Source organism: Budorcas taxicolor, chromosome 10 (assembly GCF_023091745.1).
Source record: "Budorcas taxicolor isolate Tak-1 chromosome 10, Takin1.1, whole genome shotgun sequence".
NCBI classification, from domain to species: Eukaryota; Metazoa; Chordata; class Mammalia; order Artiodactyla; family Bovidae; genus Budorcas; species Budorcas taxicolor.
Window position 1 is genome coordinate 11,263,269 of NC_068919.1, and position 144,179 is coordinate 11,407,447.

A 144,179-nucleotide genomic window follows, 5' to 3' on the forward strand; every position below is an offset into this window, starting at 1 on the left:
TAGGGGACAAAACATTCCTTACATCTTCCAGCTTCTGGTGACTATTAACATTCCTTTGCTTATAGCTGGATCACCACTGCGATCTCTGCCTAGCTGTCACGTCTCTTAAGTATGTTTCTCCTCTGTGTGTCCCTTATAAGGACACTTGTTACCCACCTGGATAGTCCAGGATGATCTCTTCATCTCAAGATCTGTACCTTCATTATTTCAGAGGTCACATTCACAGGTTCTGGGGGATTAGGGTATGGACATATTTCTTCAATCTACTGCTCAAAGTAACTAAGAACATGAGCTTTAGAATAAAATTGACCTGGGTTCAAATACCAGCTTCACCACCACTAGTTGGTTGAGTCATCTTGACTAATTTACTTAACATCTTTGAGCCTCAGCTTTTGCCACTTCCTCGGGGTTGTTTGTAAGAAGTAAATAAGCTAATATGTTACCTCCTTCTGTAAACAGTACTCCTCTCATTAATGGTAGGTTTACCTTACCATTACTAGGCTGCAAGCTCCCAACAGCAGGCAGCATCTTGCTTTTCTTCCTTCTCAGGTCCTTCTAATACAAGCTTGCATGCATTTCATCCTCAGCAAAGACAGGGTGAGAAATCGGCTTAACAAGCTACGCAGGCAAGGAACACCACCAATGAGATGAGATTTCACAGATGATAGGAAGTTGGGTTCAAATTCCACGCATCTGAAGGAGGCTGTTAGAGGAGTCCAACAGTGACCCCAACCTGAGCACTGCAGGGCTCAGATGGGTGGGCTTTGGGCAGAGAATAGAATAATTAGACAGGCATGCAATTGGCCTCACTCAGCCGTATTGTTACGATTAAAAAAAAAATCCCTCCCAGTGACCTCATTCCTTGGAGTGGGGCAGGGAAAGATACTCTGGAGAAGCCCCAGAATTTCATAAACAGATCAGAACTCGAAATCCTAGTGAGGGGCCCTTTACCAGACCACAAGCGGGAATTCACCTCCTCATGTTCCCTATTCAGAAGGGCGGGTTGCACTGGCATATTACAAACATTTCAACACATCTGAATAACCCAAGCAGCTCACTTTAATGCAGATTTCTGCTTCCCCTCCCACTCCCAGACTGGCTGAATGAAACTTTAGTGGGTGGGATTAGAAACTAATGATTTCAAACAACCCACTGAGGTAACTCTGATTCACTTGGAGAAAAACCAGCCATGATAATCAAATTATAATTCAACCAACCCATCCCTAAACAAGAGCTTAATCTCCAAACACTCTATAGAAGAACTAATATGTCAAACTGGAGACAGAGTTTGGGAGTCAAGGAGGATACAGATCCTAGCTTAGGTCCTTCACATAACAGCTGTGGAACTATGGGGAAATTCTGTCTCTGGCGGTCAGTTTCCAGTTCTGTTGAGCAGACCAATATACCTCTCAGGGCTGTGGTTTTAATTAAATGAGAATTATATAAGGTGCCAGCACACAGAAGGCAATGGCAACCCACTCCAGTACTCTTGCCTGGAAAATCCCAGGGGTGGAGGAGCCTGATAGGCTGCAGTCCATGGGGTCGTTAAGAGTCACACACGACTGAGCGACTTCACTTTTACTCTTCACTTTCATGCATTGGAGAAGGACATAGCAACCCACTCCAGTGTTCTTGCCTGGAGAATCCCAGGGACGGAGGAGCCTGGTGGGCTGCCGTCTATGGGGTCGCACAGAGTCAGACACGACTGAAGCGACTTAGCAGCAGCAGCAGCAGCCAGCACACAGTAGGTTGAAGCAGAGAGTACTACTATTCACCAATCCATTTCTTCTTCTTCATTAATACACAGCTAGACTCTATTTCCAAGCATCCTGACAGTTTGGCAGTCACGTGACTAGTTGACACCAAGGGAATGATTGTAAGTAATGTGTGATTCTGCTAGACAAAGGCTTGAAGAGGAGATGCATGTCCTTCCTGTTCTTTCATCTTGCACCAATTGGATGCAGGCGATGGCCCTAGGAAAGTGGGGAGCTACAACACGGATGGAACCTGGGGGTCTCTGAATCACTGGGTAGAGGAAGGCCACCCACCAATCAGAATATCTGCCTTGGAATTTTTTTTTTTTTTTTTGCAAATGAGACTGAAGTCCCTATACCTTCAGGAATTTTTTTTTTAACAATGAATGTATAGATGGTCAGAAAAATGTTCATCTTTTTTCTCCACCTTTACATAATAATTACACATTACCTAGAATTGGTTCAAGAGTCTATCTCTGCTCAGAATTTCTTTGTAATATAAAACACGTAGTAAGCAAATCTTAAGATGGCCTCTCTGAGAGTCCTGTCCTCTGGTTATTCATTCAATTAAACACTAATCTGCAGATTTCTGTGAAGGAATTCTTCAGATAAAACTAAAGCTCCAAGCCAATTGGCCTTAACATGAGGAGATTATCTGGGTGGACCAGATCCAGTCATGTGAGTCTTTTAAAGCTCAGAAGGGGGAATCAGAGAAGCTGGAGCGTGAGAAGGCTCCATATGCTCTTGCTGCTCCGGAGATGGAGGGCCATTTGAGAAGGGACCGAGGGTGGCCCCTGGCTAGCAGCCAGGGAGGAAACCAGAACCTCAGACCTACAGCCGCACAGAACTGACTTCTGCCAATAACTCGAAAGACTTTGGAAGCAGATTCTTCCCAGGGGTTGCAGAGACGAGCTCCAGCTAGCCAATGCTTACTTTCTGGCCCTGTGATATCCTGAGGAAAAAAACCTCACCAAGCCCACCCAGACTTACAACCTCCAGAACTGTGAACAAATTCAATTGTGTTGCTTAAACCACTAAGTTTGTGATAATTCGTTACAGCTGCCACAGAAAACCAATACATTTTCTAAATCTGTTTCCTCAGCTAGATTTTTTTTTTTTTTTAAGAATTCTACGAGGAGGTGGTAGAAAGCAGGTTAGGTGATACCCAAGCATTCTTTTCGTGGAGACATCATTCCGTGTCTCCACTGTATATGAGGGAGCCCTGTGCCATTTGGAATCTGAGGGGAACATGGAACAGTCTGGGTATTAGTTGCAGTTATATGAGCAGACGATCCACTTCCCATTTCACCAGCCCTCAAATCCAAGCCTTAGATGTGGCAACGTTATCAAAGAAAACAAAGTCTGGCAAAGTGATTCCAAAGCCACTGTGCTGACTTAATCTTGCGGCAGATTTCCAAGCTTGATGAAAGTGGAGGATCTGGCAATTCCCACTGTTCTCCAGGAAGGTGGCTTCTTCTGATCACATCTCCTGGAACCCTTCAGCCAGATGCATATACTTATATCTGTGTCCCTTATGCTAAAACACTTTCCCAAAGCAGAACATGTTTCCACATACATTATGCCCTCGACCAAGATGAAGTGAAGAAGTTTCTTTTACTACTTTTTTAAAGTAAAGGAGGCAGATACATACAAGTATCATCATGAGACACTGAAATAAATGGACAATGGCCAGATTATATATATGGAAACAGAACGCTGGGGAATTTCCTGGCAGTCCAGTTAGGACTTGGCACTCTCACTGTCGGGGTCCTGGATTCAATCCCTCCCGGGTCAGGCAACTAAAATCCTACAGGCTGCGCAGTACAGTTAAAAAAAAAAAAAAAACAACCGACAACCAAAAACACACAAAATAAAAGAACTATGACCCACAACATGAAGCAACCAGCCCAGGAATCCAAACAACAACCTTTGTAGTGATTGACTCAAAATGGCCAGAATTTGATTAATAACTGATAGCTTTCCTAATTTTTGCCCCCACTTCCAATTTAGGACTAAGTAGAGAAAACGAAATCTCCAACCATACCAACCACAAGGGATGCCTGCATCTAGTTAGCCTGTTAGCTTGAAAACAAGTTTCTTCATGGCAGCAGCTTCCAATCAGAACATAACCCTCCACTATCAAGCTCTTCTACTCCTCTGCCTGCCTTTGAGTCTGCCAAGCACCTGTGATGGTGGCTGATGCCCCTGCAAGATCGGATTAGGCTACAGGAGTGTTTCTTGGAAACTCAGAGTCAAGACAGTATCTGGGCCACGTGAAGTTCCTAAGACCAGAGTCTGGAAGAGTTACCAGAGCTCTCTCATGATCTTGCCTCTTATCTCAGAGAGTTTTCTCTACCTTATCTTGTTCCCAACAGAAATCTCTGGTTTTCTGGTCCGCAGGGCAGAAACTATGGCCATTAACAGGGCCTATGTCAAATGGTGCTTGTCTAGACAAGGGGGAGTTATTTTCAGAGATAATTCCCCTTTCCCCTTCTTTTTTCTTCTCCTGATCTCTGTCTAGTCTCCAGGGGAAAGGACACAGGGTCTATCTTAGAATAATTCACCAACTAATTCACCAACTATTACAATTCTATATTCTAGGATAAAATAATTCATCCTAGAATAGTCGCCAACCCCGAACCCAGTTGGTGATGGCTGTGGGCAGCCTTGGTTATGACCACAGCGACCAGGAGTCCATCCCTATAACCCTTTGAAGGGGGGGGAGGGCTGGGACAGTCTGCAAAGTAAATGGACAGAGGCAGACAACCTGAAAGGGGTTCCCTTCATTCCTGGCACAGGGAGATGGTAGTTGTGAGGTGCTAGACTCTGTGCCTCCCAGTATCACTAACCAGCATGGTCTAGTTACTGATTTGCCTTGGGAAGACATCCATCCATCCATCCACCCATTTAACAAACAGCAATTGCACATCCTAGCATTATCCTAGGTGCTAGGTATACCGTGGTGAAAAAACTCATCATCTCTGCCCTCACGGAGAAGAGGATGCCACCACAAAACCGGAAAACTACAATACTGTGAAAAGTATTATGCTCATTTGATAACCCAAAGCTGAACAGGAGTGGGGCTGAGGGGGGAGCTGTTTTAAGAAGTGTGTCCTTAAAGAACAGGTATCTGAAAGGAAGCTTGAAATTTAGGGAGGCTGGTAGAAATGAAGGATGGAGGAATGCTCCCGGCAGGATCAAATTCACGATCCAGGAGGGACGTTTAGGGACACCAAAGGACTGAAAAGTATTGCAAAGTTGACACGAGTATTAGGGTGAGAGCCCTGGGAGGTAGATGAGACAGGGGGCAGAGGCCAGGTTTCTGGGACTTGAAAGCCATAAATATATGATGAAGCCTAGGGCTCCTTACACAGGAGTGGCCTAGATTACTAGATTTACATTCTTGAAAGGTCACCGACGCTAGTAAAGAACTGGGCATATCTGAAAATTGAGACAGTCAGTTGGGCAAGTTCATTTTACTAATCTTGGGGGTTCTAAGGTGAACTAAAAAGACCTGGAGATAGAGAAGAGCAAATTGATTCAAGAGATGTTACCAAATGGATCAAAAAAGGCCATGCTGTGGGTTGAGTGGTGGGAGGAAGATATGGAGATATCAAGTTATTACTTGAAAGAATGGAAGAAAGACTGAAATAAATTGATTCTGTCACCGTTTACTGGCGGGATCACAGGCTGAATCATGAGCCTTCTTGCAAGCCTCATCTAAAGCTTGCTCAGTTCAGAGATTATATCTGAGCAAGGAGAAGCTTATGAGTCAGTCGCCTATCAAAGTGATCTTGCGAGCTTTCTTGTCTCCAAGAGACAAAGAAGAGAAGAACATTTTAGGATTATCATTATGAAAATTCATTTAAATATACTGAAAAACCAAAGTGGTGGGGTAGGGGGGAGAACTGAAAATCTGATTTTGTCTCAACCACTATGTACAATTGGGACAGAAACAACCAATTAGGCAGAAATCCAATTTGGATTACAAAAAACTAGTTCATCAGTAAGACCAGTACCGACTGTAAAATCAGATGCAAAGGAGAGCCAATTAAGCAGGAAAGTTTCACTGTGATAACATGTAATGAAAGCCAAACTGTACTAAGTATTTAAGTTTCCTGCCAAGGAGAAATATCATCTTCCCTGGTGGCAAAAGTCAGAATTTCATGACATCAGCCAGATAACCATAAAAGAATGTATCTTGTAATACAAAATGCCTCTAAGTCATCATGAGACTATGCTTTCCCTAGCCAACTAACCAACATTCATCATGTACTGAGGTATTTATTTAACAAACACATTCCATTTCATAACCACACTCTAAGCTGACAGATTGGATAGAGAGATACCTAAAACACAAGCTATACAACTTATTTTTTCCTTCTATGTTGTGAGATATTAAAAGTTTTGGACATATCACCCTTCCTTATTAGACATAACAGATTAGTTATGTGGATAACTGCCTTTTTTGTTCAAATAAAATTTATAAATTTTAATCTGGTTACGGGCTTCCCTTGTAGCTCAGTCGGTAAAGAATCTGCCTGCAGTGCAGGAGACCCGGGTTCGATCCCTGGGTTGGGAAGATCCCCTGGAGAAGGAAATGGCAACCCGCTCCAGTATCCTTGCCTGGCAAATCTCATGGACAGAGGAACCTGGTGGATTGCAGTCCATGGGGTCGCAAAGAGTCGGGCACGACTGAGCGACTAACACACAATCTGGTTATGAAATAAATTTTTGCCTTAAATTTTTTTTTGTTTACATTCAAAAGTAATTTTTAATAAAAATTTCTCAATTGAAATTTTAATCTCAAAAGAAACACATTCACTATAGAAGTTTTCAAAGGAGAAAATTAAAAATCACCCTAATTCCAATACCCAGGAATGATCACATCTGTAAGTTAAGACACATTGACCTCATGTATAACAAGGGAAAAAAGTACATTGTAAGAATTTTTTTAAATCTTATTCCCCATTATAGTAGGTTGTATTATTGTTCAAAATATCAGCTTCCCCACTCTGGGGGAGGGTAACAATTGCCTGCCTCATTGCACCAGCCTTGACTATGTGACATGAGACACTTCTCCTTGTGGCAAGATTATATTTCCCCCCACTTGTTGACCTCAAGGGTGGCCATAGGATGTGCTCTGATCAATGCAGTGATAACAAATGCGATGTACACCACCTCAAGGAAGAAGCTTTGGGAGTCACTTTGTGATTCTGCCAGTGGTCTTTCTTGAGCCCAATGTATATGAGGAAAAAAAACCCAAAAACTCTCCCTCCATTCTTCTAAGCTGAGACCTCTGTAATATAACACATTAACAAAAGAAAAATTGACACATTTACTAACATGCATACCTCACACATACATGAAAGATACTCAAGGGAAAACTGGCTCCCCAAAGTGGCTTACAATTCACGTGCCTACCATCTTAATAGAGAAAGGAGAAAGGGGACATAGGCATCTTAGGGAAGAGTAAATGATTTTTAAGAAAGATAAATAAATGGACCCTTAGAAGAACAGATGGGGGTTTATGTTGAAATCTGGGTGTGGGGGGCAACTTCTACTCTCCTTTGGTTGATGACAGTCTCCGGGGAAGGGACTGTCAACTACAAACGGGCACTTGCCAAGGGCACTTGCCATCTGCCTCTTTGGAGATTGAACTCTGTGCTGCTGCTGACCTTCAACACTCCCCGAGGGAGTTCAGGGTGAAGAGTGAGGCGCTTTGTGCTCCAGGAAAACTGGTGGAAGAGGACTTTGGATAGTTAGATATTTTCAGGAACTGATTTCAAGATCCCAATCCTCAAATCTAGAAAAGCACTAAATCCCTTCATAGTGACATCAGCTCCTTGTGACTAGCAGAAAATCTCTAAGATAAGTTCATGATTGTGTGGCTTCCTCGTTCACCAAAATCACATATATTGACCTGAAAGTTTTTCACAGATATGCTTCTTAACTATATACGGGCTGGGCTTCCCTTGTGGCTCAGCTGGTAATGCGGGAGACCTGAGTTCAGTCCCTGCACTGGGAAGATCCCCTGGAGAAGGGGAAGGCTACCCACTTCAGTATTCTGCCCTGGAGAAGTCCATGGACTGCAGAGTCCATGGGGTCGCAAAGAGTTGGACAAGAGTGAGCGACTTTGACTTTACTTCACTTGCCCCACTACTTCTCTGGAGCAGTTTCTCAGCGCTATCTGAGGTATTGTTTCCTGGGCAGAAATCCTCATTTGGCCCCCCATAACACTTAACTCAAAACACTCACATCATGCATCTTTTTAGTCAACAGGGTCTATGACTATTGAGTCCCTTTTGGAGGATCTGTCTATAAGCAGGCAAGGGGCATTCAGAGAAAGCCTCTCCCTGCTTTGCTCCTTACTTGCTATAGCTCAAAATAATTGATACATCCAAGTGGCATATTTTGGGGTGGAATGTTTTGCTACCCTTTATTTTATACATCATGTATACATGGGAAGTATACAGGAAAAATTAGTAACTCTCAAAAGTAGCTTAGAACTCAGATTTAAATACCATCTTTAGCTAAAGGCAAAGAAAAGGTATAGGGCAAGCCAAGGATGAAGAGGTGACCAGGAAAAGCCAAGGATGAAAAGGTGACCAGGAAAAGCGTGGCAAATTAGAGAAAGGTTTATTATGCAGATTTAAGTCAATGTCTTCTCCATGGATAAGGGTCCGAAGTCGTCTCCAGGGATTAATGCTTGTCCGTCCCGGTAGAGGGGGGAGGAGGGATGCTTTTCTAAACTTATGTTCTGCTTTAAGACAAATAGGGAAGGGCAAAGAACTTTTCTTATATATTCTCAATTGCCTTTTTCCAAAATAGCATATTTTGGAGCGGCAAATTCAGCCACCTTCATCAGCAATGTCCCAAATAGGGGCTGCTATATCAGAACTTGGAGCAGAGCTGCAGACATCCGATAACTGAAATGCATTGTGAGTAAGAACTGAACTTTAGTCATTGTAAACACTGAGATTTTTAGACTTGCTTGTTACCACAGCATATCTTAGCCTATAGTGACTGACACACCCAAAGAATCTAAACTTTCCTTATGTTTGGAGACAAATTTTATGTATTGAAATGTTTCAACTTCCATTTCATATATTAAATTATATATATTTAAAAATAAATTTAAAACCTTTTAAACTCATGTCACTTTATTTGCAAATTGATTAATTTTATATTTGCTTTTGATTAACATCTCTTTGGCCTATCAATGTGATAAATACATTTGGTTTATAAATATGATAAATACTTTGACTTAAAAATGTGATAAAACATTCATATTTTTTTTAAAAAATCTTAGAAATTTCAAAGTACAATTTAATTTTAATATATTTGATTTTCTCAAACCTTTCAAAAATCCAACAAAGATGACTCACATTAGCATAGACAAAACTTTCTAAACATTTAAAACACAGGAAACCTAAAAAGTTTAACCTTATAATTATAAACTTAGTAATTTAAGCATTTAAACATTGACTTTAATTACCTGTATCTTTTGAATTTTTATTAATATTATAATTCTAACTCAAGAGTCTTTTCACTCACTTTCTCCCCTTAAAAGGCAGAAAAATACACATAAACATACAATGATTACAAGACTTATTTCTAGGTAATAGTTATTATTGGACATAATTTAGCTTGTCATCAGAGGGTCTTCAAAATTCTTCCTGTTTTCTGGCAATAACAAGATATTTCAGAACTTTATGCTTCCTGTGCTAAAATATGCAATGTACTTTTCTCTTCTGCTTGGAGTGTAAATAAGATAAATCTGCAAAGTAACCCCTGGAGTTCACAAAAGAGCCAGAAATTCACAGTAACCTTTGGCCTGACATCCTTGGGATGCTGAACTAAAATCCCATGTGTTTAAGACACTGAGGTTCACTCTGTTATAACTCAGAGGCAATTCCTTACTGATATACCTATGCAAACACAGAAACCAAGAGGAAGTTCTGTGTATTAAAAGCAAAAACTGACCTAAAAGGGAAAACCTTGAGGGATGGAAAATGATAAAGAAAAGGAGATGGGAAAGATGGGTGGGAAGAGCTAAGATTTGGCCACCTCTGTAAAAGAAAAAAAAAGAAAAAACTGCAGGAAGGATTTTAAGAAGAGTTTGCCTTTTCCCCCCAAATTTAAAATGAAAGTTAGAACAGTAATTTCCATAGGGTCATTATGAGAATTTTACAAGGCATACATCAAGTGCTCAATGAACAATTGCTCTCGTTGCTATTTCAAACAGAGGCGCCAGAACGGGATTCGAGTGGGGAACATTAAGAACATCCTGAAAACCCAGAAGCCCATTCTCTCTGCCCCACCCTTCCCCTCTTTCATACTTGCCCCTCTGCACATCCATTTTAATCCCAGATCTTCACAAATTGCCTTTCTCCCTGTGTCCGTAACACCTAAACCAGACACTAACAACATCGTTTAAGCTTCCCAACTCCTCACTTCAAGTCCAAACTTCCAGAGAGGCTGATCACCCAACTTAAATGAAAAGTCGAATCCTGAATCAACTAACTGTAGCTATGACAATTATATGGAAAGAAAATAGCTGCTCCTGCTACCACCATGCAAACAGTTCCCCAAATATGAAGGAAACGGAGGGTGGGGACAAAACAACAGGCATACCCTTTGAGTGCATTTTCTCCGAGCACGCGAGCACAACGTGCATGTTCTGACCAAGTCCGTCTCCTTGACCAAACCAGGCCCCTCTGAGCTCTCTTCTTGACCAGACCTCAACCTTAGCCTTCCACATCCATTCTGTCCTTGCCAGGGCAGCACAACCTTGGCTCAGCAAGACTCCCCACCCTTGATATCTGAAGTTCTTCATTCCCCCCATCTTTGGTGTAAAGTCCTTTATTACCCAGGAACTGGGTTTGCCTCTTGGTGGGTTTCACAGCCAAAAGATACAAATAAGCCCAAGACTGAGAGAAGGAAGGATTTATTACCACTTGCAGCAAGTAAGGAAAACACTGGGGATCTTTCCCAAAGCAGTGTCTCCCTGAACAAAAAAACTTGGTAAGTTTTAAGCTAAGGGGACATGCGTATTCACGAAGGGGTGTGAGCAGAGGAGAATATGGCATAGAATTGGGGCAACAATTGACAAGAGTCCAGGCTGTAGTTGATCAGAGTCATGAGGATCAGAAAAAATCATCATCCCTTGTGTGTATCCTGTTTACAGACGTGTCCAACTCTTTGAGACCCCATGGACTGCAGCCCACTAGGCTCCGTTGTCCACGGACTTTTCCAGGCAAAGAATATTGGAGTGGGTGGCCATTTCCTACTCCAGGGGATCTTCTCATCCCAGGGAGCAAACGTGCTTCTTCTGTGTCTCCTGATTGGCAGGCAGATTCTTTACCACTGTGCCACCTGGGAAACCCATCGTATCTTAGGTCCCAGTTAATCTGATGGCTGAGGACTCCTGTGGAGTTGAATTCTGCAAAATAGCTCAAGAGCGTGCTTTGGATTATTCCTGACTTTTGAAACAGAACTGGGAGTCTTTATAACTGACATGTTGTCTCTGATGAAGTTAGGTTATCTGCTTGTCTTGGTAGTTACTAGTTCTTACCTTCTTTTGTTCCTTTAATATCATTTACTACTGAGACCTAGCCCTCTGCAAGGGCAGGCACTGTGGCCAGGCTTAGATCACAAAATAGCTCAGGCCTAAAATGGCTTCTGTTGCTAAAGTTATGCCTGGTTCTTTCTCGGGGGGCCCCCTACCCTGTCTGCTTACACTTGGCCTGTCTACCTTGAGAAAGAATGTCTCTACCCGAGGTCTCCTCTTGTAATTTTCCATCTACTGGATCCCCTCCCTCTGCTCTTTTTGTTTTCAGTCCCTCAGTCATGTCCAACTCTTTGAAACCCCATGGACTGCAGCATGCCAGGCTTCCCTGTCCTTCACTGTCTCCCAGAGCTTGCTCAAACTCATGTCTAATGAGTTGGTGATACCATCCAACAATCCAACCACCTCATCCCTCTGCTTGTTGGCTGTCAACCCCACTTGTCCTTGTATTGAGTTGATTTCTCGGCCCGCACTGCCCAAGTCCCCCCACCTCCCCACCTGCTCCCGCACAGTGAACATGCTGAGTCCTAACCACTAGACCACCAGGAAATTCCTAAGTCTTACTGTTTTAACAAGTGCCAGAATTTTTTTTTTTAAGAGTTCATACATGCAGGATTTGGATCACATTGAACAAATTTATTTCATTTAACACCACACTGAAACCCACTCAATGAAAGATCTTTCCAACCACACTGTTTTATTAACTACTTATCATTTCTAAGATGCCACAAGTAAAAATGTAGCTTCAAGGTCAAGATAAAGCCTCTTATTAAGATCTCAAAGATTTAAGGAAGTGCCAAATCCTCTGGCCAAACCAAAGATTTCTAAGACTCTTAAGTGTCTCCTAATCTCAGTTAGTTAGATAAGAGGGCTTCTGCCAAAATATGAGTATTGTCACACAGCATGCTCCAGTGCAGGAGGCCCAGCTTTGTTCCTTGGTCCAGCAACTAAGGGCTGCATGCTATGACTAAAGATTCTGAGCACCACAGCAAAGACCCTTCACAGCAAAGTAAATTAAAAATAATAATAATAAGAAGAAGAAAGCAGGCTGTTAGAGGCTTTCAGCAAGGAAGAAGGCAAAAAACTTGGGTTTTACTTTGTATCTTCTAGAAGCAGAACAGACTCTATGAAATTTGAGAGAGATTAAATTAACATTTGAAGACATCTTTGGAAAATGGTACCTGGCAGACTTTATTTATAAATATATTCAATAGCAAGAAGAAGAAAAAAAACACATAGTTTTCCATTTTTAATTTTATTAAAGTACAGAGTTAACAAGTTTTGAGTTTTCTACCTAGGAAAAGACTGGTCAACTTCGGCTGCTTCAGAGAAAAATTAGCACTCAAAAAAACCCCAGTTATAAATCCATAGGTGCCTTTGTGACTTAAAACAAAAAAATTACTAGTTTTAAAAGTTACCAAAACTCAAACATATCTGAGACCATTATAAATTTCAAACAGTAGATTACCACACATACTACATTTTCAAATTCTAACAGCAAAACATAACCACATAATTTGGCTACATCTAATTATTTCAGACAAGTTTTTTAAAAAAAGTAACAAAGTTATGACTATAAAACTTCTGTAGTTTTTTTTTTCAAAGTAAAATAACCTTAAATCTTTAATAAAGGAAAACAAAACAATCCTTAAATTTCTTATAAATAGCTCTCAAGACATATATTACCCATCTGCTGCAAGCTTGCTTTACCTGAGAGAATTTCCCAGGATCCTTCACCACAAAGGATTACCTTAAAGAGTTCTTTCCAACATTTTACTCACATAAACATGATTAACCTACAGAAGTGGATGTGGACAAATGCATTCTTAACCCACCATTCCCCAAGTTAAGTTTTTGCTGAAAGGATTTTGCTTTTTAAAAAAGAACACCTCTTTGGTAAAAGCCAAATACTTCATCCTCTCAAAATGAACACTTCTGTAAATGATTTACTGAGGAAGGGAAAAAAGAGAGAGAAATCTTTAGAATGGTTAGCATTAATTCAAAAGACCTGTATCCTGCTAAGCAAGTATATTAGCACATCTCTGCCTAAAATACAAAACTGGATTAAAATGTCTGAGGCTTTACAAATATATTAAGGAAGGCAGGAAACACAGTTAAGAATGAAGCCAGAGGGATTTAGTAAATCAAGGAGAATACCCTACAGAGAACATCATGAACCCAGGGGTATTGGCGGCCCTCCTCAATGAAGGAGAGCCCAGGGTGCTCTCTGGACATGTGGGATCCCGGCCCAAGATCACATCCTTCTTAGTTATATCTAAAACCCCCTTTCATTTTCAAGACGAGTAGGACATGAATGTACACCAAAATGAGATGCTCTTTAGAAAGGCAATCAAAGGAGAAAATGACCTAGGCAGCGTAAATGCATACAGGCTCTGGAATTCCCTTTGCAGGGTAACAGGAAGCACCAACGGTAGTAAATTTCTGGCCAAAATTATTATAAATAAGCAAATAATCTTAAAAAGGCAGAAAGAGACAATGTGGGGGGAATTAGCACTGCACAGAGGTCAACCATGGTGAAGCCATCTCTGAGCAACTGGAAATAAACAAAGGGGTATGGGAGTGCCCTCGCTGGCCACCAGAATCCCAAAGCCCCAGGGACCCCAACCTTCATTGGCCCACATGCACACACCCCATCTAGTCTACAAAAGAGCTCCAAGGACTTCTGGCAAACAATTCTTTCAAGCCATTTCCCAAGAAATTGTGAGGACAAAAACGAAACCAACTAACCAGCATTAAAAAAAAAAAAATCAACCCAGTAAGGACCAAGTAGGGTTTCTAAAAGCCTCTGATGAGCAAGTTTCTGGTCTTCAGTCAGGTTACACACCTAGACACAAACAGCAACACTCCCAGAAGAATCCCTTCCTCTACTTATGTGTATCTACTCATGAAAATGAGAAGTGAAAAAATTTCCACATTGGACGAACAGCACCGAGGAAGCTGGCACATAGTTTTAAAAAATCTTCAGCTCTCATCGCTAAAGGAATCTGACCAGCAGCTTCTGAGAATGCACTTTTTAAACCATGTATAAAAAGTTGTAGGAAGCAAAGTCTATTATTTTGAAAAGATTATCAGTGAATTTATCAAATGAACATCATCCTTAACAGCAACTCAAAGCAATTGGCACTGTGTTTCCAGTTTCTTAAAACATAATAGCACAAAAACGTAGACTCTTTAAACCCATGAATGTTGACTTATCACCTGAGTACTGTTTACTACAATTAATAATCATTAAAGTCAACATCTTATTTATATACCCTTAGTCCTCAGAGAACGTCCACATCTCTCTTGATCATTCAAATAAAACTGCTTAAATGTTCAGTTGAGAATAAAAATCAGAGTGACTGTAACTCTTCTTGTGTCAGACTGACCTTCAGAAAGGAACATTATCAGGCACCAACCAAGTCTTAAGCAGCTGGAAAATGTGGGTTGGCTGCGGGGGAGAGGGGCTCAGGAAGGAAGCCTGGCCACTGGCGATGTCCTTTCCTCTGTGTCTCCTTGAGCTAGTTTCTGCATGGGAAGGGCCAGCTCGAAAGTCACAGAGTTGGATGCTAGACCCTAGCAGGAAGAAAACACAACAAAACCACCCCAGCTCTTGACCTGCCTGTCCTCTTGATCTCTGTAAAGCCAGTCTTGCTTACCCAGAGCCTGTCACTCACCAGCCACTGCAGTGCCCCCTGCCAGGGTGCTGTGACACACACCACCCACTGCCGCCACCTGTCTGACCACAGAGCTCCCACCCCCACGGGCTTCCCTGCGGGCCACACACGGCAACCTCTCATTTTATGCCTACAGAAGACCTCCGGACCAAGTTTGAAGAGCTCCTGATCTGGGCGGGGGCGAGGGGGGAAGAACTTGATCAAGTGTACAAAACAAGGCTCTCCACACACACAATGAGTGCCTTTAAAAAGTGAATCTCCAGCACTGTAACTAAGGCAAGTTTCTGGAGGAATTCAGCCACTGGATGCCCCCTGCATCCACCCAACTCCCCCATTTGCTTGAGAGGAGGGCAAAGGAGTGAGTGGAAATGAAGGGTGGGACTAATTTCCCAGGTCAGCATTTGGCACCCTGGAGCCCAGCTTACGGGGGACCCAACGTGCCGAGAGGATTCTTTCCATCCTGCATGAAATACTAAAAGGCGGGTCCCCACTGTGTTTCCACTGGGGTCTCCGGTGGACATTACACTGTGTAAACTCCTCCCTGGATGAGAGCATCAACACTGAAAATGGAGATCTTCTTGCACAGCTGCCTAGAGTCAAATCTCTCTTAAGTGTCACCTTAGGAGTATGTACTTTGGAAATTTCTGTGGCTTTTGCTCATGGCTTAATTAAATAACTCCCCATCCCACCCACCTCTTTTTCTAAGTATATCTGGTCACTTCTACAACTTGTATAATTGGAGGCCTTACCTGGTCAGCCCTGTTTGAGGTGCTGCCTGTGATTCTCACCTTAGCAAATCTACCCCTAAAATCATAAGGGACATTAACGGTGTGGTCACATTACAGAGCTGGAAAACAAAAGCCCTTTTGCTTTTACAATTTCAAAGGCCTCGCGTGGAAGAGAAACCGGTTGACTTCAGTAATGGAAAGAGGGGTGCAGCAGGCTTCCGTCAAGAAGCAACTTCCCAAGTAAGGTCCTAAAGTATCATGACTATCAACCCACAAACAAGAACTATAGCAAAGAAAACAACACGAACATTGTTCTATCATCACGTGAACAACACCACGAATAAGGGTCAAATTACTCCATCACCGCCTGACCTGAGTTACAAAGCAAGTCACTAAGGCAGGAACTCAGATCAGGCGGTGACAATCTGGTGGGGGGGAATCACATGGGTGGTGATGGCAAATTGTGCTTTTTCACATTGTAAGGTAGATGCTGAACCCGAAGGGATGAGGGCACCTCTGGGAAGGGCAAGGGCAGAGTGAAGCCTGTGATTCCCAGCATCACAACTTCAAAGGGAAACGTGTCGGGGCAGGGTGGAGATAGCACAGGGGTGGAATGAAAAGCAGATGCTTCCTCTTGGAGCCAATAAACACCAGGACGGTGAGCAGGAGCTCTGCAGGCTGAGGTGTGGAGCCTTCTGAGGGGTCTGCCTTCTACTGGGGGCAAAGGGCTCCAGATTTTGTCATGTCTCTTTCAGGGATAGGTAATAGGCCACACAAAGTAAGCTTTTATCCCAGTGAAACGATGTCATTCCCCAAACTGTGCTTTGGTAAAAACACGCTGAAGGGAAATACTAGCCTGACCACTATCCCAATATTTAGGGGTAAAACACATACAAAATCTATAAACACTCCGCATCAACTTAGGTGAAATTTTCAATTCTTTAGGGGCAAATTGGTAGCTTCTTTTTGAATTTCAGAAATACAAAAAGCGAATCAAGTGATTTTTTTTTTCCCCTGAAGGTTTTTCAGACCCAGTGAAGCCAGCCAGGGGAATGCCAGCTTGTCACAAAGTACCAGTCACTGCTTGACTCCTGGGATATTTGTTCAAGGGCATCACTTTCTGCTGCAGAACCAAGGAGATTGCTCAGATCCTCACACGGAGTACTGCGGAGAAGGTCGACAGAGGGGGGCAATGAGCGTACCCAGGTACAGGAGAACACATATCCAGCAGGAAGCCATCTTGACCCAAAAGATGGACCAGCTCCCGCTGAAGAAGGTCTCAATGTTGGCACTTTCATAGCTGTGGAAACAAGAGACCCAGCTGTGGTCAGAGCAGGAAGAGAACAGGTGGTGAAAAGGGCTCTTCCCACCCAGTGTGTCCCTCTCTGATTCCATCACCACCCCACCCCAGCCTTTCTTCTTTCCCTAGCAACTCAATTAATATAATTCACACCCACTTAAAGCACACGATTTTTATTACATTCATAGACTTGTGTAACCACCACCAGAGTCAATTCTAGGGCATTCTCATCACTCTAGAAAGAAACCCTGCACCCTTTTAGCTGTCCTCCCATTTCCTCCTCCACTTGGCCCCTGGCATGACTTAACCACTTTCTGTCTGTATGGCTTTGCCAGTTCTGGACATGTCACCGGGCATGGAATCAAGTGGCCTCTTATGACTGGCTTTTCTCAGTATATTTCTTTTGGGGTGTCTCCATGCTGTAGTATGTAACAATACTTTATTCCTTTCTGTTGTGGAGGAATATTCCATTGGGTGGATATAGCACCTTTTGTTTATCCATTTGTCAGCTGATGGACATTTGGTTGCTTCCACTTAGCTATTATGAACGATGCTGCCATGAACATTTGTGTATAAGCTTTTGCGTGGACGTGTTTTTTTCTCCTCTTGAGTATATAATTAGGAGTACGATTGCGGGATCATATAACAACTCTGTGTTCAACATTTTGAGGGGACCATTTTCCAAAGTGCCTATACCCACCTACCAGGAGCGAGAGAGGGCTCCAGTTTTAACACATCCTTGATATCTGTTATTTTCTGCCTCCAACCTTTTTTAAGCTTCCCAAGCCAAAATGTTCCAGGAATTCCCTGGCACACTGCAAGGAGATCCAACCAGTCCATTCTAAAGGAGATCAGCCCTGATATTTCTTTGGAGGGAATGATGCTGAAGCTGAAACTCCAGTACTTTGGCCACCTCATGCGAAGAGTTGACTTGTTGGAAAAGACTCTGATGCTGGGAGGGATTGAGGACAGGAGGAGAAGGGGACGACAGAGGATGAGATGGCTGGATGGCATCACTGACTCGATGGACATGAGTCTGAGTGAACTCCGGGAGTTGGTGATGGACAGGGAGGCCTGCAATTCATGGGGTCGCAAAGAGTCGGATACGACTGAGCGACTGAACTGAACTGAACTGCCTGCCTCCCCATTAGAGTATAGGCCCTGCCACCCACAGCAGTGTGGCCCAGAGGAGCCACTCATATGTTTGTTGCACAATGAGTCTAAATAAATTCTCCAGGCCAGAGTACTGGAGTGGGTAGCCTTTCCCTTCTCCAGGGGATCTTCCCAACCCAGGGATCAAACCCAGGTCTCCCATACTGCAGGCAGATTCTTTACCAGCTAAGCCACAAGGGGAGCCCAATAATACTAGAGTGGGTAGCCTATCCCCTCTCCAGCGGATCTTCCTAACCTAGGAATCGAACTGGGGCCTCCTGCATTGCAGGCAGATTCTTTACCAACTGAGCTATCAGGGAAGCCCAAATATCTAAGTTATTCTAATGTCTACCTTAGGTATATCCTAACGTACACCAAATTATGATCCAACAGAAACTCTGGATCAAAGAAAGATACAAAAGGAATTGAAAAGAATCTTCATGTAGTAACAGGGAAAGTCAGACTCATCATGTAAGTTAAAAAAACAAAAAACAAACAAACAAAACCCAACCCTCAAGGGAGAAAATATGTGTAATCACATTAATGTTTAAAAAAATTATATAGGCTTATAAATGCACAGAAAAGAGAAAGGAAATACATCATATGATTAGCAGTGATTATGGAGTTGGGGTGGAGGGCCCATGCTACTTTTCATACTTATATATTAGTTGGTTTTGTTTTTTGAGAGGTTTCAAACTTTTGTAATGAAAGTGTTGAAAAAAAAAAAAAGACAAAGTAGAAAAAAAGAGCATCATCTCTTTTCTAAAAGCCAGATGATTGCTTAAGAATTCTAAGTTCTTTTTCCATTTCTGTTACTGTGTGCTATAGACTGTCCATATGCTATTAACCTCCTATTTTCTTAAGGCTGCAGTAAGCATCACCAATTTCCAGGGTTAAAAGTATGCCAAAAGACTGTCAGGAACTTGGACTGTTTCTGCGAAGATGAGTGCAGCAGGTCTTGGAGAAGAGGCTAATTAACTTCAAGAGGTCTGATTTTCAGGCTGTCAAGAATAGGATGTTTTAAAAAATTAACTTCTGAAACATCTAAGACGAGGGGCCACTCACTTGAACCAGTTGGTGACGGTCATCATCACATAGAGGGAAGCCAAGAAGAACATGAAGTGGAAATAGGCATAGCTGTAGACGGTGCTTTTCTTCTCATCATAAATGACCCGTGGGCCCTCTTTCATATTCCGCTTCTCTTCAGCGTCTGTGAACCACAAAGTGAGCACAAGCTCCGTGAGTGAACACAAGGATGCTTACCACTGTCGCAAAGCCAAACTTGCTAATTTCCAACCCAGAGGCTGTTGAGTAGGAAAGCTGTCAAACACCATTTGTACCCTCAGGCGATCTCATCTATGCCGTAAGCCCCAAGCTCCCAGCTCACCCCTGAACCTTCTGTAATAGGATGAGTTATCTACTGGCACATTTATTTTAATAGAAGAGAGCTCTTAAACACAGAAAACTTCTTATAAACTCAGAAGAAAGTGAAAGCAGAGCAAGAGTTCTCAAGCCCCTGGAATGTTCCAATTCAAGAAGAGGAAGCTGAATGAAAGAAATTTTCCAAATTTGCATTCCTTTAAAAAAATGTACTTCTTGCTCCTCAAAAATGTACTGTGAAATTTAACTTATAAATATGAGCCAAAAATATCAACTTTTCCTCATCTGCCAGAATACCAACACAAATTCCAAAGACCCTTTGGGAAGAATGTGTAAAGTATATAAACAATAAACCAGCTCTGGAATAAAGGAATTCCTCTTACCACTCAAGTTATTTGTGCCTAAATCCCAAATGCCTACAGATGAGTGGTACAGGTCTGCAGGGCATCACAGAGGCCCAGACGGAATGTTGTCCACTTACCCTCTCCTCCAGAGCCGAAGCAAAAGCAACACCGGGCTACCTGTGAGGGCAAAACCAACCAAGTCAGGAGGCTTGCTTTCTGCTTTTCCATCTCCACATCGGTTAGGAACTAAAGGCCATCTGCGTGCCAAATTTTCCCCATCTGAACTACACTCCAAATCCAGAACTGCACATTTCATCCCTTCAAAAGGTTCTACTAAGTGTGTGTTCTTCCCTGATGGTCTGGGGGCTGATGAGATGGGAAACACGAGGACATGGAGGTGAGCCACCCAGAGTCCCTTCCAGGGTGCCCCTTTAGTGCCTGCTCAACCCCTGCAAGCCTCTGGGTGGCAGCTCCAGGTTCTGCCCTAGCTGGGAGTCGCCCCACCCTCAAGCAAGCCCTTCCTGGGCAACCCACACAGGATAAGAGCTCCTAGCAGAGGTGTAAAGGTGCACCCACAACCCGTGGGGGACAGCTTTGATGGGTCATATCTGCTCCGGGCACCCGTGGGGTGAGCAGTGGCTCTGTCCAGCCTGCAGTACCCTTCAACTTCCCTTCCCTCCTCCACATGTGTCGAAAAGTCAAAGTGTTAGTTGCTCAGTCATGTCTGACCCCCATGGACTGTACCCGCCAGGTTCCTCTGTCCAGGGGATTCTCTAGGCAAGAATACTAGAGTGGGTTGCCATTCCCTTCTCCAGAGGATCTTCCTGACCCATGGGTTGAATCCGGTCTCCTGCATTGTAGGCAGATTCTTTACAGTCTTCTGAGCCACCCGGGGAAGCCTCCCTAATAAATATCCTGCACGTCAGGCTCTGCCCTGGTGGCCACTTCTGGAAAACTCAGCCTGGAACATGAAGTGAATGAAAGTAGGTCCCCTCCCTCTGGGAGCTCCCTCCTGGTGCTCTGCTCTACTTGCTGCTCCGCTTGATCTTCTTTGGCGCCAGGGGCTGAGATCATTATCCTGCATTTAGGTGAGGAAACTGGGGTCAGCCAGATTGAAGACCTGGCCTTAAGTCACGAAACAAGCTTAGTGACAGAGCTGGGACAGGAACTTGGGCATATGGGAACTCCCAGGTCTGTGCTTCACAAGGGGCAACAGGCAGCATGTGATATCTTGATGGTGGAGCCGACAGACTCAGAAAGGGGAAAACTAAGGGATCTGGAGCCAGCAGGCCCACCCACATTGCTACTAGAATCAGACTCTGAACTGGCGGCCTAAGGGAAGCAGGGGTACCAGGGACGGCAACGCAGGGGGTGGCTCCTTCCAAACGTTGTACCACGTTTCTGACCTACTCAAGATAACAAACTTAATCTTTTTTAAAAATTGCGTTTATGAAAAATTACTACATTGATTCCAGAAAGACTCTGGTAAACAGAATAAGAAACACAACACATACCAGAACAGTCTAGGAAGTGCTGGGTCCTCAATACCTCTTGGCTTGATAGTTTTATGATAAAGAACAGAGAGCTGGGGGCAAGGACGTGGGAATTCATGCCTTTGTCCCATTTATACACCTCAAAGCCAAGCCCTTTTTCCTTCCTGTGTCAAGGAAACTTGTCATAGAGGGACTGGTCTTGACAGAATCTTGGATCAAGGGATATAGTCTAAGATTCATTAATTCATTCAGGGGGCCCAAGACATGTATGCTGGGGTCCCAGTTCTTTTGAAGCTTAAGTTACCACAAGCAATGACTGACTCTCTCTTTCAAAGGTCTATCCTGTGAAACGTGATGCAAGGAGTTGGCGAACCAACTTCCATCCTGTGTGCACTCCGGTTCAGAGGGAAACACTGGGGCTCTTTCCTCGGAATGAGAAGAAAAACATGCTCTTAAATCTAATGCGGAGACTTGCTGTTCTTTGCACTTTTAACTCTGTACACAATAGGGATATTGAAGCCAGAGCGGTCCAGCCTCAGCAGGGGTCACCCAGTCAGTGGTGAGCATGACTGCCTGCCTTCTAGAGCCATTCTCTTCTGAAGAATAGGCAGCAACCCATTCAGACTCAGTACAGTTTGCTCCTTCAAGTGACAGAAAGAACTGGTGAATGCTCCTGGCAGACTGACAACCCCTCATAACGGTCCACTCTTTCCAGGTCAGGTGAAGGGAGGTCCATCCCCAGAGCAAAGCGCCCGTGTCTGGACAGACCCCAGGGCTCTCCTCCATGCAGGGAAAGGCAGCCGGGGGTCGGACGCCAGGCAGGGTCAGCAGCAGAGCTGGCAAACAGCAGCTGGATCTTGGGCAACGGTGGCTGGGAACACAGCACCGACCTGAGCATGACTACATGGTTTACATGCTGGCAAATCCCAAGTTTAAAGGACTTTACTTTTCTGTTTGTCCCCAACCCTGATGGAAAATGGAGATAAAGCCTCCTTGGGTTTCTTTGAAGATGAAATCACAGATGCAGTACTTAGAACACAGCAAGTCCTATTCGTCCCTGGAAATGCCTCTTCTTTCCATTCCTGGAGTCAGGGCGGAGTCTCTTTCTGGCTGCTTCCATCTGATTAGACTTTTTGTGACCTCAGTAGATGTTCCACCAAGGGCCTCAGAAAAGGACTTTTGCATCAGAAAGAAAAAGATATTCTGCTGACCGACAGGCCTCTGTTCACTGTTTGCTATTCTTCACCCCATGAAACGCCCACCTGCTGGGGCTGCTGCAGGGAATAAGCTCACATATAGACAGCGCCCAGCAGTGCGCACAGACAGGGTGTCCCTCCCCTTCTCTTTCCAATAGCCGCCGTCTGACCTCACAGTCGTGGCATGTATGGAGAACACAGACAGGTACACACTAGGGGAAGGGATCAGAAGTTAAAACAACCCACATACATTCTGTTATGACAAAGGAAAAAAGCAGAGAGCAGACTGACAAGCTACCCAGGCCTCTGGTGGGAGGGGGGTGGCCGGATGCCACACCAGAGGCTGAATTTGTTGGAGAAAAATCAACAGCTTTTATTTTAACCCTATAATATATTGAGGACATTTCTTTTTCCGTATAGGAATCGTGTTCCTTCCTGAGTAAAGAAAATGGGATCATGGGATGCAGACCACTAAAGATGCAAGTAAAGACATAAAAAGCCTTCCTGGAAAATGGGTCTTCCGAGATAAAGCAGGGCCAAGGAAAGGAAATGAACTTACTTCCAGCTCGGGAGCTGTGTACCGGCCCTGCAGAGCATCAGAACTTGATCTTGTCGTCGATGTCAAGCTAAGACAAAACAGAAAGGTCAGCTGAGTATATTAACCGATGTCAAGCTAAGACAAAACAGGAAGGTCAGCTGAGTATATTAACATGTCACATACGTCGAAGGAGGGCAGAGCTGCCTGGCCAGGACTCCCAGGAGGCTCGCTCTAACCTACAGCTCTGCGTAAATAAAAGCTGTCTATTTTAATATCCCACTTTATTCCAAAACTGGCTGACCAACTCAACAACCGATAACTTCTTCCATGGATTGCATTAGACCATTTTATGCAAACAGAAGCTTAAAAAAAAAAAAAGTTGTCTTTTGGTCCTGTTATTTTGGTTTTCACTTTGGTTTTTTGCCTCTCCTCCTTCAAATGCCAACATACTTTTCATATTTCACTTTTATATTTCCCCTCCTTTTGATAGTCTCACGTAGAAGAGATAAAAAGCAATCAAAGCAGCCAGAAATGGTGATAAAACTCAAGGGCATGAAAAGCAAAGGTCGTCACAATTTTCTGTGATAATCAGCCTTGGACAGACAAGGTTTTCTATTTAGAAATTCGGTATAGAGTAGCTATCAATGTCATTTAAAAAAATTCTTCCTGCCCCTTTCCTCCTGCCTAGAGAGGTAAACTGTTGTAAAATCTGGCTTACAGATTTATTTTTTCCTGGGGTGGGGATCATTTTAAGCACATTTCTATGTGTAAATATACAGTGTACATGAATAATCTATACGGATTCATTTAGCGAATGTTTACTGAAGGTGTGCCCCGTGTCAGACCCTGTTCTACGCACTGGGAACTCAGTGAGACATACAGCAATCCCGTTCCTCCTGCCACTCCAGGGATAGGGGAGAGGGTGGGACGGCGGGAGCTGTTAGTGGGGAGGCAGGAATTCCAGACTCATTTCAACCAAATAAACCACAAAGGGAACACTGTCTTCTGGACTCATTCTCATCCTGTTTCCCAAGGAGAGAAGAGATCAATGAGATGCAAATAAACAGTAGAAAGCTTCCCTCATAAAAAGGTCCTCTGGGATCCAAGATCATTGTTTCTTTTGTCCACTGAAGTCCAACAGCATCACTTTCATTTCTGCTTTGAACTGATGGATGTTAATGGATGCCCACTCCACTACCACTTCCTGGCTTGAGCCTGGTCTGAGGATTGACAGAAACAATTCCATGGCTGTGTGCCCAAGAAACACACACACCTGGCTCCTGTGCTCAAGGTGCTATGTTTTGCGCATATGAGTTATGAGTTAATACAGTCTGTCGTTTCCATGGGGGGACATGGGACTTCACTTCAGGAAGAGATCAATATCTGGAATTTTCATCTGAAAGACGACGTTTATTCTTTAAAGGAGCATGGCTTAATATTCCATTTCCTAGCTTCTCGGGAATAAGATGGTTTCAGAAAAGCCAACTTTTGGTCCTGGCACCTCTGTCACTTCACTTTCATCATCGGAGGATACTAAGAGCGGGAGCTTTTGTTCTTGCTTCTAAAAATACTTATAATCAGTTCATCATACATATGGATTTCTATAAGCAAATGTAACCATAAGATCTTTATTCAGTCATAGCCTTTATCCACAAAACATTCTTCTTAGAATTACTGAGAAAATACTGTTGCTTTTGCTTTTTACAAACTCTTTAAAAGCCTGGGAAATTCTTACTGTCTGCACTCTGACTATTACTAGAACCATCTGGTCTGCACAAGACAATTCCCGGATTATCCATAACCTCTTCCCTTCCAGGGCTCAGGCCTGAGTGACTTTAACCCTGTACTTCCTGTGGGGGTGGGAGGAGCCTGACAGCATTTGGTTGGGGCAGAGCTTCACTGGACACAAAATGTCTAGTAACCTTATTTGATTATTATCCTGAGCTCTCACTCACGAAAAGCCAGTAGCATCTTTCCATTGCTGTGACAATGAAAAAATATAAACATCCCGCTACCCCCAAGCCCTCCCAACCTCTGCTGAGCTCTGAACCCTTTGCACACTGGAAGAAAGATTTGTAACGCAGATGCCCCTCCACATCTGCTTCAGCTGCTTTTGCAACTGGCCAAACTCCACTAGGTCACAGAAAATCTCCAGCCAACACGTCCAGACTTTCCTGCTGGAGACCACAGATTCTGCCCCTGACCAACTTACAGGGCCCTTGACAGATCACGTGACTATTCTCAGCCTTGGTGTGATCAAGTTCAACTTCCTTCCCAGTGTAACACAGAGCTGGAGGCTCAGCTCCCAAGAGAAACCAGAGTTTGTAAGAAGAGGCCTTCAACACACCCCTGATGCAGAGACATGAAGATTTCTAGCTGGCAGGTTCTGGAGTATCAGCATTCCCAAAAATATACCCCCCAATTCTTTAAAAAAAAAAAAAAAAAAGCAGCAGGTCCAGCCCACACCAACAGTACAGGTAACCCTCCTTGATGTGCCAACTTTTCTCAGCTTAAACTAGTCCCTCCAATGCCATCTTACTAACCTTTCAGTTATTTCCAAATGGTCTGCCATATTGCTGTGAATGTCCCATTTGAACTAGCAAGTTGTTTGACCACTACTAAAGATTCTTAGTTTTTCCAATTTTGTACCCAAATTCCTAGACAGCTGAAAAAAATACTTATTTTCTTTTCTCTTAAGTATAGCTAAAACTAAAATAGCCAGAAACATTTTATAGCACAAATGCCTCCTAATAATGCAATTATGTAAGTTACCCAGCTGATGGGTCCACCTAAGTAAAACAACCTGACTCCAAGTCATCCCAGGGGAAAGAAAAATGACTACAAACATGTCTCTCCCAATATTTCAGCAAAGGAGGGGGAAGGAAAGGTTTCTGTAACTGGGTGAGACACATAGGAGCAGGCTCCACATCTGTTTCCTTGTACTTTCATGGAGGGAACTGACTATTGTGGGGTGGGGGGGCGGGGCACAGCTTGTGGATTCTTAGTTCCCCAACAAGGAATCGAACCCAGGCACGTGGCAGTGAAAGCACAGAGTCCTAACCCCTGGACCTCCAGGAAATTCCACTCCATGGGGGGACTGAACTTGATGGACTCCATAATCCTGTCTCATTGGACAGATTGTGAATTTAAAGCCAACAGACTAAACTGCAGCCAAAATCTAGAGACCAAGGAGGGCCTCAAGGAATAGCTAGGAGAGGACAGGGCAGGTGACAGCCTATGAGGGCACAGGGGCATAGCCATACAGAGAGAGCCACCAGGGAACTCCTGACGGGGTCCAGGCTGTGACGTTTCTTTACAGCATAATGCCTGGGTGCAGGGGAAGCGGCCGCCTCAGCTGGAAAGCCGGGGTGTAGTTTTGGCTGAACCCTACTTCCAAGCTAAGACAGCCAGGATTAAAACATCCTCATAGTGAGTGCCACAGAAGCAGGACTTGGGGCAGAAAGCCGAAAAACAAAACTGGAGTTCATTATGAGAGCCTCCTAAAGAAGCATTAGAGAGAGAGAGAGTGTGTGTTTGGGTGTCTGTGGTTGGGGGTGGGGAGGGGATACTCCAGTTAGGAAAGAACACAGCACATGAGCCTCTAAGATCTTACCAAAGTCCCAAGCAGTCTTGGACTTCTGTTGAAATGGGCGATTTCAGACTTCCCTGGTCCAGGGTTGGGAATCTGCCTGCCAATGCAGGGGGCACAGATTCACTCCCTGGTTGGGGAAGATTCTACATGCACTGGGACAACTAAGCCCACGAGCCACAACTACCGAGCCTCTGTGCCACAACTATTGAAGCCTGTGCACCCTAGCGCCTGTGCTCTGCCACAGGAGAAGCCACTGCAATGAGAAGTCCCAGCTCCACAACAAAGCGTAGCTCCCGCTTGCCACAACTAGAGAAAGCACACTCATAGCAACAGGACCAAAAATAAATAAGAATAAAATTTTTTTAAAAAAAGAAAGAAAGTGGGTGAATTCTTCTCTCTGCAGTGCACACAACCAGCTAGTCTTCCTACAGATTCTATCAAGAAATCTGGACATTCTTGCAATCATCTTCAAATGACAGTTTTCGCCCAGGCAATGCAGCCTCCTTTTGTAACATCTTCCAACTGCTTAATCCTTTTTGAGTTTAGGAAGTCAAGATTTGAAACCCTCCAAATTGTACCACCTCCCACATTTCCCCTTTTCAAGGCCCTCCTGGGGCTGAACTCAAAGCTCCCTCAAACTCCAGGCTGCTTGCTGTAACGTTCTCAAAGCCACTCTTCCTGGAGCTGCAGTGGGTAATTAGAGCAAGCACCAGTCACCCAGGGCCGCCCTCGCTGTGCAGCACCGTGCTGAACCCCCAGGAATCAACTGCCATCACCAGGAGGTATATTCATGCCGTGTGCTGCATCAACCCACAGAGCTGCCTGTCACTCCCCAGCTCCACTTGGTGTGGCTGCTGTTTTCTGTCTCCTCATCCTTCAAGCACTATGGTTCTGCAGATTGATTACCAGCATTCAATAACGTGTGCTATTGGCATTTAGACGGATTTTGCATAGCAGCTGTCAGCTTCAAAAGTTCTTTTGGGAATCTCAGACTAGACCTTGCCAACTTCTGCTAAGGTGCTGCTAAATTTCAAAAGCGACGTATAGGGTGGAAATTACACACCACAAACCAAAACCACTGGTGGCAGTTCTATCACCATATTAAATAGTATTTTTGCATCTTTCCCACTGATAGCAAATCTAAGCCCTGTTTTATCTAAGGGAGCAAATATTTTTATTCATGTGGGATTAGGCATTCAGCAACTCACAAAAACATCTGATTTTAGTCTATCAAATATCTTTACAGTTTTTTTCTGATAATACAAACAAAAGAAGCAATAGTTGATGTTAAAAAAAAAAAGAACACTTTTTTTAAAGAAAAAAAAAATTATATACATAATACAAGCACCATTACAAGCTTGGCTTATCTCTTTCCAGGACTTTTTCTTCATATGTAAATACAACTACATTTTATTCTAAAAATAAAATATTCTACATTTATAGTTCAGTAACCTACTTTCTCCTTGCTGGAATCACCAATATTTTTTACATGCCAATACAGAAAAAAAGTGAATGACAGATCATAAAATTAGCCATGTTGCTGACATTTCTCCCCTAAAGCCCCAAAATAATAGACTCAGGAAGGAAAAACTTAGGAACGGAAGGACTGAGAACCAGGATTAAAATGTGGGTGCCTTAATGGTTTTCCTGAAAACATGATTTGATGTGAGCCCGAGTGAGTGAACACGTATGGAATTAACAATAATGGAAGGCCAGAAAGTGTTTGCCATGGTCGCTTTTGCTGCAGCGTGGAGAGGCTGCCACTATGTCACAGACAGGCTGAGAGTCGACACTGCATGCCTTTGCAAGCTTGATGCATGGCTGTGAACACATGCTTCATAAAACTCAGTTCTCCTGCCTATATCTGTTGTCAAGGCCCCTGTCTGCTGGACCTTCTCTACAGCATGAAGGGGTGTTAGAGGCTGTAAGAGAAAATGCCACCATGTACAGACAGACATTCTACTTATGCAAGCTACCAAGGATGGTTCAGATTTGGCCAAAGGATCACTATAACGTGCCTGTGACTGGTTGAAATTTTTAGACACTGAAATATACCGAAGTGTAAAACACAGGAATAAAACCTAAACATGAAAGGATGACTGTCAAAGGGAAGTGTGGAAACATGTAAATGGAATAAGAAACTTACGATTCCTACCCTTTACTCTTCTCCCTCTGGTATGTTTTTTAATATGTATTTAAAAATAATAAACCCCACCCCAAGCACCTAAAACACAGCCTGCTTACATATCACACCTACTTTTGGAGGAATGACTTCACTCCTTAAAAGCAATGTGAGTTTTAGCATAAAAGAAATGTTTCCTGTCTTTCCTGGACCAAGCACAAAATGTCTGTGTATGGAGTACTTTGTACTCTTTCCATCAACAAGAGAACAAACATTTTTTCTGTTGGAGTAGAAAGTTGCCAAAACATTCTGGCACATACCGTCTCTTCCTCACTTTGTGCTCCCTTACTCTCCAAAAGGGCTTTAGCAAGTAATACTCAACCATCTTTTAAAGGATCACAACATACTGTATATATTTATTTTATTTACCCCAAAGAAATACAAGTTATGTAAAATGAAGTCCAAATAGCTAGATTTCATGTTGTAATACCACCTTCTTACTTCAGGCTTCATTTTCCCTCTTCCTCAGATGGTATTTGTTTGACTGCCTCGTACTGCTAAAACTTATGTAAATCTTCCTCTCGTACTTTTAAAGTCTGCAAAGATGGCCTCAGGTAACTTCTAAAACTTACCATGAATACAAGATGCACACACACAAGATAGCAGTACCCAGTCCAGCAACCAAGGTCTTGTCCCTGTATAGGTCCTGACCAAAGTTAGGCACACAGATGGTGACGTTCTTCCCGTGTTCATCTAGAACTTGTGAAGAAAAGAAAAAAGGAATCATTGCCATATTAGAAAAGCCCTCTGTAACTCAGGGAGGCATTCACTTTGGGAAAATTCATGCAGTATAGAACAGTGAACACTCAGCACTGCCAAGGTTTCCTCTACCATCCAACTTAACTCGGATTAGATCGCTGCTCTGTAAAGCACCCTCTCCCACCTAGGCAGCCTCTCAGAATAAGACCCTTGGGTGTCAGCTTAGTGCTAAAGGGGTCTTCAGTACCAGGGATTTCTAACAGTCATGTTCTTTTTCAGTACTATTGGAGCAATAGTACAAAGTATTGGCTCATGGGTCTTTCCTCATGGCTCAGCGGTAAAGAATCTGCCTGCCAATGCAGGAGACACGGGTTCGATCCCTGGGTTGGGAAGATCCCCTGGAGAAGGAAATGGCAGCCCACTCCAGTACTCTTGCCTGGAGAATTCCATGGGCAGAGGAGCCTGGTGGGCTACAGTCCGTGGGGTCACAAAAGAGTCGGATACAACTTAGGGACTAAATGATGACAATAAATTGGCCGACTGGGCAGCAGGTAGCATGCAGGTAACTGAGAGCATCCTCCATGTCTATCATCCTTGGAGACAAACCAACAATCAAGCAGGAACTCACAGGAACTGCTGTCTGGCCAACAGCCTCCACCCAGATAAGAAGTCATCCTACTGTCAGTAATAGTACGGTCATGACATCTTTTAGGCTGTAACCTGGGGAACTTCTCAAATGGCTAGGGTCTAATAAAATTGTAGAGGCTATATAACAAAGATTTCTATCGCATTACCATCATTAGTTGTTTACTTTTTATCTAACAGAGTCTTCAATTCTGAACACCCAAGTTGGCTCTATTTGCTCTGCCCCCAAATAAGGAACATAAATATAAAATAACAGGCTACAAACCATTTTACAAACATGCACATTCTATGGGCTTGAAGTTGCACTAAAATTATTACTTGTACTCCCACTTGAAACTGTAAACTTAACTGCATGCTGTGGCTTAAGGAATCTTTATTCTTAGGCCACTGAAAATTTTCTTTACAAACCTGACCAAAATATGAACTTTGCTATTTAAGTACTACCACCCAAAATTAAAAGTTTTTTTTCTGTATTTAAGTGATACCTGCCATTGAAAAGAAAAATGCTGTAACCAAAAAACCCCATTAAATTAAAGCCAGAGATTAATATGTAAACAGTCAAATACTCATAAAAGTTTTAAATAGACTAGATTTAAATAAACTTGAAGTCAAATTTATAGAGCTTTTTTCTAAAAAAATTATATCCAGGATAGACTATACTTAACAAAAGACCTACAATTATATTCACATTGTACTATAAATATCTATAAAGGCAAGACCCATACATACGACATGTATATGCTAGACCGTATATGCTGAAACTTTCAAAAACACCTTTGCATTTGCTTTCTAAATTTAAAAAAGGAAAACATCAATTTTCTACTCTAGAGAAAAGAATACATTTATTTAACCTGATTTATATAAGATAAAATATACCCAAACATACACACATTTATATATACTTACGTATATATGAGTATGCATACATCTATATACCACAAACGTGAAAAAAAATGATGAAATATAAGGAGTTTGGAGATCAAAATAAGAAAACATGGTCCTTTACTGGGAAAGCTCAAGGGCTCATACAGTAACAACGTATAATGGTCTTTTGATAGTTCTCAAATATCCGTTGCAACTACTCTATAAAAATAATAGGCAACCTTTACAAAGCACCTCTGACATGCCAGAAACTGTACATATACATATATACACACGTACTCAACTGAAGTCTTAAAAACCACTCTGTAAAAGAGGAATCTTAATTATCTTCTTAAAATAATAATTAAAATTCTTATTTTAAAGGCAAGACATCTAGGAAGAGAACAGTAAGTCACTCTATATGATACTGAAGTGGCAGAACCACTCCCCCCACACTCTTTCCACTCAGAGTCAGAGAAATGATCACTGAAAGTTAATTAATAACCATCTAAAAACAATAGCAATAATAAAGAGAACAAAAAGAAATATCTTGAATATTTCTGATAATGTGATTATTTGATTATTTCTGAGCAGGAAAATGCAGATTAGGCTTACAAGCAAACTCATTAACCCTCGTGAGTTCATGTCTTTCCTGCAGAGCAGGAAGCCCAGGAGAAGGAAGGTCCAGGTTCATGTCCCATGTTGAGGACACTTTTTTTTTTGCATTTTCTAGTCCTTTTATTTTTTTTCTTTTTAAATTTAAATTTATTTATTTTAACTAGAGGCCAATTACTTTACAATATTGTATTGGTTTTGCCACACATCAACATGAATCCGCCACGGGTGTACACGTGTTCCCCATCCTGAACCCCCCTCCCACCTCCCTCCCCGTACCATCCCTCTGGGTCATCCCAGTGCACCAGCCCGAAGCATCCTATATCATGCATCGAACCTGGACTGGCGATTCATTTCATAGATGATATTATACATGTTTCCATACCATTCCCCCAAATCATCCCACCCTCTCCCTCTCCCACAGAGTCCAAAAGTCTGTTCTATACATCTGTGTCTCTTTTGCTGTCTCGCATACAGGGTTATCGTTACCATCTTTCTAAATTCCATATATATGCGTTAGTATACTATATGGGTGTTATTCTTTCTGGCTTACTTTACTCTGTATAATAGGCTCCAGTTTCATCCACCTCATTAGAACTGATTCAAATGTATTCTTTTTTAATGGCTGAGTAATACTCCATTGTGTATATGTACCACAGCTTTCTTATCCATTCATCTGCTGATGGACATCTAGGTTGCTTCCATGTCCTGGCTATTATAAACAGTGCTGCGATGAACATTGGGGTACACGTGTCTTTTTCAGTTCTGGTTTCCTTGGTGTGTATGCCCAGCAGTGGGATTGCTGGGTCATAAGGCAATTCTATTTCATTTTTTTTAAGGAATCTCCACACTGTTCTTCATAGTGGCTGTGCTAGTTTGCATTCCCACCAACAGTGTAAGAGGGTTCCCTTTCCTCCACACTCTCTCCAGCATTTATTGCTTGTAGACGGTTGGATAGCAGCCATTCTGACTGGCGTGAAATGGTACCTCATTGTGGTTTTGATTTACATTTCTCTGATAATGAGTGATGTTGAGCATCGACACTATTTAGTGAAGAAGTCTAGATCACCTCTCTACTTTGATGCACTGCATCTCTGATACTTAAACGATAGTTTGAGGAGACATAGTCCTCACCCCACAAATGACAATATTCACCCTGCAAGCACAGTCTGCCTACAAGTCCAGCTTACCTACTTCTGCAGGTTTGCTGGACAGGGCTGAGAACGTGAGATACGTGACATAGCAGCTGATGAGACCCGACTGCAGTATCCCAGAGTGTGGCTGTCCTGGAGAATAACAAGGGACCATGTTATAAATCAATGGTGAGAAAGCATACGCACCGCCCCCCCACCCCCATCAAAAAAAAGGTCTGCCCCAAATAATATCCCTCAAACCTGGAGCCCCACACATGAAGGTAAGAAGAGGTACATAGTGTATTTCTCATATAACACTAAAATCTTTGGGGGGAGGGAGTGACACACTGAACCTAAATGCCACTTCAGAGATGCCAAGTTCTGCCGAGTTCTCGCCCAACACTTTATTTTGATAATAACTATAGCTGTACTGAAACATACTGCCTGGTCTCCCTGAGGTTTGTAACATTAGTTCTTAAATCACAAGGTCTCCAGAAAAAATTCACCACTGTTAATTTGTGAGATCACATAGCTTAGTGGGGTAAATGATGGATTTTATAGGGAGGACCTGGATTCCATACTCACAAAGCCATCAGATACTCAGAATCCATGCTACTGGGGAAGAGTTCTCATCTGTAAATGGACAGAAAACCTTTGGGAATACCAGAACTGGTCCAAGCCAAAGAATGTGGCTATGGGACTCAGTATTTATTGGGAAAAGGCTTTCTATGTTATAATATTTAAATTAAACAGTTCAGATGGCTAAGAGTAACCAAGATGCGATAAAAAGGACTCATCCTTTTTTTTGGTGAAATTTTCAACCATCCACAGACACAAAATATTTAGTTTTACTCAGTCTTCCCTCTGATTAAATTTATCTCCAGAACTTTACCTATCAAATTATAAGGACCAATAAAGGTAAAAAATAGGGCTTTCCAGTGGTGCTCTTTGGCATGGGAATGAGATCCACCTTAACAATTAATGGCACTAAACCAAATTGTAACTATTTCAAAAGGTAGAATTTAACCCAAAGAATATTTTGATCTGAATATTAATAATGTCTTAGGAAATTCTTAATGGATAAAGGAACTGGGTGAATAATAACAATCTCAATTTCAATAATGAACTTCAGTCATTTCTTTCTTTTGGCTTTGAAACAACCATGAGCAAGATCAGGCTCACAGGTTTCTATTGGCTTTGTTGAGGAAGGACTTGGATCTCAGAAAGGCCAGCTCCTGAGGCCAGTGGATGGCTGAGCCAGGATTGGATTTCCTGTTTCCTGATTCTGGGACCACGCTGTCCTTGATTTGTGGTCCACAGAGGTCTTAAGTCAAAGATAAGCCCAAAACAGCTCCCTCGGGAGCCTTCTCATTCATTCAAATTTTACAAAGAGATTATAGGAAAGAGCTAAATATCCACCAAAGGCATTTTCCACTGAAACACTCCTTGTAGTACATTATTTAACAATAGTAACAACTATCTTCTTATTTATTGACTTCATTATACTCAAATCTTTGACAAAGGCATGACTGACTATCACCTTCAGCCCAGTGCAGGGTAGGAAGAGGACAATGGAATCCCACCTTTCCTACTGCTGACCCACCTGTGGTAAATAAAGAACTGACCATAATTTCCAAAATTATAGTCAAAGACATTTATAATATGAACAGGAAGTACGGATCTCATACTTACGATCTCGGACAGAGGGTGAGATGGATACCACTGACATAAGCAGACACAGGCCTCCATTTACTCCCAGCAGAATTTTATTTTCCATGCAGCCATCTTTCTGGGTATAAAACACTGCCATCCAAATCAAGCCTCCCGTGGTGATGGAGTATGCAATGAGGGTCACCAGGGACAGAGAGGCGTACCACAGCTTGTTGGTAGCTGTGCCTGCAGTCCTGTTTCTCCAGAAGTAGAGGAGAGGAAGGGGTGGGGGGAAGACAGGTCAGCTGATTCTCCAACAATATCTACCACCCTTCAAGCACTATTGGCTAATGCTGTCAGGTCCCAGACCATCGTAATGAGTTATTCAGACGACCTATCATTTTACCAGTTTTTGTGGATCACAACAAACTGGGAAATTCTTAAAGAGATGGGAATACCAGACCACCTGACCTGCCTCCTGAGAAACCTGTATGCAGGTCAAGAAGCAACAGTCAGAACGGGACATGGAACAACAGACTAGTTCCAAACTGGGAAAGGAGTATGTCAAGGCTGTATATTGTTACCCTACTTATTTAACTTCTATGCAGGGCACATCATACGAAATGCCAGGATGGATGAATCACAAGCTGGAATCAAGACTGCCAGGAGAACTATCAACAATCTCAAATAGGCAGATGATACCACTCTAATGGCAGAAAACATGGAACTAAAGAGACTCTTGATCAGAAGAGAGTGAAAAAGCTGGCTTGAAACTCAACATTCAAGAAACTAAGACCATGGTATCCTGTGCCATCACTTCACAGCAAATAGAAGGGGAAAAAGTGGAAGCAGCAAGAGGTTTTATTTTCTTGGGCTCCAAAATCACTGTGGATGGTGACTGCAGCCATGAAATTAAAAAATGCTTGCTCCTTGGAAGGAAAGCTATGGCAAACCCAGATAGCATATGCAAAAGCAGAGACATCTCTTTGCCAACAAAGGTCCATATAGTCAAAGCTATGTTTTTTCCAGTAGTCATGTATGGATGTAAGAGTTAGACCATAAAGAAGGTTGAGTGCTGAAGAATTGATGCTTTTGAATTATGGTGCTAGGGAAGACTCTTGAGAGTCCTTTGGACCACAAGGAAATCAAACCAGTGAATTCTGAAGGCAATCAACCCTGAACAATCATTGGAAGGACTGAAGCTGAAGCTCCAACTCTTTGGCCACGTGATTTGAAAGGCCTACTGGCTCAGAGGTTAAAGCGTCTGTCTGCAATGCAGGAGACCTGGGTTCGTTCCCTGGGTCGGGAAGATCCCCTGGAGAAGGAAATGGCAACCCACTGCAGTATTCTTGCCTGGAGAATCCCATGGACAGAGGAGCCTGGTGGGCTACAGTCCATGGGGTCGCAAAGAGTCGGACACGACTGAGTGACTTCACTTCACTTCACTCATTGGAAAAGACCAAGATGCTGAGAAAGACTGAGGGCAGGAGAAAGGAGCAGCAGAGGATGAGATGGTTAGACAGAATTATCAGCTCAATGCACATGAATGTGAGTAAACTCCAGGAGATAGTGAAGGACAGAGGAGCCTAGGGTGCTGCAGTCTATGGGGTCACAAAGAGTCGGACACGACTTAGTGCATGAACAACAGCAAACAATCATTTTACCAACTAAAAACTAGAAGATACAGCTGAATATGCAAAAAATTCTTGGCTCAAGCTTAGACTTTTTTCTTAACACTGAAAAACTTCAGTCTTTGATTCAAGTGTATTCAGTAACTAAAGTGAATATTCACAGACTTTAGCTTCCCCATTCTGGATGTCAACTACCCCAGGACAAGTTCTGGCAGTATTATAAAGTGGGCTGTGTGCTGGAGTTCTCGCTGAATTTTCCCAGAAACACAGAGCCCGGAGGTGCCAGTCTCTTTCTCCAAGTGCTGCCAGCAGCTCCTGCTGCTGCCCATCTTCTGTTTAGGGAGAGAGAAGTAATTGAACTCCACCCAGAGAAAGACTGGCTGACCTCATCTCTTTTGTCTTTGCCCTGAAAAGACGACTCTATACCAGGACTGCTTCTCCCAAACAATGCCAGGTATGATTAAGGAAGAGTCTGACATTAAAAAAAAAAAAGTGAAGGCAGGAATTCCCTGGTGGTCTAGTGGTTAGGTCTCAGCACTCTCACTGCCAGGGGCCTAGGTTTGATTCCTGGTTGAGGAACTAAGATCCCACATGCCTTGGAGCGCAGCCACCCCCTCTAAAAAAATAAATAAATAAAGTGAAGAATAAAATCAGCCAGAAAAAGAGTAAAAATTTTAATGGGATTTATAATAAAGACTCTAGAAGAGGAGACTAGTGTAAAGATTATATTATTTTATATAAACATAATTAAAGGGATGGGAGAAGTATGTGGTGGCTTAACAACCTATAGAGATTGTTCAGAACAAAGAAGAGTGCTTACTGATGCTAAAAGAAGAGGCCAGAACTACAACAGGGGTTGGTCTGAATCACCTCATCTGCCTTAGGGGTCAACTGCCCTTTGTAACCACATCTCACAAAACTTCGAGAGCAGGCAACTTGCTTAATGTCTTCTCAGAGTTGGAAGCTGTTCAAGCAGCCCAGCTGAAATGTTTGAATGATGGAGAAGTTACTGCGGCCAGAAAGCAAACAAAGAGGAAAGGCCAAAATGATAATGACCGTCACACTCCTGACACCGAGCCAGGCGGTCCGATGACTGTGGAGTCATTGTAATAGAGAAGGCACACAAATCACATGAAGATAAAGTGAGACTCAGAGAAAGCAAAGAGTCAAATGCTACCTGTTGACAGGGAGAGAAAATGGCTTATGAAGAAAAAGGTGAACACTGCTGACCAGTGTGTAAGTGGGGGGGGGGGGGGGGGGTCCAGCTATGTCCTCCCCAGTCTTTTGGGCTATTTTATTAGTGTAAGAAGGACTTTCTTAACAGTTGATTTTGCTTGGATTCCCAAGGTTAAATCTTCAACCCTAGCCTCTCCCCTGTACTCCAGGCTCATATTATCCCTGTTAGCGTCTCCACTTGGAGGTCTAACTGGCTTGTGGACCTTAGGAGGTCCAGGTTAACTTGCCAGTATTCAAACTTCCATCCCCAAACCTGCTCTCCTATGGTCTTCCCAACCTCAGAATGTGGCAATTCCATTAGGGGTGGGGGTAGATAAAGAACTGTAGTTTCTCAACCACTGTCTTTCACTCCCTGCCCCTCCCCTCTCCCCAACATCATGCCAATTCCAGCAGCAAACTCCCTTGGTTCCCACTTCAGACTCTATCAGCATCTGACTGCTGCTACCATCTAGCATCAAGCTACGGCATCCCTCCCCTGGGTCACCTCCCACTAGTCTCCTTACTTGCACCTACAACCTCCTCTCGTCTTTTCTTAACTTAAAATGTGCATTGGATTCTGTCCCTCTAGTGCCCTGCCATCTGCCATGATGGCCCCAGAAACCTTTCATGATCTGGTCCAGGGCCATCTCTGATGAATGACTTTATCCCTTGCCCCCTCCCCTCGCACCTCTGGGGTCCAGCCACAGTGGATGTCTCCTCGCTCCTTAGACCAGCCAGCACAGCTCTTGTGTGCTTCTTGAGAAGCTCAGGCTCTTCTCAAGTTCCTTCATCTCCCTCATGCCTTATAATGGAACCCTTTCCCTGCCCTGCTGGCCCCAGCTCTCACACCGACAGCACACTCTCCACCATTGAGCCTATCACTTATTTGCTTGATTAGGCTTATTAGCTACCCCGTCTCCTCTCCAGGAGGATACACACTCCACAGAGCAGGGCACTGTTGCATTCACTGCCTACTGTCAAATGCCTGGCAAGCAACAGGTGCTTAAAGAATGTCTGTGCAAGGACTGCCAACTGTCAGAGGACAACTCGATGCAGCAATGACGACAGAGTGGACGCTACCTGTTGCTCCGGACTCTGCTGGTCCTCCCGAGACAACCTCTGTAGACACGCCGAATAATGCCGTGACTATACTCTTGGTGCCTGGCACAGAGTTGGCACTCCCAAAATTTTGAATCAATGCTCAGTGTGAGCACTTGGATGAAGATTAGAAAAGGACCAAGCAGCAGGATGAAGTGTATAGATACAGAAGCAAGCAGGTTATCAGGTTAGAAGAGGTGGCTGGGCTCAGGGATGAGGGCTAGCGGAGAACAAAAGCCAACAACAACGTGAATTTTTAAACCTAGAAAGTCTAGGAAGTGAGTCTTCATTAGAAACACCTGACTATACTATTTTTTGTGATTTCAGTTTTGATATAGAACTGACACTTTAAACCACAAAAATTGACCTAGGAAGTGTTAAAAACAAGATGAAAGACTTAAAATGAAGTCACTAAGGCTAAGCCCCATGTCACCAAACCAACGCAACAGTCCATCAGAAACTAATCCAGTCAATCAGAAATCTCCTATTCAGCACTAATTAGATAGTCTAGTTAACTAGTTAGGTAGTCTGACTGGTAGGACCTGCCATCCCCTATAGGGAAGTTACCTCACAATAACTAAACTGCTTTTCTGCCTAACGTAACCTCCTTGTCTCTTCTCCCTTTTGCCTATAAAAGTCCTTTTATTTTGTACAGCTCCTCAGAGCTCCTTTCTACTTGCTAGATTCAGTTCAGTTCAGTTGCATCCGACTCTTTGTGACCCCATGAATCACAGCATGCCAGGCCTCCCTGTCCATCACCAACTCCCGGAGTTCACTCAGACTCACGTCCATCGAGTCAGTGATGCCATCCAGCCATCTCATCCTCTGTCGTCCCCTTCTCCTCCTGCCCCCAATCCCTCCCAGCATCAGAGTCTTTTCCAATGAGTCAACTCTTCACTGGAGGTGTTGGAGAGTGCTAAATTTGAACCAATTTTAACAAACATTTTTAAATGCCCTAGCTTATCTTTTAACAAAAGAACAAGACACATCACTTCACAGGTATAAAAACTGAGGTCACAGTAGTCAAGTCATATGCCTTAAGATTCAAAGATGGTAAGGAATCTGCCTGCAATGCAGGAAACCCGGGTTCAATCCCTGGGTCAGGAAGATCCCCTGGAAAAGGGAATGGCAACCTACGCCAGTATTCTTGCCGGGAGAATCCCATGGACAGGGGAGTCTAGCGGGCTATAGTCCCTGTGATCACAGTCAGACACGACTGAGCAACTGAAGACGCACACTTGCCTCAAGTGAAACAGCCAGATAGTCAGGGACATTAAAACCTGCTGCCTGGTATCCAGGCCCATGGCCTTTCTGTCCTGCTGCCTTTGAGATTATCTCTTTCTCAAGATCTTTACAAAAGGAGAAAAAAGAAAAGAGAAGAAAAAGTTTGGTTGTTTCATCCTTGAAGAGAGATACAAGTATTATATTTTCTAGACTAACCTTGAAAGCAAGAATCTCCACTAAAAAAAAACAACCCTAAATTAAACAAACTTACATAAAAATAACAATACTTGTACACTTCCTAGCTTAATCTTAATTTTAGGCAGATCAACAAGCCACGAGTATGTGGACAAAAGGGATTTTGTTGGGATACTGGCCCCACAGCCAGTACAACAGCAACATCAATCGCTGCAAAGCTCTTAAGCCATTCCTATTAGGTGGCTTCTGAAAAGTTTTTAAAGTGATCAAACGCTTCCAAAACGCCTGTTAAAACTTGGCATCGATAATCAGTCCTAGAAAATGGCTTCAGAATCAATCAAAACATTAAAAGTCAGAATAAAGCAGCACAAGCATTCTCGAGAGAACATACTATTTAATGGGCAAATCAGGCCCTCAGAATCAAAGATATTAATATTTTACTACCAAGTTCCTAACTTGAAATTTGTGAAAATCTTAGAAAAAAATGGGGATGACATATTATATTTTGTCTAATAAAAAATTCAGAGTGAAAGTACATTAAGAATCAATGCAAAGTGTGATATTTTATCAATTAAAATGCATTTCTAACTTACTGTGCACATTTCTTCTGTACAACTGAGAAAACGGGGTCACGTAAAACTATAGTCATCCATTAGACTTATCTTCAGGAAAACTTTGCAGCCTCAAAACAAGATCTAGTAGAAACCCCAAACATACTAGGTTTTCAGGATGACTCAAAATGTAGGACAGCATGCAATAATAAACTTATATTTTGGACTTCCCTGGTGGTACAGTGGATAAGAATCTGCCAGTGCAGGGGACACAGGTTCAATCCCTGGTTGGGAAGATTCCACATGCCGAAGAACCACCAAAGCCCATGCACCACACTGCTGAGCCCGTGCTCCCCAAGAGAAGCCCGGGCACCACAATGAAGAGTGGCCCCTGCTCGCCGCAACTAGAGAAGAGCCTGAGCGGCAGTGAAGACCCAGCACAACCAAAAACAAATACACTTTAAAAAAATTCACATATGAGCACAATTCAGACCTAGAAATCTGCATTTTCATAGTGATTAAGACTTGAAAAATACCAAAATACGACTGTAGTGCTACTTGGAAGATGATCTGATGTGCTATAAACATTTTTAACGTTGGCATTTGGGTGCATACTCTAGTATTTACCAAATAATAGAATGACTAGCAGTATCTTTTTATTCATGCATCTCATGATTTGATCTTTAAAAAACAAAACAAAACCCAAACAAAACAACAACTACCAAGCTGCAGAATATAATCAGAATGAAAAGTGTTTTGAGAGAATGTGGACAGTATATTTTATGTTATCCAAAATTAAAAAAATAAATTCACATTCATATAGAACTTTCAGATTTCCCCTACCCCAAAACAGTATAAAATAACATGATGCCTAGAAAATCTACAAAATAACAAGAGCCTTACTAGATACAGCAGGCAGTTATTTTCATTCATATGTTATAAAGTCAGACAGAGCAGTTAAGGCAGACAGAGCTTTGCCCAGAGTAACAAAGTCACCTTGGCCTTAGCACTGAAGAAGCTGGACCCTTTTCTAGTCATTTCCTCAACGTAGCTCAGCAAGAAATAAAATGAGCCATTAATACTCTGGCATTTGCCACACATCTTGGGACGTGAATCCTATTTTTAAGGCACTTAAGTGTCTATATTTTTAAAAGTCAGGATGGCTTTCTAAGTGAGCACAACAAAAGGTCCTAATGAAGGGGCCCTTCTTTTCTTAGGCAGTTGAGAAGCAACAAAATTATTTTTAAAGAGGAAAGAACTAGTCCATTGAATAGCCTTTGCTGAAAGTGAACTTTCAGCTCCAAACTACTTTCTTCTTAGTCTGCCAAGGATGGGGGCCTAAGATAAAGCTCACTCAATGTTTTTAGCCACTGACACAGCACACAGCTGGGCTGCGAGGCTTCAGCAAGCAGGGGGGTTGCCCGTGGCTAAGTCTCAGAGTCCAAATGAGAGGGTGTAGGGGAAAAGGGAGAAAAAAGTGAAAAGAACTGATGCAGGAAAAAGAAAGGTAGGAATGAGAGAAAATCAGTGTGGGAGAGGAGTGAAGGAAGAGGTTCAGAGAGCAGGGGGAAGGGAGAGAACCAGCAAAAACCAGTTTTGGTGTAAGCAGGCTGCTAACCCCTGGCAATACGACTCAGGGTAGGGCCTCTGTCGACACTGGGCACTTCCTCTGGGCCAGAGAGTGAGTTCACGTGGAAGCTTTCCACAAAGGCACATACCAGTTCTTGTTCCATTTATGCGCAAACTCCACAAGCAAGAGGAGCTGGATGACTATGAAGAGGAAGCCTCCGACGGCTCCCACATAGCGCCAGGCTGCAAAAGAAGACCGTTTGAACGGAGATGAGGTTACGGTCCCAACTGTCTAACTCAAGAGAGTAATGCCTATGGTTAATTCTTACCTCAGGCTCCCTGTACTGCTAACACACTGAATTCCCATACAACTGTACAAGGTGGGTACTACTATTATACCCGCTTTACAGATGATAAAAACAGAGTCTACATAAGCTGACCAGGTCCTGCAGCCAGTAAAGGATGTGAGCACAGGCAGTCTGGCACCACAGCATCCAAGCTTCACCTCCATGCTATAAATAAATGCCAGATACCTTAACAGATGTAGTTAATTCATAAAAGCAACAACAACCTCCCATTTAAAATAAAATCACACATTGCCAGAAACACCCAAGATCTGAATTTTACTGGGGAGAGAACCATCAAGGTTCAGTGAAGAAATGAGGTTCAAACTGGAGTCCTACCTCTGGCTCAGCCACAAAGCAGCTCAAACCTTGGATGAGCACCTCACATCTCTGGGTTATCTATAAAACAACTGAGCTGAGCTAGCGGACTAACTGTTAGGTCCCCTCCATTCTAAGTATATTATTCTAATATATACAAGGACCTCTGTGGGGACTAGAAAACTAGTTACAGGCATTTTAGGTTAAAAGACAACTTGGATACAACTTCCTTAAGGAATGCATAGAAGCAGTGTGACCCTAAGAAACTCGCTGGACCTGGCATGTGGCTCTTTGAGGACCTATGCTCATTCATAGAGTGAATACTTTCACTATCTTGATTAGGAAAGTGAATCCATTGCGTTTGAACAGTGCTTTGAAACTCTGAAACGCAGGCTTTATTTTTCCCCTCCCCAGCTCAAATAAAGAAGGGCCCCTTGTTTCACTTATGATTGAATGCTTCATATTAAATATTTCTGGTAGATTCCATCGATAAGGATATACAATTGAATTGAATATAACTGACTGAATAGAGTTAAATGTTACACAGTCTCACACCACTCAGGTTTAGACATAGCCTAGAGGACCCCACTATCTTAGACACAGCTACATCTTAGACATAGCCTTTTTTAGCCCACTATCGCTGCAGCAGATTTAAAGCTGCTTAGAAGCCCTGAGTTTATGAGTAGGGCAGAAAGAACAAGGTCTCCCTGGTCACGCTGCTGACATGCTAAACTAGTTTTCAAACACGGCTTCCAAGTGCCTCGTTTTCTCTTCAGGCCAATAACCTTTAACTTCAATTCTTCAGCCAGCAGAGTAACTAGAGGTCCTGTCACCAATCCGGGGAGGTGCGGGTGGGGTGGGGGGTGTTGGGGGGGAGACAAGAAGTAGAGAGGGTGAATGAAGTGTGGGCTGGTGAGGCAGGTGTTTTTTTAAGCTATAAGAATGTTAGCAACCTAAACTACCAAAGGCACCCTGGACTATGCTTCGGAAAAATTTTACAAAGTGGGTGAAAACACAATAAATAGACACCCCCAACTCTCCATTCGTACCATTCAGAAAGGTCTCCTGATCTGGAATGAAGAAGGCTCCTGAGCACATGGCCCCCAACAGCAGAAGTTTAAAGAACCAAAAGCTGGAGGGGGAAAAAAAAAAAAACAGGAAATGTATTCAAATGATATTCAAGGAAGGACAAAAGACCTCTTAGAAGGTAAGTGTGTCAATCCATGATTCTGTTCACTTCAAATGGAGGGGAAGAAATTAAGTGACTGGGGACTGCCTCCTCCCATAATTAGACAGACTCAATGTTTGGCCTCTGATTCTGCCAAACCCTTTTGTTGCAGGGTGGAAATGACCTGGGGGAAGGTCTTGGTATGAGAAATAAACTCTTATCTCCACTGCATTTCTCATTATGGCATCAGGTGTCACAAACAGGAATTCGGTTCTTAGTCCACTGTGCGGTGAAAAGTGTAATTTCCACCTTCTCTAAAATCACTGTCAACAATTTCAAGTAGAGGAAAAGCAGTCAGAGGGTGTGACGAGTAGAAGACGCCTTGGAATGCTGCTCTGAGTTCAAGGAAAGGAGAAACGATCCCTGTGAAGACTCACCCATTGTGAATGTAGGCTCTACAGCTTTTACTGTTGTTGATATTCAAGGTCAGGAGGCAGAAGATGAAGAAGAAACAGGCCATTCCAAAACAGACTCTGTATACTGCAGAATACCCCACCAGCTTCTCACAGGTGTCACCAGCTTTAATGCCTTTACAAATATCTTCAAAATAAGGGATCTGAAGAAAAAGAGAGAAAGTCTTTGTTAAAACTACATAAGGAAGAGTTGGTGTGGTTCTTTCAGCCTGCAAGTCAAAATCCAATGTGAAATACACCATGTACCAAGAGAAATTAAGACTGAGAAGAAAGTCTCTCTTCCAAAGACCTTTTCCTTAATTTTCTCTGAATCCTTTTTAGAGATATAGCGCTCATAACGTACCACTCACCCTTCACTTACCCCTAATGAATTCTGAAATCCAGCATCAGAATTTTTGAAAGTTATGCTTATAATGCACGGGTATTTTTTCTTAAAATGTGTAAATATAGAGATTAAGCGCACATATGTCTTTATTTATGTAGGATAAACTCCTAACCTAGCAATGAAATCAATGGGTCAGGTAGTAGCTACATTTTAAAATTTCAAGCAACAAAGTCAAATCACTGTTTTCAAAGGCTGCATTTATATCCCACCAGCAATATTTGAGACTGCTCACATTCCCAGCCTGAGCACCACATTTAAGGGTTAAAAACCATGAAACTGTTTCAATGTCCATAGTTCTCATTACTAGTAAGGTTCACATCTTTTTTTTAATTTAATATATTGTTCTGTGAATTGGTGGTTAATAGGATTTTTACTTGATCCACTGGAGTTCTTTATTTATGGATCTTAATCTGATAAATGGTTTCAGTTCAGTTCAGTTCAGTTCAGTCGCTCAGTCGTGTCCGACTCTTTGCGACCCCATGAATCGCAGCACGCCAGGCCTCCCTGTCCATCACCAACTCCCGGAGTTCACTCAGACTCGCGTCCATCGAGTCAGTGATGCCATCCAGCCATCTCATCCTCGGTCGTCCCCTTTTCCTCCTGCCCCCAATCCCTCCCAGCATCAGAGTCTTTTCCAATGAGTCAACTCTTCGCATGAGGTGGCCAAAGTACTGGAGTTTCAGCTTTAGCATCAGTCCTTCCAAAGAAATCCCAGGACTGATCTCCTTCAGAATGGACTGGTTGGATCTCCTTGAAGTCCAAGGGACTCTCAAGAGTCTTCTCCAACACCACAGTTCAAAAGCATCAATTCTTCGGCGCCCAGCCTTCTTCACAGTCCAACTCTCACATCCATACATGACCACAGGAAAAACCATAGCCTTGACTAGACGGACCTTAGTTGGCAAAGTGATGTCTCTGCTTTTGAATATGTTTATTCCAGTATAATTAGAAAGTTTTAATATAAAACCCACTTACATTATCAGAATAATTAAAAACTTACATTATGAGAACAAGCAGCACATTTCTATTAATGTCAGAAAATAAAGATTTACTGTTTAAAAAAAAAAAAGAGAAAAATCTGCTTCTTACCAGCATCAAAGCTGAACACTCTTCAGAACAGAAAATGAGTTGAAAAATCACATTTAGCCTTTACTCACAAAACAAAAACTAAAACCAGCGAGAGAAAGGACAAAACACTAAAGGTAAAGCTGAAGCATGATAATTTCGTTTATTCTACAGAAAAGAGCCTAAGCAATGAGGTTATTAAAATTTCCATCCGAGACCTAAGATCCCACAAGTCACCTAGTGCAGCCAAAAAATAAAAATTTAAAAAGTTTTAAAATAAAAGATTTCCATAAACAGAAGGAAGACTAAATGTAATTGAAGTTCATCTTCCTCCCTGAGGATTCTCTCCCTCAGAAAAGATCTGCAATCATTACTATACCTGGATCTCAAATATGATTTTTTTTTAAATGAGTGTCTTGGGCAAAAATGCATTGCTACTGAGATCCCATTATAATAGTTCTACTTTCATGCATAGCTATAAAATATTTCATAAAGAAATACCAAACATTTTGTGGTCAGCAAGTTCCTGCAACTCCAATTTTTTTAGATCACAGCAAGATGTAAATGCACAAAGAGAGATATTGCTATTATTTTTTGACCAAGCCAGGTAAAACACAGATTGTCTAGTTAAATTTAAATGTTGTATAAATAACAACTAATTTTTAATATAACAATATTTTGGGATACAGTTAGACTAAATATTGAATGGGGCATACTTATACTAAAAAAGTATTCCTTGCCAAGAGATAAAGCTCAAAATAAGGCATGATCTTGGTGAGAAGGGCCGGGTATACGCCACGCCAAGAAGTCTGGCTCCCACACTGTAAGGAAAGGGAAACAGCTATTTAAGCTGGAATGCCTTTGGCTACAAAGTGAAGAACATGTGAGAAAAGGGACAAGTTTGAGGCAGGAGGATTTGAAGGCCACTGAATTAACAGTCCGGGTAACAGTTGAAGAAAGGAAACTAGTAGCAGAAAAAATACAAAGTCTATGGGTAGAAGTCATAGTTGGCAGGACTGAAGGATAGCGAGAGGGTTCTTATCTGCCTTTTTAAAGTTTTTAGGGTGGAGGGGGAGTAGGGTTAAAGCGAAAAAGGAAAGTGAAGTTGCTCAGTCGTGTCCAGCTCTTTGGGACCCCATGGACTTGCAGCCTCCCAGGCTCCTCTGTCCATAGGATTTTCCGGGCAAGAGTACTGGAGTGGGTAGCCTATCCCTTCTCCAGGGAATCTTCCTGACTCAGGAATTGAACCCAGGTCTTCACATTCCAGGCGGACGCTTTACCCTCTTAAGCCACCAGGGAAGCCCTAGGAACTGAAAAGAGCTCTGGGAGTTTGTTTTTAACATATAGGGTTGGAAGCACCCTGGAGCATTCCAGTGAGAAGGTGAGTCTGGAAACTGCTTGAAAACAGTGATTAAGATACAGGATGCACCCCCACCAGGTCATGAGAGACCTTAGCAAGGGCTTTCTGAAGGAGTCTGAATTTTCAGCTGTTTCATAGTGAGTGAGCAAATTCACACGGTTAAAATCTTCATCTGCTGAAGTCATGGGGGACCCCGTACAAGTGAATGTTTCAGAGCCTGTAGCAGGAAACAAAAGCTGCACCCTATGAGTGGTACTGGTAATAAGGAGGTTCAGTTCAGTTGCTCAGTCATATCCGACTCTTTGTGACCTCATGAACCACAGCATGCCAGGCCTCCCTGTCCATCAAGTGGGCCTTAGGAAGCATCACTACGAACAAAGCTAGTGGAGGTGATTGAATTCCAGTTGAGCTATTTCAAATCCTGAAAGATGATGCTGTGAAAGTGCTAAGCATCACTACGAACAAAGCTAGTGGAGGTGATTGAATTCCAGTTGAGCTATTTCAAATCCTGAAAGATGATGCTGTGAAAGTGCTGCACTCAATATGCCAGCAAATTTGGAAAACTCAGCAGTGGCCACAAGACTGGAAAAGGTCAGTTTTCATTCCAGTCCCAAAGAAAGGTAATGCCAAAGAATGCTCAAACTACCGCACAATTGCACTCATCTCACACGATAGTAAAGTCATAAGGAGGTAATATTGCTTTAAATTTGTAAAAGGAGGCACCATGCCTCCACCTTATTTGTTTTATTCATATGGTATTTACTGCTCTGTAATATTCATTCAGCTCTTCCCCTACCTTCTCTGTTCCCCCTATCAGCAAAGCTAATCCGTTTTGCACAGCACCCCGACACTCCTCCCATAACATGCATGTCAGTTCAGTTCAGTCACTCAGTCGTGTCCGACTCTGCGACCCCATAAATCACAGCGTGCCAGGCCTCCCTGTCCATCACCAACTCCCGGAGTTTACCCAAACTCGTACATTGAGTTGGTGATGCCATCCAACCATCTCATCCTCTGTTGTCCCCTTCTCCTGCCCTCAATCTTTCCCAGCATCAGGGTCTTTTCAAATGAGTCTGTTCTTTGCATCAGGTGGCCAAAGTATTGGAGTTTCAGCTTCAACATCAGTCCTTCCAATGAACACCCAGGACTGATCTCCCTTAGGATGGATTGGTTGGATCTCCTTGCAGTCCAAGGGACTCTCAAGAGTCTTCTCCAACACCATAGTTCAAAAGCATCAATTCTTCAGCACTTTATAGTTCAACTCTCACATCCATACATGACTACTGGAAAAACCACAGCCTTGACTAGACAGACCTTTGTTGACAAAGTAATGTCTTTGCTTTTTAATATTCTGTCTAGGCTGGTCATAACTTTCCATCCAAGGAGTAAATGTCTTTTAATTTCATGGCTGCAGTCACCACCTGCAGTGATTTGGGAGTCAGCTTCCCTTTAATTTACCCAGTCCATCTTTCCCAGTCAGATTCTTCTCCACCTCCCTACCCACACCCAATTCTCTCTTCTCCTCAGATCAGTTCAAGAAGAATGCTCCTGCCAGCAGGCATGAGCACCCACCCTGTCATCCCCCACAAACTCCCCTCCCCCAAACCCTTACTTACTGTGCCTGGGGCCCTTAGGCTCATCAAAGGGTGAGTGTGTGGCACTGTATATCTCATCCACAATAAAAGTAGGCAAACAACCCCCTACTCTAAATACTAAGACCTGCCTTATGCTCTGTGGGTGACTCAAGTCGTCTAGCTTTCAGCATGTGGTGAATATTTTTGGGTAAAGAACCTCCAAGTAGAACAAGCTGGCAGGATTTAGCAACGGGAATTTGCTCTGATTAAATATTTGCTGTTCCGAGCTCCATCCCAGTTTTAGAAAAAGAAAACATACATCACACACAGATTCCACACTGTGGGCTGGAGGGGATGGGCCTGCTAAGGATGTTGCCTCTTAGGTCTGGCTCTGGGCATCCAGGGACACTGCATCTGTGTTGGTTCTGTACAGACCCGAGGGCAAGGAGATTCCTCCCAACCACTGAGCAACCAAACTCAAAGTCACAAAGTATCAGTGAGAATAAAGAGCTCATGCGGACTTCCAACCCTAACTCCACTAATAACTTGGGAAAATTACACACGCTAGCTGAGCCTCAGTTTCCCTATCTGTACAATGAAATAATACTGCCTTCCACCTCATGAAGCTGCTCTGAGAATTAAATCAGTGAATCCTTGTAAAAAGGGCTCATCACAGTTCTTGATCCATAGTAGCCATTAAGCAAACGTATTTAATTCTAAAGTTATTATTTAAAAAAAAAAAAAAAACTTTGGGGGGAGGAAGTCAGGCACATTACATGAACCCCTGATTGGCTGATGCATTCTGATTTAAACAAGAGGGGAGATGAACATCTTAGAACTCAGTAGACACTCTATTCACTTTACCAAAGGATTCATACTGAAAGATACAGTTGAACTTCTGTATAACTGCCAGTTCTGCATCTATGGATTTGACTAACCACAAAAAAAAATTAAAAAAAATTTTTTTTCCCCAGAAACTTTCAAAAAACAAAACTTGAATTTGCCATGTACCTGGAACTATTTACATAATATTAGATATTTTAAGCAATTTAATTAAGTATTTAATTAGATACAGCAATGATTTAAAGTATATAAGAGGATGTGCCTAAGTTATATGCAAGTGCGTTTTATATAAGGGACTTAAGCATCAGTGGATTTTGATATCCAAGAGGGTCCTGGAACCAATCCCCAAAGGGATACCAAGGAACAATTGTACTGGCAACTTTCAATAAGGTGAACCTTTCCCTGGCACATCTATATAGGTATACCTCAGAGATACTGTGGGTTTGGTTCCAGATCAACGCAATCAAGCAAAGAGCACAGTAAAGCAAGCCACATGAATTTTTTGGTTTTCCAGGGCACATAACAGTTAAGTTTACACTAAACCGCCGTCTATTAAGTGTGCAATAGCATTATGTGATTTTTTTTTAAAAAAGCATTGTTTAAAAATTTAATAATATAAGATTGAAAAATATTTTATTGCTAAAGAACACCAATCATCTAAGCCTTTGGTGAGTCATGGCAGTAACATCAAAGATCACTGAACATGTAACAACAGTAATGAACAAGTTTGAAATACTGCAAGAATTATCCAAGTGCGACACAGAATGAGCAAATGCTGTTCAGAAAATGGCACACTGATTCACTTGCTCGAGGCAGGGTTCCCACAAACCTTCAGTTTGTAAGTAAAGCACAACAAAACAAGGTATGCCTGTATAAGAACTGAGTTCTAAAAACAGTACTCACTACCTGTCTTTCAGAGACCTAGTCACCACTCAAAAGAAAATATATCTGAACTTCCAAATCAGGGAAGACATTTCAAAACATCAACACAAGTATTAAGCCTAGAGATGTTTGCTAGAAAATCCCCATGGCTTGTCTGTTGAGGGGAGATGCTGGCTATGCCCTTAAAACAATTTGAATCTTAGGCAAATAAATGTGAAGAAATAATGGCAGGGTTAGAAAGGCCTATAGGTCTAGTTGGCCAGGGGCCCACATGATATAAACTTAGAAATAAGGAATAGAATTTGGGAGTGGTTCTTACAGAAATGAAGAGGAAAAGGAGCATCATGTCCCCATAACATTATTTTAGAGAGATGAGTAAACGGCACATTAGCAAAGCTAATGAGTCTTTAGTTCAGTTCAGTTCAGTCGCTCAGTCGTGTCCGACTCTTTGCGACCCCATGAATCGCAGCACGCCAGGCCTCCCTGTCCATCACCAACTCCCGGAGTTCACTCAGACTCACATCCATCGAGTCAGTGATGCCATCCAGCCATCTCATCCTCTGTCGTCCCCTTCTCCTCCTGCCCCCAATCCCTCCCAGCATCAGAGTCTTTTTCCAATGAGTCAACTCTTTGCATACGGTGGCCAGAGTACTGGAGTTTCAGCTTTAGCATCATTCCTTCCAAAGAAATCCCAAAGCTGATCTCCTTCAGAATGGAGTCTTACCTTCCATTATATCAAATTTTTAGGACATTGAATGAAACCAAGCTGCAAAGAAAGCTTGGGGAGAGCTGAGCAGGAGAGATATCACAAAACCTAGAACTAGATCTACAGGTTCTGTTTAGTATCTTACTTGAAATAAACTTCAGGACCAAGACTCTCTCCCCTTTCTGACATTCCAATTATTTGTAAACTTTAAAAGGCAGTTTAGTTTTCTCTGTGGGAAAATTCCAGTGTCCATGACAGTGGACCCACCCATGTCTGTTACCCACCCATGAACAGGAGTTGCAAAACGGGGAAGGCTAAAATCAGCTTCCATCTTCCCCTTGACGGCTTCTAGCAATCAAGAGTCATTTCTCTGTAAATTATTACCTTTGAGGCCCTTTCGGGATTGTGGGGGCTATTTTTAAAAACAGTAACCACCAGGGACTTCCCTGGTGGTCCAGTGGTTAAGACTCTGCACTTCTAAGGTAGGAGGCGCAGGTTCCATCCCTGGTCAGGGAACCAAGATCATCGCACGTGCAATGCAGAGCAGCCAAACAAAAAAAGAGTAACCACCAGTACTCACAGCTCTCTTGTTCAGATTTCTAAATATTTTTAAGAGAAAAGTTTACAATGTGTCATTATTAAAAGTCGTATGTGGGTGCTCAGTTGCTCAGTCCTGTCTGACTCTTTGTACCTTCATGGACTGTAGCCTGCCAGGCTCCTCTGCCCATGGATTTCCCAGGCAACAATACTGGAGTGGGTTGCTATTTCCTACTCCAGGGGATCTTCTTGACCCAGGGATCAAACCTGTGTCTCTTGTATCTCTTGCATTGGCAGGCAGATTGTTTACCACTGAGCCACCTGGGAAGCCCATTAAAAGTTATAAGGGTAACTAAAATTCCACTGAGCCTGGTTTTATTTGACCCAGTCACCTCTGCAGTCAGGAACTTAATGTCCTCAATAGTAACTCCCCAGGATCTCAGAAGCATGCAAGACAGAGACGATGCTAGAGTTCACAGCTCCCCCTCCACCATGAGCCTTTCAGGATCAAACCACCACAAATATGATTAGATAGTTAGAAAACAACTCCAATCACAAACTTCAAATAATAAGCTTTCAATTGAAACAAGACAACTTGCAGAGAACTGACTAATAATGATGACATGAGGGGCTCTTCCTCAGAAGGGGAACAGGGGGCAGCTACCATCAATCTGCTCAGGGAATTAGGATTTATGAAGGCAGAATGTACAAAGAACCACTCCACTTCCTAACCTTGAAGGAGGGATAAGAGTTAATCCCAGCGAAAACTCATATAAAGCTTCAATGAGGCAACAGCAGTGGGGCTTGGGGCCACGGAATACCCAGGTCCTATGTGCTGACTGCTGTGGCCTATGATGGAAGGCAGAGGGACCAAGGACCAAGATTCCCCATTTCTAGTTTGGCGGCGGGTTGGATGGTGGGCCAGCAGCGGATAGGAAGCACAGGAGAGGGGCGGTTTCAGGGTGCAGGGGCAGTAATTCCCTTAAGTATAGGCTTCCAGAATCACGGAGGAATATGGGCAGATGGCGAGAGAGCAGGACTACAGAAGAGGACTGGTAGGGGCCAGAAGAGATGGCAAAGGAGGCACTCAATGGAATAAGTAAATTTACCAGGAGAGGAACCCAGGTGGAGGAGTGGGGGATGAAGGAGACACAGCTGGGAACAGCCCAGAGAGCTGAGGAATGCAAACATTCAGGGACTGGGAAGAAGGGGTAAAAAAAAAAAAGAAAAAAAAAAAAAAAACAAGAAAGAAACTGAAAAGACACAGAGCCAGAGAGAAGCTGAGCCAGCAGTGTGTGTCAAATACCACCAGCTGATGAGATGCCAGAAGTAACATTGGATTTGGCAACAAAGAGTCATTTGGGGCAGTAATCAGAATATTCTCCAGAGCAGAGACTGAAGGCTGGGGAGAGCAGACAGTCCAGGGGGCTGGATACTGGGCAGGAAGTGACCCCAACAGGCCTTTCACCCCTGCTTTCAAGAAATTTAACTGCAAACCTAAAAGTGCATCATTCTAAAATATATTTATTTACCAATATACAAGCAATCTGGAGAAGAGAAGGCCAACCCACTCCAGTATTCCTGCCTGGAGAATCCCCTCGACAGAGGAGCTTGGCGGGTTATAGTCCACGGGGACACAAAGAGTCAGATAAAACTAAGCGAGTGAGCATCCATACAAGCAACACATATTTACATTCTTGTTGCCGAGGAAAATGTAAATTACAACAGATACAGGTAACTGAATCTCCCTAACCATCATGACTCCAACTCTAACCTGACTGCTTCCAGAGGGGACCCCTGTCACACTTCCTTGTAGGCCCTTCGCTCTGTTACTCCCCACTCAGTATGTCCCACAGATTGTTGTATGTTCAACACATAAATCTATTTGCAACATTTTAAACTGCTACATAAAGAAAGCTGCTGCTGCTGCTAAGCTGCTTCAGTCGCGTCCGACTCTGTGCGACCCCATAGACGGCAGCCCGCCAGGCTCCACCATCCCTGGGATTCTCCAGGCAAGAACACTGGAGTGGGTTGCCATTTCCTTCTCCAATGCATGAAAGGGAAAAGTGAAAGTGAAGTTGCTCAGTTGTGTCTGACCCTCAGCGACCCCATGGACTGCAGCCTACCAGGCTCCTCCGTCCATGGGATTTTCCAGGCAAGAGTACTGGAGTGGGGTGCCATTGCTGAGCACTGAAGAACTGATGCTTTTGAACTGTGGTGTTGGAGAAGACTCTTGAGAGTCCCTTGGACTGCAAGGAGATCCAACCAGTCCATCCTAAAGATCAGTCCTGGGTGTTCATTGGAAGGACTGATGTTGAAGCTGAAGCTCCAATACTTTGGCCACCTCATGCAAAGAGCTGACTCATTGGAACAGACCTTGATGCTGGGAAAGATTGAGGGCAGGAGGAGAAGGGGACAACAGAGGATGAGATGGTTGGATGGCATCACTGACTCAATGGATATGGCTCCAAGAGTTGGTGATGGACAGGGAGGCCCGGTGTGCTGTGGTTCATGGGGTTGCAAAGAGTTGGACATGACTGAGCGACTGAACTGACTGAAACTACTATACAGAAGTCCACAGCCCAGACCCACGGTAATTTAGTCTCTATGACCCTAGTGGCAGACATTCACACTGTCTGAGTTTTCACCCTTAGGAACAAGGTATAATCGATAGTGCCCGTATGGTGGGTATCGCATGTCTCTCTCTGCACATGTAGAGGCTTTAAGGAGGACTGACATCCAGAAGATGAATGCTGGATCAGGAAGGTGGTTAAATTTTAATAGACACTGACAAACTCTTCCCAGGGAGGGTTGAAAACTCTAGGGTAATGGGTGACAGGGAGAGCAGACAAGACGAACAGAAGAGCCAGCGGAGCCCCCAACCCCATCTCGGAGCCAGGAAAGCCTCTGCTGCTCCCACAGGGCCAGGTTCTCAGTAAGCACTGCCCCCCACAATCAAGGGGAAAAGGGGGGACCAGGGCCCTGAGTCCAGAAAACAAATCCATACCTAAGCCCAGAGAAAAAACTGCAGCTGTGGAGGCCTGGACTTTGTTTTAGATGGAAGACACAGTTACTGACACACACTCTCTCCCGCAGGATGCAGGGTCTGATAGAGGAGTCTCTGCCCGCTGAGAGGAGCAAAGCCCACTGACAGTTCTCTCTTGAACACTCAGATGCTGGGGTTTCTTTGAAAAAGACCAAGTGTCTAAACAGGCAGGGCTTTCTAGTCAGACCGCTTATCAGTGGGAAGATGTGCTTATGGCCTAAGTGAGCAGCACCAAATCAGCTAACTTCCCATTGAATGTGTGAACAGGAAGAGCCTGGTGATCTGAATATGCAGATCCAACCACGCTCATGGCTGTTTTCTGTAAACAGCCACTGAAAGTCCAATGAAATGGGAGTTTACAGGTGTATTCTTCATGCACACTATATGGTATGCAAATATACCTAGATATCACAGCACAGGGCTTGGTCATTCTCATTCATATCTACTATGTACAGGTATGCTTCTAGGTTATGGAGATTCAAGCAGCAAATAAAACAGATTAAAAATCTAAGCTAGGGCTTCCCTGGTGGTCTAGCGGTTAACAATTCGCCTGCCAGTGCAGGGTACACAGGTTTGGTCCGGCAGTATCTCACATGCCACGGAACAACGTGCGCCCCAACTATTGGGCCAGAACTCTGGAGTCCATGCTCTGCAAGAAAAGCCACTGCAATGAGAAGCCCGCGCACTGTAACGAGAGAGTAGCCCTTGCTCTCTGCAACTGGAGAAAGCCCGAGCACAGCAGCGAAGACCCAGCACAGCCAAAAATAAATAAATGAATAAAGAAATATAAAAAAAATCCAAGCTAACAAGGAGCTAACTTTCTAAAGAAATGCTAGCCATGTGAGCTCTACTTTACGGCTATTTCAGGCATTTTCATGGTTCAATTTTGACTATCCACATTAGTTAGTCCATCCTAAAGGAAATAGACCCTGAATATTCACTGGAAGGACTGAGGCTGAAGCTGAAGCTCCAATCCTTTGGCCATCTGATGTGAAGAGCCTACTCACTAGAAAAGACTCTGATGTTAGGAAAGATTGGAGGCAGGAGGAGAAGGGGGCAACAGAGGATGAGATGATTGTGTTGCAGGAAGGAGGACCCCTTCCAGGGCCCGAAACTGGGCTCTTCTCTAACACTCGGAAATGAATTGTCCGAGGAGACACATGTGCTGACAAAGCAAGAGACTTTATTGGGAAAAAGCACCCGGGTGGAGAGCAGTAGGGTAAGGGAACCCAGGAGAACTACTCTGCCGCATGGCTCACAGTCTTGGGTTTTATGGTGATGGGATTAGTTTCCAGGTGGTCTTTTGGCCAATCATTCTAATTCAGAGTCTTTCCTGGTGGCGCACGCATTGCTCAGCCAAGATGGATGCTAGCGAGAGGGATTCTGGGAAGTGGACGGACACGCAGTGTCTCCTTTAGACCTTTCCCGAACCCTTCCGGTTGGTGGTGGCTTATTAGTTCCGTACTCTTTATCAGGATCTCCTGTCATAAAACAACTCATGCAAATGGTTACTATGGTGCCTGGCCAGGGTGGGAGGTTTCAATCAGTGTGCTTCCCCTAACAGTTGGATGGTATCCCCGACTCGATAGACATGAGTTTGAGCAAACTCTGGGAGATAGTGAAGAACAGGGAAGCCTGGAGTGCTGCAGTTCATGGGGTCACAAAGAATTAGACACGACTTAGCAACTGAACAACGACGACAATCCATGATTTTGCCTTAGGTAGGCACAGAAACCTAACGTTCCCCAAAAGATGGAACTCTACTGTGAAATGAAATATTCCCCGCTCTACACTCAAGTCTCTTTCAAATGCAAATATCTGAGCCTGAAACAAAGCCAGCTGTTTGGAAGCCATCCGCTACTTCCTCCCCGTTAGAGCTGAGGAGCTGGTGGAATGTGAGAGGTGGCCTCATCGGACACCCCTTACAGTAAACGGGAGTAGGAACTGAACAATAAAGAAAGCAGGTCTGGCCCCAGATAGTTAGAGGCATATGAAAGAAACGATTTCAGCAAACCCGGAGACTTGCATTTTCCCATACGTAAAAGATGGCTGAATCTCTTCACGTGACAGATCTGGCTTTTCTTAAGTGTGTGCTTGCTCCATTCCTTCAGTCCTCCTTGCGACTGAAGAGTCCTCTTCAGTCCTCTACCATGGACTAGCCCCCAGGCTCCTCTGTCCATGGGATTCTCCAGGCAAGAATACTGGAGTGGGTTGTCATTGCCTTCTCCAGGGGATCTTCCTGACCCAGGAATTGAACCCCCATCTCCTGAGTCTCTGCATTGCAGGTGGATTATTTATCCACTGAGCCACCTAAAAGTGTGAAAGTTGCTCAGTTGTGTCTGACTCTTTGCGACCCCAGGGACTATACAGTCCATGGAATTCTCCAGGCCAGAATACTGGAGTGGGTAGCGTTTCCCTTCTCCAGGGGATCTTCCCAACTCAGGGATCGAACCCAGGTCTCCTGCATTGCAGGCGGATTCTTTACCAACTGAGCCACAGAGTAGTCTTTCAATATTCAGACTACCTGCCTCCTTGCTGCAAACTTGTACATAGCCTGGGTCCTCCCCTGCCTCCTCAGAGTCAGCTCTCTCAGGATTGGCTGAGATGCTGTCTCCCGGGCTCAAGTCCTAACATTCCCACTGAATGAAACCTAACACTCAAAGTTTGCACATGTTTTTCCGGTCAACACTACCAAACCTACACCCTCCAGATTCTGAGAGCCCCTGGTCACTTGTTCCCCAATTCTAGGGCTAAGACCCCAGCCACACACACAGTTCGGTTTCTGGCCCACCATCCTTCTCATTTTACACTGGACCAGGAATTGGGGGCCCCCAGGAGAAGAACTGGGGTACCCACATACTCATTTTCTCCACCCCTACTTCCCCCAATCACCAAAATGCTTGGAATGGCTACACAGAAAGAAGGGCTGATTATTATTATTAGTATTATTAACCTGTGAATGATTTACCATGTATCTCAAAAGGCCAGGATGAGTAAATCCATCACGAGTAAAAACATCATGCCGTTCAATGTGTCTCACTAAATTTATTGCTGTGTTGTTCTTGCCTAGTCAACCCAGAACATGGCTCATACAGCCTGGTATCTGCAACTTAATCAGGAGCTCCAGGACCCTCAGCACAAAGTTTAGCCCATTCAAGCTTCCCCTTTAGGGAAAGGGGGGAACAACTGCGTAGGACACCAACTGGGCCACTGAGGTCAACCATGGGCCAGCACAGCAAAGGAAAGCCTGTGGGTCAGAACCAGCCAGCTCCTGTTTATGTAAATAAAGTTTTATTGGAACACAGCCATGCTCATTTGTTGGTATTTTGTTTTGGCTGCAGAGTTGAGTAGTTGCTAAGGACCACAGGGCCTTCATAGCTGAAATGTTTACTAGCTGGCTCTTTACAGGAAAGGTTTGCCCAGCCCAGGACCAGGAAGTAGAGCTGAGGAGCTGTGCTAACTGCTGAAGTGTAAATTAGCATCTCAAAGGCAAATGACAACTTACTCTACAGATCAACAGTCAAAGGAACAGCAGACAGGCAATCAGCTCTACTGGTCGTGATCCATTGGCTGTGGTCCTCCCCTGAGTGTCCTGCCTTCTCTAGAGCATGCCCTGCTGCCCCCCAAATGGAACTTGGTGCTTTAAGTGAATTAAATTGTTCATCTGCCATATGTTATTTTCAGGGCTACAGCTTAAGGGTTTAATTTGTCTGTCTACAAAAAAAAAAAAAAAAAAAAAGCTTCGTGGAAGGGGTGGTGGAGGACATGTCTTTGAGTTCAGCGCTTTTTTTCTGTGGGTCAGAAGCCCACATAGTAGGAAAAAAAAAAAAAAAAAACCTCTCATCTGTTATACAAACACGACTTGTGGAACCAAAAATAAAACCCACACTGATGAAAGCCGGCGTGTTGCAAGATATAATTTTAGACTTAATTTTAAGACTGTAGAAACAGCCTCACTGAAATTTAAAAACCACAACCTTGCTTCCCCGCCGCCCCAACCCTCCCAGCAAATACCTAACCCCTCTTTGTGATTAAGCTCAACCCTGCTTTAGAGGGCAAAACACTCTAAGCCCTTTTACAAACCTCCCACCTCAACTGGACTTCCAGTTCCCCCACATAAGGATAGGGAGAAAGCATTCCTGAGTTCTGGTGTGACCCCAAGGGTCAACAGAAGGGAGCGCTAAGCTGACACCACCATCTCTGATAATCACTAATGGAATTCAGATATTTTTAACTTTCAAACACAACCACGTGCACATGTGGCCTGATGCTAGGGGCGCCTTCCTCACACACAGAAAGTACATAAGGAGGCCCAGTTCTCACGCCCGCATCCCATGCACCTGGCACAGTGCTTGGCACTCACACAGGCAGGAAAGAAGGGAGGGTGGGAGGGAGGGAGGAAGGAATCAGTTACATGACTTAAAAGATTTTTTTTTAAAACAAGAACTCAGATTACAGTTTAACCAAGTAACAGGATCAGTCTTTTAAACCCTTATCAAGTATCAAGACTCAACTATTCACAAAATGTATGTCTGCTGCTCACCGCCGCAATCTGAGGCTACTGTTTAATGTTGTGCCATTTGTCTGTGCCTCTGGCCCTGTCACAACAGAGCTGTTTCCAGCCATAAGACCATGTCTGTCCCATTTATCTGTAGAGAGCGTCAAGGCCTCTACAGATTGTTGCTTAACAGACGCTTTTGATGATGGCAGAAAAACGGGGTTAGGAAAATTTCAGTTCTCACATCTCATTGTACCTCGCCCACAGAGAGGTGCATCCTGAAACGGAGATCCTACTAACATCCAATTCTCCCCAAAAGCTTCTAGATAATGGATCTTCCAGACAAAGGACAATAACTATTGTTTCTTGTTTTCTGGCTCCTGGGGAGCTCATTATTACTGGACAAGGGTCAAACCTCTTTGTCTTTGGTTCAGACTCAAAAAGGCTCTCAGCAGGGTTTCACATTCGTTCAGATCGTTGCCTGCAGAACCAATCTGCTTCCCACCATCATTTCCCCGCATTCACTAAGTACTGAAGGCTGGGGCCTGAGCCACGAAAGAAGCGACAGATGGGGGGCCACGGGAATGGTCTTCTTTGGGTGGTGTTACGTCTGGATGCAAGGTGGACCTAAGATAGAATTGTTTGGAAACACATGTCCCCAGAGTCAGCCAACTGAGAGTGGAGGGGACCCAGAAGATTTAAAAGATGGAATCTCACTGCCAGCACACCCCTGGGTAACTCTGATCAGGCCACAGTAAGAATTCCCCCTCTGCAATCTACAGAGAACTTGAAGTTCAATGGCCCAGACCAACCTTTTAACCTCAGAAACACGCTGGCTGATCTGCTGGATACATATAAGGAACAACAGCAGCACAATGAACTCAGCAGGTGTTCAGAAGGAGGACTTCTGAAAAGCATTCTATCTCAGCTGAATTAAAAAAAATAAAAATAAAAAACTCCAGAATCAGATAACTGGGTCAGCAATTTTTTTTTGGGGGGGGGGGGCCCCAGGGGGTACTAAGTCAACACTTGTTCTAACACAAAACAGAAAATACCAGCTGAGACTATAGAGTTCTGGTCCCTATAACTTGAATACACTACAGCAATACCTGTTGCAAGGTCTCAGGTACAAGGTTCTGCTAACATTCAACCAGTAAAGACCAAAATCAAAGCAAGAGCCAGACTTCCCAGCTTGAGCGTGAATACCTGTCATTCTGTGCTATGACAAATTACATGGTGTTTGTGACCAAAGCAGAGTATTTTTCACTGCTGCTGTTTACTTTGAAAAGATGGTCACACCAAACACAACTTGAAGGCAGGTTCTATTTCACATGCAAAGCCACCGCAGAAGTAAACAGTAGATCTGTGGTTGCCCCTATTTTCTACTTCAGACTAACTGTCGTCCCTGGAGCCCAGCTTCTGCTTCTCACGGGGGAAGGAGGCTGGTGGGGAAGGAAAGCTAAGAAAGCTGCCGAGGCCCGTGTTTTCCAGAGGAGATGCTTCTCCCTCACCGTAAGTCCAGAAGGAAGGTCAGGAATCGTGAGGAAGGGTGCTTGCTAAGGCTTCTCCTGCTGCTTCTCAGCAACAGCCAGACCCGGCTGAACAGGCCAGAGAGGCGCCCCCAGCGGGGGTCCAGCAGTCCTGGGTCCTCGTCCAGCGCTACCTGGTGTCACGCCTTGGACAAGCCACCTCACTGCCCTGCGCCACCCCTCTCATCTGTCAAAAGAGACTGGTTAGGATTATAATGGAAGACTCTGCCACTGTGAAACAATGTTTTACTCAAATTATACTGTCAAAAGAGGGCAATATTTTCTGTGTCGCATGCAACACCACATAGTATCTGCTGTCTCTTCAATGGGGAGAAGACATAAATAGAAGCTGCATCCTTCCCCTCCTCCCCGCCCCCATCTATTATCTTTTTAACTAGATTCTTTAACTAGTAATTTTATTTCCTGTTGTTGTTGTTTTTTTTAATCCCCTGTGACTAGCAAGGGACCGGGAACAGGAGGGCTTTCCCCAAAACAATACTATCCCTAATGCTTTCATATTCCTAATAATGCACGCTAAACATAAAAAGTAGAACAGCTCATTACTGAATTTCAGCATCTCTAACATAGTGGATCAAAGCTCTGTCAACTCTAGGAACCACCAAAGCTGGCTAAATGTCACTGAACTGACCACAGGTGTACTCAGGAGAGCATTCTGAAATCTAAGTTTTTCTCTGAGGCAAGTAGCTTCTGCGTTCCTCTACAGCCTGTGGGGACTCTGGAATTTGAAAATGGAGTACCATCTGGGAGAAATACAAGTTCCAACAACATCCTCAGGTCACCCATGGGGATAGTTATCTAGAGAAAGAAGTCTGAGGGAAGTGAACATGCGAAGCCAGGGACAGGAGGGCAATCCAAGTCTCAATAAGAGAACTGGAATGAGACATCAGGAAGCCTGGCGGGCTGAAGCAGGACTGCCCAACAGCAGACTGGAAACCCAACACTTCATGACCTTTGTGGGGAAGTATGTGGTCAGCACTGGACCTGGAAAAAGTGGGGAGGATGACCTGTCAGGATCCCAGGCCTGTCCTGAGAAAAGCCTGCCTCAACCAGCAGACCCGTCAGGATGTGAACAACCAAAGGCAGAAATGAAAGCGCTGCTTCAGGGAAGGGATCAGGCCAGGACGTGACCTCTTCACTGCCTGCGGGGTGGGGGGAATCTCCAGATATGGATGTGGCTTGGAACAAGCCTGGCTATAAATAGTACTTCTTTATTTCATTTTCATCCATCTACTTCCAAATAATCTTATGCTAATACAGCTAATATACATGAATTTCCTATTAACACATCTTCTTCTCCTTCTAATGCACAGTGAAAATGACTGGGAAATAACAGGCCAAAGGTAATTTATATATCACCTCTAGGGGATGTGTTGAGAGAGACTGGATTTTCTGAATAAATAGAGAAAAATCCTTTAAGCCCATCCTGCTACCTCCATTCCAAGGGCCTAAATCCATAGCTGGCAGCCTCAACATCCATCCCTGTTCCCCTTTCCTTGCAAATTTGGACTTCATAATAACTGTAGAAATTGTGATTAGAACATATACTTGAAATTTGTTTAAGGTGGGGGAGGTGGTGACTGTAACCTGGGAGTGTAACTGAAAAGGGGGCCAGATTCAGATCCCATCACTGTCCCACTTCCACCCCACACTAGTCCTGAGATTGAGCAGTCCACTGGGTCCACCGAACCAAAGTGACAAGGACAATTTCTAAATGGCTCCTTGGATAAAAAACGCCCGATTCCAGCCAGCCAAGGGCAGACCAGCCACTGCAGAAAGGGGCTTCTCGGGTCCAGCCTGGGCCTGTGTGCACGGATCCGCACAGACCACTGAGCACACTCAGCAACCTCTCTCCTCATCAGGCTAGGCAGTGAGCCTGGGGTCCATTCTGATACATACAAGCCTTTTCACAAACTCATCAACTCAGAATTTAAGCTGTTTCAGGAGATGCACATCCAAGTGCCTTTCTTGGGAAGCAAGAAGTAAGGAGAGAGGTAAGCATTCAGCAACGGGGCCTACGGTGAGCTAGCAGGCTTGGCCCTCTAAAGGCAGCCAACCGCACATTACAAAAAAAAAAATCTGCAGGCCAAACAAGAAGAGCTTGTAAACCAACGAACAATTCCTAGGCTAGGAGGTTTTCAGGGGCACCTGAAATCCCTGGGTGTGGCCCTGGCTAAAGGGCGGGGCTGGGGCTGGCTTTTCTCAAGTTCAGGGAAAGAATGGAATTCAGAAGCTGCTTTTAAGACACTGAGGAACTGCAGCCTGAGGCAGCCCCTCACCTCTGGGATCTCATCCAGCCCTCCTTTTCTGCCTACGTTATCACCCTGTGCTGAAAAGAACCAAAATGCTCTTTTCATCCAATCATAGGGAGGATGCAATTTCACATTCCTACTCAGAGGAAAATGACCTAAACTCACCAGCAGAAAGTCAGGTATATAAAGTAAAACATGTCTCCAAAAGAGATCAAGTTAAGACTATAAAACGTTAACACTTTTTACAACAAAGGAAGGGACCAAAAAACCACTGCTATCCAAACCAAAGATCATAGTAGCTTCTCTTCTCAATACAAGGAATGATGCTTCAAATTTTAAATTTCAAGCAAACCCACACACACTACAACAACAACACAAACACCGGTCTTCCAAAATAGGGAAGATGTGTTTTGGTTCTGAAAAAAAAGTAAGACACAAAGCTTCAGCCATCTCAGGCACCACCTACCACCCCATCAATGAGTCAGCCTGGGGACCAAGTGAACACGGGTTGGAGGAGACGGATCTGAGACGCTTCAGTGCAGGGGCCTGCGGGCTCTTCCTAGCTGGACCTGGCACACAGCTCACAGGGAGGCAGCCCCAACGGCCATATATGCCCTTCCCTCCCTTTTCCAGCACTGGCTTAGGCTTCAGAGCGCCTACCCGACAGGAAACAAGAACAGCCCTCCTTCGCACAGCTTCCCAGGATGCCCAAACCTCAGGGTCAGCATCCCTCCACACAGAAGTTACATCTTGATTTGGTGGTGCCGGGCAGAAGGCTCACATCTCTCACCCATTTTGAGGTTGTTCTCCGATGTTCTACAGTGGATTTTTAATTCCCACAGGCATCAAATATCTCAAGACTATTTCTGAGTGAATTACACAGCTACTGACAATGATGACTTGCAATAAAACAGGTGGTATGTTCTGAGATGGGAAAAATGCTCACAGGAGAAGACAGAAATCACACCCAGGTCAACCAGCACAGCAGAATCAGAGTGCTCATGAGAAAGAGGAGGTTCCTAAGGGGAAAAGGGAGGACGTGTGCTCATCTTCTCCTGGGAGAACACCAAGATCTCAACTCGCTGCTGAACGATCACTGACAGGAGAATGCGGCAACCCACCAAAAAGATACCCCGCGACCAAGGACAAAGGAGAAGCCCCAACAAGACGGGAGGAGGGGCACAATCACGTCTAAAATCAAACTTCATATCCACCAGAGACTCTAGGAGGGCACATACCAAACCTTGTGTGCACCAGGACCCAGGGAAAGGAGCAGTGACCCCACAAGAGACTGACCCAGACCTGCCTGGGTCTGAGGGCCTTCTGCGGAGGCTCGGGTCAGCAGCGGCCTGCCGCAGGGCCGGGGCAGTCCTGGGAGGCGCAGCGTGTGGCATTCGTCCTCGTGGAGGAGGTCGCCATTAGCTCCACCAAGGGCTCCACTCCAGCACTCTTGCCTGGAAAATCCCATGGAGGGAGGAGCCTGGTAGGCTACAGTCCATGGGGTGGCAAAGAGTGGGACACGACTGAGTGACTTCACTTCAGTCACTTCATACTTCATCACTGGAGAAGGAAATGGCAACCCACTCCAGTATTCTTGCCTGGAGAATCCCGTGGACAGAGGAGCCTGGCGGGCCGTGGTCCATGAGGTCGCAGAGAGTCGGACACGACTGATGTGACTAAGCACGCATGCACAAGCCCGTGGGTGGGTCCTCCACCCCGAGAAGTTCTCGCACTGTTGCAGAAGCTCTAGACCCCACAACAGACTTCCCAACCTGGGGATCCAGCAAAGGGCCTGAGAAGCCCCCAGGCAATCTGACTTTGAGGGTCAGCAGGATTCGATTACAAAACTTCCACAGGTCTGCAGAAACAGTGAGAAGAGGCAGGACGAAGTCTGGGCCAGCAGCTCTTGGCAGCTCCCTCTTGCTCAGACTTCAACGCCCGCCTCGTTCTGCAGCCACGGCGAAAACTGAATATAACGGAGAAGGAGCTGCCTTGTGCCCTTCACGCTCACACCAGAGGCCTGCGAGGCTCTGGACAGAGCCCTGGCCGGCGCGCACGAAGGCAGGGCTGCTGGGTGGGAGGCAATTACACACTCCCATCCGGACTGGAAAGGATACGTGCTTCCCCCTCTTTCTCTCATATCCTCCGACATCTCCACAGGCCAGCAAAGAGAGGGCAAGGACTGCGGCAAAGCCCAGTGTGTGTCCCCACAAGGGGACCTTTCAGCGCCTGCCCTCAAGCAAGGCCTGAGGATGAAGTCAGCTTCTATTCCACTGGCCAAGAAACAAACTGACTTTGTGACCAGCTGGCCGGCCAACCCTGTGAGGCCTCAGAGATGGGAAAAGGTTGGTTTCACCCACGGGAGCCTCATTCCCTATGCAGAAAGCCCAGCCAAACCATTTTCAAATAAGTACATTCAGGGGACAAGCACAGAAACATTTATAAGAGCCTCTGTGAGGAGTCAGGGTTGCCCCTTCCCTCCTCCCCTCCCTTCCTCCACCCTCTGCTCTGCACACACACCACTGCTGCCCCGACCTCCCTAAGTAGCCCAGCCTGTTTCTATGACAACAGCCTCCTACTCAAGAATCTATAACAGCTTCCCATTTGCCATGAGACCATAGCCAAATGCCTCACCTTAGCCTTGAAATTCCTGCAAGTCACTTTACCCGCCCATGTCTCCTCCCTGTCCTTCCACACATGCCTTGCCCTACAGGGCCTAGTCACTAAGAACTCAGTCAGCCTAGGTTCAAATCCCAGCTCCACCACTTGGGAGATGGAGACCTTGGGCAAGGTACGTAAATGACTCCGAGCCTCAGTTTCTCCATCTGTAGAGCAGGGAGAGTGGCAGGACCTATTGCTCAGGTTGAGTACAGTAGTGATGAACTGAAATGATTCAGGTAAAATGCTTAAAATTAAACCTGGCATATCACCCAACAGATATTAGCAACTGAAACACTCATCACACGAGTCACTGCTTTCATGAAGCCTTCCCTAGCAATATCGGTCAGCACCTTCTGTTTCTCCCCCCAATTTTTTTTTTTTTCTTAAAAAAAAAAAACCCCAAATCTTCTGTTTCTTTAAAGTTCTGCAAACAGCCAGAAGCGGTAAATATTGGCTGGAGTTGTTGAGGACTGTTCCATGAGGTAGGTTACTTGGATGGCAATCAAATGTTACAAATTATTATTATTAAACTCACATCCTAAAATATATCTCTTCGTTCCCAAATTAGCTTTACCTCCAGTAACATTTCTGATGGGTTCCTCTCTAAAGAGATTGTGTTTCTGAGATCCAAAGCCTAATCTACAGAGACAGAACGTTTCTTAAGTGTCCCATGGACGCTTATGGGGCAAATGGGGATACACTGGCAGTTTCTCCCAGAGTGACATGCGGGGTCCCTAAGCCAAGGCTTGTTCATTTAAAAAGAGAACATTAAGTTACCTGAAAAGCTGAAGTAATCAAAGTAAGAGTTACATCTACTCTTTCAAAGATTCCTCCTCTCAAACTTCTCGTCACAAACATTCAAGATTAAACCATGGTAAGAGGAGGAGATGAGTGGCAAACACACCTGAGATATAGTAGGACCTTATAAAGCAGCCTTAGCCCTTGGTCTCCCTGCAGTCAAACTTCACAGCACTTCATGCATCCTCTCATATGGCACAATTTCTACCTGGTTTTAAGCCTCAGGAGACTTTATACCAGTCTTCTGAGTTATAAGCTCCTTTTCTCACAAGTTTGAAGGCCCCATAGGCCCCAACGCAGGGCCTTATTGAGCAGAGATCCATGTTTAAAGCAACCAGAGAAGAATATAAATTTCACAAGTTTTGACATTAGTTCTAATATATTCCAGACCATACCACCCCAGTAATAACAGCCTTACCCTACAGAAAACTTCCAAGGGCCTACCTTAACTACTGGGTAAGACTGTAACAAATACTTCTGCTGCTGCTGCTAAGTCACTTCAGTCATGTCCGACTCTCTGCAACCCCACAGACGGCAGCCCACCAGGCTCTCCCGTCCCTGGGATCCTCCAGGCAAGAACACTGGAGTGGGTTGCCATTTCCTTCTCCAATGCATCAAAGTGAAAAGTGAAAGAGAAGTCGCTCAGTCATGTCCGACCCTCAGCAACCCCATGGACTGCAGCTTTCCAGGCTCCTCCGTCCATGGGATTTTCCAGGCAAAAGTACTGGAGTAGGGTGCCATTGCCTTCTCCAACAAGTACTTCTAAGAAAATGGTTTTTCTGAGGCCCTTGAGTACATTTAAAATAGTCTGCATTTGCAGCCTAAGGTCAGGGGGAACAAACACTTCCTTGGGAGTTGCTCCTGGTGGCGCCATCTCCGTGGTTCCAGCAGGGGACTGTCTGACCTTGCCCCTTTGGGCAAGGGAAGATGGGTCTGGGCCCCTGGAAGATGCAGTGCTAAGCACTAAGTCTGTGGGGCAAATGGGGTCTAGCTGGTCAGCCTTTCTTCTTCTCTCCCGTTCCCTCCGAGGAGAGCTGCCCCCAGAGAACACGCCTGCAGCAAACGTGCCCCTATAGAGGAAGTGTTCCCTGGCTCAGGTGGGGTCCCCAGGTGGGTTAAGTCTGACTCATTTTTTGGGGTTCAGTAGTAGGAAGCCCACTTCTTTGCAAATATGAGTCATGCTGTCTTATACCAGCTTTTGGGGGGATAAAAGTGATGTTTGTATCTACCTGCTGACATTGTAGTATTTTTTGTCAGTTTATTTAGAACCTGAGAAGGGAAGGATGGCGTTATTTATTGGGCTCCCTCAGAATCCCCAACTCAATCCCTCATCATCACCATTATGAGGAAATTCCAGAAAAAGGTCCTATATGTGTCTCTCTCAGAATCACATACCAGGGATACCTTGCAGATACTGCCCAGGCAATGACTGGAAGAAAATCCATCCTTCACCCTTGGAAACATCCACCCTACAAGTGACATGTCCAGAAAAGGAAAACCCGCCCTTTAGCCCACTCCTCATTATGTGTGGGATGGTCTAGGCTTTACCACACTGGCCACATTAAGTGTTTATATAATAGCTGCTGGAGACACTGGCAGTCATCCTTAGGACAAGGGAAAAGTACAAAAGCCTACAAGGAAAGACTACACATCTAATCAGCCATCAGCAAAGCTAAGACAACACCCACAATCTTCTCCACCAAAAGCATCAGAAGGCATCTGACCTACCACTAAAGATCAAGATGGGGAAGGGTTTGCCCGCTTAGAGAGAAAGCACTGAAGAGGCTTCAGCAAGGCTCGGGGACAGCAGGTGTAACCCCAAACCACCCCGGGTGGCTGGGCCCCACGCTCTACACTGAATGCTTCCCACACCCCCGGATTAACCATCGCCGGTGATGGGCAGAGTGGACGGGGCTGACTCACGTGCTCCCTCATCTCGTTGGCCACGGTGTCGGACATCATGACGCAGCAGATGATGACGACCAGGATGAAGTAGAGCGCGTACATGAAGCGGGTGCTCCGGGACTGGCGGACCTTGGGGCCACAGCAGTAGGAGCAGCCGGCATTCCCACAGCAGCAGGCCAGCTAGGAAGGGAACACAGAGAGTCTTCTCAGAGCCTCTCGTTTATAGACCTACTGAGCCCAGGCCTCTGCAGGTGAGCTCCCACCCATAGGACGTGTGTGAACAAAGCTGTCGCCAGGATTGGTCTGACATTGTCTTTAGTAAACATGGTGAGGCTTGGGAGATGTCCAGTAGCTAAACAGAAGAGGCGCCCTTCACCCGAAGCACTGTGATCACTCAGACAAAAACAATCAGGGAAGAGCACAAGAAGCCAAGAACTAGAAGAAGAACTAAGGGAAGTGGGAAGGATGGGAAAACCAAGAAGCTGAGCCCAAGAAAGAGACGTGTCAAAATCCATAGCTAAAGAAAGAACTGCATGGCATGGTGGGGGTGGGGGCGGGGGCCGGAGGAGGGGGCGGATTACCACAAACAGGAAGCACAAAAGACACAGGCGCCTCTCAGAGATTCACACAGGAAGGGTGGGCCTGAGGCTAATGAGTGGGCAGGACTGGGCTTTATCGGTCAATGCAACTGGACATAATTTGACTTGAGAATATTAAATAAAAACAGGGACTAAGTTTTCAGGTTTGGGTCTGGCGTTAATTTTTTTTTTTCTTGAAGAGTTTTTTTGTTTTTTGTTTTTTAAAGAGCAGTTTTAGGTTTTACAACAAAATTAAAGGGAAGGCACAGCGATGTCCCGTATGCCCCCTATTCCCACACAGGTACAGTCTCTCCCACTGTCAATATCATTGACCAGAATGGTACATTAAAAAAAATTTTTTACCAAGGATGAACTTGCACTGGCACCTCAAAATCACACCAAGTCCATGAAACGTTTACATAAGGCTCCATTCTCGGTGTCCTGTATGTAACGGGTTTAGATAAATGTCCAATGATATCGATCCATCATTAGAGTATTAAGAGTATTTTCACTGCCCTAAAAGGAAACTATTCTTTAGTAACCACCGGGCAAGAGAACACAGCATTGTTACAAGCTCAAAGTATTCAGCCAGCCTGGATTTGGGACCTGGCTCTGTAGCCTATTAGCTATGAGCCCCAAGCAAGTTTCCTTACTTTTCAAGACTCAGACGCCTCATGTATTAGAGTACGGGTGGTAACATACTTAATGTACTGCTGGTCTCTTGGATAACCTAATCAGACATACCTGGTTTTAGGGAGGAATTTGCTCTTCAGTAAATAGAGAATAACACAAAAGAGATTACCATAAACTACAAATAAACACCAAAACCTATGTGTTTTAACACTATATATAAAAACCTAACAATGTAATCTTTTGATCATGATTTAGCAGGAAATTCAGAGTTTTGCAGGGCTTCAAAACAAGCATCAGTTAGAAGGCTACACTATAAACATCACTTATGATAACAAGAGATCACGGGAGTAGATGACAACAGGCTGTAATCATCAGGACAGATCTTGGAAAGATACACATTTCCCAAATTATTTAATCTACTTCATGAAATCGCTGTCGTTTAAGCCCTTTGTCATTCTGCTCTATTTCATTACTTGAAATGTCCTAATGTGCCCTTTCCATCTTACATGCAGTTTTCTAAGCCATTTTCCTCAAGACTCTTCTTGCCTCATAAGGCTGGGCCACTGCTTTGCAAGATCGGCTCCTCTACCGGCTGAGCTAACAGACCACACATCGGAACCCTAACTCCGCTGCCTCTATGGTGTTCTTACAGGCCACCTTCCTTCACAGTTCACTCACCCACAGTCTCTGTCTTTGATTTGCTGATCCCTTTCCACTCATATGCCCCAATTTTTCTTTCCTCTCCCTCGCAGCTCCCTCTTTTCTCCTCCCACTGGCCTAGCTGGCTCCTCTCCCAGCCCTGCCTCTCTCCTCTGCCTCTCAAATTCCTTCCCAACTGCCTCATTCACTGGTTGCTAACTCTTTAAGCTCCATGGTCTTAGACAACCAGTTTGACTGTCTTTCAAATTCAAATGTGATCAAATATTTATCCTACATGGAAAAAGAAATATTTAGAAGCAGATGATACATACCATGACATAACTTACCCAAAGCAGAATCAACCTTTACACTTAACTGTCTCTGCAGAGGGAAGAATGAACAGATGCAGATATAATGTGAGCCTAATTGATCATGTAAAGACAGATGGTAACAGAGGAATATGATTATGGAAAAGAGAAAATCATATTGGTTTAATCCTATCATTTTTAAAGTCACGTAGCATTGTATAGACCTAATTTTTTAGTTGGAAAATGAAACTATTTCCTGCCATATCAGTAAACAAGTATGTGACAGTCATCAGCAATTGCAGTCTCCACGTGAGCCAGGAGCTCTGAGGAAACTCAGGATGTGAAAACACGAGAAACTTGCCCCAAAGAGCTGAGATCTATATCAAAGGAACAATTTCAATGAGACCCAACTCTTGCATCTCCCCACACATAGCAAATTGCCAAACTTCTGGGGACAGTAATCTTCTGATATTCAGACTGCGTGCCCTTTGTTGCAAAGTGAGTGAGTGAAGCCGCTCAGTCGTGTCCGACTCTTTGCGAGCCCGTGGACTGTAGCCCACCAAGCTCCTCCGTCCATGGGATTCTCCAGGCAAGAGTACTCGAGTGGGTTGCCATTTCCTTCTCCAGGGGATCTTCCCGACCCAGGGATCGAACCCAGGTCTCCCACATTGCAGGCAGACGCTTTAACCTCTGAGCCACCAGGGATGTCTTTGTTGCAAAGCTGCTATATATCCTAGCTTCCCCTCACCTCCTCAGAGCAGGTTCTCAGAACTACCTGAAATGCTGTCTCCTAGGGTACAGTCCTCATTTTGCCCCCAAAGAAAACTTAAATGGCAACTCTCATTTTGTGCATTTTTTTAAATCAACAAAATTCTCCTTATTTTTCACTTTCACTCTGTATATGGTATTTATGTGTATATACATATGAGTTTCCCTGGTGGCTCAGTGATAAAGAATCCACCCGCAATGCAGGAGATGCGGGTTTGATCCCTCAGTCCCCTAGAGGAGGAAATGGCAATCCACTCCAGTATTCTTGCCTGGGAAATCCTATGGACAGAGCAGCCAGCAGGCTATAGTCCATTGGGTCACAAAAGAGTCAGCTATGACTTAGCAACTAAACCACCACCACCACACACACACACACACACACACACACACACATATAGATAGATAGGCAGATATAGATGTGTGCACATATATACACACACACGCCTAATATTAGAATCAAATAGCAGAGCTCTACTAGCCTACAAGTTATTTATCAATGAAAACTAGGCCAATCACAAACAGTAAAAGTGTACTACGTGCATGCTAAGTCACTTCAGTCATGTCCAACTCTTTGCAACCCCACGGACTGTAGCCTGCCGGGCTCCTCTGTCCGTGAGATTCTCCAGGAAAGAATACTGGAGTTGGTTGCCATGCCCTCCTCTAGGAGATCTTCTCGACCCAGAGAACAAACCCCCATCTCTTACGTCTCATTATCTTAAGTTATCATTGACATGGAAGTGGAAATTCAAAACAGCATCCATGAAAGTACTGTTATGTTAGCATCAAGGAAAATCTCACAGCCCTGCTGACTTACCCCTTCCTTCTGGAAGAGTATAATTTATAAAATGGGTTTATCTTTTATTCCTTGACATTCACAGCTTTATTGCTCTGGGCATTTGTTGTTCAGTTGCTCAGTCGTGTCTGACTCTTTGTGACCCCATGGACTGCAGCATGCCAGCCTTCCTTGTCTTTCACCTTCTCCCAGAGTTTACTCAAACTCATGTCCATTGAGTCGGTGATGCCATCCAATCATCTTGTCCTCTGTTGTCCCCTTCCTCTCCTGCCTTCAATCTTTCCCAGCATCAGGGTCTTTTCCAATGAGTCCATTCTTCGCATCAGGTGGCCAAAGTATTGTAGCTTCAGCATCAGCCCTTCCAATGAATATTCAGAACTGATCTCCTTTTAGGATGGACTGGTTGGATCTCCTTGCAGTCCAAGGGACTCCCAAGAGTCTTCGCCAACACCACAGTTCAAAAGCATCAATTCTTCGGTGCTCAGCTTTCTTTATAGTCCAACTTTCACATCCATACATGAGTACTGGAAAAACCATAGCTTTGACTAGATGGACCTTTGCTGGCAAAGTAATGTCTTTGCTTTTTATACACTGTCTAGGTTGGTCATAACTTTCCTTCCAAGGAGTAAGCGTCTTTTAATTTCATGGCTGCAGTCACCATCTGCAGTGATCTTGGAGCCCAAGAAAATATAGTCTGTCACTGTTTCCATTGTTTCCCCATCATATTGCCATGAAGTGATGGGACCAGATGCCATGATCTTCATTTTTTGAATGCTGAATTCTAAGCCAGCTTTTTCACTCTCCTCTTTCACCTGCAAGAGGCTCTTTAGTTCCTCGTGACTTTTTTGCCTAAGGGTGGTATCATCTGCATACCTGTGGTCATTGATATTTCTCCCAGCATTTTTGATTCCAGTTTGTGCTTCATCCAGCCTGGCATTTCACATGATGTACTCTGCATATAAGTTAAATAGGCAGGGTGACAATCTACAGCCTTGACGTACTCCTTTCCCAACTGGAACCAGTCTGTTGTTCCATGTCCAGTTCTGTTGTTTCTTGACTTGCCTACATGGCACTCCCCAAACCTACAACTTCAAAACTGGAGAAATCAATTCCTAGCCAGTCTAACTTCTGGGGCTGTCACCAGCTTGGAGATGAATGTCTGTGTCTTGTTACTCCTGATTCCAAAGGACTTAAACTTTCTACTGAAAAGGTAGAAAACACAAAGGCAGAATGTGCAACACCCAGAGTGAAACCTAATGTAAACGGTGGACTTTAGATGATAATGAAGTGTCCACACAGATCACTGGTTGTACCGAACATACCACTATGGCTGCTGCGGCTGCTGCTAAGTCGCTTCAGTCGTGTCTGACTCTGTGCGACCCCAGAGACGGCAGCCCACCAGGCACCCGCGTCCCTGGGATTCTCCAGGCAAGAACACTGGAGTGGGTTGCCATTTCCTTCTCCAGTGCATCAAAGTGAAATGTGAAAGTGAAGTCGCTCAGTCGTGTCCGACTCCTAGCGACCCCATGGACTGCAGCCCACCAGGCTCCTCCATCCATGGGATTTTCCAGGCAAGAGGACTGGAGTGGGGTGCCACTGCCTTCTCCGACCACTATGGCAGGGGGTGTGAATAATGGAAGAGCTGTGTGTGTAATGAACATAGCATTCTGGTGGGGATGTGAATAGTGGGAGAGCGGTGTGTGTGTAATGAAGTACCACTCTGGCGGGGCATGTGAGTAGTGGGAGAGCTGTGTGTGGAATGAAGTTGCCACCCTAGTTGGGGGTGTGAATAGTGGGAGAGCAACGGTGGGGTGAATGTGCCGCTGTAGCGAGGGGTGTGAACAATGGCAGAGCAATGGTGGGGTGAGGAAGCACGGATTATGTTTGAAGTCTGTGTCTCTTCCTCTTCATTTTGCTGGAACCCCGAACATCTTAAAAATAAAATCTATTGACAAACATACATATGAACAAAACAGTGCCCATCAATGGCTCAATACACAGATGCTAAATGAATAACATACGATAAATCCCTAACAGCAACACTCCTCAAACGAAAGGGCTCACAACCCCTCTCCACAAGGCCAAGGGTACACAGCACATGCTGCACTCCGAACCTCTCATGCCCACACGGTATCACAGAGGGCTCATTATGAAGGCCTTGAATTTCTGCACACAATCTTTCCCCACAAGAAATCAGTATACATTCAAGAGGGACCCAAGATAATCCTTTGGGAGGACCCTGTTTACAATTCTTCTAGAAGTTCGTCCTGCAGGTATGATTACACAAGGGCACAGAGGTTTAAGTATAAGATTGCTCATTAAAAGCATAAAAACAGTCTTATTCTCCAGCTGCACAGGGACTGAATAAATTAATTATGGACTCTCCACAAAGCAGGACATAGTTTAAAAGAAGAAGGCAGCGTTATGGGCAGAACTGTGTCTTTATGCTCATCCCTCCTGTCATATGCCGAAGTCCTAATCCCTTGTATCTCTGCACGTGACCATTTGGACAGAGGGCCCTGAAAGAGGTAGTTAAGATTAAACAAGGTCACCGGGTAGGCCCTAATCTAGTATGACTGGGGTCCTTATAAGAAGAAGAGATTAGGACACAGACACACTCAGAAGGAAGACCATGTGAAGCCACAGGGGGAGGTCAGCCATCTGCGAGTCAAGGAGAGAAGCCTCCCATGATCCCGGACTTCTAGCCCCCAGATCTGTGAACAATTAAGTGTCGGATGTTTATTTACACCACCCGGTCTGTGGTACTTGGTTATGACGGTAAACTAACACAGTCAGTAGAGCCGGATACTTTATAGTGATGCATATCTATAAGTGGGGTGTGTGGATACAAAGACCACTAACATCAATCAGCCGGAGGGTGGGCCTAGGAGGCTGGGCCTCGATGTGGGGAGGGAAATAAGACAGCTATGCCTCACAGTTCTGCTCTCCTGTTTGGGTTTTTAACCATGTATGTGTATCGCCCTTGTGATTAAAAAAGAAAATAGACTATTTAAGAAAAGTAACTGTGTTTTGAGATATTGATACAGAAGTATTTGCAACGTGGCATTCACTTGTGTGCTTTCTTTCTTTCTGAAGAACTCCCCCTCCTTCAAATATACTGAAAAAGAAAAAAATTCAAAGAGCTGTTCACACCCTATGTTTAACTTCCTTCGAAATAACCACAGCATGAAGAGTAAAGGCTTTTCTAAATAGAAGGTGCTTTTTCCAAAGAGGAGGGTGAGCAGAGTCCACATGAAAGGATAAGCCAGCCTCTTGCTGCTACCTGGAGCTGGGCCTTCCCCTTAGTGTGAGTTTTCCTCTCTTATCTAAGGAGAATACACACATGCGCACGTGCGCGCGCGCGCGCGCACACACACACACACACACACACTGCCCACAATAATAAACACCAGTCACCCTCCCTGTCCTCCCACTGGCCTTGGGCTTGTCAACCACAAATTGTCGCTTGCCCTGGGTGCTTGCTTGCCTTTCACCTCTGCAAGGATTAAGTCATGTGCTGCTGCAGCGGCTGACCTCAACACTCCCTGAAGGAGTTCAGGGTGGAGAGCAGCAGTGAGGCATCTTTGAGCTGGGAAAACTGGCAGGACAGGTCTTCAGAGAGTTGCATATTCTCAGCAGCTGATTTTATGAGCCCAATTCTTACATGTCCTCATGTCCACAGAAGCACTAAAATCCTTCATGGTGATGACTGTTTCTTGTGACTAGCAGAAGCTTCACAAGACTAGTAGAAACCTCCTAAAAATAAACATGCTTGATAGTATGTACTCCCCTTTTACCAAAATCACATACATACTGTCCTTCTCCCCTACCTCTTTCGAGCAGTTTCTCAGAGCTCTCTGAGGTGCTCTCTCCCGGGCTGCAGTCCTCATCTTGCCCTAACTAGAACCTGACTCACAACTCTCACGTTGTGCAATTTTATCTTTTTTTTTTTTAAGTCAACAGGTTGAGAGTTCTTCTAAGGACTCATGCCAGGGACATGAGGAAATGATCACAGAAGTGAAACATGAGATAGGACTGGTAGTAACTTCCAGGCTCTTCTTTTGTTAAATGAAAAAGCACAATTTCTATATTATCTAGAATTCCCTGCTGACACCACCACCAATTGGAAATAGCAAGAAATAAGGAAGAAAGCCAAAGAGATGTCACAGAATCATAAAATCCATGTAAATAAACACACATGTATCTTGTAAGAGTTCCCCTCTCCCTCCCTCAGGTCTGGTCTTCACAATTCCAACAAGCTTGCCTAAGCCCACTGGTGGAAGAGTACAGGTCTGAGGACCAGAGGGCCTGGACTCTAACTCTGTGCAGCTCTGGGACTTGGTTTTCCTCATCTGCACACTGAAGGAGCCTAGCAGAGGATAGGTAAAGAGGTTTCATCTCATGCTCAACTCATTGGCAATGGCAGTCCTGAGGTGGGTTCTAAGGCTGAATGTCTCACTCCACAGGGGAAATGCAAGCACCAATGAGCACCGGGTGCCAGAGGCACGGAGGCACCCCTGCTAGAGTCTGGTCATCCCTGCAACAGGTGACCTGACCTCTCCCATCCACAAACTCTCAGATGTTGAAAATGACCTGCAAGAGGCAAGCACACTGGGTTAATAAGCCCAAAGCACGAAGGCAGAAAGATGAATCAGAAAGAGAAGAATTGAAAAGTGGAGCAAAGGCTCCTCGCGTAGCCGCGGCTTCTATGAGCATCCCTGCAGCACTGCATTCCATACTACGTCTGCAATGTTCAGCTCCCAAGGCAGTGCCAAAACTCACGTTCATCATCATGGCTCAGGCATCCCATTACCTCGGGTTCCCTTCCTTCCACTTAGGAAGGTAAACAAGCTGCGTACAACGCTTTTGTTACAAGAATCACTCCAAACTCAGGACACATTTTTAGTTCCAGTGCTTTAGTTTGGGGGAGTATAAGCCCCTCAGCAACATGGGAAACATTCGCTTTTCTCTTTTGGCACACCTCACAGCTTGCTAGATATCTTAGTTCTCCAATCAGGGATCAAACCCATGTCCCCCTGCAGTGGAAGCCCAGAGCCCTAACCACTGGACAACCAGGGATCCCCAGCATTTATTCAGACTTATTCCACGAGAGCTCTGGACAGCCTGGTTGGCTTTAGTGCCATCTAAACTGAGTTCAATCTTCAAAATGAAAGAACGCTTCAAATCTGACATGGACCTTCATTCAGTCCTTTCCCACTTGGAAATGCAGGAGCCCAGCAGAACTGAGGAAAAGACTTCACAGAGATTTTTGTTAACTACAATAATTATAATATTGTCCCTTAATAAATAGTGAGGGGATAGAGCAGCAGTAGCAAGTTCCTAAAAAAGGGAAGATGTTGAAGCTGTTGGAAGCAGAACCCAGGTGTTCCCGTGCAAGCCGGGGGCATGTAACACCAAGAAAATAGAAGAAAAATACTCAAGACATAAAAGTAGGTTCAGAATATTTTATAAAAGTAAATCGTGCTCTCTTTTAATTTTGATCTCCACATCTTTTGGAGACACATAATATACTTCTCATGCCCCGTCACAGCCCGCTTGCCTTCCTTCTCCTTTGAGGTTTCAGGACTTTCTGTGAATCACCAGCAGTCAGCATAGGTAAGGAAGAACTGATTCTACTTCGACAGCAGTATTTATTTAAATTTGAGTCTCCACAACCAGCCTTCTGCAGCTCATTCTCCTCACTCTATGCTCAGAAACATCTTCCCATTGAGCTCACACAGACCTTTTCCTTCTCTACAACCAGGAGGCAGAGGGAGTTGGTAAACGGCAACGCTTGCCAACACGGTGCCACGTGCTGCCTGTTCCGGTGCCACGTGCTGCCTGTTCCCAGTAGCTTTGCGGGGGAATGACGTGCCTTGAAAGCTAGAGTCAGAACACTCAACTACTCTGCTCAATAAGGAAGTATCTTACTGCATAAGAAATACAGGTGGCAGGCAGTCGCTAATTCACACAATGATCATGTTTCAGAAAACTCAACACATACTATGTATATGTTAATAAGCTGGTTTGTTTAGGGCTTATTGGATTTCTCCCACTCAAAAGAATATAGGGCAGGACTTGCCCGGTGGTACAGTGGTGAAGAAGCGACCTGTCAATGCAGGGGACACAGGTTCCACCCCTGGTCTGGGAAGTTCCCACATGCCTCTGGGAAACCAAGCCCATGCATCACAATGACTGACCCCTGTGCTGTGACTACCGGAGCCTGTGAGCCCAGAGCCAGGAGAGGCCAGCACAGTGAGAAGCTGCCCAGAGCCAGGAGAAGCCAGTACAGTGAGAAGCTGCCCAGAGCCAGGAGAAGCCAGTACAGTGAGAAGCTGCCCAGAGCCAGGAGAAGCCAGCACAGTGAGAAGCTGCCCAGAGCCAGGAGAGGCCACCACAGTGAGAAGCCTGTGCTGTCCAGGAGAGGCCACCACAGTGAGAAGCCTGTGCTGTGACTACCCAGGCATGTGAGCCCAGAGCAAGAAGCCACCACAGTGAGAAGCTTGCGCTGTGACTACTGGAGCCTGTGAGCCCAGAGCCAGGAGAGGCCAGCACAGTGAGGAGCCTGTTGCAACACCGCTAGAAAGCAGCCACCACTCACTGCAACTCAAGATGGTTGCAGCACAGCAATGAAAAAGAATCAGTGCCGCCACAAAGAAATAAATAGATAGGAACAGAATGTAGGGCAACCTTGTAAAGCTTATTTAATCCATAATAATATTAGCTAACCAGAGCTAACACTGTGCCCTTTGTAAGGTACAACAGCTTTTATCACTAGCTGTTATATCACCCCCACTTACGGAACTGGCAAGTGACAGGGTCAGGATTTGAATCTGTAGGCTCTTTGCAAACCTGCTCCCCTCACTGTTGGTATACAAAGAGGATGTACCATAGACCACACTGGCCTGAAACCTTGGTTCCTACAGAAGGGGAACCAGCTGTGTGGGGAGGAAGGGGCAAGTCAGGAAGCTGTTCCAGTCTCCTGTCCTTGGGGGGACAGAAAGCATTCAACAAGTATCTGAAGGAGCCATCTCCCTTTGTGTGCCCTTCCTCTCTCCAGGTAACCTCTGGCTTCAGTGGACCTGGAGGACCTCTACTAGAGACCTGCCCAAGCAGCTCAGCCCCTCCCATCACCAACTCCCCCCCTCACCACCAAGTCCTATCCCATTAAAAAAAAAAAAGTCGCTCAGTCGTGTCCGACTCTTTGCAACCCCGTGGACTGTAGCCACCAGGCTCCTCTGTCCATGGGATTCTCCAGGCAAGAATACTGGCGTGGGTTGCCATTTCCTTCTCCAGGGGATCTTCCCGACCCAGGGATCGAACCAAGGTCTCTCGCATTGCAGGCAGATGCTTCAACCTCTGAGCCACCAGGGAAGCCCCATCCCACTTTTAAAGCCCCACCCTTAATCCTGTGGAAGTAACCAAGTGATTTATTCACTCAACTAATGGTTACTATATCAATACTACATACCTCCTGTGCACTGTTAATTCCTGGAAATGCAGCAACAGGCCCCATGGGACCGTCCTCTAAACCCTCTGCTTCAGCTCCTCTCTGAAGTACCTAGATAACACTATCTAATGGACATTCCTGAGTTGTCTTACAGATGTGAAAACTCCCACCAAGTGGAAGACACTAACTATTCGATGACCATGAGCACCTAGCTCCTAGACCTACTACTGCCTAAAGCTTGATAATGTTAACCCCTATGACGTCACCCTGTCACCTCACCATCAGCCATTCAGAGAACTGTGCACAAGATGATCATCTTAAAAACGCTTTGCTGGAACTCTTCAGGGAGTTTGGGCACAAACCACCCGCCTCCTTGAATGGCCCTGCAATGAACCTTTCTCTGCTCCAAACTCTGATGTTTTGGTTTGTCTGGCTTCACTATGCGTTGGGCACATGAACTTACACTAACATAACATTTTGTTTAAAAGAAAGGAAACTTGGATGTTCCTTTCTGTACTGGAAGGAGTACTGATCACTGAAATTATGGTACATTCATATTATTGAATCCAATGCATCCACTGATTATACAGAAAAAATTGCCATCATGGAAAGGTGTGTGTGTGTGTGCGCGCGCGCGCGCGCGCGCGCGCGCGCATGCGCGCATGTGCACAGTTGCTTAGTCACGTCCAATTCTTTGTGACCCTGTGGACTGCAGCCCGCCAAGCTCTTTCCAACCCAGGCAAGAATACTGAAGTTGGTTGACATTTCCTATACCAGGGGATCTTCCCAACCCAGGGATCAAACCCATGTTCCTTGCATCTTCTGCACTGGCAGGCAGATTTTTTGCCACTGAGCCACCTGGGAAGCCCATGGAAAGATATCCACACTGCATTAACTGAAAATAGTTAATAACACAAAAACACAGAGTATGATAGCATTTGGAGTAAAATCATAACAACACATAGATCTGCCATAACATCAACAAAAAGCAATCTAGAAGGATACACCAGTGCATCAACAGCAGTTAACAGGGTTGTAGGATGATGAGTGACTATGCTTTTCCGTATTTTCTGAACTCTGTGCAATAAGTACATATCTTTTTAAAAAAAAAAATACATTTTAAAGGCACATATCTTATAATTAGAAAAACACTTCAAGTTTCTATTTTGGAAGAAAACAAAATGACATTCCTATTCTACCTTATGGGTGGTAAACATTCAAATATTTGCTAAATGAATCACCCAGTGAGTAAATGAGATCTACTTCAGCTATGTAATTGGTAGAAAACAGATAGAGAGAACTATTACCATAACTGAGTCATAAAAGTAGAAAATTCCTACTGTGCTGTATCTTTAAATATGGTTAAGACGGTAAATTTTTTTTACCTCAACTTAAAATTTCTTTAACCCTTGTAACATTTTTTTTTAGTTCAACTGCTACAAATAAACCTCTGCTTGGTAGACTATGAAGCAAATAAAAATGAAATGGGAAAAATTAATGGCTCCTAAGGATTCAAGGAGTTGAATTCGAAGCTGTGTATTTGCCTGAACCCAAAATTGGCTCTTGTGTGTCCCTTCATTTCAGATTCTTAAGTTTTTCTCTTTTGAGTTCAGAGAATTCCTTAAAGCTCCAAGGGTTTCACTTCACGTCTCTTCCATAACTGTAGGGACAGGACTCTGTAGGCGCGTCAGAAAGGAATTTGGGACAGGGGTTTCTGATACAGGTTTCAACGTTCTAGAATGTGCCAGTTTCAACAGCATCCCATGAAAACTGTCAAGGGTCAGTGTCCTTCCTTCAACAGCACTGAACACCCAGAGCCGCCGGGACCCAAACTGAATCAGCCAAAGACGGGCCATCAACCAACACCTGCCAAGCCAGCACTGGCTTTCCGGTTACAGTGAATCTGGACAAAACCATCCCCACTGCTGGGAGTCTCTTTCTCACAAGGAGAGAAAGTGTTACTTTCAGCACCAAAGGAATGCCGATCAAGCTCTCTGCTCTCAGACAGCAGTCGGATTCTTGGAGTCATTCCCTGACACCACTCCCCACTTACGTATCTTCTAAAAAACACACCACACTTGATATATTTTAGTAGGTTGGTGGAGAGGATCTATAAAGTTTAAGTTAAAAGGTAAACTCTGCTTTCTGGCAGTTCAATAGAAAACAAACCCTCCTGGGAGACCGATCATCTAGAGAAGAGCTCGTCAAACTCAGCACCACTGGGGCCACATAATTCTTCGTGGGGGGTGGGGAGGGGCGTCCTTTGAGCTATGGGATGTTTAGCAGCAGCATCCTCGGCCTTTATGCACTACATGCCAGGAGCAACCACCCCACCCCCCAACACACACAAGTGGAGATAATCAGAAATGCCTCAGACAACTGCCCTCCCCCTTCTCAGTGGGGCCAGGGTGTCTGGGTTCACACCCAAGCCTGGTTATGGGCTCTTGGGCCAATTCTTTACCTCTCTGCGTTTCAATTACCTCATTGTTCAATGGGTATAAAAGTACCTCCTTCACAGGGTTATTTTGAGGATGAAATGAATCAGTTCAGGGAAAGTTCTTAGCACAGAGCCTGGCAAAGGGTACCACCCGCTTCCCAAGAAAGCCACCTGTACTTATCATCTATATCACTATAGTCACGTCCTTCCTCCTCAGAGACACCCCTTCTCCTCAGTCCATCAGGGAGGCGTGGAAAAAAGTAAAGATGGGAGGGGGATGCAAGCAAATCATGATACCTCATTTATAATAATATTTTCATTTTCTGCTCTAATGTGGATGGTAACTGCACCTGTTGAAGGAAAATACTTTTATAAATAAAAACTCCTGAGATCTGAGCCCAGGAAAGCATCCCACCAACTTGGGAAAAAGTAGTCTCATGGGCATGGAGGCACTTTCCTCAAGCCCTCTTTATTGCCACTAAGGAACGAAGGAGGCGATCAGAACATTCATTTGCACCCACTGAAGCCACAAATACCTGCAGCAGAACAGGGCTGAGAAAGACGAGTTAAACAAGTTCTAGGGGGAAAAATGGTGTATGAAAACAAAACCTTGAAATTCAAAATGGAAATGTGTAGGAGGATGGGGAGGAAAGTGCTCATTAGATTTAAACCATTTTTAAAAGTCAGTTTCAAGTCTTCTCATCAAAAGGAGAGGTGGGGGGAAAATCCTGCTTCTTCTACTTCATAACAGCTTATCAATAAGCAGTTAATGAACCACAAAACCAGAAATTTGCCTGATTGATTGTGTCATAGAGATTATGCCGCAGTGAAGAATCTGCCAAGTCCTTTCTAAGAAGTACTTTTCTCCAGCCCAACCCCAGACCCTGCCAAGCGCAATGAAGGAGGCCACAGAGCCAAATATGCTCTGGGAAGGAGAACAGAAATGACCTCGTTTCAACAATTCCAGTGGCCATGACCTCAGAGCTGAGGTGGGCCAGCAGTTTCAAGGGGTTAGCAATGCACTCCTTTCTCACCAAATGAAATCCCATGTGCAACTCCAATGCATAAAACATGGATACACAACACTACAAATGTTCTTACATATTGATACAACACATATTTACCAAGTGCTTCTTAGTGACCAGGCACCATTCTAGGAGCTAGTAGTACAGTCACTGCCCTCGTGAAGCTCTAGGGGATTTATAACAAACTTAGCAACCCCAAAATTCTACTCAAATTGGGACATGTCACAGCACCTCTGATCCAGTCCAGTCTCTTTAATTTCCTGATAGGAAATCTGAGGACAGATCTAATGAAGGGCATCAGTGGACCAGCAAAAAACACATCGGTTGAGACAACTCAGCAGTCTGGAAGCAGGATGAGCTAATAACTCAGGCGTGGGTCCCACAATTCTGAATCCATAGTGCAATCAATCCACAGACATGCAAACCTACTAAAACATGGCACCTTGAGTAAACGATGGTCTGTTGACTCTGAACAGGAAGGCAGTAAGTGTCTAAGTGTCTAATACAATGTGAAAGGTTTCCATCACAGCCATTTCATGGCTTATGATGAGTCAACCCTGGGGGGGCCACAAAGCTGAAGCTCTTGAAGCCGCAGGCTATGGCTGCCAAGTGCCCAGGACCCCTGATGTGCCCACTTCTCACTTCTGAAAAGGAAGCAAGTCCCTCCCCGCATCCCCCACACAACCCACAAGCCTAGTCAACTGCTGGCCACTTTCCCTCCCCAAGACACCTCCAACCCGTGGCGGTGACAAGCCGGCTATCTCTGAAGATGAGACTAGCTGCAGTGACTCTGCGCAGGGACAAACTTGCACATGCCTCCTGTCCTAGGTTTTCCGGCAGTCAGGATTTCATATAATTCTGTTCTTCAGGAGTCCCAAATGCCTGATAAAAGGTGACATTTCGAACCTGTTTTCACCTAACTGAATAAAAAAACTGAAAACAGTAATGTCAGAAAATGGCCTCTGGTTTGGAAAACCCAGAGCTGCAAGCAGATGGCCCTCAGAGGCAGGGAGGGAAGAGACAGAGGCCCATGGGAGCTGCTGGCTCTCACAGGGACCCTCCTACAGGGCCACCCTCAGTCATCTCTCTGTGGGAAGCCTGGGGGCCACATGAAAGGGCCTGGGGGCACAGCCTTTTCTCAGAGCTGAAGTAAGAGCTGCACTGTTTTCCTACAGCTGAGAAAACACTTTCTCAGTTAATTTCTCCATTCTTCAGTCCCTCAAAGCTTCAGAAAGCCTTCTTTTCAGCTCTCCTCTCCTTGAAGTTTCTCTCTCCCTCCCCCATTCTAGCTTAAGGGGAAGGAACACATATGTGTGTGCCCGCCCCCCAGGCAAATGTCCACAGTTAACTGTCTGCTTCATCTGAAGAGCTGCCCAAACACCCAGTGCATTTTATCAGCAGCCCCCCTACCCTCTTCTGAACCAGGGCCTCACGACAAGGTGACAGGGTTTGTCAGGATGCTTTTGTTCAGGGACAGGAGGTCTCGATGGCATCAGATAGCACAGAACTCTCCAACACGTGCAACGCCCCCCCCCATCCCCAACGGAGACGAAACTTCCTGTTACTGTTCTTAAAATACATCTGCACAAGGAACCAAGGCCACACATGAGGGAGCTCATGAATCATGTTTTTCTATCAAAATATCACAGAAATGAAAATATTCTCATACAGGCCCTCCTCCCCGATCCCAACCTTCAACCTTCATAGTTTTCACCCATCAGAGCACTGACTGTGCCAGCAAGTAGGGCAGAGGGGAATCTAAGGGAGATTCTCCCCGGGGCATTCTTTTTAATGAAAGAAGTCACTCATGTTGGGGGTGGTGTTCCCTCTGCTGCTTAAAACCACAAAGGTAGAGCTCTTCTATCAGGCCTAGACATGAAGAACAGTACCTCAGCATCAAAATCAAACACAGGGACCATAGAGCTAGGCAGACGCACACCCTCAATGAACTATTATTGGGTTGCAAGGTAAACAGGCCCAAGGGGTGGGCAGTTCAGGAAACAGGCCTTAATTACTGTTATTTGTTCAGTCAAACCTAGCATTTCTCAAGCCAACTGGGTGGAGTGGACGGAGTAGAGGGCTCCAGGGTAGAGTCTGGATCTGTCTGGCCCCTCCTTCCTTCCCCCAGGGAAATCCAAGGCCTGGTTCAAAGGGCCCAAGCTTGGGAGTTGGCAGGCTGGGGCCATGCTAGGGCTGTGGGATGGAGTCTCTGAAGCGGGGAGCCCCCACCCTCTATGAAGAGAGAGGAATCAGCCAGCACAAGGCCTGAGCACCCACGCAAGAAGCTGGGAGGATGCGGGCGGCAATGAAGTCAAAGCCCTTAGCTTACCTCCCTGCACCCTGACTTGGTGGTGGACACGGGAGGGGGAGGCCTGGGAACCTAAGAGCTGCTGGAGTGAGGAGAAAAGCAGGTCTGGTGGGGATGTGGTGTGAGCGGAGGACCACGGACAAGAGCCTGGACCAGGGGACAGTCAAAGAAAGTGCAGGAAGGCCCCCAGATTGGCTCAGAGCAGAACATGACTGGCAAATTCGTAAGTACCTGAGCTCCGTGGTGCCTAGTGTGGGGCAGCAGCGTGGGGATCACTGGAAGCCTGTCAGTTCTCAGAATTAGAACCTGCATTTAATAAGCTCCCCAGGTGATCTGTGGCTCCTTCAAAGTTGTGCCCAAGCTCAAGGAATTCAAGGAGGGCTTCTCTTTTGCAGTGGCAGAGCCTCCTGTTCCGTGGATATGGAACAAGTAAAAGGCAGACGCAGCCGTGTGTTTAAGGAAGACGTTCCACTCCCCTCATAGCAAGTTCCTCAGTTTCCACTCAGGAGGACTCTTCAGGAATGGCAGATGGGGAACACACATCTCCAGGGGGATCAAGCACTGTCCCAGTATGACAAGGGGATTGTGACAGACAAGTATACAGTCCCTGAAAAAGATGCCATTAAATAATTAATACAAGAAAATGCTCACGGACACATCTCTGGGAAAAGACAGAGAAAACAGACTAAAATATTAACCAGAGCTGTGATTTTAAATCATGTTTGTCTTCTTTACCTTGTCCCAGTTTTTCCAGATTTTCAACATTAGGATGGATTTAAAAAAGAAAAGTATGCAAAATCTTAATAGGTGAAGAATAAAACAGTAGAAATCTTCTGACCCAGAAAAAAAAGTACAAAGCCCACTTAATTCGCTACCTTCCACATAGGCTTTGCTTTGCTATTTTATGTATAAAATTCATTCTCTTGGGGGTAGGTTATAGAACAAGACAACCTTGGCAAAATCAAAAATATCAGAAGGGAAGAAAAACCATAAAATGAGTTTCAAGGATCACTTTATTTACAACGGCCCCAACCTCACTGTCTGGAGTAAGCCCCCTAAGGTGCTGCTTTGACGTGGGGAGCATCCTACGGTACCATCCTCCCAGCAGAAGAGCCACCCCACCATGCAACCAGGGAGGGACCACTGTTCTGAGGTCGTTTCTCAGTGGCATGGCAAAGTTTTGCTGGCCCACTGTCTCCAGCCATTATTTCTCATCATCACAGGCAAGCTCAGAGTGAGTCTACACCTTGAGAACTAGCGATACGGTGGTCCTTGAACACACATTTACTCTATAAGAACAAACCTGGGCCACACGGAACTAGACCTTAAACTGTGGCCTCATCTACTCTAACCCCAGAGTCTTACACTCTGGTCCTTTTCCCCCTCCTGTGTCACATGCTGGGCCAAAGGGTCTGTTACTGAAATTAAATCACTGTCGTTTTTTCCTTAACTTGCAGGAACAAAATATAATATAGTTTGTTTGTTTTTTAATTTTCTATATTCTTGCTGCTCTGGTATCTGGGGCCTAACTGACCCAAAAGGGACTGCTCCTTTCCGGGCTATCTAATTCCTGAAAGAAACTGCAAGTTGCTCAGTCATATCCACCTCTTTGGGACTCCATGGACTACACAGTCCATGGAATTCTCCAGGCCGGAACACTGGAGTGGGTAGCCTTTCCCCCCTCCAGGGGATCTTCCCAACCCAGGGATCAAAGCCAGGTCTCCTGCATTGCAGGCGGATTCTTTATCAACTGAGCTATCAGGGAAGCCCCCTAGCTAATCCCTAGATGTAGCAAATAAATCCTCTATAAGTAAACCTCTCACATGTAAACTAGTCAACCCAGGGTCATATTCTGAGTCACCCCTACTATCTGGCTCTTAGGCTCCAGGAAGTAATATTTCTCTGCCCTGACCATCCCAGCGTCACATACCAGACATAGACACCACCTCCTCTATGCCCCAGAGCCCACTGACATTACCCAAACCAGCCAACCCTAAACGTGCTCACCCTGCCCTGCCTTCCCAAGGAAGCCACAATAAAGACTCCTGCCCGTGCCTTTCCCTCACTCCTCCTGTCTCCTGACCCTGCTGCTTCCCTGTGTGGCCCAGGACGGCATGGGGACCCCTATAACAAACTGCCTTTGCAATGGCAGTCATCTCTTGATCTGTGGGCTTCACCACACTCAAATGATAATTAAACCTACATTTTAAAATACTCCCCCAAAATGGCCTCATTTCCTCAATTTTCATTTCTTAATTCCATATATTTTTCCTTAAGCCTTCACCACATGCTCTCAATTATGTATGGACAGATGGCAAACAGAAAGAACACATCATAAATATTAATAAAAAGCTAGGCATTAGAAGATGACATTTAGCTTGCTTTTTCAATAATAAATGCTTGGGATTTTATAGGACATATATATAATAATTATATTCTGCTACATAATCATATCTAGTTCACATCACTAAGTTTCTCATAGTGCTCAGTAAGGAACTCCACGTTCTACAGAGAGTATCTCATCCCAAGGACAAGTTTGAGAGTCAGTATTCTAATCAAATTAAAACTCATCTCACAGAATAAATTCCTGGTACCCTTTGGTTTCCAGAATAACTTGAAGCATTCCAAAGCAGGAAAAAAAAAAAAAAAAAAAACGAAAAGGAGGAGCTACCAGGAACAAACAGAAATCCACTTAACCTTCGATGATAAGATGTGTCCCACTCACCAACTAGACGGTAAGAAGGGCTTGACTGTCAGGCATTTTAGCCAATGTCCAGTTTTCCCAAAGAAGGCAAGGGAGAAACTGGGGAAAACCAGAAAAAATAGGATAAAATAAGCATAAAAAATAAAATTAACATAAGCAACAGCTACTGACAAGTGTGTACAAAAACAATTCATTGGGCACCTATTAAGCAAAACATACACCTAAGCCGGGCGTGCTGCAGTCCATGGGGTCGCAGAGTCGGATACAACTTAGCGACTAACAACAATACCTCACTAGAGTCTTCATATACGCTACAGAATTTAATGTTCATCATAACCCTGTTATCATCAACCTCTACTATAGATGGGAAAGTTGATCAAAGAACAAAGGTATACCTAGTAGCTGGAAGAACTGGGATTTCTGCCTCAGTTGGGTGTCATCCATCTCCATCTCTATTTAATGTACAAGGCTTAATTATCAGTGTAACATTTTAATCATACCTTCAGAAACTTCCTCCCATTCTATCCTGATAACCATCCTATGTGACAAACATGGAGTGTAACTTTGTTCCCACTACAGGGATGAACGTAAAGCCTTGAACTCATTCTTGTTCTTTCTAAACAGCTCTCCACAAGGATGAGAGCAGTGAGCAGCAAAACCCTGAAGGTGCAAGGACCGGAGACTTGTAACACAGGAAAGATAAAGACAGCTTTGCCACCTCAACAGTGCCTTGGAAGCACAGAGTGGGTTTGTGTGCATGTGTGACAAGCACCTAGACATACACTGTGTGTCTGCACATATGCAGGTGTACCTAAGAAGAGCAAATAGAACTCCAGCGACAGAACAAAGCCCCAGCCCTACTTCAAAGCATCAAACTTGGCAGCAAGTTCCACAAGTTAAGAATGCAAAGAATTACATGCTATTCTGCCATTAAAACACTGGAAATTAAACCTGGAAGTGTCTTTAAAAAAAGAAAGAAACCTGGGAGTGCCTTAAGCAACCAGGGAGATCATTCTACCCAGTTCAGTCACTCACTCATGTCCAACTCTGCAACCCCATAGACTGCAGCACGCCAGGCTTCCCTGTCCATCACCAACTCCCAGAGCTTGCTCAAACTCATATCCGTGGAGTCTGTGATGCCATCCAACCATCTCGTCCTCTGTTGTCCCCTTCTCCTTCTGCCTCCAATCTTTCTCAGCATCAGGGTCTTTTCTAAGGAGTCAGTTCTTTGCATCAGGTACTCATTATAAATAATAGCTACAAACAATTTCTTAAACATTTCTTCTATATCAAGGCACTATACTAAGCTGTTTTCAAGACAGTTTTTGATTTAACCTTTTGCAGGGAGGGGGTACCAAGGCACGTGGGATCTTAGTTCCCCAAGTAGGAATTGAACCCGCGCTCCCGGCAGTGGCAGTGTGGAGTTCTAACCACGGAACCACCAGGAATTCCGATTCAATATGATGTATCACGATCCTCATTTTATAGATGAGGAAACCTCAGCCTCTGACTGCAAAGCCCATCAGAATTCCAAAAACTGTTTCACATCACCTCATCCCCAGAAGACTTGGAGTACACTGTTTTGAAGCCTCTTCCACCTGCCTCCATACAGAGACATAAAATCAAGAGGGCCTCTAAAGCACCTTCATGCACACAAGATCTGAGGCCCATGAGATCCACATCTTCCTCACTGACCCTCACTCAGCACCATACCAGAGGCTTGTTACACGAAAGTACAGCCACGGTCTCCAGCATCCAAGTACCATTCTGTGGCAGAGGGCACATCACCCCCAACATGAGTGACTTCTTTCATTAAAAAGAATGCCCCCCGCTCCCAGAAGAACCACCCTTAGATTCTCCTCTGTCTTACTTGCTGTCAGTCAGTGCTCTGATGGATTAAAAATATGAAGGTGAAGGTTGGGGTTGGGGAGGAGGGCCTTGTATGAGAATATTTTCATTTCTGTGATATTTTGATAGAAAAACATGATTCATGAGCTCCCTCATGTGTGGCCTTGGTTCCTTGTGCAGATGTATTTTAAGAACAGTAACAGGAAGTTTCGTCTCCATTGGGGATGGGGGGGGCGTTGCACGTGTTGGAGAGTTCTGTGCTATCTGATGCCATCGAGACCTCCTGTCCCTGAACAAAAGCATCCTGACAAACCCTGTCAACCTTGTCCTGAGGCCCTGGTTCAGAAGAGGGTAGGGGGGCTGCTGATAAAATGCACTGGGTGTTTGGGCAGCTCTTCAAATGAAGCAATTAACTGTGGACATTTGCCTGGGGGAAGGACACACACTTCTTCATTCTGAAAAGCATTTGGCATTGTTTACTTTTCTTGTAAGTTGTGGCAGCAGTAGTAATGAATTTTTTTTTAATATAATAGAAAATTGTGTTGTGTATTTTCTAGGTGCCAGGTGAGGTCCTAAATTCCTAACATAGAGTCATTTCATCCTAAAATCCTAGTGCTGATATGATTAACCCATTTTCAATGGTATTTTTACTATCTTTTCACAAATGAGAAAATACTACTGAAATTTTTGGCATGAAAATGTACTACATTAAGAATCAGAAAAAAAATTTAGACGCTATTCTGACTTTGAATGAGTGACAGAAAAAGTTAAAAAGAATGTTGATTCCAGTTTTTTCTTTTTCACAAATGAAAAAACTGAGGTCAGCAGAAGTGAGGCAACTTTCCTAAGGTCCTGAGAAGTGAACTCAACCAGCCAGGTCCTAACAGTCAAACCTAAACCTTTATGGTACCATCTTTAAGACGGAAGAGGTCCTGTGATGTGAACTCAACCAGCCAGGTCCTAACACTCAAACTCAAACTTTTATGGCACCATTGTAATTTGGAGCGGGCATCAAGAGGTGCTGAGATGTGAACTCAACCAGCCAGGTCCTAACACTCAAAGCCAAACCGTTATGGCACCATCAAAGATGGAGCATGCATCAGGAGGTGCTGAGTTAGTTACTTAGTTCAATCACTCAGTCATGTCCGACTCTTTGTGATCCCATGGACTATAGCAAGCCAGGCCTCTCTGTCCATCACCAACTCCCAGCGTCCACTCCAATCCACGCCCATTGAGTTGGTGATATCATCCAACCATCTCATCTTCTGTGATCCCCTTCTGCCACCTTCAATCTTTACCAGCATCAGGGTCTTTTCCAATGAGTCAGTTCTTCACATCCGGTGGCCAAAGTATTAGAGTTTCAGTTTTAGCATCAATCATTCCAATGGGTATTCCAGACTCATTTCCTTTAGGATGGAATGGTTGGGTCTCCTTGCATTCCACGGGACTCTCAAGAGACTCTTCCAACACCACAAGTCAAAAGCATCAATTCTTCGGTGCTCAGCCGAAGAATTTTTTATAGTCCAACTCTCACATCCATACATGACTACTGGAAAAACCATAGCCTTGACTAGACGGACCTTTGTTGGCAAAGTAATGTCTCTGCTTTTAATATGCTGTCTAGGTTGGTCATAACTTTTCTTCCAAGGAGCAAGCATCTTTTAATTCCATGGCTGTAGTCACCACCTGCAGTGATTTTGGAGCCCCCTCCCCAAATAAAGTCTGTCACTGTTTCCATTGTTTCCCCATCTATTTGCCATGAAGTGATGAGACCAGATGACATGATCTTAGTTTTTTGAACGCTGAGTTTTAAGCCAACTTTTTCACTCTCCCCTCACTTTCATCAAGAAGCTCTTTAATTCTTCTTCACTTTCTGTCATAAGGGTGGTGTCATCTGCATATCTGAGGTTATTGATATTTCTCTCGGCAATCTTGATTCCAGCTTGTGCTTCATCCAGCCCAGTGTTTCTCATGGTGTACTCTGCATAGAAGTTAAATAAGCAGGGTGACAATATACACCCTTGACATACGTACTCCTTTTCCTACTTGGAACCAGTCTGTTATTCCATGTACAGTTCTAACTGTTGCTTCCTGACTTGCATACAGATTTCTCAGGAGGCAGGTCAGGTGGTCTGGTATTCCCATCTCTTTCAGAATTTCCCACAGTATGTTGTGATCCACACAGTCAAAGGCTTTGGCATAGTCAACAAAGCAGAAATAGATGCTTTTCTGGAACTCTCTTGCTTTTCCGATGATCCAACGGATGTTGGCAATTTGATCTCTGGTTCCTCTGCCTTTTCTAAATCCAGCTTGAACATCTGGAAGTTCATGGTTCACGTACTGTTGAAGCCTGGCTTGGAGAATTTTAAGAATTATTTGCTAGCGTGTGAGATTAGTGCAATTGTACAGTAGTTTGAGCATTCTTTGGCATTGCCTTTCTTTAGGATTGGAATGAAACCTTTTCCAGTCCTGTGGCCACTGCTGAGTTTTCCAAATTTGCAGGCATATTGAGTGCAGCACTTTCACAGCATCATCTTCCAGGGTTTGAAACAGCTCAACTGGAATTCCATCACCTCCACTAGCTTTGTTGGTAGTAATGGTTTCTAAGGCCCAATAGACTTCACATTCCAAGATGTGTGGTTCTAGGTGAGTGATCACACCATCATGATTATCTGAGTCATGAAGATCTTTTTTGTACAGTTCTTCTGTGTATTCTTGCCACTGCTTCGTAGCATCTCCTGCTTCTGTTAGGTCCATACCATTTCTGTCCTTTATCAAGCCCATCTTTGCATGAAATGTTCCCTTTGTAGGGAACAAGGTATAAAGAAGGTTGAGAAGTGCTTGCAAACGAGACTCTCAACCAGGGCTGAACATTCTTGCAAACGAGATGTTCTGCCCAGTGTAGGGAACTAGGTTTAAGGAAGGTTGAGAACTGCTTGCAAACGAGACTCTCAACCAGGGCTGAACATTCTTGCAAACGAGATGTTCTGCCCAGTGTAGGGAACTAGGTTTAAGGAAGGTTGAGAACTGCTTGCAAACGAGACTCTCAACCAGGGCTGAACATTCTTGCAAACGAGATGTTCAGCTAAGAATCCTGTTTGTTCCCATGGGAAAAGAACATTTCTTGCACACAAGGATGTTTCTCTGATTCCTCAAAAGGAACAGACCCTGGGACAAAACGGATTCTAAGTTGATAAAGAAGTTCCCCAAAACACAGTCTTAGCTGCAGTAAATAAGTCAAGGTAAAGGTTATCTCGCCCTGCGCCTGCGCACTGTATAGTCTCTGAATCATAGTGCTTGGCAGCTTGCCCTATAGCTTGTTGTGCTAGGGATATAAAATAAAGTAGCTGTAAGAAGCAAGTGTTAAAATATAAAGATTTAAACCACTCTGCAGTGTTGGTGTTTCATTCCGTCTCCAGCATCCCTTGGTATCTCTAATTTTCTTGAAGAGGTCTTTAGTCTTTCCCATTCTTGTTTTCCTCTATTTCTTTGCATTGATCACTGAGGAAGGCTTTCTTTTCTCCCCTAGGTATTCTTTGGAACTCTGCATTCAAACGGGTGTATCTTTTCTTTTCTCCTTTGCCGTTAGCTTCTCTTCTTTTCTCAGCTATTCGTAAGGTCTCCTCAGACAACCATTTTGCCTTTTTGCACTTCTTTTTCTTGGGGATGGTCTTGATCACTGCCTCCTATACAATGTCACGCACCTCAGTCCATACTTCTTCAGGTACTCTATCAGATCTAATTCCTTGAATCTATTTGTCACTTCCACTGTATAATCATAAGGGATTTGATTTCAGTCATACCTCAATGGTCTAGTGGTTTTCCCTACTTTCTTCAATTTCAGTCTGAATTTGACAGTAAATTCATGATCTGAGCCACAGCTCCTGGTCTTGTTTTTGCTGACTGTATAGAGCTTCTCCATCTTTGGCTGCAAAGAATATACTCAATCTGGTTTCAATGTTGACCATCTGGTGGTGTTCATGTGTAGAGTCTTCTCTTCTGTTGTTGGAAGAGGGTGTTTGCTATGACCAGTGTTTTCTCTTAGCAAAACTCTATTAGCCTTTGCCCTGCTTCATTCTGTACTCCAAGGTCAAATTTGCCTGTTACTCCATGTATTTCTTGACTTCCTACTTTTGCATTCCAGTCCCCTATAATGAAAAAGGCATCTTTTTTGGGTGTTAGTTCTAGAAGGTCTTGTAGGTCTTCATAGAACCATTTAACTTCAGCTTCTTAAGCATTACTGTTTGGGGCATAGACTTGGATTACTGTGATACTGAATGGTTTGCCTTTGAAACGAATAGAGATCATTCTGTCGTTTTTGAGATTGCATCCAAGTACTGCATTTTGGACTCTCTTCTTGACTATGATGGCTACTCCATTTCTTCTAAGGGATTCTTGCCCACAGTAGGAGATATAAAGGTCATCTGAATTAAATTCAACCATTCCAGTCCATTTTAATTCGCTGATTCCTAAAATGTTGATGTTCTCTCTTGCTGTCTCCTGTTTGACCACTTCCAATTTGCCTTGATTCATGGACCTGACATTCCAGGTTCCTATGAATACTGCTCTTTACAGCATCGGACTTTACTTCCATCACCAGTCACATCCACAACTGGGTGTTGTTTTTGCTTTGGCTCCAACTCTTCATTCTTTCTGGAGTTAGTTCTCCACTGATCTCCAGTATCATACTGGGCACCTACCGACCTGGGGAGTTCATCTTTCAGTGTCCTATCTTTTTGCCTTTTTATACTGTTCATGGGGTTCTCAAGGCAAAGAATACTGAAGTGTTTTGCCATTCGCTTCTTCAGTGGACCACATTCTGTCAGACCTCTCCACCATGACCTGTCCATCTTGAGTGGTCCTACATGGCATGGCTCATAGTTTCACTGAGCTAGACAAGGCTGTGATCCACGTCCTTGAACTCTAACCATCCTTTATCAGTAATCTTCGCTTCTCTTTCCTCATATCTTTCTAATTCTTCCTCGGTATATTGTGGCTTTTCCTGTTTCAAGGACTTGTCCAGATCTAAGGCATCTGTAGTGAAGGGGTTTCATAAAGCGCCACCTTTCTGGTTGGCAGCCAGCCAGTTGATTACCCTTGGCTCCTCTACTCCAGTCCCCGCTGTGCCCTTTGCAAGGCGTAATGGCTACTTCTTTAGGACAATATATAGCAGTTAAAAGACTTTCAGTCTCTACGAAATGCTTGATAGATTCTCCTGTTGCCATTTTAAACTGCCGTGGCCATGCAGTATCACAAGGAAGATCAGGGGTGTCTTCTTTAAGCTCTGGGGTCAAACCTTTCCCAGTTTTTCAGGACACAGTTCAAAGCAGTGAGGCTAGAATGGTTAGCTCCCATCTTGTCTGCTTTGAATACATCAAGGCTGTCCAAATGACTGAAAATCTCAGCAACACTCCAAACAAAAACCAGATCAAGTTCAAGGGAAGTTGTGATGCTCACTGTCCTTGCAGGAGTCCACGTGGTATGAAGCAGCACTGTGGGAAGAGTCCATTAGTAGCCACCATGTCCTGAGTCCACTGGATGGCTTCCTGGCTGCAACTAGATGTGAACTCAACCAGCCAGGTCCTAACACTCAAACCCAAACCTTTATGCTACCATCTGTAAGATGGAGCGGGCATCAAGAGGTGCTGAGATGCACTCACGATACAGTGATATTCTACAGAGAGGGATTATGTTTAAAAGTTTCTAGCGATTATTTTGGACTCTAGTTTTAAAAACAGACACTAAGCATAAAATAGAAAGAAACTGAATTTAGCACTTGCAGCAAGCCTAAAATCTTAACTACAATCCAAACCTTTTATCATTAGCCTTCTTCTTTCAACAATTACTTTAAGTAAAAAAAAATTAAGTTGCCTGCATTCTCAATCAATGATTCTGCACAAAATGCCCATTTCTAAACTGTTCCATGATTCACATTTTTCCTGCTGTTGACATTAGAATACCTCCCACTCTTTCTAAAAAAAAAAAAAAAAAACTCTTCCAAATGAATCACACAACAAGATGCAAAAGATAGAAAACAAAAATTATATTTCAATTTAAAGCAAATTTCTTAAGTTCAGAAGACCCACTTTCCCTCAAAATATCACCTTAATACTTCACACAGAAAAAAAAAATTGTTTCTAATTTAATTACTAGGGGTCATCTCTTCAGAGACTGCATAAAACAAAATAGTTTTCTGAATAACCTTTGAAGTTATCAAATAACTGAAAAGTGATCAATATAAACAAACAAGAATTTGAACTCATCACATTAAACATTCATAGTTTAAGTCAACACTAGACAAGGGCAAAAGTAAACAAAGTTAGAAACTTACTCCCTAATGCAGGTAGGAATCTCTTGGCTGTTGGAATAATGCAAACAGACTTATTACTCCATATCAAAGCGATAATGATATCTGTAAGCACATGAGACCCAGGTCCTCAGCCTACATTCCTGGCGTATAAAAATATTCAACATTAGCTTGTACTAAATGTTCCATCAAATACAAGATCACTTAACATCTCTGCACCTCTATCACTTCATCTACAAAAGAGAGATAATAGTAGTTCCAACACCATCAGTTCAATTCAGTCGCTCAGTCCTGTCTGACTCTTTGTGACCCCATGAATTGCAGCACGCCAGGCCTCCCTGTCCATCACCAACTCCCAGAGTTCACTCAGACTCACGTCCATCGAGTCAGTGATGCCATCCAGCCATCTCATCCTTGGTCATCCCCTTCTCCTCCTGCCCCCAATCCCTCCCAGTGTCAGAGTCTTTTCCAATGAGTCAACTCTTCGCATGAGGTGGCCAAAGTACTGGAGCTTCAGCTTTAGCATCAGTCCTTCCAAAGAAATCCCAGGGTTGATCTCCTTCAGAATGGATTGGTTGGATCTCCCTGCAGTCCAAGGGACTCTCAAGAGTCTTCTCCAACACCACAGTTCAAAAGCATCAATTCTTTGGCACTCAGCCTTCTTCACAGTCCAACTCTCACATCCATACATGACCACAGGAAAAACCATAGCCTTGACTAGACGGACCTTAGTCAGCAAAGTAATGTCTCTGCTTTTGAATATGCTATCTAGGTTGGTCATAACTTTCCTTCCAAGGAGTAAGCGTCTTTTAATTTCATGGCTGCAATCACCATCTGCAGTGACTTTGGAGCCCCCAAAAATAAAGTCTGACACGGTTTCCACTGTTTCCCCATCTATTTCCCATGAAGTGATGGGACCGGATGCCATGATCTTCGTTTTCTGAAAGTTGAGCTTTAAGCCAACTTTTTCACTCTCCTCCTTCACTTTCATCAAGAGGCTTTTAAGTTCCTCTTCACTTTCTGCCATAAGGGTGGTGTCATCTACATATCTGAGGTTATAGATATTTCTCCCAGCAACCTTGATTCCAGCTTGTGTTTCTTCCAGTCCAGCGTTTCTCATGATGTACTCTGCATAGAAGTTAAATAAGCAGGGTGACAATATACAGCCTTGATGTACTCCTTTTCCTATTTGGAACCAGTCTGTTGTTCCATGTCCAGTTCTAACTGTTGCTTCCTGACCTGCATACAGATTTCTCAAGAGGCAGGTCAGGTGGTCTGGTATTCCCATCTCTTTCAGAATTTTCCACAGTTTATTGTGATCCACACAGTCAAAGGCTTTGGCATAGTCAAGAAAGCAGAAATAGATGTTTTTCTGGAACTCTCTTGCTTTTTCCATGATCCAGCAGATGTTGGCCATTTGATCTCTGGTTCCACTGCCTTTTCTAAAACCAGCTTGAACATCTGGAATTCACGGATCACGTACTGCTGAAGCCTGACTTGGAGAATTTTGAGCATTACTTTACTAGCATGTGAGATGAGTGCAATTGTGCAGTAGTTGGAGATTTCTTTGGCATTGCCTTTCTTTGGGATTGGAATGAAAACTGACCTTTTCCAGTCCTGTGGCCACTGGTGAGTTTTCCATACTTGCTGGCATATTGAGTGCAGCACTTTCACAGCATCATCTTTCAGGATTTGAAATAGCTCAACTGGAATTCCATCACCTCCACTAGCTTTATTCGTAGTGATGCTTTCTAAGGCCCACTTGACTTCACATTCCAGGATGTCTGGCTCTAGATGAGTGATCACACCATCGTGATTATCTGGGTCGTGAAGATCTTTTTTGTACAGTTCTTCTGTGTATTCTTGCCACCTTTTCTTAGGACAGAAAATGTAGTAAAACACTTAGAACAACAGTGGTAGGTACCAACATTATTCTTCTCGCCCTCAAAAAGAAAGCTCAGAGGCTTAAAGGGCTGGGATCTGAACCTAGTTGTTGCAAAGTAGCTGGCATCTCATTTCCTCCAACTCAAACCTGGAGCTGATGCTTAGGGAGATTTACCTGGCTGCCAGCTCTCTTCCCACTGCACAAGGGACAGGGGGACAAGGAACATAAGGGTTCTCTTCTTCTTGGCAACTCAACTTGTTCCAGGAACTTGTAGCTTCAGCATCCTCAGTCCCATCACCCAAACCTCACGTGACCAAAAAAAATTATTTCCCCTTGCATTTCAGTTTCCTTCAACGGGATTGGTGAGGGGTGGGAGGGCATGTTTCATAACTACCTAACAACAAACAACAACAAAGGGAAGTGCTCCCGTTTCTGCAGCTTTCACTTCCCAGTGCTCGGATGGCCTCTCTCACACGTGGACAACTTTTCCCAACCCGTGAGACACTTTTCTTACCATCCCCACCAGAGCAATGAGAAGCTTAGCTCAAGGAAATGAGCTGCCCATGTTCATAGCTTATTAAGAGTGAGGACAGGCCCTAAAAGCAGGTGTGATTTAAAGTCAGCACTCTTAACTGCCTCACCAAACTAAACATGGAAAAGAAAAAAAAGAGGAACTGGCACTTTTAAAAACAATGATTGTTTTGGAAAATCCAATCAAAATTTGTTTTCCAGTTAAGCTATTGCTTAATAAATGATAGTATTACATGAAGAACTGGCTAGTGCTTCATACAGCAAGGAAGTGTACTTCAGTCAGTCCAGACAACTCCATGACTCAGGAGCACAGTTTAACTGTGATATAGGGATGACTTGAGTTTCTACTGCCACAGTATTTATACTTTGTGATTTGTACAGACAAAACCATCTCTCATGCCTCCAACAATATCTACTACAACCCTGTGTAACTTACAATTAGACCTCTGTAAATACTTAATCTCATGATCACAAAGAAATGAGTCAGCTCTCTAAGAATGACTGGTCATCAGTCCCCAAACTGCAACCTCCAGGCCACCGATCAACAGTCCCACAGTGTCCAAACCCCAGATGAGTAATTCCTCCAACATAGGGTCAATTTCAAAAACTTAACAGAATTGAGACCCTAAAAATAAACCCTAACATTTATGGTTAATTAATTTCTGCCAAGTGGGCTGAGTTAATTCACTGAAGGAAAAAGATACTCTTTTCTTTTTTTCAGCTTTATTGCGATAAAATTGACGAAACTGTAAAGATATTTCAAGGGCACATTATGATATACATTGAAAGGATTCTGCCCATCTAGGTAATTACCTCATCCATCACCTCACATATTTATCTTTTTGTGTGTGAGAACATTTCAGTTCTCCTCTCTTAGCAAATTTCAATTATATATACTGTTATATAAGAGTGTTATCAACTACAGTCACCAGGTTATATATTAATATTAGATCCTCAGGTCTTATCCATCTTAGAGCTGAAAGTTTGTACCCTTTAACCAACATTTGCTTTTCCCCCCACCCCCTAGCAACTACTTTTCTATTGTTTTTGTGAGTATGACATTTTATTTAGATTCCAAGTGTAAGTGATACCTTGCAATAGTTGCCTTTCTGCTTCTGACTTAACATAATGCCTAAAGGTCTATCTGTATTGTTGTTGTACATCTTATTTTGTCTTCATCTGTTGATGGACACTTAGGTTGGAAATACACAATATTTTCAATAAATGGTGCTAGAACTGGATATCCAAATGCAAAAGAATAAAGTTGGGCCTCTTTGTTATACACAAAAAAATGAACTCGAGAAATGGACCAAAGGCCTACATGTATGAACTAAAACTATGAAACTCTTAGAAGAAAACATAAGACTAAGTCTTCATAACCTTTTAAGCTGCAAGTGATACCATTAAGAGAATGAGAGAGAACACATGCAAATCACATGTCTTATAGAGCTGGTATCTAGAATATAAAAAGAACTCTTAAAATTAAATTTAAAAAAAAGTTTAGAAATGAGCAAAGAGCCCAGTTCGATCACTGGGTTGGGAAGATCCCCTGGCAAAGTTAATGGCATCCCATTGCACTATTCTTGTCTGGAAAATTCCATGGACGGAGGAACCTGGCGGGCTACAGTCCATGGGGCTGCAAACAGTCAGACATGACTGAGCAACTGAGCACCATAATGGATCTGAATTGACATTTCTCCAAAGAATAATATGAAGGGACAATAAGCACCTGAAAAGATGCTAAACATCCTCAGCTATTAGGGAAATCAAAACCAAATAAGATATCACTTCACACACTAGAATGGATATAATCCAAATTTTTTTTAAAAAGAGGAAAAACTATTGGTGAGGGCATGGATAAATTAGAACCCACATACATTGCTGGTGGGAATACCTCTTTGGATAACTATTTATTTGAAACAGCCATAAAGTGGAAACAATCTAAACAGCTATCAACTGAAAAAATGGCTGAGTACAATGTGGCATACTGCACAAAAAGCAATGAAGTATGGACACGTGCTACGACTCAGGTGACTCTTGAAAACAAGTGGAAGAAGCCCGTCACAGAAAGCCATGTAGAAGTGCACAGTTCCATTCTCATACAACATCCAGGATAGGTAAGTCGATCGAGCCAGCAAGTGAATTAGTGGTTGCCAGGGCTCTGAAGAGGTCTGAGCAGAAACTGGGAACAACTGCCAATGATCACAGAGGTGATAAAAATGTCCTCATATTAGACTGCAGTGATGGCTGTGAAACTCCGTGAATATACTAAAAAAACACTGAATTTTTAACATTTTAAATGGATGAGCTATGTGAACTCAGCTATGAGGTATGTGAACTACATCTCAAAACTATTTTAATTTTTATAAGGAATTTCTTTAAATAAAAAATAATCTAATATACTCATTTTTAGACAAATAAGAAAGTAGTTGAGCTTCCCTGATGGCTCAGTGGTCAAGAATCCGCCTGCCAGTGGAGGAGATGTGGGTTCAGTCGCTGGTTTGGGGAGATCTCCTGGAGGAGGAAATGGCAACCCACTCCAGCATTCTTGCCTGTGAAATCCCATGGACAGAGGAGCCCTGGTGGGCTACAGTCCATGGGGTTGCAAAGATTCGGACATGACTGAGAGACTGAAAACAACAATAAAGGAAGTATCCCCCCAAAAAAAGAAAAAAGGGAAATCTCAAATAATTTTAAAAGGTTGGATATTTCTGCCTAGCAGAGAAGTAAATGCTTGGGCACTGCTCCAACTCCACTTTAAGAATAAAAATAAAACTATGAGGTTTTTTGAACACCTGTTAATTTAAACAGGAATAAAGCGTCCCCAAGGGCAAATTCCCAGCACTTTGGAGCTGAAATTGTTCCCTGTGATTCTTAAATTATTGGTCAGCTGTCAAATGCTTTGTGAAGTTTACTTTAAGTGCTTCGTGGATCTTTCAACACTGAGTTTTCTTGAGACTGCACAAATGGGAAATGGCTGATTCTTAGTACTCGAGCTTCCATTCCTCTAACAATTTTCTTGCATCCAAAACAGCCCTTTCAATACTTCCTAGTAACCCACAGCCCGGTGCAGCACTCTGACAAAGACTGATTTGACAGCTTAACTATAATCTTGGCACCCACTTTTATGAGTGGCACACTTTTTTTTCCTAGTGCTATTCACCTCAGTACATTTTAGTCAAGAAAAGCCTCATTTACATATGTAAACTGTCGGTGGGGGCAGATAAAAATAAATTACATCCTTTACCAACTGTTGTGGAACCAAACTGATAATCTCAGTTTCCTATCTCCTTGGACTCAGGCTGCCAATCACCAGAATTGGCTCTTAACTACTCAACTGTACTGGACTATCCACACACAAAAGCAACTAAATGCACGCTGGGAAAATGTCTAAATGAACCCTCTCACCATAAAGCATGCTTTTCCTTCTCCTATCACATATAATTCATCTAACTAGCTTAAACACTCAACCTTAATATGATACTTCTGAGCAATATTTAAAGTAAACTATGCCCAAAATACAACCTGCCATCTGTATGTCAAGTTTTGAACACATATTATGTATGGGAGTCAAGGTGGTGCGATGGTCGAATTATCTACGTTGCTGTGCCCTTTTTCCATCTCTGTATGCACTAGGAAGTAGGATCCAGTCCATGCTGCAGTTTTAAACTATATGAAAAAGGCCAAAGCACTGAGTAGTTCTTATCTGGGCAGCACCATCCCACCCTTCTGTCCTGGTGGGTTGTTGTTAATAAAGGTGGTGGCAGTGTTTTTACAAAGACTGTTGAGTGCTACTGACATCTGACTGGGTTAGCTTAGACACTGCATGTTACCAAGCATGCTATTAATAAATACCAGCTCAGGACTCCCTCAAGAGAAAGAACTGCTTCACCCAAAATACAAAGAGCACTGCCCCAGGGACCCACTAGTTAAGATCATTCCTCTCAAATGCCAGAACTCAATTAGTTACAGCTTTTTCTTCAACCCTTCCAATAACAGCCTTATAGAATTGATAACTGTTTCTGATGAGGAGCTCCCTATTTTGCTTATAGTAACTCAAGCATTTATATCACCCTCAGTCTTAGAAAGATGGGGAAAGGGGAATGGCAGGACAGTGCTGGGAGGAGGAGAAGCGGGGCATCTAAAATCTGGGAGTATGGCTGGTCTCACAATGAAGGGCAGATGGGAGAAACGACAGCCGCTTCCAGCGCTCTGCAACCTGCTTCCTTTCTGCCATGCCACAGCAGGAAAGTGAAGCCAGAGCCTTAGCTCTGCCGGACCTCTGGCTTCCAAGAAAATACAATCCCATGACAACCCACATCCCTCTCCTCCCCACTCACCAACCCCCCCCCCCATCCCATCATAAGGAAATAATTTAGTGCTTCACGCTTTTCAAAGCCTGCAGCCAGAAGCCACTGCTGAGCATAACAATTTGCATAGAGAGCCTTGTTGGTTAACCAGCTCAATCTAAATAGCCTAATACCCCTTACTCAGCAACCTGCAACTTTCACAAACTATATGGTTTAATAAGTAGTAAGAAAGTACATTCTTAAAACTGCTTTCTGTTAAAGCCCATGATCCACAGAGCAGGACTTCATGGAAAAAAAAAATTCAAACGGCTGCTTGGGAGTTTAAGAGAAGAGAGAGGACAAAAGGTTTAAACTGATTTTACTGCAGCAAAACACAGAGGGGGAAAAAAAGTGAAATTTCAGCTATAAGATTATATTTAAAATCTGTATCCATGAGCTCCTCTGGTGGCTCAGTGGTAAAGAATTCACCTGTCAATGCAGAGGTCATGGGTTCAATCCTTGGTCCAGGGAGATCCCACATGCCACAGAGCAACTAAGCCTGTGTGCCACAACCACTGAGCCACCTGCTGTAACTACTGCCGTCCGTGCACCCTAAAGCCTGTACTCCACAGCAGAGAAGCCACCGCAATGAGAGGTCCGGTGCACCACAGCTAGAGAGTGGCCCCCGCTCGCCACAACTACAGAAAAGCTCATGCAGCAGCAAAGACCCAGCACAGCCAAAAATAAACACTAAAGAAACAAAATTTTAAAAATCTACATCCATGAACTCATCATTGGAAAGTGAAAGTCGCTCAGTCGTGTTCCACTCTTTGTGACCCCATGGACCATACAGTCCATGGAATTCTCCAGGTCAGAATACTGGAGTGGGTGGCCTTTCCCTTCTCCAGAGGATCCTCCCAACCAAAGGATCAAACCCAGGTCTCCCGCATTGCAGACGGATTCTTTACCAGCTGAGCCACAAGGGAAGCACTCTTCATTGAACTGCTCTGCAAAGACAGCAGAAAAAGCCCAATACCCACCCATCCCCTCTCTCATCAGTTACCAAATGTCCTCTGTGTACAAGGCACAGGGGCTGAGCAAAGGCCACGGCGGCAGGCACTGCTGCACGCTGAAGAGCTGTGTGCAGCTGGAAGAGGATCTGAGCTCTGGGGCCTGTCTCTCCTTTAATCCCTTAAGGATTTACCTAGCTCTAGAAGGTGACTGTATAAGTGACCAGTTTCTCCTGGTCTGAAAGGTGTCTGAGAATGGTAACCCCCCCAAAGGAGGGATGGGCATTACTCCAATCAGAATCTCACAGTCAGCAGTGAGACTTTCTCTGGCTTGCTGCCAACCAAAAACTCCCCAGGATGGTTCTAATCTCAAACTGCCTGCCCATTACCCTTAAAAATGATTTGGGTATGCCAGAAGTTCCAGTAATTTGGCTTCTGACTGAAACTTCTCATATCCAGAGGTACAATTCCCCTTCGTCAGCATGTCTCAATTTTCAGTTTAATGTTTGGGTGGACAGTGAGGATTTTCATAACTCGGAGCAGCTGCATATACCCAACTGTGGTCCTCCACACCCCAAGAGCCAGAGCCCATCGCCACCTTCAATGCTGCCTCTTCTATTCTGCAAAACTATGGCAACTCTCCATTATCTGGACCAACAGGTCATTTCAGCCTGGGGAGGCTAGCAGGAAGAGGAATTCAACCAGAGCTCCCTAAAATGAGGCAGAGCTGTTTCCGAAGAGAGGAAGTTCCCGTCTCTAGAGTTGCCCGCTTACGATAGCACAAGAAATCCGAGCACAATTGGGTAGGAGGAGCAGCAGACCCTTCCAGCCACTTCCAGCACCAGTTTGCTGGGAGTTGGTCCAAAGAGAGACAGGGGGGCCAGCTCCTCCCTCAGGCTGCTAACAGGCATGTGAATTGGTCGGCCTTCCTGAAGGACATCTGCCACGTCCAGGGCTTCTGAGCTATGCATCTTATACTTGGTTCTGCTATACTTGCCCTGAAAATATAGATTTGTTCTACCAGGATTAATATGGGAGGAGTTCAGACCATCTTCCCCCAGAAAGCAGTCTGGCGTACTGATTATTCTGAGCTAAGATTCACGAGAAACAGCAGGTGCAAAGAGGGCACTCTGACCTTCGTGTTTCTTTCTGAAAGGAGGAGATGTACTTCCTACATGAGAAGCACCCTCCCTGCACCAGGAGGAAGACATTCTTATCAAGGACAAGAAGTTGAGATGGAGAGAATTCTCTACAAAGAGACCTTGTTAAAATAATTTTTATCTTCCTTTTACCTCCCCATACAGTTGAGTCATTTTCCCACAACTGCCTCTCCTGGTTCAATCTAATATAAAAGTAGGTCTCACTATTTTTGAGACCTTCATTTCCTTATGAAGGCTTCCGAGTGAAAGTCGCTCAGTCATGACCCACTCTTTGTGACCCCGTGGACTATACAGTCCATGGAATTCTCCAGGCCAGAATACTGGAGTGGGTAGCCTTTCCCTTCTCCAGGGGATCTTCCCAACCCAGGGATCGAACCCAGGTCTCCTGCATTGCAGGTGGATTGTTTACCAGCTGAACCACAAGAGAAGCCCAAGAATACCAGAGTGGGTAGCCTAATCCCTCCTCTATCAGATCTTCCCGACCCAGGAATTGAACTGGGGTCTCCGGCATTGCAGGCGGATTCTTTACCAACTGAGCTGTCAGGGAAGCCCTGTGAGGGATCCCAAGTCACATAAAATTTGTATATAAAATAAATGTGTACGACTTTCACCTAATAATCTGTCCTTGTTAATTTAATTTTCAGATCCAGCCAAGAGACCCTAAGAGGGTCAAGGAAAACTTTTTCTTTTCCTGCCATGTTAGGAACAACGTGAGCATAACAGGATGTGTGCATTTTGTTTGTGAGAAATGTGCACCAAAGGCAGAACACTGCCCAGCTGAACTGAGCTGCACAGAAACCGTAGCTGCACACTCCCCCGCCCCACATGTGTGATGAGTCACTCCAAAGCACATCTGGTGTTACAACTTCCGATCCAACTTCAGATAACCCTCCGTCCACCACTTCACAACAATTCACAACCTGCAACTTTTCCAACACCTGCTTCCACAAGCAACTTTCAGGTCTTTTTCAAGATCAAGTGCCAAATTTTCATAGTATTTATATATCTCTTAAACATTTAACATTTGTAAAATGGTAATATCATTTTTACTAGGCTCCTTTAATTCTTAATGTGTCACGACAAAACATTCACTGCTGTGCTCCAACCCATCTTCCCCACAAGACCTGTGGTTTGTACTGTTCTGTTTGGCAGAGTGTGATTTTTAGGAATGCATATTCATGTTGTATGATGGAAGGACTACTTCCACGGCTCTAACCTAAAGTAAGAGGTATGGGGCTAAAAACAAAAAAGATTTTTTTAATATACTAACCATTTACTAAAGGATAATTAGTGAAATAAATGTCAACATGATCAATTAAATGTGATGTAAATTTTTCTCATTATTACCATAAATGGAAATGTCCATAATGTTTGAAAATAGAATATAAGACAGTACACAAAGCATAGTCTAGTCTAATTTATTTTGTCTATTTTATTTAGTTAGTTAGCTTTTAGCCATGCAGCTTGTGGTATCTTTTTAGTTCCCCAACCAGGGGTGGAAACCAGACCCTCAACAGTGAGAGTGCAGAGCCCTAACCACTGGACAGCCAGGGAACTCCCAGTCTAATTTACTTTTTTTTAAATAAATACTAGAATGAAATAAAAAAAAAAAACTATCAGGGTTTGTTCTCTGTGGGATGACAAATGATACTCATTTTCTTCTTTGTACTTTCCTGTATTTCCCAAATTTTCTATGATAACTATATATTATTTTTATAAAGCAGAAAAATACTGTTAATTCATCATTTGCTAAAAAAAATTGAATTAGTGGCTAGCAAATTGACCCACTCTTATCCTTTAAAATATTATATGTTATAATCTTTGCAGAATTTTAAGGAAAAGGCAATAAAGGGGAATTCTCTGGTGAGTGGTCCAGTGGTTAGGACTCCACACTTTCACCATAGTGGGGCACAGGTTTGATCTCATGGCTAGGGATCTCACATGCCTGTAAGGTACAGCCTAAAACACTTTAAAAAATAATAAAATAACATAAGGCTACAAAGAAAATAGAATACTGAAAAAAATTTAACATCCACCCTACCTCCCCCTAAAAAGGTAATGAAGAACAAAGAAGCGGAAATGGAAATGACCACCAATATATAGCCTGAAGTTCAAGCATGAATAATTACATAAATGTAAATGATCTAAACACCCAATTAAAAGGTAGAGATTGTCAGAACGGATCAAAAATCAAGTCCCAACTACATTTGTTTATAAGGGACAGATTTTAAAATACAGAACACAAATGAGTTAAAAGGGTAGCCTGGGGCTTCCCTAGAGGCTCAGTGGTAAAGAATCGACCTGCCAGTGCAGGAGATACAGGTTCCCTCCCTGGTCTGGGATGATCCCACATGATGTGGAAGCAACTAAGCACAGGAGCTGCAATACTGAGCCTGTGCGCTAGGGCCCGGGAGCTGCAACTACCGAGGTCCACGTGCCTAGAGCCCAAGCTCCACAACAAGAGAAGCCACTGCAAAGAGAAGCCTACAAATATAAAAAAAAAAGAGAGAAGCCTGCAACTAGAGAGAAGCCTCTGCTTGGCACAGCTACAGAAGAGCCCACGCAGCAGCAAAGATGCAGCATGACCCAAAAAATAAATTAAAGAAAAAAACAATGTGATATAAAAAGGGAGCAGGAGTAGTACGGTCATCAAAGACTTGAAGATAAACAGCATTACCAGAGATAAAAAGAATCATTTTACAAAAGGATCAATTCATTAAGGAGATATATCAATCCCAAATGTGTATATATACCTAAAAGTTTCAAAATATATTAAACAAAAACTGACATCACTAACGGGAGAAAGAGACAAAAATATAATCATATTTCAAAAATGTAACATCCTTCTCCCAGTTAGATAAAGATGATGAGCACAACACTAGCAACCAACCTGAACACTATGTCCAATAACTGTAGAAAATAAGTTCTTTTCAAAAGCAGAGAGAACATTCACCAAGATGTATCACACTGTGGGAAATTAAAAAGAAAAATATATACAGAGTATGTTCACTGATCACAAGAGTAAGAAAGTGAAAGTCGCTCGTGTCCGACTCTTTGCAACCCCATGGACTATACAGTCCATGGAATTCTCCAGGCCAGAATACTGGAGTGGGTAGCCTTTCCCTTCTCCACAGGATCTTCCCAACCCAGGGATCGAACCCAGGTCTCCCGCATTGTCAGTGGGTTCTTTACCAGCTGAGCCACAAGGGAAGCCCAAGAATACTGGAGTGGGTATAGCCTATCCCTTCTCCAGGGGATGTTCCCAACCTAGGGCTCAAACCGGGGTCTCCTGCATTGCAGGTGGATTCTTTACCAACTGAGCTATCAGGGAAGCCCCCTACAGGAGTAAACTAGAAATCAATAGCAAAAATACTTACGGAAAATTCTCAAATATTTGTAAAATAACAACACACTTCCAAATAACTCATAGATCAAAGTAGAAATCATAGGGGAAATTAGAAAATATTTTGAATTGAATGATATCAAAATGTGTGGGACATAAAATGACTTTCAATATTCATTTTAGAGGAAAAAGAGATTTAAAATAAGGATCTAAGTATCTTAAAATAGTCAATAAAATAACCTAAAATAAATAATAATAGATTAAGCTGAAAGTAAGTAAAAAGAGGGAAATAAAGAGCAGAAATCAACGAAACAGAAAACAAACAACAATTTAAAAGGTTTCTTTTACAGCACTGATCAAATTGATAAACTCTTGGAGGCATTAAAAAGAAAAAAGAACACAAATTACTAATATCAGGAATGTTATTTGGAATATGTTACCTTGATACAAACCACTAACAGAATCCTACCAAAGACTTGCATTTAGAAAATCCATTACATTAACCCCAGTGGGGTTGAACAATCAGCAAGGGATGGCATGATTGGGAGTAAACGTTGGTAGGAGGATTAACAGGCTGACTATGTGGGAAAATTAGCAGGCAACAAAGAGACTAGGGGAGGAAAACCAGTTTACATGACACGTTTCATCTTCCTGCCTCCAAATGAACCCCCTTAACACTCTGGCGGCCGTCATCTGGTCAAGCCAGGATGCGATTAGTGCCGCACACACATGAGGGTAGGGTTATTACACCAGTTCTTCCCAGCTTACGCTCCACACGGTTAGTTATCTCCTTCAGTCTCCATTCCCTCCTCCTATGGGTCTTCCAGTATTGAAGAATCTGGAATATGCAACATTTCTCAGACTCCTTTGCTGCTTGGGACCTGACAACTGGCAACACTCACAATATCTGGAAGATGAAAACATGGCAGGGGCCACCTCCTGCTGCAAGGCCTGCCGCCAGGCAAGATTCTAGGACAGGACAGGCGGTTGCAGTGGACAGACACGGGGCTCTGCTGTGAAGCCACCATCTGTGTGGGTGTTGAGGCAGTCGTGGTGATGGAGCAGCCTGGGCTTCCAGGTTCCTGGATTACTGCTGCAGTTGTGTGCTCTTAAAGCCCAGAGTTCAAAGGGTGGCCCCTGACGCTTGTTCCTCTAGGTCTTTTATTTCTTAAACAGCTAATTACCTGCATTAAATCCTCTTCCGCTTAAATTACTCAGAGTGGTCTCAGTTTTCTGCACCGAACCCTGACACACCCGCATCACCAGTTTACAGATGACAGAGTTTAATACTGACACACACAAATTTCCCCCATTTGATTAACAAAGAAAGCAAGGCTCAGGAAACTTAAAAACTGGGAACAGTAGTGAGCCCCCCAACACTGGAGAGGTTCAAACACACCAGATGTAACTTGGCAGAGGCATTTTTAAAAGATCTCTAAGCTTCAGATGGGGAATTAAAAAGGGATGCCTTTCAAAGTCTCTTCCAAAAATTTCCAATTTCACCGTCTACCTCATCAATCACCATACAAACAGCCTAACCTGGATCCAGAACTAGACATGCCTCCCTAGAATTTTCCAAAGAATAAAATCCCTGTAGATTAAACACACAAACAAGAAAAAAAAAAAAAAAAAAAAAGAGGGGCAAGGGAAAAAGAGTAGAGGGAGAAGGAAGAAGAGAAAAATCAAAGGGATGGGAGTCACCTCTACATTAAATTTTGGCAGGTTACTGGAAAACTTACAGTAAATAAGCTTCAGCGTCCTGCAATTTGGAAAGAGGAAGTACCCAAGCCTCTTCAGGGTTGGTCTTTCCAAGCTCAGGCTATATTGGGGTTTTCCTGGTCAGAAGACGATTTTGAGAAGCTGAGAAATGCTAAAGATCCTCTTCTAGGAAAAGTGTTTAGAATACACACAGACATGTGAGTGTGACCACAGGGCTACATGGAACCCCCAGAGCCCATTCTCAGGGACCCAGCTCTCCACATGCTCCCCTGGGTAGGCTCATCTCCCTCAAGGGACCCCCTGCTTGCTGCCTTTTCTTTCCCAAGCATAAAAGAAAAAAGGTGAGGTACATAAATCTCTATCAGGTATGCAGAAGGAATTTTATACTCAAGTCCATCCAGCATCAATTCACCAGTTGCTCCTAAGCATGAATGGCAGTCCGCTGATTTACATTATGCTAGGTACCCAATGAACATTTATCAATTGACATATAGCTTTAGGGGTTGTTAGCCTTTATTTAAAAGGAAAAATAGAAAATGAAATAAGTCAACAATGTCCTAGGATTCTGAGGAATAATGCTATGAAAGCTGGAGAAAATTCATAATAACAGAGTATCTTATTATAGAGAACAGTTTCATTACTATGGTTACAAAATACTGCCATTATTTCTGAGAACGCCACTGGAGGAGTTCAATGAGCAGGGAGACAGGAACAAAAGAATGAACTCTTCCCCAGTTTTGGTGAGCCACACACACTAAGGATCAGAACATTAGGCGACTCAGCCCTCGGTTAAATTACCGAGATATAAAGCACTGGAAAATAAATCCCATAAAGACCTCAGGGGCTTTGTTTCAAAGAGCAGTTGGCCAGTTTATAAAAAATGATACTTAAACAAACATTAGCCTGATTTTCCATCTTTCCTAGTTATCTTTGCATAAATAAGATTTAAGGGGTTGTATGTATGCGTTTTTCCTACTTTTGTTTTGACTAGACAGTTTTCATGAGGGGGAAAATGCTGTCTAATCACTATACACTGTAACCTTACTTCAAACCCACAAATTGTTTCAAAGTTTATTCTGTGATAAAAACCTACCCTAAGTTTTTCCATAACAGCTGCTTTCCTTAAACATCAGCTCAACTTTAATTTCACAAGGCAAACTACACAAGAAAAGCCAAAAGTAAAGTCTTGTTTCCTTCAAAATTCAAACAGATGTTTTGTGTAATCAAAACAATCCACTATTTGAATCTCCTGTACACACACTGCACTGACTTCCAGGTTATGTTCTAAAATCTTTAAAACACTGACTAGAAAATAAGAGGATGTCCCCACTGGAAATGTTTTAACATTCATTTTAACGAGGGTTGCAAAGGTTCACTTTGGAATTAAGGACAATCAAGGTGTTTTAGATGAGTCCTTGATTGCTCTCAGCGCCCAATCTCAGCCATAAATCCAACTAACAGCAGCAATATGCAAGGACAATTCACTTACAATGCTGCTTGACTTAGGACAAGGAAAGAACACAAGATCTTTATCTATAATTACCATTATAATTAAAGCCACAGAAAGCAGCTGAGTCAAAGGATAAAATGGAATTGTGTCCAACGGCTACCTCTGTAGACGTACCACATTGTACAAGGACTTCCTTTTTAATGTCAAATTATCATAGATGAACAGGCCACGTATCACTTGTCCTGCTCTCAAATCAAGCAGACGATACCTTCCTTATTGCTCTGTCCCTTCTAAGGTTTCTACACGTTGATTTACATGAAAACACCTGGGAAACTGAAACGCTTCTGAGTCTCACATTTAACACACTTGCAGATACTAAATATCTTTGGGAAATCTAGAGGTGATATTGACAGAGAAAACAGAGGTGGGAAGCAAGCACTGGGCAAGATGTTTTTCCCTTTTACCTCATTAGCAGAGAGATGATTTGGAGGCTGCCTTCTACTCCCAACAGATCGGCCTGATCCCAGCAAAGTAAGCCCACTCAGACTTGCCTCAGCCCTAAGCCATTTGTCAGCTCGCCAGGTCAGCTCTAAAGCTGCCCAAGAAAACAAATCGGAATGAGCGACTTTCCACCTACAACGGTGATCTTCACTCTCTTTACTGTTTAAGGTCAGTGACAGACTTCTTTCCGACAACCTGAACTTGGCTAACTACACAGAGACATCTCCAAACCACTCTTTCTGTATTAGTAACTGTTTCAGTTCAGTTCAGTCGCTCAATCGTCTCCGACTCTTTGCGACCCCATGAATCGCAGCACGCCAGGCCTCCCTGTCCATCACCAACTCCTGGAGTTCACTCAGATTCACGTCCATCGAGTCAGTGATGCCATCCAGCCATCTCATCCTGGGTCATCCCCTTCTCCTCCTGTCCCCAATCCCTCCCAGCATCAGAGTCTTTTCCAATGAGTCAACTCTTCGCATGAGGTGGCCAAAGTACTGGAGCTTACAGTTTACTTTGGTCAAACCACCACCTTTGTCAGTAAGGTAGAGCAATGATATAGCCATTTTACTGCATCTGGACTGCATTTTATAAAATAAATAGAAAAAACTGCCAACACTAGTGATAAGCACAGGACTCAAACTTAATGCAACTAAAACAGAATCTTTCACACAGCAAGAAAACAGGGATCCAAACACCATCTAGACAGATGGTATCTGCATAAGCAGCTGTAAAGAAAAAGACCAAAGTTAAAAATGATATTAAAAATGGCTGAACCAGGGGGCTTTCCTGGCGGTCCCATGGTTAAGACTTCACCTTCCAATGCAGGAAGGTGCATTGGAAGGTTCAAAGAGTGCAGGTCCGATCCCTAGTCAGGGAGCTAACATTCCCACATGTCTTGCTGTGGCCAAAAAAACCAAAACATACACAACGGAAGCAATAAGACAACAAATTCAACAAAGACTATTTTTTAAAAAAGAGGAAGAAAATGGTTGCACCATATCGTCCATGGCATCTAAAAAGGGTGAAATTGGGATTTTCTTCATTATTTTTAGTCTTTTGGGAATTGGAACACCCATACATATACACTCCTATTAATACATAAGCCTATTAGCTGACTGTCACATAGTTACATTTACTTAATTCCTCTGGAAAAATTTCCAAAGTTGAAGGTAGAGGACTACTACACTATTTCCTGGGTATAAGCATAAAAAGCGTGGCTGCAAATGAGTGGCTGGTACATTTAAAAACCTGCCTTGGTCACCCTGTAATTCAGCAAAGAGGTGAATCAAACATAGTACCTCCAACATAATCCCAACTCCGCAAAGTAAAACTGTATGTTAAATCTGAGTCAAAATATCAAACACAGTTCTCTCTGGGTGAGAATATGTATTTCATAAATACCCCCTCACTGTTCAAAAGAGCATCAGTCGTGAAAAGCATGAACTTTTGCACTTGGATCCCTTCCAAGTGTGGAAGCAACACATGATATAATGTGGACCTACCATTTCCAATCACTGTAAACAACAAGCTGTAGAGAAAAAGAGTTGTATAACCAAAAACACACAACAAGGGGTTCAGCTAATCTACAGTACATGCTCTGTCTCGGAGGAGAGAGGAAGTGTACCCACGCAGTAACCAGGGAACAACTCCAGTGTGTCAGACGACCATGTTCTAGGTGGTACAGACAGGTTTTGGGTGCAAGTTCTGAAGGATCTCGAAAAGCAAGGGAAAGGTCATTTCTGAGGAAAAGGCTTCTTGAGCTTGGCCTTAAATGAGAGATTTGGGTTTTACAGAGAAAAAGGAGAGACACCTCAGGGAAATCAGTACCTTTATCTGGTACGTAATTTACTCTTCAAAGGAGTCTTCATGGATTGAGTGTGTGTGTGTGCTTATCTGTTTTAAGCTACAATCTAGAGGTGAAACGATGCCCTGATAAGGAAGATCGACCAATTCCAGTTAACACTTAACAGAGGCCACCCCCTAAGAACCTCCTGTGGGGACATCAGTTATCTCTACCTCCCATGACCCCAGGTTTTGTTAACCAGCGGAATGATGAGAATTGGTGAAAACTGCAAGAACTCTCAATACACAGCTGCTGCTGCTTCTGCTGCTAAGTGGCTTCAGTCGTGTCTGACTCTGTGCGACCCCAGAGACGGCAGCCCCCGTCCCTGGGATTCTCCAGGCAAGAATACTGGAGTGGGTTGCCATTTCCTTCTCCAATGCATGAAAGGGAAAAGTGAAAGGGAAGTCGCTCAGTCGTGTCTGACTCTTCATGACCCCATGGACTGCAGCCCACCAGGCTCCTCCGTCCATGGGATTTTCCAGGCAAGAGTACTGGAGTGGGGTGCACAGCAACTCTGCCCAAACTCCTGCATGAAGAACTTGAGCAAACTTTATCAGGGCTTCCAGCAGCCTAAGGCTGCATTGCCTGGGATGACACAGCTGCCTTCTGAGTCTGTGTGCAGAAAGGTTCAGGGCTGGGAAAAAAAATTTATACAGTCAAGATAAGTCCTGATCTCCCTTTCTTAACAGCATTATACAACCGTGAGTCCTTCCTCTGCTCCTGCAGACAGCAACAGGCAGACACATTTCCTAACAAGTGTGGAATGCCTTTCTCAAGGACTTAAACTCCTTTCCTTTAAAATGAAGTCCTCTGGAAAGATAGGGCCTATCTCCCAGTCTCGGTGGAAGAAGAGAATCTAACTTGCTAGCTAGGAGACCCTGCTGGCCTCATCCATATGAACAAACATGTCTCACTTCCCTAACTCTGCTTGGGCCCCCACTCACTCCTCCCTTTAAAACTCCCTGCTGCTGCTGCTAAGTCACTTCAGTCGTGTCTGACTCTGTGCGACCCCAGAGACGGCAGCCCACCAGGCTCCACCATCCCTGGGATTCTCCAAGCAAGAACACTGGTGTGGGTTGCCATTTCCTTCTCCAGTGCATGAAAGGGAAAAGTGAAAGGAAGTCGCTCAGTCGTGTCTGACTCTTCGCGACCTCATGGACTGCAGCCCACCAGGCTCCTCCGCCCATGGGACTTTCCAGGCAAGAGTACTGGAGTGGGTTGCCACTACCTTTTCCCAGGTACCTGTACATCAGAATGCAGCTCAGCTCTTTCTGTCAATGAGTGATTACTGAATAAAATCTGTTTTCATTGCTTTAACTAATGTCGTTTTATTTATCTTTGACAATGGGGAGTCTCTGGGTGACTTTTGACAATTAACAGACGTTAGAAACAGACTTTTGTTGGGGAAAATCTCAGGAATCAAGTAATATGATCTGGTTGGAAATACCTTGGCATTTCTGCCCTTATATGAACTGGTTATAAAGACAAAGTGAGTCTTCTGCCTGAGAGGGGCACCGTGGGTTTGATCTATCCAAAAGGTCCTATGCTTCGGCAGTCCTGGGCAAGTTCTTCCTTCTAGAAGGTTATCTGCTCCAGGTGAACATGCAAACTGCATGTTGGTTCACCAAGAAGGACAAAGAGCTGAAACTTCGAGAAGCCACAGGTCAGGCTGTGTACCTGTTCTGTGCCTGCCTGCCGATAACTATCTGCGCCAGTCGCAGAATGTGGTCTGAGACGCACTGTCTATAACTTGGACCGCTGTGAGAAAGAAGCTAAACCTCGCCAGACTCCTGATAACTGCCAACAACTACCAAGACGGTCGCATAATGATGTATTTAACACGGCCTTAGGGTCACTATGAAAGTGAAAGTCGCTCAGCCGTGTCTGACTCTTTGAGACCCCATGGACTCTGAGTCCGTGGACTTCTCCAGGCCAGAATACTGGAGTGGGTAGCCTTTCCCTTCTCCAGGGGATCTTCCCAACTCAGGGATCGAACCCAGGTCTCCCACACTGCAGACAGATTAAAGAAACCAGCTGAACCACACAGAAGCCTAAGAATACTGGAGTGGGTAGCCTATCCCTTCTCCAGCAGATCTTCCCAACCCAGGAATTGAACTGGGGTCTCCCACACTGCAGGCGGATTCCTTATCAACTGAGCTATCAGGGAAGCATTATAGCTCTTTACCAACTGAGCTATTAGGGCCATTATGAGCAACAACAATGAGCAGCAGTTTCTGATTTATTCATATTGTATTTAGAATAATAAGGAATAGCAGTCTCCCAGTTAAAAAATCCGACTCAGGTCAGGTGGAGCAGTGTTGAAGGCCTGGCTCCACAACCATGTAAACATCAGTCAAGCTAATTTATCTCTTGCAGTTGCCTCACCTGCAAAAGGAAGCCAAAATGAACGTTCCTCGACCGCACAGAGTTCCTGCGAAGTGTGAGTGATCTACTGTAGGTAAAAACAGCACACTTGTGGACATGAAATAAGCTCCAGCTATTGTTACTATTATCATTAATGCTTATACCTGCCTGGAGTAAAACCTGCCAAGCCTTACTCTCAAATTGCCTTGATAGCAGTTATCAAGATTTTCCAATTATATATTTCACCTCTGAAAGGCGTCCTGTCATTTTTCAGTAGTGAGCCTACCTCACAGTTCCAGCCCCAACTAGCCTTTAAGTTCCAGGAGAGCAAGGATGCAGTTTGTTCACTACCTAGAGGCCTTAGCACAGCGCTGGGTACCCAGAAGGTATAGAGTGACCATCCTCCTGTGATTTCTGCTTCCATTAGCATCCACCGGGGTTGCCCTGGTGGCTCAGATGGTAAAGAATCTGCCTACAATGCAGGAGACATGGGTTTGATCCCTGGGTCAAGAAGGTCCCCTGGAAGAGAGAATGGCTACCCACTCCAGTATTCTTGCCTAGAGAATTCCATGGAAGAGGAGCCTGGCAGGCTACCGTCCATGGAGTCACAGAGTCAGACACAACTGAGCAGCTAACAGCCCAAGCAAAACCTAAGTGTATCAGAGTCAAAGCAAAAATAAAACGACCTGGAGACTGTCCAGGTACAACTGGGTAACAGCCACCAAGATGTGAGGGGTCCCTGACTCTGTACCAAATCCTGTACTAGAGACATTATTGCATGTAATCCTCCCAATAACCCTGGGAGATCTTATCATACCCATTCAACAGCTGAGGAAAACTGAGGGTAAATAATATGCACAGTCACACTAGCCCTTAGTGTCCGAATTTCCCCAATTCAAACCCAGACCTGAGTCCAAAGCCCAGGCTATTTTCCGGGTTACACATTGTTTCAGTTAAGGTCCCCAAATTTCTATCTCCAACTTCAAACTTCTCCCAACTTAAAAATCCAACTGATAACTGGCCATCTCTATTTAACTTCTAATAGGCATTTCAAATGTAACAAAGCCAGAAGAAAACGATGGGTTTTTCTTGCTAAATATCCTTCTTCCTCACCTCAGTGAGGCACTGTCATCTATTCAGTTGCCTGGGCCACAGACAGAATCTCTTATTTCCACATTCCACTTCTAACCCATGCAAAAGTCCAGCTCTACCTCTAAAATATGCCCAGAAGCCAACACCATCCCACCGTCAGCACTACTACGCCCTAAATTAAGGTTATACACTCTCTCCTTGGCCTACAGCAACAGCAGATTGCCAGGATTCAAGCTCCACCAGGAAGGATTCTGGTTCACTGCTGAAGCCTAGAACACTGCTCACACCCAGGAGGAGGCGGTTTAAAAGCATTCACTGAATGAACGGTTCTGACTGCTCTCACCTCCACACTAGTCCCTGACACACTCAAATCTTCATGGCGCCCAAAATGATCTTCTAAGTGCAAATCAAGCCACAGTTCTCACCTGCTCAAAATTCCCCAAGAACCTTTCCCTGTAAGAGAAATAAAACCCAAATCCATCGGTGACTGACCCCACCTGGCCCTACCTGCCTCTTTACCTCATCTAAGACACTCCAGCCTCCTGGACTCTTCCAGCACCTCACTGTTCCTCAAACACCCTGGAAGGCTCGCTACCCAGACCCTCACACGGGTGCCTCTCCATGTCTCAATTCCAAGGGCATCTTCTCAGACAGACTTCCCCAACAACCCTACAGAGACCGCTTTGCCCACCAGGACCTGTTACAGTATCAGTATTGTTTACTGGTTACAGTATATTATTGTTTCATTGCTCCAATGTTTATATAACGCCACCCCATCCCCGCCCCAGCGGGACCAACCACTGAGGGCAGAGATGATGTCTGTCTGGCTCACTGCCCTATCTCCAGCTCTTAGCACATAGTAGGTGCTGTGATATTGTGATATAATCAGGAATATTTATTTGGTCTTACTTGGGTATGGGAGGCCCAGAGACTTAATGCCAACAGCTGAATGCTGAAATGTGTGGGGTGCCAGACGGGAGGAGGGTGGTGGTGCGGGATTAGGCCCCTAGCCTGGGGGATATCTGACATCCAGGTAATGTCAGAATTAAACTGTATTGTTGTACATCCAGTTAATATCCGGGGAGTTGGGGAACTGACTGGTGTGGGGTGGGGGGTCCATAAATTGATGTCAGAAGTGATGTAAGTAAAAACAGTGCACATGTGCTCAAAAAAGTTGTAAGGATTTCTAGACTTAGATACTTTCTGACGGTGCTGTGTTTTTTTTAATGTAAACTTAACAGTTTCATTCATATGAAATCATAGCGTCATCACCCACCTCCCAGCATTGAGACCCACCACAGTGAAGCCTCAAGCAGTCCCAAGAAAGAAGAAGTTAACTTCCCTGTGATGATCAGCCAGTATTTGGTTCTTTCCAAAGTCCTGAGAAGGGGATTTTAGAAACAAGTCATAAAACCCTGCCAAAATATCAACCATACCAATAATTCTTTTACAAGACCCACTTGAGTACTGGCAACAATTTTCTGAGCTCTAAATTACCCACTAGGAGCCACAGAAAGCCTCAAGGGGCTTTCAAGCGACTGGGGACAGGTGCCTCGAAATATCGTAACCTAATCACTGTATAATGAGGGGTCATCTCAAAATGGAACTCCCTCAAAACAACCACAATGAACTATCTGCAAAGCCTTCTTGAGATCTGGAATATTCTGAAAGCCGCCTTCTGAGGTCCACTTTGGTCTCCAGTGCCCTCTTGTCACTTCGCCTGACTGAGGGCAAGTCATTCCACCTCAAGTTAAAAAACCTCAACTTCCTCATCTCTGAAAAGACCAGCTTGAATGCATGCCAAGGACAGTATTAGACCTCAAAAACCCAAGCGATAACTTCTCACAGGGCCACTGCAAAGAGGTCAGATTATCTACCAGTCTAATCGGTGGCTATACAGAAACCCACAGCTTAACCCCTACATCCCTTACGGGCTGGCCTGACTATCGCAAGGCTGAATGTACCCGCAAGCAGGGATAGCCGGGCTAGACTCAATGGAAAAAACGAACTATTAAAACTCTGTAAAGAAATGTCGATAATCAACATGTCTGAGAAGGTGGGAGCGCAACGCCTGGCAGATTTTACCTACTTCTTGCTTTCCAACTCTGCAAGAAGGAATGAAAGCAGCGCTAAAGGTTAACACCTACTACCAATTCTGCCCTGACGTACTGCCAACCCGTAGAAGACGCCGATCCTAAGCGGGCACAGGTGTTTTAAGATCTCGGGAGTTTAACAGGCGAGAGTTACAAACAAGCTCGGGCAAGTTCATAGCTGAAAGGGGGATGAGAACGCTCGAGGTTCCTACCCAGGCGTCGCGTTCGTGTCCAGCCAGGGTTGGGTCGGGAAATTCAACAAGCAGGGCTGACTTCCCTGAGCCGAGATCTGAGCCCTGCGGTTTGGAAAGCAGGCTTCTCTGTTCTCGAATGAACAGAGCCAGAGTTCTGGAGCCTTGGGAGATGTCAAGCGCAATACGCCTGAGCCAAACGAGCCGAGTTTCGTTCAGGGCATGGCAGAGGAGTGGTTGCCCAAACCCACGTCTTCTCCTGGATTCACGGGGCTGGCAGAGCCCGGTGGCCTACGGAGCTCGGCTCCATACACTCGTGCCCTGGAGAGTAGGCGACACGCTCCAGAAACAGTCGGTACCTTCCGCCCGAACCCTGCCTGCCCCGCCCTGAGCCAAGTTCCTACCTAACGCCCAACGAGAAGACCTCGGGGTCACCTCTCGGGCTGCCCCCCGTGTGCCTCTGGTCCGCCCGCCGAAGCAAAGGATTTCCCTGACGGCTGAGCGCTGGGCTCCGGCCCGGGGCACTCACCCAGGCGGCGCGGGGTCACCCGCCCCACTTTCGGCGGCGGAGGCGGGGCGCACACCCAGGGAAGCCCGCGGTGCCTCGGGCTACTGGCCAGATTTCCACCGATCTGTCTCCCTCTTCTCACCTGGCCCGCACAGCACCGCGCTGACATAGCGGCGGCCGACCACCACCACCCGCGCGCTCGCCCGCTTGCAGCTTCGCTCCGGCGCTCCTGGCTAGCTCCGGCCGCAAGCGTCCGTCCACTGACCGCTCACACCTCCACGCCGCGCAGCCCCAGCTGAGCTTGGGGAACCTAGGCCTGGGTGAAAACAACCTCCGCCAAACCCCGCCCCTCCGCTGCAGGCCCCGCCCCTCGGCCCAGGCCCCGCCCCGTCAGGCCGCCACCGCCCTCAGCCCCTCCCTGTTCCCGCCCCTTCCCGGGGCACCGCCTCCGAACTCCGTCTCCCCCGGCTCTCACTTCCGCTGGCGTCAAGCAGCAGGCAGTGGTCATCACTTCCCGGTGCTGCGCTGGACTGCGAAGTCCGACCGCTGGCAGGCTGGCCCGGCACTCTCGGTCCCCGGCCCTGAAGGGAGCAGCGCCCCCAATCCGCGGCTCCGGTGGAAGAGCTGGTTGCTGACTCCAATAAAGCCTTTTGTGAATGATTCCGAGTGCCCTGCACTGAACCTGCGCGATAGGGATGGCCGGGTGCTAGTCTGTGCTCGGCCTCGCCCCGAACTGGTGTATGCACGGGATGCCTGTTTCAGAAGCCCCTTTATCTTCTTCATCTCCCAATAAAATTTCTCAAACTTTGGTAAGATTCCCTCTGCCCAAGCTACGAATCCCTGGTCACTTAGCTGTCTTGGCACGTTACCATGGCACCTTAAGGGACCCAGGGAGGACCCTTTCTGTGCTTCCCTGTTTTCCAGTCTCTCCACCACCAATAGGAGACCGCATCTGCGCCCAGGGATTGGTTTGCATCCCTCCTTCCTCTCTGGCTTCCCAGGTGGTTCAGAGGTAATGAGTTCACTTGCCAATGTAGGAGACACAGGGGGCGCCGGTTCAGTCCCTGGGTGGAGGAAGACCCCTGGGAGGAGGAAATGGCAACCTGTTCCAATATTCTTGCCTGGAAAAATCCCTTGAATAAAGGAGCCTGACGGGCTACGTCCATGCGGTCACAGAGTCGGATGCCAGTGAGCACGGATATTTGTGACATGCAGAAAGAGTTCTCCCTACCTAAATCTCCTCATGGCCACTTCCCCAAGAAGAGGAATTTCTGTTAGTCCAAACTTTGCACCAAATTCCTTTCATTCCTTAAAATAAGGATTATTCTCTGTATTTTAGAAATGGGGCGACTGAAGCTCAGGCAATTTAAATAACCTGCCCAAAGTTTAACAGTAAAGCTGAAAAAGCAATACAGGGACTGGGAGGCACACGTCTGATCCCCTGGGGCATGACACAAATCTGACGTTCGCCTTTGGCAAAGTAGTGCCTGTCGGCAGTTGAGGAGATGGAAAGTAAGAGAAAAGTCCATGGGAACCAATGCTTGGATTATGAGCAGCACAGACTCTTCTAGAATTGAGACAGGCTTCCAGAGTGCTTGCACCCGGACAACCTTCTTGAGCATTAGGATACAGGGAAATTATAAGTGACTAAAAATAACTGCACCCATGCTCAGTTGAGACAACCTTGAGCAAGAGGATACAAAAAAAGCCACAGACTACAAGTTTTTGAGGTTCCAGGAGCTAAAGCAGGGTACTATGCATGATCCCTGTACACTGCACCACCAAAGGGGTAGACAGACATAGTAAGATACCTGTACACGTGCTCAGTCCTGTCCAACTCTGTGCACCCCTATGGAATGTAGCCCGCCAAACTCCTCTGTCCATGGGATTCTCCAGGTGAGAACACTGGAGTGGGTCGCCATGCCCTTGGCCAGAGGATCTTCCTGGCCCAGGGAATGAACCCACATCTCTTACATCCCCTGCATTGGCAGGTGGGTTCTTTATCACTAGTGCCGCCTAGGAAGCCCATAATAAGGTTCACCTTTTGCCAAACCCACTCCTCCATCCCTATTGTTACACCAGTCAAGGACACATGCAGCTTCCCTCCAAGAGCTCACAAGGGTACCCGTTTCTTGCTTCTATTCCCTGGTGATGAAACTGTTGTTCAGTAGCCCAGTCTTGTCTGATTCTTTGCGACCCCATGGACTGCTGCACGCCAGGATCCCTGTCCCTCACCATCTCCCAAAGTTTGCCCAAGTTCATGTCCATTGGATTGGTGATGCCATCCAGCTGTCTCATCCTCTGACGCCCTTTTCTCCTTCTACCCTTAAACTTTCCCAGCATCGGGGACTTTTCCAATGAGTCACCTGTTCTCATCAGATGACCAAAATACTGGAGCTTCAGCTTCAATATCAGTCTTTTTCAATGAGTATTCAGGGTTGATTTCCCTTAAGGTTGACTAGTTTGATATCCAAGGGACTTTCAGGAGTCTTCTCCAGCACCACAGTTCAAAGGCATCAATTCTTTGGTGCCCTGCCTTCTCTATGGTCCAGCTCTCCTAACCGTACATGGCCACTGGGAAGACCATAGCCCTGACTATATGGACCTTGGTGGACTAAGTAATGTCTCTGCTTTTCAACACACTGTCTAGGTTTGTCATAGCTTTCCTTTTAAGAAGCAAACATCTTCTGATTTTATGGCTGCAGTCACCATCCACAGTGATTTTAGAGCCCAAGAAGAGGAAATATGTCACTACTTCCACCTTTCCCCCTCTATTTGCCATGAAGTAATGGAGCCAGATGCCATGAACTTAGTTGTTGTTTTTTTTAATATTTGGGTTTAAGCCAGCTCTTTCACTCTTCTCCTTCACCCTCATCAAGAGGCTCTTTAGTTCCTCTTTGCTTTCTGCCATCTGCATATCTGAGGTTGTGATGTTTCTCAACCTTTCCTGGGGCTGGAGTTTCTTGCCTGAAATTCTCCTCTAGCCCCTTATCAATTTCTGTTGATTAAAAGGGTTCAAGAGTGGTGGTCAGTAACAGAATCTCCTTGAATCTCAGGTGCCAACATTTAGAGGAAGAGAAATAATGGAGCAGGCCCTGCTCAGAGCCGTGGAAAGTAATAAGAAATGGCTCCAACTAAAATTTTTAAAATAATAATTTAAAACAACGACAAAACCAGCCTACACAGTACCAGACTGGTGTAGCCACCTGCTTGGTGGCTGTCTATGACTCATCTGAAGCCAAGGATCTCACTGAGACTGTCTAGTCAGGTTCACTGTTGTTTGGGATGGTCATTCTGGCCCCACTTCTCACCCTGGGAGACTACTTGGGTGCTAGGAGTTGCTGTTCCCCTGGGAAGAGTCAGGCAGCTTCTGGGGAGGGGAAGGTGTGAAATCTACTTCAGTCTGAGCCTGCTGGGGCTATGAAGTCTCCTCACCTTTTAGGGAAATTGGAGCATACCACTGGGTTACAGGCAGAGCTGGTAGTAGGATCCAGGCCTCTTGAATCCTGAGCTTTTTTTTTTTTAATCTATGTCAAATGTGGAAGGATTCTATGATGATATTAACATCAGCTGGCAAAGAGACAACACAACTTAATGACCAGAGAATTTGTAGACTGTGCCCAAGGTACCCAAAAAGCATACTGGAAGCCTGAGCTTCTAAAGCTATAAAGTTTTAGCTTCAACCAAGAACTGGCTGGATGACCTCTGAGCCTCAGTTTTATCATCTGCAAAATGGGGACTAACCATGCATTAAATTAAATTGATAAAGAATCTACCTGCCAGTGCAGGAGATGCAAGAGACAAAGGTTCAGTTCCTGGGTGGGGAAGATCCCCTGGAGTAGGAAATGGCAATCAACTCCAGTATTCTTCCTTGGGAAATCCCATAAACAGAGGAGCCTGGCCAGCTACAGTCCATGGGGTCGCAGAGTCCGACATGACTGGTATTAATAAACCAGTTTAAAAATGTTAAATAATCTATGCAGGCTGATTCTTCCTCTCTTCTGGAAGATCTCAAAGGAATATGGCCGCTGTCAACTGAAAGAAAAATACACAATGTAAAGTGAGTTCAGTTGTATTCAGGGACCTTACTGTGAATCATAGCCCAGGAGATGGCCTCTCAGATAAGACCAAATTGAGAAATCGGCTTCAGAGAGAGAAGGGGAAAGCCAGGATAAAGGTAAATAATAAATAAATAATGTAAATAATAAATTTTTAGCTGGGGAAAAAACATGTGGTCAAACATAAAAAGATAACTACTAATCTCAAGGTAATTATTTCATACTTTTTTTATTATTTCAATATTTTTAATTATTTCAATACTTTTCTGTGAATGGGAAGAGGTAGGAATCTGGGATTCTTGAAATTTTTTCGTTGCTATGCCTCTTAATTATATAGGGGCCAGGATGTTTTACCTTAGAGATGCATCTTAACTATCTCTGGGGTAAAATGCAGAATGCTTCTTGGCTCTCTCCATCCTGAAGTCCCTTCTGGGTGCACTGTTGTGGGCGACAGTGCTAATGGCTTGATCTCTGTAGAAATGGACTGGCTGGTAACTCTTTTTTGTCTTCATGCCGAGTCTGAAGGTTTCCTCCTTTCCTGGTTCTGAGGGTTTTGCAGTTACTCCTTAAGGTCTGGTTGGTAACATCCTTTGCATCTGTGGTGAGTCAAAAGGAACAGACGTAATATCAGCAGGCATGACAGAAAACAGTGGCACCTTAATTTTATTTTAAGTGCTCTGCAGGCCTTTTCAAGAAAGACAGTTGCACAGTGTTCCTCACATATAGGTAATTTTCTCAGGAATAAGCAATAAAAGTCCTGTTTTAATAAGACTGTAGCTCTTGGCAGACCATGTGAAATATTCCCCCCACAAAAATGTTCTTAAATTAACTAAATTAGCTCCTTTTATACAGGTTAATTATACATGCATATATATATGACATACTATAAATAACAGCTTATAATTTGCTTTTTTCTCCTTGCGAATTTGAAGTGTTTTTTTTTTCTTTTTTTTCCCCCCTTTTAGGAAGGAGAAGGCAATGTTAAGTTTAAAAACACTCACTGAACTGAAAACAATATTGATATACATATGTTATCAGAGAAAAAAAATAGTCATGCACTTGCTGTTTCATAACTTTTGATTTTAGAAAACTTCATTGCAAATTTTAATTTCCAGTTCAAGAATGGCTTAAAAGCCAACAAAATTAATTATTCTAATTCCCTAAAATTTTCTCAACTATGAAAAGAAAACCTAGTGAGGCATTCTATTGGTATTTAAATAGAAAAGAAGAAATTTCTCCAGTCTTCTCTTATAAAGGTCCTGGGACCTCAATCTGATAGTGAAAGTTTAATTAATTTCAGTTACAGGTAAACAAGGAAGTATTCATTTAGGAAAAAATAGCTATAAATTTTGGGACTCAGGCAAAAAACAATCCAAGTGCTATAGTGCCCTCACCCCAGTCCTTCTCCTTCATTTCTATTAAATTAATATATGTACAATGGTTTTTGTTTGTTTGTGGATTTTTTGCCACACCACTTGGCTTGTGGGGCTTTAGTTCCCCCATAAGGAATCAAATCTGGGCCCTCAGCAGTGAGAGTGTGGAGCACTAACCACCGAATCACCAGGGGATTTCCTATACACTGGTTTTTAAATGTTGCAAATATTATAAAACACAAAATAAAAAGAAGTAGCATCTCCCTCAGATCCTTTTCAGTCCCCTCCCCAGAGGTAATCACTTTCAATTATTCAAGCAGTTTTTCCTTATTACCTCCGTATTTTTTAAACATTTATTTTATTTTATTTTTCCACACTGCGCAGCATGTGGAATCTTAGTTTTCCCACCAGGATTGAACCCATGCCCTCTGTAGTGGAAGCAGAGTCTTTGGGAAGTCCCAACTGCATATTTTTAAATAATATTTTGTGCTTTTATTTCCTGACCTGTTGACTATATTTGTTGTGTTTTATCTTTTATGTTGCATGTGGGCTGAAAGCTTGACCCATTGAGCACTTCTATCTGCTATCTTGACAGTCTAATCACATCACGTTTTTCACAAAATAACATAATTAATTTTATAAATTAATAGGAAGTTAATATGTAGTTATGGCTAGTAAAAATTATTCATTGCATAGCCACAGAGTGTATAATGATGGCATTTCTTTCTTGTCTCTTTCTATTTTTCATTCTCATTCCCCTTCCCTGGAGAGGCAGTATATTCTAGTGGTTAGGGTTAGAGACTCTGGAGCCAGACCTTGGGATTAGACCTTTGCTTTTGTCACTTATTAGATCTGTGATTTTAAGCAAACTGATTTCATCTCCCTGTCCTTCAGTTTCTTCTTCTTTAAACGAGGAGGATTAATAAAAGTATACATATTAAAGTACGCCTGGAAAATCCCATGGACGGAGGAGCCTGGTAGGCTGCAGTCCGTGGGGTCGCTGGGAGTTGGACATGACTGAACGACTTCACTTTCACTTTTCACTTTCGTGCATTGGAGAAGGAAATGGCAACCCACTCCAGTGTTCTTGCCTGGAGAATCCCAGGGACGACAGAGCCTGGTGGGCTGCCGTCTACGGGGTCGCACAGAGTCGGACACCACTGAAGCGACTTAGCAGCAGCAGCAGCAGCACATAGCATCCAGCATGTATTAGGTGTCGGAAGTTGTGTTTGACTTGCATGGTTTCCTTGGTACCTAATCTTGACTTTTTTCCATTTGTCCATCTGATCTGTCATCTTTTCTCCCAGATAATCAACAACATCAGGTAATCTATCAATTCCATTTCCCCCAAGAGCCCTTTCTTTCCCTAAGAGCTCTCCAAACTATTGCAACCTGGATCCTTCCAGGCTGCTACTGACGGTTGCCCTCCTGGCATTACCCTTGAGATGTGAAAACCAAGTTCTGTTCATGGAACCAAAGAATGAATTGTTCAAACTCGCAAACACACAGGCAAAGTTTATTTTAAAGGATAGAGATACAAACTTCTCAGCATAGACCCTGAGAGGGGGTGAAGAGACCCAAAAAGAAGGAGATAACAGCAGTTCTTATATCGTTACTAGTATTGATCTGTACATTTTTGGTTGGCTTGTGACTTTAATATATATCATTTTTGACCAATCAGTTTGAATGTTGCAATGTCCAGTTTTTCATTTTTATGGCTTTCTTTTGGTTCCCAGTTTCTCAGTTCCTGAGACATTGAGACGCCATCCCTCAACACTATCTCAAGACCCCAGACCATTATTTAGGAACCAGATGCATGTTTAAGAGTTAATGATTTACCTGCAGTTCTCCTTGATATACTGGACAGCAGTTAATGATTGTCTTGTCCTGGGTCTGAAAGTTTTATGACCCTCCAGACCAGGGAGGCATTCCTCTGAATGCCTAGAAACTGGAGCTTTGGGCTAACGGAGCGAAACATCTGTGTGAGGGAATAAGTTAAAATTAGAAGAAGACCAAGGCTCTCAACCCTACACTGACTACCTAACAATTTGTTCCTCACCCTTGCCACTCTCTTCTTGGACATCTGGGCTTGTGGAGTCCTCTTTCTTGATTTCCTCCCTTGCTTTGGTGAGCACATTAGCAGCCTTAGGACCTCAACCTCACCACCCCCGACTTTTTTTTAACCCATTGACCTGTCCAACTTAAAATAAAAATTATTCCGCTTCTTTTTGAACTCTAATCACTCCACTGTACCCTCATGCTACCTTTAGTTCCATTACTTCCTGTCTCCTCAATGTTCTCTCCTCCAACATTTTAAGTCTTTCCTTTCTATTGAATCATTCTCAAGCTACAAACATAGTCAGATTTTTCTTAAACAACAAGCAACCTCATTTTAACCCAGTACCACACCCATTCCTCTTTTCTTTGTCTTAAAACATCTAGAAAAGAAAGTTTGGTGCTCCACTCTCCTGAATCCTCCCTGGTGTGGCTTCTGTCCTTCCAGGCCACTGAAGCTGCAGCTTCTGAGGTCACTGGAGCCCCCAGTTTCTCCTCCTGTTTGCCTTAACATCTTAAAATAATTGTCTTTTTATCTCTCCATTAATCCCGGGGACAGGGGAGCCTGGTGGGCTGCCGTCTATGGGGTCGCACAGAGTCGGACACGACTGAAGCGACTTAGCAGCAGCAGCAGCAGAGGAATTTTTAAAGAAAAGTGCTTTTATTTTTCCAAATTCAGGTAATGACAACAAATAAGCTAACCATATGTTTCCTGGTCAAGATTTTTAAGGTAGATGCTTTGGGAAACTGAAGAAATCTTTTGTAATCACCCTGTTATTTTGTGCCTAGAGAAAACTAATTTTCAGCCTCAAATGGGTGCTTTTAAAGTTTTGCCTCAGTATTTTAAAGATTTTTACCTTTAATCCATTTCACATTATTAATTTGCTTGATAAGCCCTTTGAGTATAAATAATACAAAGGAAAATACTCCTGTGTAACACCACAGGGAAAACAAATTCCAAGTTAATGAAGAGGGTAGAGCATTGTTCAACAGATTTCTCAGCATTGCTCAACCCTTCTGGGAACAAATAAATATTTTTAAAGTTCTCTTGGACTAAGGGCCTAGTCTTCATATCAGTGGAAAAACTCTGAGAAATGGAGTATTCCTGTCTTTTCAGTAAGTAAGGATGTCATAGTCATTAGCGAATCCAGCCCTCAGTGTGAGTCCCTGAGCCCTATGGGCACTCTGGAAGGAGAAACATACATGATAACTAGCAGCCAATAGAACTCCCACTCTCTAAGGGGAGCTCTGGATGTGAAAAAACACAAGATACTGCCCCCAGGTAGGTGAGATGCATATGAAAGGGAAGATTTCAGTGAGCCCAGACTCTTGGCATCTTCCCATATACAGAAAAGCACTAAATGCCTTAACTTGAGATATCTGGTTTTCTTTAATTAACAACAGTCTTTTGATGTTCAGACTATCTTTGTTTCAAAACTTGGGTATAACCTGGCCCCCCCCTCACCTCTTCAGAACAGTTCTCTCGGGGTTCCTTGAGATGCTGGTGTTCCAGGCTTGAAGTCCTAAAAATTCCCACCAAGTAAAACGTAACTCTGAACTTTTTAGGTTGTGACGATTTTTTAATTTGACAAATATGTATGTATCCTCTTTGCACATAATATGTATATGTTCCCCACCCTACCCCACCATCTCTGAGATGTGTAATACATACTCAGATTTGAGTTACATTGGAGCTTGGTGGGCTACAGTCCACGGGTCGCAAAGAGTCGGACATGACTGAGCAACTTCACTTCACTTCACTTCAAGAAAATTCAGTAGATGAATATAGAGAGGCTTTGCTTTTCTAATTAAAATATGTAGCAGGCTTTGAGTAGATTTTTGAAAGTTTCCAATTTCTTCTCTTAGAAATAAATATTCGGGTAAATCAGGCAAATAATCATTATAAAATCACTATTCAATCTTATTATTGTTGTGGAATCTGGAGTTGCAAAACACACCTCGGAGGACACTCAAGACAGTGGAGTACAGTTTATTACACCAGCGGGTCCAAGGGGAATCAGTTCCCAACAAGGACCCTGATGTTTCTGAGAGGCCCAGTTTTATACTCCCCACTACGTGACTGGTTACACATTAGCAACCTCCTTGTTGCACATGACTGAGTTTTACAAGTAGGTGCTAGGAGAATAAGCAATTAAGGTTAAAGCGGGGGGAAACGATGATTATACATCAAGGGGGGATGTTTCATGGTTAATCTAACAGGGGCAGCCTGACCTCAACTACAATTTCCATTTGCCATCTGTAGGGAGGGTTCATTAGCAATGGTTTCCTCACTCCTGGGCAGGGTTCAGGCCCAGTTTACATCCTGCCTTTCAGACGGATGACAAGCTTCAAGATGGAGTCTCTCCTGCTTTGCTCACACTGGCCCCAACATTGCCCCCTCTTGACGCTCATCTTATCTTTAGCAATGGGCATCAGTCATGGGTAGGTATTGTACCCGGGGGCTGTGTAACTGCAGCAGGGCTGTCAGTCTGGAGGCTACACATCGAGGTATACACTGGAGAATACAAGGCCGCAAAATTAGTAATACAATGATTAACAAAATAATGACAAAAAGATTTTTCTACCAATCACCTTTGATCCAAGAAAATACCAACATCCAAAAAGGAGGATTATCATTTCACATAGCTTTTACCTGGTTTTTCATGCTGTCTAAAGCAGCTGATACATTGCCAGATAAATCAGAGATATATACACAGCATTTAACTTTAATTGTAGCAGAAGTCTCTCCTTGGGCAGCCATAAGTATGTCAAAGAAAGTGAAAGTTAGAAGGTGAAGTCGCTCAGTCGTGTCTGACTCTTTGGGACCCACCAGGCTCCTCTGTCCATGGGATTCTCCAGGCAAAGAATACTGGAGTGGGTTGCCATTTCCTTCTCCAAGGGGATCTTCCCGACCTAGGGATTGAACCCAGGTCTCCCGCATTGCAGGCAGACACTTTAACCTCTGAGCCACCAGGGAAGCCCAAGTATGTCAAAAGTCATCAAATTTTGAATCACTGTCTTTCTCATTTGTATTTGTTCTTCATTTAAAACTTGGATTGCCTTTGTGTTGTCCAGGAGGGCCTGTTTCATGAAGTTAGTTAGAGCTTCTACTTTAATCATAATGTCTGTTGTTTCTATAGATGGTACAAACAAGGCAGCTATGTAATCACACCACTGAAATACAGACCTTGCCCACTGCATGTCAGTAAGGCAAATTTACTAGGGCTTGTTGTAAGGATGGCTTAATACTTCCATGAGCAAAGGCAAATCCTAAAGTGTAGCGGCCGACCCAACTGACTGGAAGCCAAGGCTGTAAGTTCGATCCATACAGTCATTGGGTGCTGTTGGGGCCACCCATCAGATCCCAGGGTTGCCCTTCCAGTCTGAGCCAGGCCAGTGAGCTAGTAAATCTGGGCGATAAGTGACCTCTTATGTTCCTTCACATTGCTCAGAGGATAAGTATCCCACATATTTTAATTCTTCTGGATCTATGGGACAGTCACAAATCCAATCTTTGTTCCCTTTGCTCCCAACAGACAGGGGCAGGGACAATAGGTTGGCCTTTTTCTGGAGTCATCCGAATATATTTATCCCATATCTGGTAAAATTGTTCAAAGTACATGATGGATTGGCCCTTTTTATTGGCCATAGAGTTTTTATCTTTTTTTAAATTTTTTAAGTAAAAAGTATAGGCTTTTGTTACTTCTGGAAAGCTTGCATTTACTTTAAATGTCACCCCATGGCCTTGATCAATCTGATTAGAGTCTAGTTTATACCAAGAAAGAAGCGACAGGTTGTGAGTTATCAAAGAAATGTTTCCCGTTATTGTCTCAAAAACAGAAAGGAGGGAGCGAAAGTTCCCTCTGCGGAGGGGAGACACCCACCAGGGAAATCCACCGATCACTGACAAAGGCATGGCCCCACAAACAAACAGTTAGAAGTGTTACAGAGTTCGCATACAAGTGGGCCCAGAACAGGAGCACCTTATCCTGAGTCTGCAGTCCCAGTAGGGTTGTCATACCGACTAGGAATAGCAGAGTCATCTGTACCAGCTCCATCCTGGGTCTGTGGTCGCTGATGGAAGATGAGTCAGGTCTTCAGTGGTTCTTCTGGATTAGTGTGGGCAGTGTCCCTTTCCCTCCGCTGCTGTCTTGAGCCAAGTGTGGTGAGTCCAGGGAGTAATACCTGAAAATTTACCTGCAATGGGAGTGGTTAGTGCAATAGTGTACGGCCCTCTCCAGGTGGGGGATACCATCTGCTGTTTCCAATCATTTACCGATACTAAATCTCCTGGTGAGTATGGGTGCATCAGTTCAGTTCAGTTCGTTGCTCAGTTGTGTCTCACTCTTTGCGACATCATGAATCGCAGCACGCCAGGCCTCCCTGTCCATCACCAACTCCCGGAGTTCACTCAGACTCACGTCCATCGAGTCAGTGATGCCATCTCATCCTCTGTCATCCCCTTCCTCCAACTGCCCCCATTCCCTCCCAGCATCAGAGTCTTTTCCAATGAGTCAACTCTTCGCATGAGGTGGCCAAAGTACTGGAGTTTCAGCTTTAGCATCATTCCTTCCAAAGAAATCCCAGGGCTGATCTCCTTCAGAGTGGACTGGTTGGATCTCCTTGCAGTCCAAGGGACTCTCAAGAGTCTTCTCCAACACCACAGTTCAAAAGCATCAATTCTTCAGCGCTCAGCCTTCTTCACAGTCCAACTCTCACATCCATACATGACCACAGGAAAAACCATAGCCTTGACTAGACGGATCTTAGTCGGCAAAGTAATGTCTCTGCTTTTGAATATTCTAGCTAGGTTGGTCGTAACTTTTCTTCCAAGGAGTAAGCGTCTTTTAATTTCATGGCTGCAATCACCATCTGCAGTGATTTTGGAGCCCCAAAAAATAAAGTCTGACACTGTTTCCACTGTTTCCCCATCTATTTCCCATGAAGTGATGGGACCGGATGCCATGATCTTCGTTTTCTGAATGTTGAGGTTTAAGCCAACCTTTTCACTCCTCTTTCACTTTCATCAAGAGGCTTTTTAGTTCCTCTTCACTTTCTGCCATAAGGGTGGTGTCATCTGCATATCTGAGGTTATTGATATTTCTCTTGGCAATCTTGATACCAGCTTGTGTTTCTTCCAGTCCAGTGTTTCTCATGAGTACTGTGCATAGAAGTTAAATAAGCAGGGTGACAATATACAGCCTTGACGTACTCCTTTTCCTACTTGGAACCGTTCTGTTGTTCCATGTCCAGTTCTAACTGTTGCTTCCTGACCTGCATACAGATTTCTCAAGAGGCAGGTCAGGTGGTCTGGTATTCCCATCTCTTTCAGAATTTTCCACAGTTTATTGTGATCCACAGTCAAAGGCTTTGGCATAGTCAAGAAAGCAGAAATAGATGTTTTTTCAACTCTCTTGCTATTTCCATGATGCAGAAGATGGTGGCAATTTGATCTCTGGTTCCTCTGCCTTTTCTAAAACCAGCTTGAACATCAGGAAGTTCACGGTTCACGTATTGCTGAAGTCTGGCTTGGAGAATTTTGAGCATTACTTTACTAGCATGTGAGATGAGTGCAATTGTGCAGTAGTTGGAGCATTCTTTGGCATTGCCTTTCTTTGGGATTGGAATGAAAACGGACCTTTTCCAGTCCTGTGGCCACTGCTGAGTTTTCCAAATTTGCTGGCATATTGAGTGCAGCACTTTCACAGCATCATCTTTCAGGATTTGAAATAGCTCTCCTGGAATTCCATCACCTCCACTAGCTTTGTTTGTAGGATGCTTTCTAAGGCCCACTTGACTTCACATTCCAGGATGTCTGGCTCTAGATGAGTGATCACACCATCGTGATTATCTGGGTCGTGAAGATCTTTTTTGTACAGTTCTTCTGTGTATTCTTGCCACCTCTTCTTGATATCTTCTGCTTCTGTTATATCCATACCATTTCTGTCCTTTATTGAGCCCATCTTTGCATGAAATGTTCCCTTGGTATCTCTAATTTTCTTGTAGAGATCTCTGGTCTTTCCCATTCTGTTCTTTTCCTCTATTTCTTTGCATTGATCGCTGAAGAAGGCTTTCTTATCTCTTCTTGCTATTCTTTGAAATTCTGCGTTCAGATGCTTATATCTTTCCTTTTCTCCTTTGCTTTTCACATAGTAGTACCTAAAGAAAATGGAATCCTTTCTTGAACATAAAGGATGATATCATGGATTACCTCTCCCAACTGTTCCAGTTGCAATGACACCTCATCCCTCCTCTTGGTAATCAGTTCAGTTCAGTCGCTCAGTCATGTCCAACTCTTTGCGACCCCATGAATCGCAGCATGCCAGGCCTCCCTGTCCATCACCAACTCCCTGAGTTCACTCAGACTCATGTCTATCGAGTCAGGGATGCCATCCAGCCATCTCATCCTCGGTCGTCCCCTTCTTCTCCTGCCCCCAATCCCTCCCAGCATCAGAGTCTTTTCCAATGAGTCAACTCTTCGCATGAGGTGTCCAAAGTACTGGAGTTTCAGCTTTAGCATCAGTCCTTCCAAACAAATCCCCGGGTTGATCTCCTTTCGAATGGACTGGTTGGATCTCCTTGAAGTCCAAGGGACTCTCAAGAGTCTTCTCCAACACCACAGTTCAAACGCATCAATTATTCAGCGCTCAGCCTTCTTCACAGTCCAACTCTCACATCCATATATGACTACTGGAAAAACCATAGCCTTGACTAGACGGATCTTAGTCAGCAAAGTAATGTCTCTGCTTTTGAATATGCTATCTAGGTTGGTCATAACTTTTCTTCCAAGGAGTAAGTGTCTTTTAATTTCATGGCTGCAATCACCATCTGCAGTGATTTTGGAGCCCAGAAAATAAAGTCTGACACTGTTTCCACTGTTTCCCCATCTATTTCCCATGAAGTGATGGGACCGGATGCCATGATTTTCATTTTCTGAATGTTGAGCTTTAGGCCAACTTTTTCACCCTCCTCTTTTACTTTCAATAAGAGGCTTTTTAGTTCCTCTTCACTTTCTGCCATAAGGGTGGTGTCATCTGCATATCTGAGGTTATTGATATTTCTTCCGGCAATCTTGATTCCAGCTTGTGTTTCTTCCAGTCCAGCATTTCTCATGATGTACTCTGCATGGAAGTTAAATAAACAGGGTGACAATATCCAGCCTTGACATACTCCTTTTCCTATTTGGAACCAGTCTGTTGTTCCATGTCCAGTTCTAACTGTTGCTTCCTGGCCTGCATACAGATTTCTCAAGAGGCAGGTCAGGTGGTCTGGTATTCCCATCTCTCTCAGAATTTCCCACAGTTTATTGTGATCCACACAGTCAAAGGCTTTGGCATAGTCAAGAAAGCAGAAAAGATGTTTTTCTGGAACTCTCTTGCTTTTTCCATGATCCAGTGGATGTTGGCCATTTGATCTCTGGTTCCTCTGCCTTTTCTAAAACCAGCTTGAACATCAGGAAGTTCACAGTTCATGTATTGCTGAAGTCTGGCTTGGAGAATTTTGAGCATCACTTTACTGGCGTGTGAGATGAGTGCAATTGTGCAGTAGTTTGAGCCTTCTTTGGCATTGCCTTTCTTTGGGATTGGAATGAAAACGGACCTTTTCCAGTCCTGTGGCCACTGCTGAGTTTTCCAAATTTGCTGGCATATTGAGTGCAGCACTTTCACAGCATCATCTTTCAGGATTTGAAATAGCTCTCCTGGAATTCCATCACCTCCACTAGCTTTGTTCGTAGTGATGCTTTCTAAGGCCCATACTTGACTTCACATTCCAGGATGTCTGGCTCTAGATGAGTGATCACACCATCGTGATTATCTGGGTCGTGAAGATCTTTTTTGTACAGTTCTTCTGTGTATTCTTGCCATCTCTTCTTAATATCTTCTGCTCTGTTAGGTCCATACCATTTCTGTCCTTTATTGAGCCCATCTTTGCATGAAATATTCCCTTGGTGTCTCTAATTTTCTTGTAGAGATCTCTGGTCTTTCCCATTCTGTTCTTTTCCTCTATTTCTTTGCATTGATCGCTGAAGAAGGCTTTCTTATCTCTTCTTGCTATTCTTTGAAATTCTGCATTCAGATGCTTATATCTTTCCTTTTCTCCTTTGCTTTTCGCTTGTCTTCTTTTCTCAGCTATTTGTAAGGCTTCCCCAGACAGCCATTTTGCTTTTTTGCATTTCTTTTCCATGGGGATAGTCTTGATCCCTGTCTCCTGTACAATGTCATGAACCTCATTCCATGGTTCATCAGGCACTCTATCTATCAGATCTAGGCCCTTAAATCTATTTCTCACTTCCAGTGTATAATCATAAGGGATCTGATTGAGGTCATACCTGAATGGTCTAGCGGTTTTCCCTTCTTTCTTCAATTTCAGTCTGAATTTGGTAATAAGGAGTTCATGATCTGAGCCACAGTCAGCTCCTGGTCTTGTTTTTGTTGACTGTATAGACCTTCTCCATTTTTTGCTGCAGAGAATATAATCAGTCTGATTTCAGTGTTGATCATCTGGTGATGTCCATGTGTAGAGTCTTCTCTTGTGTTGTTGGAAGAGGGTGTTTGCTATGACCAGTGCATTTTCTTGGCAAAACTCTATTAGTCTTTGCCCTGCTTCATTCCGCATTCCAAGGCCAAATTTGCCTGTTACTCCAGGTGTTTCCTGACTTCCTACTTTTGCATTCCAGTCCCCTATAATGAAAAGGGCATCTTTTTTGGGTGTTAGTTCTAGAAGGTCTTGTAGGTCTTCACAGAACCGTTCAACTTCAGCTTCTTCAGCATTACTGGTTGGGGCATAGACTTGGATTACTGTGATATTGAATGGTTTGCCTTGGAAATGAAGAGAGATCATTCTGTCGTTTTTGAGATTGCATCCAAGTACTGCATTTTGGACTCTTCTGTTGACCATGATGGCTACTCCATTTCTTCCAAGGGATTCTTGCCTGTGGTAGTAGATATAATGGTCATCTGAGTTAAATTCACCCATTCCAGTCCATTTTAGTTTGCTGATTGCTAGAATGTCGACGTTCACTCTTGCCATCTCCTGTTTGACCACTTCCAATTTGCCTTGATTCATGGACCTGACATTCCAGGTTCCTATGCAATATTGCTCTTTCCAGCATCGGATCTTGCTTCTATCACCAGTCACATCCACAACTGGGCATTGTTTTTGCTTTGGCTCCAACTCTTCATTCTTTCTGGAGTTATTTCTCCACTGACCTCCAGTAGCATATTGGGCACCTACTGACCTGGGGAGTTCCTCTTTCAGTATCCTATCATTTTGCCTTTTCATACTGTTCATGGGGTTCTCAAGGCAGGAATACTGAAGTGGTTTGCCATTCCCTTCTCCAGTGGACCACAATCTGTCAGACCTCTCCACCATGACCCACCCGTCTTGGGTTGCCCCACGGGCATGGCTTGGTTTCACTGAGTTAGACAAGGCTGTGATCCTAGTGTGATTAGATTGACTAGATTTCTGTGAGTATGGCTTCAGTGTGTCTGCCCTCTGATGCCCTCTTGCAACACCTACCATCTTACTTGGGTTTCTCTTACCTTGGGCATGGGGTATCTCTTCACGGCTGCTCCAGCAAAGCACAGCTGCTGCTCCTTACCTTGGATGAGGGGTATCTCCTCCTGCTGCCCTTCCTGACTGAATAAGTGGAGAAGGCCTCCCGAACATTATCTCATAGGGGGAATACCTGTGGGACCAAGGGTCATTCTGATCCTCATTAGCACTAATGGCAGCGCGTCCATCCAGGGGGGCACCAGTTTCCTGCAGCCATTTGCTAAAGTCACCTTGATAGTCTGGGTCATTCTCTCAACTCTTCCTAAGCTTTGTGGCCTATACGCTGTATGCAGTTTCCATTTAATGTTTACTGCTTTGCAGACCAGTTGGAGTAATTCAGCCACAAATGCAGGCCCACTATCTGATTCTATACTCAGGGAACCCAAACGTAGGAATACTGTGTCTCAGCAAGAATCAGCCCACTTCCTTTGCTTTTTCAGTCTTGGTGGGGTAAGCTTCTACCCATCCCGTAAACGTACATACCATCACCAGCAAATATCTGTATCCTTGGCATGGCTTTACCTCAGTGAAGTCCACTTCTAGATGTTTCCTTATTCTTGGCACAGGTTACACATGCGCGGCTTGCATCTGCACAAAAGGCTATTAGACATGGTATGACCAAATACTGAGCTAAAATCTTGCTCAGTTCGCACCCAGGTGGTTTTATCCTTATCATAGGCTGAGGCCGCTTGGTGGTTAGTAGGCTAGACACCGCAGGCATCACCGTAAGTTTGGCTGCCGTATTGTCCTGGGCGGCTGCTTGCTTTGCCGCTCGGTCGGCCAGACAGTTCCCTTTCGCCTGGGGTGTGTCTGCCCTCTGGTGGCCTCTATGGTGCATTACTGCCACTGCAGCGGGTTCCCACAGTGCTTCCGACAGCAGCAGAATTGCCTCTTTGTTTTTTATCTCTTTATCAATAGTCCCCTTTCCTTAGATATGGAGAATGGCTGGTAGTAAAAAGCAGTGGGGCCAGGATGAATGTGCCCATCTGACCCCACCTTAAAACTCAACATTCAGAAAACTATGATCATGGCATCTGGTCCCATCACTTCATGGCAAATAGAAGGGGAAACAATGGAAACAGTGACAGACTTTATTTGGGGAGCTCCAAAGTCCCGGTTTCGATCCCTGGGTTAGGAAGATCCCCTGGAGAAGGAAATGGTAACCCACTCCAGTATTCTTGCCTGGAAAATCCCATGGACGGAGAAGCCTGGTAGGCTACAGTCCATAGGGTTGTAAAAAGTCGGACAAGACTGAGCGACTTCACTTTCAAAGTCACTGCAGATGGTGACTGCAGCCATGAAATTAAAAGATTCTTGCTCCTTGGAAGAAAAGTTATGACCAACCTAGACAGCATATTAAAAAGTAGAGACATTACTTTGCCAACAAAAGTCCATCTAGTCAAGGCTATGGTTTTTCCAGTAGTCATGTATGGCTGTCAGAGTTGGACTATAAAGAAAGTTGAGCACCCAAGAATTGATGCTTTTGAACTGTGGTGTTGGAAGAGACTCTTGAGAGTCCCTTGGACTGCAAGAAGATCCATCCAGTTCATCCTAAAGGAAATCATTCCTGACTATTCATTGGAAGGACTGATGCTGAAGCTGAAACTCCAATACTTTGGCCACCTGATGTGAAGAGCTGACTCATTTGAAAAGACCCTGATGCTGGGAAAGATTGAAGGCAGGAGGAGAAGGGGATGACAGAGAATGAGCTGGTTGGATGGCATCACCAATCAATGGACATGAGTTTGAGTAAACTCCAGGAGTTGGTGATGGACAGGGAGGCCTGACGTGGGCTGCAGTCCATGGAGTCACAAAGAGTCGGACACAACTGAGTGACTGAACTGAACTGAACGGACCCCACCTGCGGTGCTGCCTGGATTCCCTAAGAGGCATCTGCAAAACCTCTCTCTCTTGAGATTTCTTTGTAGACCTCATCCGGCTCTGAACACTTAGCTCTCCCCTTTTCCCTTCCTCTGAACCAGGGAGGGGGGTATAATGCTGGCACAGTCGCTCCCATCATACTCGGTGGTGCAGTAGGAGGGAAAGGCGTGACCTCCACTGGGGGAGCTGGGGGAGGAAAATCTCTCTCTTTCCTTACTTCCTTCTCCTGCTCCGGGAGTCGCATGTGTTCCCAGTATGGGGGAGGAAGTGGAAGCTTCCTCTGGATCTTGATATTTTTTGTTCCCGACTTTTCTTGCTTGGGTCCTGCCTGCACCAGCAAAATCTTGCTTTCTCCTTTGTCAAGGTAACATACCCGGGACCGAGGGAGTGGGTTTTGTGCAATTAGTAGCCATGAGTCAATGTGTGGAAACTGATCTGGGTGGCCTGGCTATCCAGTTACTACAGAGTACACAGCCCAAACTTGGTCCAATTTTAGGATTCCCTCTGAGGGCCATCCTACCCCAAAGGATGACCAGTCTATCCCACAAAAGCTTTTAAGCTTATTCTGGGTTAACTTTCCACCATAGTCTCCTCCAAAGCCCTTTCTGAAGTTTTTAATCATGCATCCTGGAACGGTCGGCTTGGATTCTCCACTACCCATCCTGCTCTCAGTTTCCTTCTCCATTACCTCTCATACTCCTCTCCCTCTCTCGGTAGCCAGCCAGACCCAATCAGTTAAGGCTTCCACATACTCTTCTCTGCACAAGTCTGATCCTTGCTAAATCCAAGACCGTCTTATCACTGGTTGGTGCAGGCAAACGTGCGTCCAAAGCCATGGTTCCCAATCCGACCCCAAACAATGCTTTGGGAGATCCCAGAGTCCCTAAGGAGAACAGGAGGTGTCTCAGCAAAGGGGGCAGTCCCTTGGAAACCAAAAGATACGTTGACAGTCAGTCAGTACAGGCCTAGTTAACAGAGTACCACTTATTTCAGTAAACAATTCCCCACCAAGCCTATGAGGACACAGCTGCCACACGCTCATCTAGCCCCAAGGGGTTGATCAGGCCCCTTCTTCCACTATTACAGTGGGACCTACATGTGCACATCCCTTCTGTTGACAACAGTCTTGTGAAGTCTGCCTGGAAGGACAAGTCAATAAAACAAGAGCCGATCCGGAGCCGGAGGCGCCTTCCCCTCCAGGAGGCTCTCATCCCAGCGAGCCGCAGGCTGAGGCTCAATGGGCCTGTCTCTCCGAGGGCTTCCCGGCCAACGTACCAGAAATATTGTGGAACCCGGAGTCACAAAACACACTTTGGAGGACACTCAAGACAGCGGAGTACAGTTTATTATGCCAGCGGGTCCAAGGGGAATCAGTTCTCAACAAGGACCTTGATATTTCTGAGAGGCCCAGTTTTTTACCCCCTTTCCAGTGGTCATATAGGGATGTGAGAGCTGGACTATAAAGAAAACTGAGCACCGAAGAATTGATGCTTTTGAACTGTGGTGTTGGAGAACACTCTTGAGAGTCCTTTGGACTGCGAGAAGATCCAACCAGTCCATCCTAAAGGAGATCAGTCCTGGGTGTTCATTGGAAGGATTGATGTTGAGGCTGAAGCGCCAATACCTTGGCCACCTGATGCGAAGAGCTGACTCATTTGAAAAGACCCTGATGCTGGGAAAGATTGGGGGCAGGAGGAGAAGGGGACGACAGAGGATGAGATGGCTGAATGGCATCACCGACTCAATGGACATGGGTTTGGGTGGACTCCGGGAGTTGGTGATGGACAGGGAGGCCTGGCGTGCTGTGGTTCATGGGGTCACAAAGAGTCAGACACGACTGAGCAACTGACTGAACTGAACCCCCGCTAGGTGACTGGTTACATGTTAGCAACCTCTTTGTTGTATATGATTGAGTTTTACAAGTAGGTGCTAGGAGGACAAGCAATTAAGGTTAAAGCAGGGAGGGGAACAATGATTATACATCAAGGAGGGATGTCTCCATGGTTAATCTAACAGGAGCAACCTGGCCTCAACTATAACCTCCATTTGCCATCTGTAGGGAGGGGAGTCTCCAGACCTGGTTTTCATTAGCAATGGTTTCCTCACTTCTGGGCAGGGTTCAGGCCCAGTTTACATCTTGCCTTTCAGATGAATGACAGGCTTCAAGATGGAGTCTCTCCTGCTTTCCTCACACTGGCCCCAACAATGAACGTTAATAACTCTGAAACCCAAATGAAAAGTTAAAATACAAAACAAACAAACAACAAAAACAGCAACAAAAACCAGCTGCTTTAAGGGGAAAAGAAAGGATGCATTTATTGAACTGACATCATGAATCAACAATGTTTGATATTTTCCTGTATTTTTTTTTTCCTATGCTGACTCTAGCACTGAAAGCAAGATTAAACACTCCTATTCCTTCACTTTATTGAAAAGCAGTGGGCTCCTGGTCCATAATTGGACTACATCATTTGAAGAAATCAATGAAACCTTAGGCACAGTCATTTCTGACCCATCCTTCAAAGTATGAAATCCAAAATGGGGGCTCATGGCTTGAGTCACAGTAACTGAGGAAGGGAACAAGCACCGATGTTCTGTCGTGTTTAGTTTTTTTGCTGGAATGTAAGGGCAATCAGTAAAATATGCAGAGTTAAGGCCACATTGTAGACTTAAAGGTGTAGAGGTAGAAACAAGAGAAGGAGGAAAGCAGAGGACTGTCCATGTAGCAGAGGAAAGTGTCAACTAAAGTCTCCCCCAAGGGGACTTCCCTGGTGGTCCGATGGTTAAGAGTCCGCCTTGCAGTGCAGGCGACCGCGATTCTATCCCTGGTCTGGGACAATCCCATATGCTTCTGAGCTCACCTGTGTACCGCAGCTACTGAGCCCAAGAGCTGTGACTGCTGAAGCTCACATGCCTAGAGCCTGCGCTCTGCAACAGAAGAAGCCACTGCAAGAAGCCTGCACACCTCCACAAACAGTAGCCTCTCTTGCCACAACTAGAGAAAGCCCTCATGCAGTAACGAAGACCCACCACAGCCAAAAAATAAAGATAAATAAGTTAATTTAAAAAAAAAAATCTCCCCCAAGGAAAACCTTGCTGCTACTGCTGCTAAGTCGCTTCAGTCGTGTCCGACTCTGTGCGACTCCATAGACGGCAGCCCACCAGGCTCCCCCGTCCCTGGGATTCTCCAGGCAAGAACACTGGAGTGGGTTGCCATTTCCTTCTCCAATGCACGAAAGTGAAAAGTGAAAGTGAGGTCGCTCAGTCGTGCCGGACTCTTAGCGACCCCATGGACTGGAGCCCAACAGGCTCCTCCATCAGTGGGATTTTCCAGGCAAGAGTGCTGGAGTGGGGTGCCATCGCCTTCCCCTCAACCTTAGACACCAACTTGTGAACTGCCTGTGGTCTACATAGGCAGTCTCCAGGTTCACCTTCCAGCCCCCGACAAGTTAACAGTAATGACTTCATACTCTCATCCTGAGATAACTTGGGGAGATTTCCCTTTTGGAAGTACTGGATTTCCTGCTGCTGTTTCTTTTAAATTCCTCTGAAACACAGAGACTTTTGGAAAAGGAGTAGACAGAGTAGAATGTTTTAGCTTCTACCCTAAGAGTAGGTGTGACGTTCAGGGCTTAGGAGAAAGAAATATCAGTAAATGTAAAGTCTTTTGGCTGTTATGTTTCTAAGAATGCCAAATTTATGCTGACCCCACCTATATGTCCACTGAAACCAGATGCAGGGGGTGATCAGCCTGGACCCTAGTCAGTAGATGATGCCTGTTAGCATCTTTCCTCAAGCCCTGCTCCATGGAAATCTCCAAGAGGAGATAATATCTGACCTTGCTGACTGAAAAAAAAAAGATGCACAGCTTGACAGTTGAAAACAATGTTTTACTTGGCAGACAAAGTGGGGGACTTAAGCCTGGGACACAGCCTCTCAGATAGCTCTAAGGGACTACTCTGAGAAGGTAAGGGAGGAGCTAGGGTATATAGATATTTTTGCAACAAAGATCAGAAAGTCAGAATAGCAAAAGATTACTCTTAATTAAAGAAAACCAGATATCTCAGCAGTGGATATCTCAAGTTAAGACATTTAGCGCTATTCTACGAATGGGAAGATGCAAGAGTCCAGGCTCACTGAAATCACTCCTCAGCTGTCTGGGGCCAGTACCATGTACTTTCTCATCCTGAGTCTCCGCGAGGCGCACCATCAGAGTGACTGCAGCAGTTGACTGCTAGATGGCAGGCATTCTTTCTATCCTGAGTTCCCTCGGGGCTCACTTTTGGGGCCTCATGATGTGATGGCTTGATGGCTTGATGGCTGTACCATTATTTATTTACTGATAAGTCATGTATGGATGTGAGAGTTGGACTGTGAAGAAGGCTGAGTGTCGAAGAATTGATGCTTTTGAACTGTGGTGTTGGAGAAGACTCTTGAGAGTCCCTTGGACTGCAAGGAGATCCAACCAGTCCATTCTGAAAGAGGTCAGCCCTGGGATTTCTTTGGAGGGAATGATGTTAAAGCTGAAACTCCAGTGCTTTGGCCACCTCATGAGACGAGTTGACTCATTGGAAAAGACTCTGATGCTGGGAGGGATTGGAGGCAGGAGGAGAAGGGAACGACAAAGGATGAGATGGCTGGATGGCATCGCTGACTCGATGGACGTGAGTCTGAGTGAACTCCGGGAGTTGGTGATGGACAGGGAGGCCTGGCGTGCTGCGGTTCATGGGGTCGCAGAGTCAGACACGACTGAGCGACTGAACTGAACTGAACTGAATGGCAAGGAACATTTTCTCATTGACAACCTAATCAGAGTTATCTATGAGTCAGTTATACAGGGAATTATACAGGAGTTATACAGGAGATACACAGGAATTTTACAGGGAATTATACAGAAGGCAAACAGGCCTTTGAATAGCTGTTAGTTCAGATATTAATAGAATCAAATTGTTAAGATATGAACTCTTGGGCTTCAGTTTTACCATAGTAAAACTACCATAGAGTGGAGTCCCTGGCTTTCAGGGAAGTGAGTGAGCCAGGAACTACAAGCTCTTAGGTGATGGGAGGCAAGGGCAAGGGAACCCCATCGTGTCCCATTTTGAGCTCTTATGCCCAAATCAGGACA

General features: G+C 44.3%; 1 protein-coding gene across 1 annotated transcript; it reads right to left on the reverse strand.

The window, feature by feature from the left end:
* Window positions 1-16,751: 16,751 nt before the first annotated feature.
* SERINC5 (serine incorporator 5) lies at window positions 16,752-85,606 on the reverse strand. The gene is made up of 13 exons (XM_052647068.1): window positions 85,526-85,606; window positions 68,374-68,535; window positions 44,261-44,439; window positions 43,705-43,787; window positions 42,143-42,236; window positions 34,553-34,764; window positions 32,918-33,013; window positions 29,480-29,606; window positions 23,155-23,221; window positions 21,721-21,825; window positions 20,044-20,083; window positions 19,248-19,392; window positions 16,752-17,030 (listed from the first exon to the last, which is right to left on the reverse strand). Exons 1-13 carry the CDS (start codon window positions 85,604-85,606, stop codon window positions 16,883-16,885), a joined length of 1,539 nt encoding a protein of 512 aa, XP_052503028.1. The 3' UTR covers window positions 16,752-16,882.
* Window positions 85,607-144,179: the final 58,573 nt, after the last annotated feature.

Coding starts and splice junctions, on each gene's coding strand:
- SERINC5 (XM_052647068.1), bottom strand. CDS start 85,606: ATGCAGGTTCTAATTCTGAGAACTGACAGGCTTCCAGTGATCCCCACG. Junction 42,237..43,704: donor TCAGGAGACCTTTCTGAATG/GTACGAATGGAG, acceptor CTTCTTTTGCAG/CCTGGCGCTATGTGGGAGCC. Junction 23,222..29,479: donor GTGTGCATCTTGTATTCATG/GTAAGTTTTAGA, acceptor GTTTTGTCTTAG/CTTGACATCGACGACAAGAT.